The 106740-nt window shown below is 53.6% G+C and overlaps 1 protein-coding gene across 2 annotated transcripts; it reads left to right on the top strand.

The window, feature by feature from the left end:
* The first annotated feature begins 31445 nt into the window (after positions 1-31445).
* Positions 31446-100836, top strand: SRCIN1 (SRC kinase signaling inhibitor 1). Of its 2 annotated transcripts, none has more exons than XM_012660179.1 (19): positions 31446-31690; positions 56647-56948; positions 66911-66931; positions 70515-70710; positions 71317-71515; positions 71949-72042; positions 72251-73113; positions 74054-74146; positions 74402-74445; positions 74758-74942; positions 76087-76262; positions 80963-81093; positions 81225-81372; positions 81675-81921; positions 82410-82644; positions 84277-84431; positions 84752-84904; positions 89501-89647; positions 97482-100836. In XM_012660179.1, the coding sequence occupies exons 1-19, from the start codon at positions 31669-31671 to the stop codon at positions 97614-97616; spliced, it is 3546 nt and encodes a 1181-aa protein (XP_012515633.1). In that variant the 5' UTR covers positions 31446-31668; the 3' UTR covers positions 97617-100836. The 2 variants fall into 2 exon arrangements, with proteins under 2 accessions (XP_012515633.1, XP_012515625.1); XM_012660171.1 differs by lacking the exons at positions 31446-31690; positions 66911-66931 and adding exons at positions 32769-32896; positions 60202-60300 and having other exon boundaries at positions 97482-99275.
* Positions 100837-106740: the final 5904 nt, after the last annotated feature.

Genomic DNA, 106740 nt, shown 5'->3' on the forward strand with positions numbered 1-106740 from the left:
TGGCTAAATTTTGTATTTTTTTGTAGAGATGGGGTCTTGCTATGTTGCCCAGGCTGGTCTCAAACTTATGGCCTCAAGCGATCCTCTCACCTTGACCTCCCAAAGTACTGGAATTAGAGGCCCGAGCCACCACACCTGGCCTCTTTCTAATCTTGAAAGAGTTTGTTGTATAAGTTTGATACCTCTTCCTTAAATATTTGGAAGAATTTACAGGTGAAGCCATCTGGGCCTGGAGTTTTCTTTGTGACTAGGCTTTTACTTACTGATTTGATTTCTCTCCTTAATGGATATGGGTCTAGTCAGATTTTCTACAGTTATTCTTGTGTCGGTTTCAGTACGTTGTGCTTTTTAAAGAATCTGCCAACTTCATCTATATTTACAAATTTATTAGCATATAGTCATTCATAATATTCTCTTGCCTTTTAAAACTTTTTTATTGAGGTATAACATGCATACACTAAAGTGCACAAATCTTACATATACAGCTTGATGAATTTTTCCATAGGTATATGGTGTAAGCATTCCTAGATCATGATCTATAACTGCACTCCCCAACCCCTGGGCCACAGACCAGTACAGGCCCATGGCCTGTTAGGAACCAGGCTGCACAGCAGGAGGTAAGTGGTGGGCAAGCCAGTGAAGCTTCATCTGCCTTACAGCCACTCCCCATCACTCGCCTCACCGCATAAGCTCTGCCTCTTGTCAGATCAGCGATGGCATTAGATTCTCATGGGAGCACGAACCCTACTGTAAACTGTGCACTCAAGGGCTCTAGACTGTCTGCTTCTTATGAGACTCTAATGCCTGATGATCTGAGGCGGAGCTGAGGTGGTGATACTAGTGCTGGGGAGCGGCTGCAAATTCAGATTATCATTAGCAGAGAGGTCTGACTGCACTATATATGTAATGTGCTGGAATCATCCCGAAACCATCTCTCACCCCCAGTCCATGGAAAAATTGTCTTCCATGAAACCAGTCCCTGGTGCCAAAAAGGTTGGGGACCACTGATCTAGAACATTTCTGATCCCCGGAAGTCTCCCCACCAAGCCTGTCTCTCCAGTAACCATGTTTCTGACTTCTACCTCCACAGATTTGGTTTGCTTGTTTTTTTTTATGGTGGGGGCCCTATTATTGAGCTTCATAGAAATGGAGTTATATGGTCCATACTCTTTTTATTTTTTTTTTCTGAGACAGAGTTTCTCTCTGTTGCCCAGGCTAGAGTGCTGTGGCGTCAGCCCAGCTCACAGCAACCTCAAACTCCTGGGCTCAAGCGATCCTCCTGCCTCAGCCTCCCGAGTAGCTGGGATCACAGGCATGTGCCACCATGCCCGGCTAGTTTTTTCTATGTATTTTTAATTGTCCAGCTAGTTTCCTTCTATTTTTAGTAGAGACGGGGTCTTGCTCTTGCTCAGGCTGGTCTCGAACTCCTGAGCTCAAACGATCCACCCACCTCAGCCTCCCAGAGTGCTAGGATTACAGGCGTGAGCCACTGCGCCCAGCCTCATACTCTTTTATATTTGGTTTCTTTCACTCAACATTATGTCTGTGAGATTCAGCCATATTGTTGAATGTAGCAGTATTTCATTCATTTTCATTGCTGTATAGAATCACATTGTATGACTTGAACACAATTTATTTATCCATTGTTCTATTGATGGACATCAGGTTTGTTTCAGTTTTTGGCTATATTTTTTTGGCTGGAAACATACATTTATATTTCTTGTGTACTTACCTTGGTGTGGAGTTGCTAGATCATAGGATAGGCTTATGTTTATCTTTCATAGAAATTGTCAGTTTCCATAATAATTATACCATTTTACTCTCCCATCATAAATTTTCAGTAGTTTAGAATTTTAGCTGTACTTGTCGATATGCAACAATATCTCATTGTGGTTATAATTTGCATTTTTCTGATGCCTAGTGATCTGAACACTTTTCATATGTATTTACTGAGTATTTGGACATCCTCTTTTGTGAAGTGTGTTCAAATGTTTTGCCTATTTTTGAAAAATTAGATTGCTTGCCTTTTTAAAATTAATTAGTAGGAGTTGTTTATATATTCTGTGGTTTGCTTTTTCAACTTTCATTATGATGTCCTTTGATGAACAGAGGTTTTTAATTTTAATGAAGTCAAATACATGAATCTTTTACTTTATAGTTAATGTTTATTGTGTCCTGATTAAGAAATCTTTGCCTACCCCAAGACCATAAAAATAAACTTCTGTAATTTTTTTAGAGGCTTTATTGTTTTTACCTCTCATATTTAACTCTATCATCCATCTCAAATTAATTTGAAATAGGAGCCAATATTCAGTTTTTTCTATGTGGAGATCCAATTACTCTAGCACCATGTATTTAAAAGATCATCATTTCCTCGACTGAATTGCAGTTGAATCTTTGTTGTAAATTAGGTGATGATATACACTAAATCTTTCAACTTTGCTGTTTTTCAAGATTGTCTGGCTTATCTAGTTCCTTTGTATTTCTATATAAATTTAGAATCAGTTTGTCTATTTCTACAAAAAAGCCTTCTAGAATTTTGATTTGTATTGATTGAATTGATGAAAAATTAGAGGCAGAATTGACATTTTAACAGTCTCTTAATTCATGAATATGGCATTGCTTTTTTTTTTTGAGACAGGGTCTTTTTTTGTTGCCTAGGCTGGTCTCCAACTCCTGGCCTCAGGCGATCCTCCTGCCTAGGCCTCCCAAGGTGCTAGGATTACAGGCGTGAGTCACCCAGCCCAGGCCAGTGTTGCTCTTGATTTATTTAGGTTTTTTAAAATTTCTCTCATAAAGGTTTCTCATTTTTAGTGTAGAAGTTTTGCATATCTTTTGTTATATTTATTCCTGGGTGTTTTATTTTTTATGGTCTTGTAAATTGTGCCTTTTGTTAAAACTTATTTTCTAATTCTTCTTTGCCAGTGTATAGAAAAACAATTCATATTTGGATATTGATCTGGATATTGATTATACCCAGAGACCTTGCTAATTTCACTTATTATTTCTTTCTTTCTTTTTTGAGACAGTGTCACCCAGGCTGGAGTGCAGTGGCCCAGTCATAGCTCACAGCAGCCTCCAACTCCTGGGCTCAAGCCATCCTCCTGCCTTGGCCTCCCAAAGTGCTGGGATTATAGGCGTGGGCCACCTTGCTCAGCCTCACTTATTTCTAATAGTTTATCTGCAGATTCTATTGGCTTTTCTACATACAAAATCATGTCATCTTCAAATAATTATAGTTTTGCTTTTTTCTTTCCAGTTTTCATATCCTTTTCTCACCTAATTGCACTGGTTAAAACCAATGCAATGTTGAATAGAAGCAGTGAAAGTGGATTTTCTAGTTTTCCTAAACTCAGAGAAGAACATTCAGTATTTTATCATTAAGTATAAGGCTAACTATAATTTTCTTAAACAAACAATTGTTTTAAGTTCCTTGAAACATCCAGTTATATATAATTGATATGCTACTTACATACGATAAAATTTTTTATTGATGTCTAATTTCCATACAATAAAATGCAGATTTTCAAGTATACGGTTTTTATAAAACTATATACCTGTGTAACCACTAACTCAATTAAAATATAGAACATTTCCATCACCCCAGTAAGTTCCTTCTTGCCCCTTCCCAGTTAATCTCCAGAGGCAACCACTGTTCTTATTTCTATCCCGATAGATTACATTTTTCCTATTCTAGAACTTGATATAAATGGAATCCTTTTTTTTACTAATCATGTTTTTGAGGTTTGTCATGTGCTTTCATGCATTGGTAGCTAGTTCCTTTTTAATAGTGAGTGCTTTTCCATCATATGCATCTATCACAATCTATTCAATCACATGTTGATGGACATTTGGGCTGTCCCCAGTTTGTGTCTATTAAGAATGTAGCTGCTATGAATATTCTTGTACAAGCCTTTGTGTGGACATATGCTTTCATTTCTCTTGGGTAAAACCTAGGACTGGAATTGCTGGATCATATGGTAGGTGTGTGTTTAATTGCCAAACTGTTTTCCTAAGTGGTTGTACCATTTTACACATCAGAGAATTCTGTTTGTCCACATCTTCCCAACACATAGCATTTTCAGGCTTTAGTTTTAGCCATTCTGATGTGTATCCTGTTGTGGTATTAGTTCGAATTTGACTGGTGACTGATGATGTTGAGCATCTTTTCATTTGCTTATTAGCCAGCCATTCAAATATCTTCTTTTGTGAAATGTCTCTTCGAGTCTTTTGCCTATTTAAAAAATTGGATTGTCTTTCTATTATTTTGTGTGTGTATGGGTGTTTTTTTTTGGTTTTTTTTTTTTGCTGTTTTTGTTTGTTTGTATTTGGGGTTTTTTTGTTTTTTTAAATTTTTTAAATTTTTTTTTTTTTTTTTTTTTTGAGACAGAGTCTCACTCTACTTCTCTGAGTAGAGTGCCGTGGCATCAGCCTAGCTCACAGCAACCTCAAACTCCTGGGCTCAAGCAATCCTTCTGCCTCAGCCCCCCGAGTAGCTGGGACTACAGGCATGCGCCACCATGCCCAGCTAATTTTTTCTATATATTTTCAGTTGTCCAGCTAATTTTTTTCTATTTTTAGTAGAGATGGGGTCTCATTCTTGCTCAGGCTGGTCTCGAAGTCCTGAGCTCAAATGATCTGCCCCCCTCAGCCTCCCAGAGTGCTAGGATTACAGGCGTGAACCGCTGCGCCCGGCCCATATTTTGTTTTTGAGACAGGGTCTCACTCTGTAACCCAGACTAGAGTGCAGTGGTGTCATCATAGCTCACTGCGACCTCAAACTCCTGGGCTCAAGCGATCCTCCTGCCTCAGCCTCCTCTTGACGAGTAGCTGGGATTACAGGTGTGTGCCGTCGTGCCTGGCTATATTTTGTATTCTTTGTAGAAATGGGGTCTCTCTGTGTTGCTCAGACTTGTCTTTCTATTATTGAGTTGTGGAAGTTATTTATTCTGTGTATAAGTCCTATATCATATATATGCATATGATTATTTTCTCTTATTCAGTGGCTTACTTTTTCATTTTATAAAGATATTATATGATAACTAGAATTTTTAATTTTAATGAAGTCTAATTTATCAAATTGTTTTCTTTTTCTTTCTTGGTTAGTATTTTTTTGTCCTAAGAAAACTGTTCCTACTCCAGGGCTGCAAAAATATTCTATGTTTTCTTCTAGAAGATTTAATAGTTTTAGCTTTTACATTTAGGTCAATGATCTATCTTTAATTAATCTTTGTGTATAGTGGAAGGTGAGAGTCGATGTCTATCCAGTTGTTCCACCACAAAACTTTCATTTCCCCATTGGAGTACCAGACACCTCTGTCAGAAATTGATTATATATACATATATGTGGGTTTGTTTATGAACATGCTTTTCCACTGATCTATTTGTCCATCCTACACCAATGCTACGCTATCTTGATTACTATAGTTTTTGTAGTAAGCCTTAACATTCAATAGCGTAAGTTTTCCAAGTTTGTTCTTCTTTTTCAAGATTGTTTTGTCTATTCTAGGGCCTTTGTATTTCCATATAAATGATAGAATCAGCGTGTCAATTTCTATTAAAAAAACCTGCTGAGATTTTGATTGTGATGGCATTGAACCTATAAAATAGAGAGAGAGATTGAATCTTAGCAATACTGAGTCTTCCATTCTATGAACATGATGCATCTCTCTATTTAAGTTCTCTTTTATTTCTTCAAGCAATGCTTTGTATTTTTAGTGTAGAGGTCTTGCACAGCCTTTAGGATATTATTCATTAATGTTTCATGGCTTTTGATCTTGTCAATAATGTTTTTAAAATTTAATTTTCCAATTATTTGTTTCTGATATATACAAAGGCAATTGATTTTTTTGTATGTTGACGATATTGTTGCTAATTTCACTCATTGGCTCTAATAGTTTTTGTAGATTCTGCAGGATTTTAAATGTATAGAAACGTCGTACACATACAGACTTACTTCTTCCTTTTCAGTCTTTATGCCTTTAAGTTGTTTTGTGTCTTTCTTTAATTTTTTTTTTTTTTGAGACATAGTCTTGCTCTGTTACCTGGGCTAGACTGCTGTGGTGTCAGCCTAGCTCACAGCAACCTCAAACTCCTGGGCTCGAGCAATTTTCCTGCCTCAGCCTCCTGAGTAGCTGGAACTACAGGCGTGGCTAATTTTTTCTATTTTTAGTAGAGACGGGGTCTGGCTCTTTCTCAGGCTGGTCTCTCCTGAGCTCAAGCAATCTTCCTGCCTTGCCCTCCCAGAGTGCTAGGATTACAGGCGTGAGCCACCGTGCCTGCCCTTGTTTGTGTCTTTATTGAGCTAGCTAGGATAATGTTGAATAAAAGAAATCAGAATGGACATCCTTATATGTTCCCAGTATTAGCAGGAAAGCACTTAATATTGCATCATTAAATATGATATCAATTGTGGGTTTTTTGAGACACCCTTTATCAAATTGAGGAAAGTGCCTTTTATTCTAGTTTTCTGAAAGTTTTTAAAAAATCATGAATAGGTATTAAATTTTGCCAAATGCTTTTTCTGCATCTATTGAAGTGGTTGCATAGATTTTTCTACTTTATTTTGTTAATGTGATTAGTTACGTTGATTTTTTTTTTTTTTGTACATCAAACTAACTTTGCATTACTGGACAAAACTGCATTTGGTCATTAATATGAATTACCTTTTAAAAAATGTATTACTGAATTTGATGTGGTATTTCTTTGGGTAGGATTTTGTATATATATTCATGAGAGATTTTGGCCCGTAACTTTCCTTTCTTGTAATATCCTTGTCAGCTTTTGGTATCACAGTTATGCAAGTCTCATAAAATGAATTAGGAAATGTTCCTTTTTTCTCTATTCTTAGAGTTTGTGTAAGGTGGTGTTATTTCTTTCTTAAACATTTGGAAGAATTCCCTCAGTGAAGCCACCTGGGCCTGGAGTTTTCTCCGTGGGAAGACTTTAAATTAAAAATTCAACTTCTGGCTAGGTGTGGCAGCTCATGCCTGTAATCCCAGCACTTTGGGAGGCTTAGTTGGGAGGATTGCTTGAAGCCAGGAGTTCAATACCAGCCAGTTCAATACATAGCAAGACCTTGTCTCTACAAAAAATAAGAAAAATTAGTGGGGTGTAGTGGTGTCTGACTGTAGTCCTAGCTACTCAAGAGGCTGAGGAAGGAGGATTGCTTGAGCCCAGGAGTTTGAGGCTGCAATGCACTCTACCCTAGGTGACAAAGGGAGATCCTGTCTCAAAAAAAAAAAAAAAAAATCAACTTTAACAGGTATAGGCCTATTGTGACCTTAAAAATCAGAATATTTTTTGTGACCTTTTTGGATATTCTTATAACTTTTTTTGTAATTTGTGTTTTCTTTTAAGGAATTTAACCATGTTATCTAAATTTTCAAATGTTGACATAAAGTTGTTTGCAGTATCCTCTTATTGCCTTTTTTTGAAACAGAGTCTAGCTCTGTTGCCCAGGCTAGAGTGCAGTGGCATCATCATAGCTCACAGCAACCTCAAACTCCTGGGCTCAAGCCATCCTCCTGCCTAGTCCCAAGTAGCTGGAACTACAGATGTGTGCCACCATATCCAGCTAATTTTTACTTTTTTTTTTTTTTTTGTAGAGATGGGGTCTCACTGTTGCTCAGACTGGTCTCAAACTCTAGGTTCAAGGGATCCTCCTGCCTCGGCCTCCCAAAGTGCTGGGATTATAGGCGTGAGCCACCGTGCCCGGCCTGCTATTCTTTTTAATACTTCTTTAAATGGATGCTTAAATCATTGATTTTTAGCCTTTCTTCTTACATGAATTTAAGTCTACATATTTCTCTTTAAGCATGGTTTGGGCTGTATCCCATTATCATTCAGTTCAAAGTATTTTATAATTTCCATTGTGGTTTCTTCTTTGGCTCCCTGGCTTATTTAGAGGCTTATTACTTAATTTCTAAGCATTTTGGGTGGGGAATTTTCTATTTAACTTTTAGTTATTAATTTCAAGCTCAACTTCACGGAGTCCAGTTACTATGCATGATTTCAGTAACTGAAATGTGTTAACACTTGCTTTGTGGCCCAGCATATGGTCAATTTCGTTAAGTGTCAAAATTAGTACTTGAGAAGCTTGTGCCTTCTGTAGTTGTTGGTTTCCTCCTGTTTTTTTTTTTATATAGTATTCTATAAATGTCAGTTAGGGAAATTTGTTTAATTGTGTCGTTCAAATGCTCTCTACTTCTCTACTGATTTTTAAAATCTGCCCATTCTATCTGTTACTGAGAGAGGTGTGATAAAAATCTCCAACGATGAGGATTTGTCTATTTCTTCTTTAATTCCATCAGTTTTTGCTGTATATATTTTGAGGTTCCATTATCAAGTGTATATAAATTTAAAACTGTCATGTCCATCCAAAAGGGTTGGATGGACCCTTTTTTTTTTTGAGACAGAGTCTCACTCTGTTGCCTGGGCTAGAGTGAGTGCCATGGCGTCAGCCCAGCTCACAGCAACCTCAGACTCCTGGGCTCAAGCGATCCTTCTGTCTCAGCCTCCCAAGTAGCTGGGACTACAGGCGTGCGCCATCATGCCCGGCTAATTTTTTTCTATATATTTTTAGCTGTCCAATTAATTTCTTTCTATTTTTGGTAGAGACGGGGTCTCGCTCTTGCTCAGGCTGGTCTCGAACTCCTGAGCTCAAACAATCCGCCCACCTCGGCCTCCCAGAGTGCTAGGATTACAGGCGTGAGCCACCGCGCCCGGCCTTGGATGGACCCTTTTATTATCAGGAAATGTCCCTCTTTGTTTTTTGTCATACTTCTTGCCCTAAAGTTTACTTTGTCTGATATTAATACAGCTGCACCAACTTCATTTTGGTTAATGCTTGCATTATATCTTTTTTCATCCTTTAATTTTAACCTTTCTGTGTCCTTATATTTAAGATGTGTCTCTTGTAAACATTATATAATTAGATTATTTAATACACTCTGACATCTTTCTTTTTTAATTAGAGCATTTAGCCCCCTTACATTTCATGTAAATAATAATACAGTTGGGTTTAAATCTACTATATTCTATTTGTTTCCTATTTGTTCCTATATTTGCAAAGGTCTGTGGTTGCAGTGTGAAGATTTGACTGGAAGAACACATGCCCAGAAACAGGGAGGCCGTTAAGAGATTGTAGCAGTTGTCTAGATGAGTAAAAATGGCAGCTTGGATCAGCTTCATGGTGCTAAGGATAAAGTGATGTGGACTAATTAGATATTTGGGAGGTAGGAAAAGCAGAACTTAGCGATTGGCTTTAGAGTATAGAGTGGAGGAGAGTGAAGAATCAAGGAAGACTCTTCCATTTCTGGTTTAAGCAGTTTGACGGATGTTACTTCCATTTGTTTTTAAGATTCAGAGGAGAGCAGGGAGTGGTGGCATGCGCCTATAGTCCCAGCCACTCTGGAGGCTGAGGCAGGAGGATCCCTTGAGTTCAGGAGTTAGAGGCTACAGTGAAAACTATGATCATGCCACTGTACTCCAGCCTGGGGGACAGAGTCAGACCCCATCTCCTAAAAAAAAGAAAAAAATCCAAAGGAGAAACAGGATTAAGGGAAAAGATAACGAGATCAGTTTTGCACTAGCTGACAGCATACTGGAGAGAGGTCAGGTATGCAACTGAATACATAGACTGGAGTTTACATCTGAGCCTGCGGTATTAGTTTGGGAAGTGCTAGAATAGGGTGGCAATTGAGGCTGTGGGAATGTTAGGAAGTGAGGATAGACACAGGCCTAGGACAAAAAACTGAGGAACATTTAACAGTTGGGTGGAGCTACGGAGACTGAGAAAAAGTGATCAGAGAATTACTTCTCTGAGAGGAAAACCAAGAAGGTACAGTGTCCTAGAAGCGGAGAGGAGAGTGTTTTCAGAAAAGAAAAATGTGTAACTGCTGCATGCAGCTAAGAGGTCCCATTGCATAAGGACTAAAACAGGTGTGCCACAGCCTAAGGAAGAACAGTTTGAATGAAGTTGGAGAGGGTGGCACCGGGGTGGAGTGAGTTATAGAGAGGGAGATGAGGAAATGAAGAGAAATTTAGATAACTATACCAGTCGGGATAGGCTAGGTTTTCTATACCAATAAACACCCCCCAAGTCTCAGTGGGTTGAAGCACGAAATAGAAAACTTTGTCTGTAAAGGATCGGCCAGTGAATATTTTAAGCTTTGCAGGTCAAAACTATTGTCACAGGCTACAGAGATTGCAATCTTTGTCACAACTACTCAAGCCTGCCATCCTGTGCACAAGTAGCCACCGTGACAACATGTAAACAAAAGGGTGTGGCTATGTTTCCACAAATGTTTGTTTACAAAAACAGGCAGCAGGTTGGATTTGGGCTGTAGTTTGCTGACCCCTGGGTCAAAACAACTGTGGTGGTCTTGAAATGTGCTGCTTGAGTTTCTGTCAAGGGAAGCTGCCACGTGGGGCAGGCCCCATGCAGCCTTTGTCGTGTTTGTATCAAGGCCAGGTGTTCCCTGGGCTGCTCCTAGCTCACGGCTGAGCATGGCACAGCTACTGGTGCTGGCCCATTTCTGTGGGACTTTGGATTTCTCTAATAGGCAATTTTGGCTTCGAGACTGTTCCCATCAGCCTACCTGAAAGTTTCTTAGAACCATGGTGCAGTCTGAGACTCTTCCTGCCCAGTTTGCCTTCATTCCTCCTGTCCTCTCTTGGGCGCCGGGCTTCTGTGTGGTCTGAAAGCTCTCCAAGCCTACTCTGCCTTTCATCCTTCACGGGCATGTCCCTCAGTAGATCTCTTGCACCCCTAACCCTATTTAGAACCCTGCTTTTCAGAAGTCCCACAACACCACAGCATCGATGGCTTGTTTCTTGCTCAGTCTACATGGCCATCACGGGCTGACACAAGGCTCTGCTCCACGTCGTCCCCACTCAGGACCCAGGCTGGTTGGAGCCTCCACCAGCTACATTACCCACAGTTGCTGCCGCAGTGGGGAGACATAGCAAATTGTGCACCAGTTCTTAAGAGGATCCCCCTGGAAGCAACACACATCTCTTCTGTCCACCTTTCATTGGCCAAAGCAAGTCACATGGCCATGCCTGACTTCAAGGGGACAAGGAAGCAGCATCTTGCCCAGAAAAAAGAGACAGAGAATACTGATGAACTGTCCCTGCAGTCACTCTTTTAAACAGTTTAAGGAAGGAGAATGGGAAATGGTGGAAGTTGTCACTTTTGGAGAACAGAATTGTCAAGCCATGTTCAGGTTCCATGTAACCTAGAGGACAACCGTTTTCTTTGGTCCCAGTCTTCCCAGCTGTGTGTTTTTCTCTAGTGATACCTTCACTGGATGCAGCACAGTGAAAGCCAAGAGTTGGATTCATTAATTTTTTAGGTATTATTTAAAAAAAAAACCTGATGCTTCCTCCCATTATGAAAGCAGGGATTTTGTCTGTTTTGTTTTATGCTGTGGCCCCAGCCTAGAACAGTGATTGGTCAGGACAGGTGCTAAATATTTGTTGAATGAACAATTCAATGCTCTTTAGGAAAATTCAAATCATAGAGACGTGTATAGAGTTAAAAGTGAATTCCCTTGGCTCCCGCTGTCTCTCCTTTAGGGATAACTATTGCTCACAGGGTATGTGTGTCTTTGCAGACCTTTTTATATGCACAGACATACAGTAGTTCTCCTTTTGCAGTCTCAGTGTCTACGGTTTCAGTTACTCAAGGTCAACTGAGGTGCAAACTCACTGAGGTGAGTACAGTACAATAACATATTTTGAGAGAAAAGGAGACCACATTCACATAACATTTATGACAGTGTATTGTTATAATCGTCCTATTATATTAATTGTTATACATCTCTTACTGTGCTTAATATATAAACTAAACTTTGTTGTAGGCATGTATGCATAGGAATAAACATAGTACGTACAGGGCTTGCTACTACTGCAGTTTCAGGCATCCACCAGGGGTCTTGGACTGCAGCCCCCCACAGATAGGGTGGGACTACTATATATTTTAAAATTAAAAACACAATAATAGTTCTACATGGCTCGCTGAAACTTTTTCCTACCTCAAGTAAATTTTTTTTTTTTTTAGAGACCATGTCTTGCTCTGTTGCCCAGGCTAGAGTGCAATAAAATAGCTCACTGCAACCTCGAACTCCTGGGCTCAAGCACTCCTGCCTCAGCCTCCTGAGCAGCTGGGCGGCGCCACCATGCCTGGCTTCCAGTAAACATTTTAGGATCGATTCAATATTAGTTAGGATTCTTTTGGTTTGCAAGTGACAGAAATGCAATTCAAATGAGTTTCAGTGAAAAAAAGGGGCGTGCTTTATGGGCTCAAATAACTAAATTCCTAGGGACAGCTGACTTCAGGTATAGCTGGTCCAGGGGCCCAAACTTTGTCTTTACAATCTCTCACCCACACTTGGCTTTGATTTCCTTTGCTTTTGGCTTCGTTCTCAGATCGACTATTCCACTTGGTGTCAAGATGGTCACACTCCACCTACTCTCCTTTTCTAGGCGATTGGAAAAGTCGCAGAGCCTCTCTAACTTGGCCCTCATTGAGATCACATGTCCTGCACTGAGCCAATCAATTTGCCTGAGGGGGAGATGGACTACACTGATTGGACAAGCCTAAGTCACATGATTCACTCCTAGAACTGAGAGGCAGAACCAGCCCCAACCAAACCACTTGCCAGAAAGTAGGAGAGAAGTGGTTACACAGGCTGTGGAGTAAGGGGAGGGCAGTTGCTGGAAGAAGGGGTAAGGGATGCTAGGCGAGCCAAAACTACAGATTTTCACAAAAAGGGGTTTAACATTTTGGTGAGTGCTGAAAAATTGCCTCCAAAACCGTTGTACCGTTTAGTATGCTCGCCAACAATGTATATATAAGTTCCCTTTTATCCATACTCAAGTGAACATGGATCATTATCCATTGTATTAATTTTTTGCCAATTTAATGGACAAAATGTATGTCATTATTATTTTAATTGCATTTCCCTGACCCTACTGTGAGCAACTTTTCCTATGTTTATTAGCCTTTTATTAATACATTTATTTTATAAATTGTCTTCTTATTACCTTTGCCCTTTTGTCTTATTGGATTTTCTAACTTTTTCTTACCGATTTGTAGGAGCTCTTTGTATGTTAGAGATAGTAATTAACCCTATCTGTGCTTTAAATGCTACAACAATCCCAGTTTAGCACGCGTTTTTTAAGTTTGTGGTGCCTTTAATTGTAATCAACTCTTTTGATATTTTTCTTTATGGTTTATGAATTTCCTGTCTTATAAAAAGTCCTTTTCATCCCCAAATTATATATTAAAAAAAAAATCCTCCTTCTTCTGGCACTGACTCTGAGGGAAAAAAAATTCCTCCTATATTTCATCCTGGTGCTTTTGTAGTTTAGCTCTTTATACTTAGATAGTTAATCCATCTGGAATTCATTTTTATGTATGGATCTAACTTAAGTATTTATTTTTCATGGGTGGATAGCCTCTTGTTCCAGCACGGTTTCCTTTCCTTGATAGTTTGCGATGCTGTTTTTATCATGTGCTGAATTCCCATGTGGTGGGAGGTGGAGATTGAGAGATATCTTAAGAAGTGAAACTGAATGAGAGAGTGAGTGGGAGGCAGGGACCCAGGGTGACCACTTTTCCCGGTTGAATGATTTCACGAACTCATGAAGTAAGAAGAGGAGCATGAATAGGAAGGTGGTTAGGTCAGTTTGGGGCATGTTGACTTTCAGGTGCTTATGGACAATCAAGGACATATTTAATAGAAATACATGATCAACACTTATATTAAAATATTCACTATATGAAAAAGGGTTTTAGAGTGTTTCTGGGCTATTCTATTGTTGTTCTCTTTACCTATTCATTTCCTTGGTTATTTCATAAATGTTTATGAAATACCTACTATGCAAGAGGACAAATCCTACTGTTACTGTGATACCAACTGTTTTGTGGCACATTTGGATTAGTGGTAATGGCAGCAACCCCACTTGGCCCATTATCCTTAGTTTTTACTCTTTTTTTTTTGCTCTTGGTACCCATTTACTCTTCCAGATGAATTGTAGAATTATCTTTTCTAGTTTTCAGTTAAAGAATCCCATTGGAATTTTATTTGCAGTTGTATTGAATTTATAGAATAATTTGGAGAGAACTGACAACTTTTCCAGAGTATTCTTTCATTTTGAGAAAATGGCATACATCTCTCCATTTGTTCAGGTTGTCTTGTATGTCCTCAGTAAAGTTGATTCCTAGGTATTTCATAGCTTTAATTGCTATCATGAATTGGATCATTTTTTCCAACATTTTAAAATTGGTTTTTGTTGGTAAAAAGAAAGCTATTGATTTTTGTATATTTTTCTTTTAACTGGCCATTTTACTGAACTTGCCGATATGATCTAAAAGGCTTGTTGTATCTGTGACTTTTCTAACTAGATAATAATATAATCTTCATGTAGTGATGATTGTGCTCTTTTGTCCCAGTATTTATATCTCATTTCTTTCTTTTAACTCTTTTGTTTGATTCTTGCTTCTTTTTATTTACCTTTTTATAATTGACAATACAATAAACCGCACATATTTAAAATATACAAGTTGATAAATTTTCACATATGCATACACTTGTGAACCATCAAGTCAAGATAATGAACATATCCATCACCCTCCAAAATTTCCTCGTGCCACTTTGCAATTTCTTGCTCCCTCCCCTCTTCACCCCCCTCATCGCTAGGCAACCGCTGATTTGTTTTCTGTCACTATAGATTCGGTGTACTTTCTAGATTTTATGTATATATGGAATCATACAATAGATACTTTTTTATTTGTCTTCTTTCACTCAGCGTAATCATTTTGAGATCCATCTATGTTGTCACGTGTGCCAGTAGTTCATTGCTTTTTACTGCTGACTAGTATTCCATTTTATGGCTATATAACCATTTGTTTAAATACTCACCTGCTGGACATTTAAGTTGTTTTCATTTTTTTTTGAGACAGAGTCACGCTTTGTTGCCCGGGCTAGAGTGAGTGCCATAGTGTCAGTCTAGCTCACAGCAACCTCAAACTCCTGGGCTCAAGCAATCCTTCTGCCTCAGCCTCCCGAGTAGCTGGGACTACAGGCATGCGCCACCATGCCCGGCTAATTTTTTCTATATATTTTTAGTTGTCCGATTAATTTCTCTCTATTTTTAGGAGAGATGGGGTCTCGCCCTTGCTCAGGCTGGTCTCGAACTCCTGAGCTCAAACAATCCACCCGCCTCGGCCTCCCAGAGTGCTAGGATTACAGGCGTGAGCCACCGCGCCCAGCCTAAGTAGTTCCCATTTTTTTGCTCATTACAAATAAAGTTGCTATGACCATGTGTATACAAGCCTCTGTATGGTTTTACATTTTCATTTCTCTTGGGTAAATAACCTGCGAGTGGGTTTGCTGTTATGGGTGGGTGTCTGTTTGACATTTTAAGACTCTGCCAATCGGGAGGCTGAGGCAGTAGAATCACTTGAACCTGGGAATTTGAGGCTGCAGCGAGCTGTGATCTGTGATCACACCACTGGACTCCAGCTTGGGTTACAGAGTCAGATCCCGTCTCTAAAAAACGAAAAAAAGAGAAGGAAAAGAAAAAAAAACCCCACTGCCAAACTGATTTCCAAAGTGGTGGTACTATGTTACATTCCCACCAGCAGTGTATGAGAGTTTCACTTGCTCCACATTCTCACCAATATTGGGTATTGTCATTAAAAAAAAAAGCTATTCTAGTAGTGATATCTCATTGTGAAACCACAATTTGCATTTCCCTAATGGCATCTTTCCACGTGCTCATTCACCATCTGTGTATCTTCTTTGTTCAAATGTCCAAATCTTGTGCCCATTTTTAAAATCAGGTTGTCTGTTTTCTTATTATTGAGCTTTGAGGGTTCTTTATATATTCTGGATAAAAGTCCTTTATTACAAATAAAGTCCTTTGCAAATACTCTTTCCCAGTCCATGGCTTGTCTTTTTATTCTCTTAACAGTGTTTTTCACATGGCAGAAGTCCTTAAATTTGATGAAGTCTAATTTTTCAATGTTTTCCTTTATGGTATTGTATCTAAGGAATCTTTGCCTAACCCAGTGTCACAAAGATTTTCTCCTGTGTTTTCTTCTAGAATTTTTATACATATAGGTTTGTGTTTAGGCCTGTGATCCACTTTGAGTTAATTTTTGTATATGGAGTGAGGTATTTTATTTATTTTGTATATAGATGTTAATTTGTTCCGGGACCATTTGTTGAAAAGACTGTCTTCCAGTAGATTGTCTTTGCATCTTTGTTGAAAATCAATTGAATATATCTGTGTGGGTCTTGGCTGGGCGCGGTGGCTCACGCCTGTAATCCTAGCTCTCTGGGAGGCCGACGCGGGTGGATTGTTTGAGCTCAAGAGTTCGAGACCAGCCTGAGCAAGAGCGAGACCCCCACCTCTACTAAAATTAGAAAGAAATTAATCGGCCAACTAAAAATATATAGAAAAAATTAGCCGGGCATGGTGGTGCATGCCTGTAGTCCCAGCTACTCGGGAGGCTGAGGCAGAAGGATTGCTTGAGCCCAGGAGTTTGAGGTTGCTGTGAGCTAGGCTGATGCCACGGCACTCACTCTAGCCCGGGCAACACAGTGAGACTCTGTCTCAAAAAAAAAAAAAAAAAAATATATATATATATATATATGTGTGTGGGTCTATTTACGGACTTTCTATTCTGTCCCTTGTTCTGTTTGCCTATCTTGATGCCAATATGACACTGTCTTGATTGTGCTGTCGCTTTATCATAATCTTGAAGTTAGGTAGTGTAAGTCCTCCAATTTTTTTCCCCTTCTTTTCCAAAATTGTTTTGACTATTCTAAGTATGTTACATTTTCATAAGAATTTTATAATCAGCTTGTCAATTTCTACAAAACAAAGTCTGTAGGGAATTTGGGATTTTGTTGAATTTATGGATCCATTTGGGGAGAATTGACATCTTAACATTATTGAGTCTTCTGATCCATGAGCATGGTATATTTCCCTACTTATTCAAGTCTTTAATTCCTTTAAACAACGTTTTATAGTTTTTAGGATATAGGTCTTGTATATCCTTAGTCAGACATATTTTTTTTTTTTTTTTGAGACACGGTCTCACTCTGTTGCCGGGGTTAGAGTGCAGTGGTGTCATGATAGCTCACAGCAACCTCAAACTCCTGGGCTCAAGCAATCCTCTTGCCTTAGCCTCCAGAGTAGCTGGGACTAAAGGCATACACCACCACACACAGCTAATTTTTAAATTTTTTGTAGAGACAGGATCTTGCTATATTTCCCAGGCTGGTCTTGAACTCCTGGGCTCAAGCAATCCTCCCACCTTGGCCTACAGACGTGAGCCACTGTGCCCAGCCAGCCATCATTTTTTTTTTTTCAAACACCAAGTGACACCAGGACAGACATCACTTTTTGAAGCTACTGTACAGGATATTATTATTTTTTAAAATTTCAATTTCCAGTAGCTCATTTTCTGGTATATAGAAATATAATTGCCCTGCAGGCTTGTTTATATGTTCACAGTTACTTTTTTTTTTTTTTAATAAAAGTCATTTACCGTAGAATACTTTTAATTTCACTTTCTGTATTTTAATTTTGTTGAAGGGCTGATTGGGATTTCCCTGTTCTTATTAAAAATCCAACAAATCTGAAAAAAAAGAAATAATTGATTTTTGTATATTGATCTTTCATCCTACAATCTTGTTAAACTTACCCATTAATTCTAATAGCCATTAAAAAAACTCCATCAGGTTTTCTACATAGAAATCCATGTCTTTTGTGAATAAAGACCATTTTGCTTCTTCCTTTCAAATCTGGATGCCTTTTTTGCTCTTGCCTTATTACAATAGCTGGAACCTCCAGTACGATGTTGAAAATGGGCACCCCTCCCTTGTTCCTGTGCTTAGGAGGAAATCTAGGGTTCTTTTCGGAAAATTCATGCTTTTAGTGGGGCCCTCTGTGGGGTCATGGATTCCTTCTCTGGTAAGTTTTGCCATCATTATAATCTCACCTGCTTTAAAACTGCAGTATATTTTTCCTCTGTCATTTCAAAGGGACTGTCCGGGACGGAGTGGCAAACGGACGTGCTAAGGTAGCCATCTTGAATCAGAGGTGCAGTGTTGGGGTTTTGCCAGGCAAGTGTAACCGAAAAGACAGAGGTTAGGGAGTTAGGATGATCTGATGAATCAGGGACTCTGGGCTGACCAGGGAAGAGTGTGACGACAATGGGGAAAGCAACACACAGTCAGTTGATGGGAGATAGAAGAACAGTTGCAGGAGGGATAGTTGCATAAAAGGAGCAGAAGATACTCCAAAGAGGAAAACGTGAGCACTTACGGGGGTGACACTGTCCAGATGGGAACACAGTGTGGATAGAGGGGAAAGTGATTAGGCGTGGGGAGGCTGTAGAACGGAGAGGCTGGGACTTTGGAGTAACCCAGGGTGCACTAGGAATTGGGATGCCAAAAAGTTTCCACAAATGAGAGGCAGTGCTGGGAGGTCAGTGGACAAGGCCACTGTGGGTGGCACAGATAGATAGAACAGGGGCTTTTGCAAGAAACTGACAGGGTGATGTTGTGGAAGTAGCAATGGGGAGCTAGGGAGGGCCTGACCCACCTCCTGACTGTGGCCCCACTTCCTGACCCTGAGTTTGGGGGTGCAGTGAAAGGGATGACAGGGGCAGCAATGACCAAGGGGAGGTGCAAGACTCTTTATCCCCAGTGCTCGGGTCCCAGTTCCCCTACCTGTGGTCATACGTGGCCTGGAAAGTTGGGCACACGGCACAGGGACTGCAGGGCCAAGTGAGGCCAGCAGCCTAGAGGTGGAGAAGGGTAGAAGCTCTGGGTTCCTTGGGTGAGTCACTTCACTCTTCTGAGCCTGAGTTTTATCAGCTCTAAAATGGGATTTCATACACTCGGAGGATTCAATTAAATAAAATAATACGCTAAGTGCTTAAGAATGGCCCCAACTATGATGATTTTATAGGGTATTTTATCTTCCTCTATGAGAAGCTCCTTCATTCTGGCCAGAAGCCCAGCTCACCCCGACCCAGGCTGAGTCTGCCACATCCCTTGGAAGAGAAGGGCTGGAGCCTGCTGCTCAGGGCAGCGTCAGGGCCTGGAAGGCGCCTCCCAAACACCGGCTCTTACAGCCTCCAACAAGATGCTTGCATCAGATTCAGGGCTGGGTAGCTGTCAGTCTGCAGCAGAACAAGGCGCAGAGGCTGCAAGTTGCGGGGAGGAAGGTCACAGAAGGCAAAACGTGCACCCATCATCGGCCAGCTCCGCCCTGGTGCTGCCCGGCCTGGACATGGCTGAAAACCGGTCGAGGGAGGAGGGGGCTTTGCTGTCTCACCAGGTTGGAGCAGGGCTGCTCACCAGGGAGGCTGGCAGTGACAGTCATACACAGCGGCTACACTGTGCAAAGCTCCCTCTGCCTTCTTCCCATTTTCTAGATCCAGAAAGGAGAACACCAGACCAACAGAGTGACTTGCCCAGGCTCCCACAGCCAGTAGGTGGGACTTCGGGGGAGCATTTATGGAGCACTTCCTCTGTGCCTTGGCCCATTCTCCTCTCAGTCCTCATCTTATTGTCCACTTCAGAAGCCCAGGGGCTTGTTTTTGTTTCCAATTGCATCCCAACACCTGAAAGCTGGTCCTGTTCCCAGCAGGTGCTCAATAAATATTTGTCGACTGCTGAGCAAATGTCAGGCAGTGTGATAAATGGCTTGCATCTGTGCCCGCTCACTGATCCTCCGATTTTACAGATGAAGAAACTGGGGAACAGAGAGGCTAAGTGCTTGGGGGGTGAAGGCAGAGTGGTTAGGTGTGAGAAGGGATCTGGATCTGAATTCTGCTTCCTCCACTAATTAACTTAGTGTCGCAGGGCAAGTCACTTGACACCTCTGAGCCTCAGTTTCTTTATCTGAGTGGAGTTATCTCTCAGGGTTGCCGTGGGGCCTTGGAGGGCTGGGCCTGGGTGGGAACAGTGACAGAAGGGTGAAGGTTGGGGCCCTCATTTGGAGGGAGCTGTGGGTCTTATTTGGGAGGGGATGGGCTGGGTTCTGGGGACACACACAGCTAAACTCTTATTCCTCTTACAAGCTATGGAACCTTGGAGATGGGACTTGGACACCCAGAGCTTCTGTTTCAATAAAAAAGGGGAAAGCATATGAGCCTCTTGGACTTGTTGTAAGGATTTATTGGGCCATGTTGCAAAATGCCCATAGTACGTGCTCAGTAAACACAAGTATCCGGATGCCCCCTCTACCAACCTTTCCAGAAGAATCTCTTCAAATGCAGCCCCCACCTGACCTTGGCCCCTTTGAGCTAGTAAGTCTCCAATACCTTTCCAAGAAATTTATTTCTCACACTGGTCTCAATCAGGAGAGGTCCCCCTGCCAGCAAACTGGAGAAGGACAGGGTCCAGGTGTCCGGTGTCCAGAAGAGACACTCACTCACCCCCTGTATCCCTGCCTCTCCCGGTGACCCCTCCCTGCCCACAGCCACATGTTCTTTCTGAATCATGTCACTTAGAAGCCCCTGTGGGCACCTACGGGGCTCACCTGCAGCTCCTTAGCTGGGCGTTCACCATTCACAGCGCCTCCAGCGCTAGCCCCGCCAGCTTCTCTTGCTGCCACTCCCTAGCCAGCCCTCTACCCCCAACCATACCGGCTCCAGCACGCCCCAAGCTGGCCCTGGCTCCTCCAACACTCTCCCTAGGCCAGGAACACCCTCCTCTTCTCCACCCGGCAAAATCCTGCTCTGCTTTCAAGGCCCAATTCAAATATCAGTCACCTCTCCCAGAAAGCTTCCAGATCCCTCTCCCTGACAACTGATTGCTCCTTCCTCAGTGTCCCACCCCCAGGCGAGCTGGGCACACTGTCGCAGGGCAATGTCACAGGGGTGGTGTCTACAGGTGCCAGCTGTTCTGCTCCTGCTCTCCTGGGAAGAGCACAGTTGGTTTCCTGTCCCACCCTGTCCAGGTTGCTGGGTTCTCGGCCTTATGGGGTCCCCTGTGCACATCCCCAGCCCCCTCAGTGGGCGCTGAGCCCCAGAGGTAGCAGGTGTATCCATCATCCGGCAGGAAGCCTCTGGCTCCACCCCGCTAGGCTGTGCACGAAGCTATAGTACAGATGGGGTTGTCGAAAATATCCGTGACATATTCCAAACTGGCCTACATTCCTATCACGAGAGTCTGAGACGGAGACGGGTGAGGACAAGTGAGATGGGAGTTTGGGACCTGTTCCCACCTCCTTCCTCCCTCGGTTCAGTTGTTAGACAGGAGAGGGATTTGCAGCCTCTCCCAGCAATCTCCACCCTGTTCTGGGGCAGAGTGGTTGGGGTATTAGTGGGGAGGGGGCACCCTGGGAAGGAGGGGTGCAGCCAGGTAAGGAGGGTCCTATCTGGGAAGCTTCCGGCCCTGGGAGGCAGGGTGGTGGGGGTCCTCTCACTGGACTTGATGACTGAGGCCTGGACTCAAGTCCTAGCTCACCTGTGAAGCCTCAGGCAAGTTTCTTGACTTCTCTGGGCTTCAGTTTTCTCATCAGCAAAATGGGCTGCTCAGAGTCCCGGCTTACCCCCCTTAAGGCTTGGTGGGGTTGCTCGAAAACTGCAAAGCTCTGGACCCTGCCTTATTAATCTGGTTCTTGGCCTTTTGCCCTCGGCTAGGCTGCGCCCTCGCATGGCAGCTTAAGCGGTCACCTGCTCCAGCCCTCTGCCTCCCAGCAGGGCTGGCTGGGCCTCCATCCTTAATCCTGGTTTAATGATCTCTGAGTAGGGAGTCACCGAGGGTCCTTCCCCTGGTGCCAGGCCTTCATCATCCCTCCTGCACTGCCAGGAAGTTCACTCTCAGAGCTAATTTCAGTTTCTCTTGCAGACACAAAACCCTTGGGTGTTCCCTGGCTCATCCCCTCCCTCACATTCAAGGTGATCATTATTTCAGTTTCTCCCTTTTCCAGCTAAAAGTGCCTCCTTCCCTCTGTTTCTCAAGGTGGGCAGGATTCTTGAAGCATTTTTTTCTAACTCTGATGAAGCTGGGCTTCTTCCTGTCCTTTGCCCAACTTTGGATTCCACAGAGGCCCTTCTCTGCCTCAGTTTCCCCAGATGACACACAAATAGAAGAATCGGGAAAGATTGGTTGCTATGGATCCATTAATCAGGGCAAAAACAGAAATAATGATTCACATTTAAAACACAGATTATGCACATACCTTTATCCAGCTGTTCCATTTCCAGGAATTGATTCCACAGATCTGCTCACGTATGAAATACACTAACCACCAGGCCATCTCCTGCACGGGAAACAGCCTAAATATCTGTCAACAGGGCACCTTTATATTAGGTTATTAAGTATGGAATATCCAATTTCCTTTAGTACTAAGTTTGACAGTTGATATCTCTGACATTTCACTTTGACGCTGCTTCTTTTATTTTTATTGTGAAGGTACATCCTCAGTCTTGCAAAGGCACGTTTTGGCTTGTGATTATATTTCACGTTTTTTTTAGAGCAATTTTTGTGAAACTACGGATAAGTCAAAAATTCATGTTATTTTCGCATATGAGTTCCGTTGTGGAACCAACGCAGCACAGACAGCTCGAAATATCAACGAAGTGTTTGGAAGGATGTCACTAATGAACGCACAGTAAGTCGATGGTTTGAGAAGTTCCATTCTGGTGATTTTAATCTTGAAAATGAGCCACGTGGGCGACCTGAGACCAAGGTGGATAATGATGAACTGAAAGCTATAGTGGAAGTGAATCCATCTCAACCTAACGCATGAATTAGCAGCAAGGTTTGATGTTGCTATTCCAACGATATTGGACCATTTGAAACAAATGGGCAAGGTGAAGAAGCTGGATAGATGGGTACCGCATGAATTAAACGAGCATCAGAAGAGAAATCCTCTCGAAGCTTGCCTTTCTTTGCTGTCGCAACATAAAGGCCAACCATTTCTACACCATATTGTTATGTGTGATGAAAAATGGATTCTTTTTGACAATCACAAGCATTCGGCACAATGGTTGGATAAAGATGAAGTGCCGAAACACAGTTCAAAACAGAATATTCATCAAAAAAAGCTAATGACGTCTGTTTGGTGGGCCAGCGCTGGTGTTATCCACTATAGCTTCATGAAACCTGGTCAATTGATTACAGCGGATGTCCGCTGCAACCCATTGGATGAAATAACGAGGATGCTTGTGAGTAAGCAGCCAAAATGGGTCAATAGAGACAGCCCAATCCTCTTGCAAGACCACATGTCACAAAAAACAACGCTGCTCAAACTACAGAAGCTGTGCTTGGAAACTCTCTGTCATCCACTGTACTCACCAGACCTTCACCAACTGACTACCACTTCTTCCAGGCTTTGGACCACTTCTTGCAAGGAAAAATATTCCATCCTCAACAAGCTGTGGGAAACGCCTTTCGCAATTTCATCGCCACTTGCTCTCCAGGCTTCTTCGCTGCTGGCATAAGCAAGCTACTGTTGAGATGCAAAACTGTGTCGATAGTTTAGGCACATACTTAGATTAATTGCTTCTTGTTTAAGATATAATAAACTACACTTTTGATTCGAAATCAGACATTTCCTATTTAACGACCTAATATGTGCTGATGCAGAACAGGCTCCAGTTTATGTTGCTGAGTGTGTATCGCACGCTGCCGTTGGGTAAGAGAACGCAGAGGAAATGCTGGCAATCACACAGGCGTGCGCTGCAAGAGCCTCGGAACCTGGGAGCCGCGGTTTCTTCTGGGGCAGGACCTGGGTAGCTGGAGACGGGGCAGTGGTGTGGGAACCGACTTTCTTCTGTGTTCCCGTTCGTACCTTTTGAAGCTTGCACCACGCATCATGGGCGAATAGGATTTCCTATTCAAAAAATAAGTAAAATGTATTTTTTAACAGTCCTTAACACCACAAGATGTCAGTGATTTTTGGCCCTAGTCATACACCAGCAAGTATGGCTAAGAAGGAGAGGAGGGTGAAGTCAGGGCAGGGTGAAGTCAGGGGTGGGCAGGAAGTGGTAGGGAGGCCTCCCTCATATAGAGGGGCTGGAAGATGGGGAGACCCAGAGCAGGAGTCACAGGAGAGGCCCAGGAGGGGGCCAGTCAGGACGGCACCATGCCCAGAATCCACGCATCACGGTGCTGGACACCTCAGAGGGGCCACAGGGCAACAAGAAGACCAAAGCTGTGCCCCACGTAGGAGGAGACAGATGCCACAAATAATGCCACATGAGTGCCATGACAGCCCGGGGGAGAGGGAATTTCAGCTACAACGTGTTTGTGTGTGTCCCTGTGTGTGAGGAGGGGAGGCGTAGAGTTTGGGATGGTTTTATTGAGGAAATGGCATTTGAGCTGGGCTTTGAAGTGGGAGTCAGGTGTTAACAGGTGCAGAGGAAGGAAAGGACAGCCCCATGTTGGGGAACAGTACTGGCTCGTGAAGGGAAGGTACAGGCACGTTCGTGAGTGTGTGTGCGTGTGCGGTGTTGCAGGAGGCAGCCAGAGATGAGGCTGGAAAGATTAGAGGACAGGGTACTGCCAGGCTCAGTGTGCTGGGCAGGCAGGCATTCTGCCCTGAGCTGGCCGGATCTCTAGGGTAGTGCTTCTCAAACTCTGTAATGAGGACTTTTAAAAACATTTCCAATGGATTGTGCACCCATATTCTTGTAAAATACAGTAAAAACAATCATGTGCCTGGATATCGTGGCAATGTCAAATTGCTATAAAGGTCTCTCAATGATTACTCTCCGTTTCTGTGCTCTGATTGTGAACCAGTGGCCAGTGCCAATCTGTGGACCACACTTTGAGTAGCTCTGCTCTAAGGGTCCTTGGATGGGCTGAAGAGGTAGGGGAGGCCCACATATTTCTTGTAGATGGGTAACTCACGTTCATTTGTCTAGGGAGAGGGTGCAAAACTTTTGTGAGGGCCTCAAAGAGTTCAAAGTCCTATAATCCCCTGATGCGAGGAGTAGGGAGCCATTGAAGGTCTTTGAGTGGAAGCATCTATCAGAAGCTTTAGAGCAGGGAGGAGCAGTGAAGGACCTGATTCATCGTGGAACACCTCCCCACCGCCTGCTCCCTGAGCAGCCAGCCCAGGGCCCGGCACATGGGGAGGGGACTGGGTGGAATGTGAGATTCAGAGAGCAGGAGGTCCGCTTAGGGGGTGATTAACACAGTCTGTGGTAAAGAAAACCAGAAGGCTTTTAAAGCTATGTTTGGAGCAAAAGGATGGGGGATGGGGGGTGCTGCTGCCGCTGGGCAGATGGCAGGATGTTAGCTGAAATGGGAAGCGGAGCTCCTCCGTGCACATCGTGTCTGCCACCTGCTTGGGAACCTGAAAGGGAGGCTCCCGTGGAGAGGGAGCCAGGCAGAGGAGGCGGCTGTGGGGAGACAGCATCCTGGGGCCAGAAAACAGCGTCCTTGGGCGCTGCAAGCCTCTGAGAGTGTTCAGAGCAGGTGCCCCAGGGCATTGGGAAAAGCTGTGACTCATGTGGGCAAAAGCTCTTGTTTCCAAAGAAGGGAGACTGAGATTTTCCGGTGGGTCAACTCAGTGAACTCCCTGGCAAATTCCTACTTCCGTTACTACTTTTTTTTATTGAGGCGCAATTGACATAACATGAAACTGACCATTCTGAAGCGAATGGCTCAGTGGCATTTAGTGCCTTCGCGATGCTGTGCAACCACCACCTCTGTCTAGTTCCAAAGCATTTCCATACCTCAAATGGAAACTGCAAACCTATTAAGCACTTGTTCTCCATTCCCCCTCTACCTCTGCGCAAATCTCTATGGCTTTACCGATTCTGGATATTTCACATAAATGAAATCATATACCATGTGACTTTTTGTGACTGGCTTCTTTCACTTAGCATGATGTTTTTGACGTTCGGCTGTGTCGAAGCCTGTGTTAGCGCTTATTCCTTTTTATGGATGAATAGTGTTCCGTTGTATGGATATGCCACAATCTGTTCATCCATTCATCCATGGAAGAACAGCTGGGCTGTTGGATCGTAGGGTAATTCTGTGTTGAAGGGACTGCCAAACTGTTTGCACAGCTACTGAACCATTTTACATCCCAGCCATCAATGTATGAGGGTTCCCCCTACTTTCGTTATTAAACAGGGAAGTGCTGGGACCTTGGAAGGCAAGGAGATGGTTGCCAGGTTCTAGCAGGGGTAAAATAGATCAGGATGACACCTGCTCCACTCCCCGCCCACCCACCACAGGTTTATAAAGCTGTTTGTCAGGCCTAGGAGGGCAGCTGGCTGGAGGAGGAGGACAGGATCTTTTCCTTTTTCTCTGAGACATGTGGATCAGATGGTAAAATCTAGAGCTTCAAAGCCAGCCTTCGTGTGGTCCTGCAGGAGTTGGGCTTGTGGTCCACCTGGGCCGCAGCAGCTCATAATATGTACTCTTAATGATAGATACAGACTGCCTTCTGTCTCCTCCTCCCTGCTCTGGTCCCCTCACCTTTCTTTTCTCTTTCCTATCCCTCTCCTGGGCCTCTCCTCTCTCACTCCCTCCCTCCCTCTCTTCTATCCCTCCTGCTCTCTCTCCCTCCTGCTTCCTCTCTTCTTTCGTTTTTTCCTGCTTTTCTCTGCCTCTCACCTTCTCTTCATCCTGTCTCTTCACTCTGTCTGCCCTCCTCTCCCCTCCTCTCCTATCTCTGTATTTCTGTTCCAATCTTCTCTCTCCCTCTTCCCCCTACTCCTGCAGTAGAGCACTAAGGTTGCAGTTCGCTCTCCCACTGAGGCAATTCTTCCACCCAGGGGACCAAGAGGGAAGGGAGGAGGTGGTGAGCTGCACACATGCTTGCGCATGTTCCGCATGTTCAAGGACTATAACCAAAAGCCCCTCTCCCCACTTTGGCCCTGGGAGGTCACCCCGGAGTGAGGTCGGGGGCTGGGAAGCTTCTCCCTCATCATTATTCTCTCTTAGCAGCACCGAGCCTGGACGTGTCACACAGCAGGGGACCAGGGGATCCAGTCCCGGTCATCTCCATCCCTCAGTATCAGTGGGGAGGAGCGAGCCTGCCTTGGTGGTGACCTGAGGAAAGGAGAGGAGAGGTGCACACACTCATCCGTGCCAGTGCTCTCCGGGACACCCTCCGTGTGCAGGCCCTTGCCAGCAGAGCCACCTTCTGGGGCAAGGGCCTAATCTGGGAGAGCAAGGAGACAGCCCCTGCCCCACCGGCTCTCCAAGTGTGGTCCCAGACCAGTAAGTGGTGGCAGCAGCAGCATCGCTTGGGAACTTGTCAGAAATGCAGATTCTCAGGCCCCTCCTCAAACATGCTGAATGGGAAGCCGTGGGGGGCGGGCAGCGATCCCAGGAGTAACAAGCCCTCGGGGTGACTGGGCTTTCCCATTTGGTTAGGGAGCCACTGCCCGACCGTGAGGGGGCCGAGTTTAACGAGGGAGGCCCGGTGCCCGCCTCCAGCAGCTCCCAGTCTGATGGGAGCGATGGGACCCTCGCCACCTGACAGAAAATTCCCATCAGAGGGGAACACCTAGGCTTTTCACCACAAGTCCCTGCATGAGATCCCTCCCTGCGGGAAGCATCGGATCAGGTTCTTTGGAGGAGGCTGGCTGCAGTTCCGACCCCAGAGAACTCTCTCCTCCCTTCCCTCCCCATTCTTCGGAAAGCGGGTTTGATGTGCTAATGAGGGCATCAATTAGCATTCATTACAATGACAAGCGGGGGAGGAGGACCACAGGGAATGGGGGAGGGTCTTTAAAAATGTACTGCCACTTGCTCCTCTCCTACGGGGTGGGCAGGGGAACGGGGAGCTCTGAAGGCGAGAAAAGAGATTCAGGGGCTCTTGGAGCTCAGGCTGTGGCCAGAAAGCCCTGGATGCAGGCCTGGGGCAGAGGGAAGCACCTTTTTCCTCCTCGGCTCCCCCAGTGTCCCCTCTTCTGCCCCAGCTACCAGGTCACTGTCCCTGGTCACTCTCCCCAGAGCAGGACCAGACCCCAAGCCCTCACTGCCCTTAGGCTACCTTTGGTGGAGTGCGGATGGTTTCTTGGGGGCTCCCAAAGTGCCCTGGCCAGAAAACTGCCCCGCTGACAGGGGGCTCTCTCAAGGATATTGAGGGGGGAGGGCTTCAAGGCGGCAGAGTGAGCAGTTCAGGGTGTTCCATGTCATTTCCATATCACCCTCCCACCCTACCCTTTCCTATAGAGACCCACGTGCCCATCTCTGCCCACCCCAAGCCTCATTGCCCTCTTCCTGCCCAGGTGCAACCCCCATCTCTGCTGCATCTTGGGGAAGGAGAGGCAAGGCCGAGCCTTCTCCCCTCTAGGGTGCACCCCCATAACTTCCCTCTGGCAGGCTCCCAGGGACAGGTGAGGGCTGGGTGGAGTGTTAGGATTAGCGTTAGACAGGGGCAAGGTGAGTGGTTAAGATCTGTGATTCCCATCCCCTAACATGCCAGCTGTTCCCTCCTGACCAAGTGCACTGCCAGAGACACAGGGGAGGAGGCCAGAGGGAGGTTACCTGTTGAGGAATGAGAGTGGGGGCGGGGTGGCACCTGACACATCTCAGGTGGAGGCAGCTGGCACATTGGTTTTGCCTGGGCACCATGCCAGCTTACAGGAGCGATTCTCATCTCTCGGCTGGAGAAGTAAGACCTGTGTTGCTCTAGCCCTGATCGGTGGAGATGGCATCCCCAGCCTTCTCCCTACACCAGAAGCCCCTCCTTTTGAGGTCTGATGGGAGGCAGAGGAGGCACCCATCTTCCCTGAAGTGGGGGAGCAGAGCGAGGACCAGGTGGGGTCAAGAAGGGGTGATGTGACAGTGCCAGGCCATCTGCCTTCCAGCTCAGCTTGGAGCCTTGGGGTCTTTGCTCCTGTTCAGGGGCTGTGTCCCTTCTCAACCCTCCATGGGACCCATGGACTGCGTTGTCCTGGGCAGGATGGGTGTGGATGAAGCATCTTTGGGGAACTGAGGGGAGGAGGGGGTCCAATGAGCTCACGGCTATGAAGATGATCAGAAATGTTAAGGAGTCATCATTAAAAAGTGAGCTATGCAAATAAAAAATATTACCTAAATCTGATTTAAGCTCCTCCCCATAGAGAGGCCCTCACAATCCGGTAGCTCACCTTAGGGTGGGGGAAAAATGGATGCTTTGTTCTGCTGAAACTTTTGGAACTGTTCCCAATCCCTGAGCCTGGTTCACAGAACCCTTCCCACCCAGTCCCAAGCCAGTGACTTCTTGGCATCTCGTGTAAGGGCAGAAAGATCTCTATGTGAGGGGACAAGCATCCTTCCCATTGTCATCTAGGGGATAACACCCAGTGCCTTATTACTGACATAACTGTATATCTTAACTCTCAGCCACAATCCTGATCTCAGTTCTCTTCTATACGTAGAGTTATGAGACTTTGTGTGCCAGGGGGTGGTCTCTGCTTCTGGCAGGCCACAGGGCTAGGAAATGACAGAAAAGAGGTTGGCAGATCTGGGTTTGAGTTTCCCCTTTGCTACTCTTAGGTTGGGCAGTTGGCTATACTCCCTGAGCCCCAACTCTTTTATTTCTGATATAGGCTTGAAAGTGTCCACTTCTGTAGGGTTGTTGAAAGGGTTAAAGTAGAGATTATGGGTAAAGCACCTGCTGATTCCCTTCCCCTTAGGGGGAACAAAGTGGGGGAGACAAGAGATCTTGTCCCTTGGGGGGAATCTGAGTTGGGGGGAGGTAAAGGGCAGGAGTCCTGTGTAGTCGAGAGGGGAGCAGGATGGAGGAGCAGCGTGTGCCCAAGCACTGGACTCCCAGAGGCTTGGGAGGCGGTGTCCCTGTGGAGGGGAAGATACCCCTACCCACTCTGAGCCCTCCCCTACACAAGGCCTGCTGCCTCCCATGCCCATCCTGGGCAGGCAGCCAAGCAGGGAGCTGGATGTGTGCCCACTGCACGCTCAGAGGCCAAAAAATGGGCACCATCCAGTTGGCAGAGGGAGAGACAGCTGGCCCAGGAGGGGAGAAGTCAGGGTGCCGACTGCTGGGGTCGTGTGCCCAGACGGTGTGTCCAGAACACAGCTCTTGGCTGCCCTCCTGAACCCTCCAGCTGGAGCTAGGAAGGGCCCCTCCTCCTCTGGCCCTGGTCCTGGCCCTGCCACCTGAGTTGCTGCAACTGGAGACTGATCTCTGAGGGGCATCTGGGACTTGCCCCTAGCTGGGGGTGTGGCTGGCTCAGGGGCAGGCCTGGGGGAGGACAGGAAAGTGGGAGAGCCCAGATTAAGGGTGCAACTGCGTAGACCAGGAAGTAGGGAAACCGGTTTGTCATTTGGGCCACTTGGGGTGGGGTCTCCTCTCCTGGGCTCTCTGCCTGCCACTCTGCCTGGTGGCCCATGGCCGAAGAGATGTACTGTGCCCCTCTCTTGCTCATCTAAATTGGTTTTGGGAACGCCAGAAGTAAATAGAAGGGGCAGGGGACGCAGCCCACCTTCCTCTTCTCCAGAGAAGCTCGGGAGAGAAAGCACTGGCCGGAGAACCCTCTCCGGAGGGAGACAGGGAGGGACGGAGGAAAGCAGCAGCTGGAGGACCAGGAGGGGTCAGCGCGGGTCTTGGTCCAAGCTGGAGAAGTCTGCGGAGCCAACAGGCAAGCCAACCAAGGTGGGACTGGGAGGGCTGGGGTAAGGCGGGGGTGGAGCAGAAGCTGTTGCTCGGCGGGCTGCTGTGCAGGTGGCAATGGCGCCGCCAATTGAGGCGTGAGAAGGGACAGAAGCTGAACGTCCTATTTGGAATCTCACTTTGCAGATAAGCATCGACGCCCCTCACTCTCACCACGCGCCCGTGCAATTCCCGCACACGCCTGCAGGAGGGGCCGCAACCAGAAGTGGGGGGAGGAAGCCGTCCAGCAGGGGGCGCCGGGGAATCGGGTTTCCCTCCGCTGAGCAGTGTCTAAGGAGAGAGGGAGACGTGAGCGGGGTGAAGGGTCGCGCCGGCAGAAGCTGGGGAGGGTCCAGACACTCCCTGCTTAGGGCAGCTGTTGGTTTCCGAGGTCACCTTGGCTGAAGAGTGACCCCCCGGTCTCGCCTCCCCGCCCCGCCTCGAGTGCTTTTCCGCCTCAAGGCGCGCTCGGGCTTGGAGACCCAGGAGTCCCCCACCCTCGAGGTGTCCCTCCTCCCCCAGGTGCCTCCTCTGAGGCCGGTCCCCGGTCAATGTATTTGTCCCTATCGTGACGCGAACACTTCTTGGGGTGGGAGAAGCAGGTGGAATGGGGAGGGGCTCATGAGCGCGCCCCGCACCCCTGCCCGGGCCGCGCGCCGCGGGATCCCGCGTGCTGCTGGAGGGCGCCAGAAGGCGCAGTGCTCCCCCCCTCCCCTGCTCCCTGCCACACCGGGCGGCCCTTTGTACGTTCCGGCCGCACGCGCGTGCCCGCGCCGCGCGCGCTCCCGCCCGCAGTGACACACCCGCGCCAGCGCGCGCGCGCGCACACACACACATACACACTCGCTCTCGCACACTCGGTGACACGCCCGCGCGCGCGCGCACACACGCCCGGCCGCCGGCGCCCTCCCAGCTGGTCCACCCCGGCGGGGCCCGCGCCCCCGGCCCGCCCGCCTGGCACCGCGCCCCAGGGCTGGGGCCGAGCGAGGAGCCCGCGAGGCGGCGAGAGGGCGAGCGCCAGGCAGGCCGGCCCGGGGCCCCCGCCCCCCGCGCCCCCGCCCGATGGGGAACGCTCCGTCCCAAGGCATGTCCCTGTCTCTCTCCTCCCTAATGTGCCTCCATGCTTAAGTGGAAGGTATTTCTGTTTTCTTTGTGTGTTTTCCCCTCGGCCGGGGGCGGGGGCGGCGGCCGGGCCGGGGAGGCGGTGGCCGTTGGGACGAGGGATGCTCTGGGCGCAGGTGTGTGGGGGGCAGGGGATCGCTATGCTCCGGGCTTGGGAGAAGGACCCGGGCGAGAGGAGTGCTGGGACCAGAGAGAGGGTCTGGGGTGGCGAGGTTGGAGGCAGGTTGGGGAGGGCCTCACGGCGCCCGGGGCAGGGAGCCTGAGGGGCTAAACTGGAAAGGGGTTTGTGTGGAGGGGGGAGGGGTGGGGAGAAGAAGGGAGATGGATGGTGAGGAGAGTGGGGGAGGGGAGTGGTCCATCCGAGGTGAAGGAAGAGGAAGATGGAGGGGGAGGGAAAGGGGATGGTGAAGTGAGGGGCACATCAAAGGCCTCTCTCCCCCAGCTCCCAGAATGGGGTGCAGGCGCTGGGATGGTGGTGGTGGGCCCTTTGCGCCAGCCCAGGAAGGGAGAGATGAGTGCATTCTGGGGCTGGCTGTGTTGCCAGGATACGAGCCTGTATTCCACCCCCCACCCCCACCCGCACCTCGAGGCCCCAGCCCTGGAGACCTCTGAGCCTCAGCAGCAGTTGCAGAAACTGGGGACCCGCTCCCCGCTTGGCCGGCGGGTAGGGAAGGCCCACGAGAGGGAGGGGCTTAGGGAGGGGCTATTTGATCTTAAACCCTCCCCCTGCGGAGGCCAGAGGGCTGGGGAGGGCGCCCCCAACTGGGGAGGGCATCTAGGGGGCGTGAGGGGGTAGGGCCTGCAGGAAGCTGGGGGGCAGAGGGTGGGGCTGGGAAGGGGACGCACGGTGGCCCCCCCTCCCCTCCCACGCACCCCCCTGCTACGTCAGAAGCTCCCGGGCCAGCTCCCGAGTCCTGTCGGTGGGGGCAGCAGGATGCTGGTGGAAGCAGAGGGGACCGGCCGGGTGCCTCCGCAGCTCGGCTGGCAGGGCCCGGCGGGGCGTGTGCGGCTGCTAGTGCGCGCCCCCCAGCCCCACGCCTCCCCATGCAGCCCTGGCAGTGCCTCCGGCGCTTTGCCCTGGCCTGGTGGGAGAGGACAGCGGAGGGCAGAGCCCGCTCTCCCAGGGAGGAGGCTGGATCGAGGGACCCTGGGGGCCGAGGGGAGCCAGGTGAGCAGGCACTGGGATGTGTGCAAGGAGGGGATCCTCGACTGTCTTTCCCAGCCCCTCTCCTCAAATAGTATGGGACCAGGAGGTCCTGCAGCCCCCAACTTTGGGGGAAGTGGGTTTCCCGGAGTTGGGGGTTCTGGCTGAAGCCTTTCAAAAGGAGGTGTAGGAGCGACTGTCTGTTTTGGGGAAGGGGAAACAGATGAGGGTTGGGAGTGGGGAGAAGCTGGGCAGACTTCCAGGTTTGTGGGCCTGAATGTTCCTTTGGGTGGGGCTTGAGCACTTTTGGGGGGTGGTTAACATACCTGGTTAGCTAGTTCTTCCCGACTCTAGGTATCTCTGTCTGGGGTCTGGGTGACCTTGAACCAACTGCTTTGCTGTCTAACTCTGTGCCTCAGTTTCTCTCATTCCCTTCCCGATTCCTCTTGTTGGTCTTAAAAAATTGATGATGCATTTGATGGAGGCTGTCACTGTGAAAATGTGAGCTCTGTCATCACTGATGGCATCTGTGATGGTAACAATTTCTGGCGTGGATGTGCGTGTGTATGTATATGGGGAGCAGTTATGGTGTATGTCAGGGGTTTTGCTGATGCTGGTTGGTGTTGGGGCCACTCCAGGCAAGTGTCGGGGACTGGCATTCACACAGAAAGGAGTGTGCCAGGCAAGCTGAGAGTTGTTGGGGCAGAGACTTAGCTGGTGGCCTGGTGTAGAAGCAAGGGATGGGGGTGAGGGCTCTGGGCATAAGGGGAGGGGGTCCCAAGAATAAGATCCCCCTCCCCCAGCTCCCCACCCAGACTGCCTGGCACCCAGGCACCACTGGCAGCAAGTGCAAAGGCTTTGCCCTGGCTTCCTGCCATCCTGCCTTGGGGACAAGAGGGTCTTTGTCCAGTACCCCCCCCACAGTCCCTGCTCCTTCCGCCCTTTCCATGATGGCTGGTTCTCTGTGATGACCCTCAGGGCTGGGATGGAGGGGTGAGGGTCCCCTTTCTGGCTCCCACTGTCTATGCCCTGGAGATCTATCTGGAAGAAGCAACTGTGGTCTTCAGGCAGCGCTGAGTGGGGAGAGGGAGCTCCACCAGGGGAAGGGTCCCTGGAATTAGCTCTTTGGAGGGCGACCCCCACCCCAGGCTTTCACCCTGCCCCTCTACTTGCCTCCTTGCCTAATGCCGGGGTCTGGGGTCTTCATGGCCTGATTCCCGGGGGGCTCCAGGCTTCTTAAAGATGTGCCGGGTTGGACACTGGGATGTAGGGCCTCTCTGATGCTCTCTCTCTCTCTCTTCTTTTCTCTCTCTTCCTTTCTCTCTCTCTCTCTGTCTCTGTCTCTGTCTCTGTCTCTCTCTCTCTCTCTCTCTCTCTCTCTCTCTGTCTCTCCAGGGACCCACCCTGGAAAAAGAGTTTAATTAAAACCATTGATTCCTTCTTTGGCTGTGGGCATCGATCTCAACGGTGTGGTCAGAGCTGGGGGTGGGGGTGGGGGTGGCATGACTGCCATCTGCCCAGTGCCAACCTTGGCATTCTCTGCTGAGCGCCAGCCCTGGAGGTGTCCAGGATGGAGGGTCCTGGGCTCTTTGAAGTACCAGGTCTGTTTAGCCCCCCAGCCCCCACCCCCCCAGGTTAGGTTTTGGGGAAGACAGGGTTGAGGATTTGAAGGAGGGAGCTGTGTCTGGGGCTCGAGGAAGTGTTCGTGGTGTCTCTCATCCTGAGTGTGGGCCTGGGGCACAGGAAGAGGCAGCTGTGGTTGGGAGGCTCCTGCAAAAGGGGGGTCAGGAGGCAACCGAGGGGGCCTGTGGGTGCCAGGGCAGGTAGAGAGTTCAGAGGGAGGATCCAGGGCTTGCCATAAAAGCTTCTCTTTCGAGGAATCCTAAGCACTTATCTCCTCCAAGCCCTGGCAGGGAGATCTGTTTTCTTCCTTCATTTATGTCCTCGAGGCCCAGAGAGGGACAGAGACTGCCTTCTAGGCCCAGCAGGCCTAGGTCTGGCTTTAAGCCCGGCTTCCTGGCCTGGTGGCCCCTGCCTGGGCACGAGGTGCTGAGGGTGAGGCTCCTGGCAGCCTAGGCTCTGGTCTCTAGGGTTGCTGGGGGTTGGGGGGCAGGCTGTGCCCCCAAGCCCCGGCTGCCTGCTGTGGGTGGGCTGCTGCAGGTGCAGGCTTCAATGAGGCACTCAGACGCTCTTTGAAGAATCCCTCCTTGGCTTCCTAGGGCCCATTCGAGCAAAGATAATAAAAATCTGGCCGTCAGCGGGTTTGAGGGCTGCACTTGCTTCCCCTTCTTTCATTCCCAGCTCTGAAAAGCTGAGATGAAGGCTTTGGATTTGGCTGGGAAGCAGCGCCTGCCCGAGGGAGGGAAGAAGGGAGGGAGGCAGTGAAGGAGGAGGGAGGACTGATTTCCTGGCAGCTAGGGGAGTTGCTGGGGAGGTGGGCAGAGGGGCAGGGGCATGTCCCCAATTCCTGCCAGGCAGCCTAGATCCTCAGTGTCTGGACTCCTGCACTCGACACCTGGGCTCCGCTTTGTTCTCCGTTCCCTGGGGCTCCAGAGCGCTCCGCTCTCTGCCCCTCAGTTTTCTCCCCTCCCCCAGCCAGGCTCCCCCATTTCTTCCCCATCTCCCCTCCCCCTCCCTGCCCCTCAGCTCCTCCTGCTCTGCCCTGCTTGCTCTCCACACCCAACCCCTGCTTCTGTCCTCCTTGCCCCCTTTCTCTCTCTGACCACCCTCCTAGCTGTGTCTTCCCTTCTCCCCAGCACTGGCCCAGCTTTCTAGGACTGTCTGGAAGGTTGAGAAGCCAAGTTGGGGGTGGGGGAGGGAGGCAGCCAGGGCTGCAGCCTCAGAAGGGACGGGCCTGGGCTGACTATGATGGCCTGTCAGGTGCCATGGTTATCAGAGTCCAGGCAGCTGGGGGCTGCGGAGCACTTAGGGATGTGTGTGTGTGTGTGTGTGTGTGTGTGTGTGTGTGTGTGCGCGCGCGCGCGCTTGCCTGTGTGGCGAGGGCGCCGCCCCCTCCCCCGCACCACAGCGGGCACCTTGCCCTGACATTGGGCTCTTCCTCCCCTGCCTCAGACACTCTGGTGTCCCTGCTCCCTTCCACTGCGGAGCCAATTTCTTCTCCCCTCCAGCCTCTGCCCCTCCACCCTCCGCCCTGGCCTCCGGCTGCCCTTGCACACTGTCCCCCGACGGCCACCAGGCTGTCTCCAAGCTCAGAGGTGGGGAGGGAGGGATCTGAGACGAGCCTCTCAGCTCGGTCTCCCACCGCAGTCTCTGATAGGCCTGTCTGGAGCCCCATCCAGGCTCTGGGTGCCCTTTGCCGTGTTGTAACCCCCTAGACTGTGGTGGAAGGAGCACTGGCCTGAGGGAAGAGACCTCGTTCTCATCCTTTCTCAGTGCCAAATGTCTGCGTGACCTTGAGCAAGTCCCTTCCCAGCGCGGGCCTATTTCCTCACCTGTGAAATGAGGGGGCGTGGGCTGGATGATCTCCAAGGTCTCTTCTGACATTCCAGCGATGTTGTGTCTCTCTTCTGGGTGATTTGCATATGCTTTGCATATATTAATAGTGCCTGCTTAAAGGGGGAGGGTGCCGCCCACACCAGCCCCAGAGTCCCACCTCCCCTTGCCCATTGGCCCATGCTTCCACTGCTGGAATTTCCCAGAGGGGTGAGAGCTGAGGCCTGAGCAACTGGGGAAGTGAGTCTGGCCCTTATGTTCCAGCCACGCTGGGGGCCCAGGGAGTGTGGCTCTAGTGGAGGGGACCCCTGCCCTCACTACTCCTGCCAAGTGGTGTGTGGATTCACCAAAATTGCCCACTGCTAGGATGGCGTGATACTGCAGCCACCAGAGGGGCTTGCGGCCAGGCACCCTCGAGATGCCAGGAGCTTAGCAAGGTGTAGGAGTTCCTCCTCTGGCTTCAGGGCCCTCCCTCAGTCCATGGCAAGTCCCGCTGTCCTGTGCCCCTGTCCACTTCTGCCCAGGCCCCTGGGCTCTGGCATCTGTGGGCTGAAACTTGGGCCTCAGAAATGGTCACTGGGAGAGGACTAGGTCATTCATTTCCCTTCTGGGCCCTGCCTAGCCACCACACAGAAGGTGGGGCCCCGGGCCACCTGCAGGGGTCATGGACATTATCATATCAGGGAGGAGAACCTGCCGTCCCAGTTCTGCCCCCACCTCCATCAGCCCAGCCTGGTATCATGGGGACCTCCCCAGAGCCTCCTCCCCTGCCACCTGGCATGCGCTCCTGGGTGTCCCGCACAGGGCAGTGCCCTGGATCCCAGCCCTCAGTCCTGCCTTGGTTCCTGTTACCCACATTTCACCCATCACATGGCACAAAACTGGGGGAAAGGTTGTTAGCCTGGAGAAGATAATGTGGGCCACTGAGTAATGATGAGAGTCTCTGAAGACAGGAACAAAAATGACCTCCACCACCAAGGAGGAGGGCCAGAGGAAATGCAGCAAGAGAGATCAAGGTTAGACTTAGTCTTAGGGAAGGACTGTCCCAGGAGGCAGATTAGGTTCTGATCATGGAATTGTTGTAAAGATTAAATGAAACAACAGATGAAAACTTCCAGCACAGTGCCTGACACATAATAGCCAATAAATGGTATGGGGGAGGGAATAGATGTCTCTGAACCGAGAGAAGACCCACCCCCAAGCCTGAGACTTAGGATTTTGCAGAGGATGAGGAGTTGGAGGGACAATTCCTAGAAGAGCTGTTTCTCCCATCCCACCCTTCACACCCCACGCATGCACTGGGCTCAGGGCCCAGCCACCCTGGGACACCCTGCCCTCATCTTCTCTGCTGGGGGTGGACAAACAGAAGGGTGTGGAGGCTGGAAACCTGCTCTTCTCCCCCTGCCCCCATCTCTGCGCAGGACAGCTTGAGAGGAAACAGGCCCACGCTGCAGTAGGAGGAATTGAGGTTAGATAGGAAGAAAAACCTCCCAGTGTGTGGCCAGCCACTTCAAGACAGGGAGCTCTGGTGGCATTTTTGCCTCTTTCCCCTCCGTGGTGGGAATCTATGAGCACAAGCAGGTTAATGTACCTAGGGGCAGGGGACAGGTCAGCATGACCTTTCAGATGAGTTTTGCTGATATAATTGGCAGAGTGAAGGGGCCGTGCTGAGGAGGGGTCCAGTGCTGCTGGAGACGTGAGACAGGAAGCTACTCTCCCATTCCCCAGGGCAGGGTGGGACAGTTCAGTGTGAAGAGCAGGCCCTGGACAGGTGTCAGGTTGCCTGTCTCCCCAGTTGCTGTGTGACCTTGGCAATTTAGTTGCCCCCTCTGGTCTTCAGTGTCCTTGGTCTAAGAAGAGAGAGTGGAACTAGAGGATCTTCAAGCTCCCTTTCCAGATGTGGCGGGTTCTGTGCACCTCCTCTCCCCTGAGATAATATGTACTTCGCCCCATGGAGGGTGGGAAGAATATTCCCCAGCTTCAGCTAAACCAGGAAAAATGGAGATTTGGCTCAAGAGAATATTGTATGCTCGCGCATGTGTGTGCGCACATGCGCACACGCACACACACGCGCACACACACATCTTACAAACAGCACCTGCTGATCGGAAGGCATACCTTGCCTAAACCTGTCCTCCCAGCCCAGGGGATGGAGGAGGGAGTGGCTAGAGGATTCAGCTATCCTCTAGAGGATTCAGCTATCCTCTGAATCCCAAACTCACTGTTTTCCTCCCACCCCAGCAGAACTGGCTTTGCCACACTCCATTCCATCCAGGGACTGTAATCCAGTCCATGTTTTCAGCTACAAGGCACTTCCAGCTGGTGGCTCCGCTCCCCCGACGCCCTTATCCTGGCTCTCCGGAGCTCGAGCTCGGCCACCTGGCTCGGTTGCCTGCATGTCCTGGTGTGGAACAACCTAAGACTGGAAAGGAGTTGGGTTTTTCTCATGACTGCCTTCCCCACCTCTGCAAGCGTCCTGATCCCAGGGCACTGGCTTCTTTTCCATCCCAGCCACCAAGCATGCTGGAGACCCAGTCTAGAGGCCCACAGAGGGGTCCCCAGACTCAGAGAGTCTACAGAGGCCCCAGCCTAGAGACCCCACAGAAAGAGCCTGTCTATTGGGGTTGTGCAGAGCATGGGAGGTGGGGAGGTGTCCTTCAGTCTCTCTCCACCCCCAGGGTGCAGTGATAATTGCAGATGCAGCAGGTGTGCCCCCAGGCATCAGCCTCTGGCTCACTGGGGAAGAATTAAGCATCCCAGCTCCCTGGGAAGGCATTCCATGGCTCATCAACTCGTGGGGACACATCCTGGGCGGTCCCCTGCCCACTTCACCCACCCAGTGGTCAGGCTGGCCTGAGGGGACCCCCCTTCTTGTCCTAGCCCCCTTATAAGTTGAGGGTTAGGGCTCTGAGGAAAAGTAAGAACCATTAGGACTGCCACAGACTGTCACTTTGTCAACACCTGACCTCTAGGTGCTCCTCAGCCTGGGTGCCCTGGGGACTTCTGGTTGGTAAAATAAGAAGGGGCCTTTGTGGGCCTTCCCAGAGCCTCCTCTATGATGGGGGGTGTGAGAGGCAGGAGAGGGGCTTCTGGAGAGGCAGATGTCACCTAAAGATGAAGCTCAGGAAATCCTGGACCTGCCTCTCCCCACCTGACAGCTCATCCCCCTCTCCTGGCCCATCTGGCAGCTTGGGGTTGGGACAATCTGCCTCCCACCCTTAGGATGAGGCAGAAAGAGACTGAAGAGAAATCTTCTCTCCACCTTATTGCTCTTAGGAAATAGTTTATGCTGGAGCATGCAGTGGAAAGAAGTTAGACTTCAGGCAGAACTTCCCAGAGGGCACTGAATGGGCTATAGCCAAAGAACTGGGGAAGATGGACAGGAGACAGTTTGGCTTGTGAGTCAAGCGCTCAGGCACTAGAGTCAGGCAGATTTGGGCTTCAGTCCCAGCCCTGACACTCATTTGCTGTGTGGTTTTGGGCAAGTTGCTTCACCTCTCTGAAGCTCAGTTTCCTCATCTGTACATTGAGGGTGTTAACAGTGGCTTCCTCACAGAATGGGTACCAGGATTAAATGAGGTAATTCAGGCAGAGTTCCTGGCACATCGTAGACATTCAATAAATAGTAATTTCTTTGTCTCTCTCCTCTTCCTCTTTGATTGAATGATTGGATGGGCATCTACCCACCACTGAGGAAAGAGCATGCATGAGAAACCTCTTTAGATTTTTCTAAAACCCCGATCCTCACCTCAGCCTGTCTGGGGCTGGGCCCCTGGCTCTGCCACTCAGGGCAGGTGGTAAGAAAGTTAGTGCTCCTGAGCCTTCACCCCTCCCACCCTATGCCTGGAGTCCATCTGCCCCTCTCACCTCCCACCCCCAAGCCCCACCACCTCATCCAGGAAGGCGTCTGGGGCAGGACATGGTGCTGAGCATTCTTGATATCAGCCCCCCCCCCCCGCCCCGTCGATGTCCCAACAGCTGTTTCTCCCTGGGATGTCTGCGTTTTGGGTAATCAGTGGGAAAATTGGAACCATGAGATTGGCAGGGGGCTCTGAGAGCGCTTGCAGCCAGACGTGATGTGGGTGTGGATGGGGCTGAGCCAGCCAAGTGAGGGCTGTGCCCAAATGGGCCACAGTGTCTCCCAGCAGGAAGGGTCTCAATGCTGCATGCTCCAGGGTAAAAGGCAAGACAGGTATGGCAGCATGAAGGAGATAGAGTAGATTTAGGGAGGACTTCCCTGCACGATGAGAGAAGGGCATGGTGGACAACTGCAGGACACCCTTCCGTGGCAGTGTGAGGGTCACGGGTGTGGAGGCTGGAGCTAGGTGAAGGGCTTCAGGCAGGTCTGGGCAGGGTGTCATTTTCCCGCACAGCCCCTAGCACAGTGTGACTGCTGTCGGGTGGGAAACTGCCTGTTTCCTCTGTTGCTGGCAGGGGCGGGAGGCCTTCCTTAGCGCTAGGGGTGAGTGAGTGGAGTAGATGGCGGTCTCTTAGGCTGGGGAGAGGGTTATCACCTGAGCAATGATGGCAGGCCCCTCTGAGCCTGGACCCACCAACCTTCCAGAACGGCGTGACCTTCGATGGGGGAGGCAGATGGGCCCTCCATGGTGCTATCATTTGGGATCTTGTGTGGGCATCCCAGTAAAGAATTTACCCCTGTTTCTGGGAGGAGAACCAGGCCTGGCTTGTTGGCTGTCTGTCCTGGAAACCCAATTCTGGGGATCCCATGTTTTCCGTGTTGTCCTGCTGTCTGTCCTCCTGTCTGTCTCCCACTGATGTCTCTGTCTCCTCAGTCCCTGCTCTTCCTGCAACACCCAATCTCTCTCCTGTCTGCCTCCCAGACCCTGGTGACCCCTAAAGGGACAGCTCCTAAGGCTCTGCCTTGCTCTGTCCCTGTCCCCCCAACTCCCCACCCCCCCATGGCATCTGCTGTCCCTGCCCCGGCCCCCTCCTCTCTGCAGCTCTTCCCCTCCCTGTCTGGGCGGTTCATTCACGACTTTCCTCCTTTCCTGTCCCTCACCCAGGGCTCCAGCGTGCAGCGGGAGGGAAGCCTCCAGGACTCTGTTCCCTCTGTTTAAAGTCTCCAGGTTAGTAAGCCAGGAGGGAGGCCTCCCCGCCATCCTACCTCCCGCCCATGTCCTTAGTCAGATGCCCCTCCCCAGCCTGGAGGGCCAGAAACGGGAGGGGGCAATCTCCATGGGCCCCTGGCCTTTGCCAGGGGAGGGGCCAGCAGATAACCGACTCTGGGGAGGGCACCTTGCCTGACACAGAACATGTCTGTGTGTGCATGTGTGCATGTGAGTGAGTGTGCGCGTGCAAGCACGTGTGCATGTACATGTGTGTGCAGGCTGCAAGGCTTCCACGTAGTCTGGGGCTGGTGGGGGCGGAGGGAGCAGCAGGAGTCCTCTGCCGAGGGGCTGGCAGCCCGGGGAGAGGGGTCAGAAGCAAGGGGCCCCTCTTGTAGCGGGGGATGCCCATGTTCCAGCTATGATCAGAGGGTGGGAGAGGGGAGAAGACGGGACAGTTTTGTCTAGTTTATAGGCACTGGAAAACTTGTGATCTCATTTCATTTATTCAATCGTTTACTCTTTCATTCATCCATTTACTCAGTCAAGATGTATTGAACACCTTCTCTGTGCCAGGCACTGGGCTAGGCTCGGAGTCCAACAGTGACCAAGACAGATAAGGCTGCTGCACGCTTTGCTTAAGTGGTGAGCAAACAGAGGTTGAAGGGTTGGCTAAATTCCCCAGCCGTGGGGGTCTCGGGCTGTTGCCTGGCCAGCTGACTGCAGGGTACGTGCCCCCACCCCAGGGAAGTGATTTCATGTCCTCTGTTGCCCCATCTGTCCCTGCTTGCCCTGCCGGCAGCTCCTTTGTAACTTTATGTCCCTGTAGAACGTCTCGTGACCCAGTGGTGCCCTTTTCGTAGTGTAACCCCACCAAGCACGCAGTGACTCAGCTTCCAAGTCGCTGGTGACTGTGGGTGGCATTGCTGGACTACTACTCAGGCCACTTCAGAGGGCATCCAGGAGCCCAGGCTGGGGGAGGGGGTATGCGCAGGGGAGTCCACCCAGGACTCCTGGGCCCAGGATCGGCAGCCGGGAGCACTGGACTTGAGAGTCAGCATGATCTGGCTTCAAATCCTCACATTAGCCATTTCCTAGCTGTGTGACCTTGGGCAAACCACTTTCACTCTCTGAGCCTCAGTGTTCTTGCCTACAAAATGGTTCGAGAATACCTACCAGGTAGGGTTGTTGAGAAAAGAAAAGAGAAAGCAGTGGCAGGTCCAGCCCTGGCCCACACGCGGGCTGCTGGTTCCCTTTCTGTCCCCACCTTTGCCCAGGGCTGGGCAGGCTGAGCCCTGGGTGCTGTCTGGGTGCTGCCCCACTTCCTCCTCAGGAGAGGGGCTGCGGAATCCCTCCACATCCTGCAGCCCTTCTCCAGCCCTCTGAACTGATGTGCAGCCCCAATCTGGGTGGGCAGCTGGGGGAGGCAGCCTTCCTTGCCACTGTGGCTGTCGCCGCCTTGATGGCTTTTTAATAACTTTGCTCGGAGACAATCTGCAGAGTGCTCGTTTGTCTGCCTCTTAATTAAAATTACCGTTTTCCTAAAAGAGCAATGATGCTGCTCCCTGCTCCCCTCCCTCCCCTATCCCTGGCTGCTGCTAGGAGAAAGTGGGAGACTGCAGCCCTTTCCCTCTGGCCCCTCCTGGTCAAGAGAGGCCGAGGCTCAGCCTGAAGGATGGGCTTAGGGGAGGTGGAGGGGGCCTGGGCAAAGGCCTCTAGTAGAGGCCTGAATACTCTTCTCTTTTACCCACCCGTTCTGGAATGCCCCCAATGATGGGGAGCTCAGTACCTTATCAGACTGACTTTCTACATCTGTAAAAAGTGGAGCAACCCTGTCCTGCTTTATCAGCCCGAGCGGAATAAGGTGTGCATGGGTGCATGGGTTTGGCAGAATGCTGCGAAGGATTATTGGAACACCTAGTGTGAGTGTGCGGTGGGAGCGGGGGAGGCGGCGTCTGGGCAGTGGCTGCCGCAGTAGTGAATGCTGGGATCAGCCCCCACTGTTGACCCTGGTTTTGGTTAGAAGAGACCTGTGCTCCCTCTGTGGGCTATGAGACAGCAAGATGTGGAGGGCTGGCGTGGGGGGTGGTGCTCGTTTTGTCATTGCTGAGTTTTGAAAAAAAAATCATCACTGGTAATAATGAAAATGCTAATGACCAGTATTTATTGGGTACTTGCTAGGAGCCACTGGGTTAAACGCTAAACGTGCCTTAATTCGGTTCATCCTCACAACTGTCCTGCGAGCTCGATGCCGTTGTCTCTGTTTCCTAAGGGAAGAGACAGACCAAAGTGGTTAAACCCTATGCCCAGGGTCAGACAGACAATCCCAGTCTCCCGCAGGGCAGCCCCAGCCCCGCACCCTCTGCTGCCACTCTGCCTGCCGCCTGCGGCTTGCTTAGGCCCGTGCCAGTCCCTCGCGAGAGTGCACCTTCCCTCACTTTCTGCGCTCCTGCAAGTCGGGTTCCTCCGTCGTCGTTTGTGTCATTGAGACTTGACTCTGAGGGTCATCCCCACCTTCCTTCCCCAGCCCCATTCCTCCTGAGAAGTCTGGGGCAGCCCAGTGGGGGCTTCGCCAGCTCCCATAGGCCTGGCCTCCCCCTCCGTGAGCTTTTGCTTCTGCGGCCCCTCTTCCTAGAATGGCCTCCCTTTGTCACCTCCCGTCTCTGCCCATCCCCTGAAGTGCCCTTCCCTGACCCCCTCTGGGCTCAGCCCCCTGAACTCCCAGGGCTCTGTCAAATCTCCCCTGGCTCTCAATGTGATCTCTCTTGTACGTAACTGAGCCTACTAGTCTACTTTTGCTCTGGGGGGGCAGCAAACTCAGTGCCTTTGGGGACAGGAAATGAGTGAAGCAGTGGAAAAGGACGATAGGGAATGGTGGGGACCGTGGTGAGGACATTGGACCTGTGCTCCTTAGGGGCATTAAACTTCAGAGAAACAAACAAAACTTCTCCAGCCAAACAAAATGCTCACGCCCCAGTGTGGCTGCAGTGTGATCCTTGCTTAGCCATGTTTCATTTATCTTGGCATCCCCACGTTGCCTAGCACATGGGAGCCGGGCACTAATTGTGTGTTGAGTGAATACATGACCACACATGTGCCAGATACTTTATATAACTATTTCTTCCCATCTTCCCAATGTAGGCACTATTTCCCCCATTTTGCCATTGGGGAAACTAAGGTCTGAAGAAGTGAGATGACTTATTCAAGGTCATACATGTGGGAAGTGGAAAAGTGAAATTTGAGCCTCAGCTTGCTGTGTCCTTCCAGCTCTATTTGGTCACAGATGTGCATACATGTGACACACGATACCTGCATTCAGAACCTGCCCTGGCAACAGGGAGCACTTGTGTGCTGGTGGCCACCGAGTTGCATGCATTGCTCACCTTGTGGGATGGAGGGTTGGCAGGTGAGGGCTGCAGAGGTGGGAAGGGAGCAGACGCCCCTCGACCCAGTGCCCCTCCTCCATCAGCTTCCGGTCCCATCCCAGCAGCCTGGGGATGGCGGCGTGGTGACAGGTGCCGAGCTGCAGAGATGACAGCACTGCTGATTCCCCCATAATTGCTGTCTGATGAGACACCAGAATTAGCCACTGCGCAAGCATGGGATGCAGACATGGGGCACACGCAGGAAGCGGCTGGGGGTGGGGAGCCTCTCCTTCCCAGCCTGCGGCCCTCTGGCAGCAGGGCAGGGTCAGCACTGGGGAGGAGGAAGTAGGTTAGCAAGGAGGAAGCACCGAGTAGTTCATATACCTCGGATATTCTCATGTGGGCTTGTGGTTTTCCAGTCCTCAGAGTGACTTGCTGCGGGACAGGGCATCCAGGGCCTCAGGCCACTAGCCAGAGAATTCCAGGCAGAGCAGGCTGCCCACTCAGACTCCTGGGCACACCCTTTGGTGTCTGGAGCTGGGGCTGTGAGGGGCATAGTTGCTGGGAGGAGCCAAGACTCCGAGCAGACCCCTGAAGTCACGTTGGCCAGGCAGACACTAGAAGGCAGATGGAAGTGCCTGGGAGGAGCAGGCAGTGTCAGCGGACTGGACCAGGAGTGACGTCCACCCCAGGCAGGAGGAGTCACGTTGGCCCCTGAGGTCCAAGGTCAGGGGCAACCTGGAGTTAGGAGCAGGAGGCAAGAAAGGTATGTTCTGGCCCCGGAGCAGGGCTGCCTATGCCCTGGGCATTTGTTTTTCCTGGTACACTTGCTGGGGGCAGGAGGGGTGCTGGGGAAGGCATTTTAGTAAAAGAAGCAGGGAGGGGGTCATCTTGGCTGCTGAGACCATTGGAGCAGTTCTGAAGGCCACTAAGAGGAGTGGTGACAACATGGGCCTTACCCAATAAAGGGCAGTGTAGATGGCCAGGGGGCTGGAAGCCAGACCACTTAAGAAGGATCTGAGATGTTGGGCTCACCGGAGGTTGGGGTTAGGAACCTCCGTCCTGCCTCAAAGGGAGAAGTCATGACCTTCCCCTGGGCCCCTCTGAGGGCCATGGGCACAGGCTCTGGCTCATAGATGGTTGGTGCCTTGGATGTAATGAGTTCTCCATTCCTAGAAGTATCCAAGCCCTGGCTGGCTGGATCTCCTGAAACAGGGAGGAGCTGCCGCTCTCCTGTGTCGGCAGGGCCTGTGACAAGGGGTGGGAGGGCTTCGTACCCAGCTCAGATGTTAGGTAATACAAGGGGGCTGAGAAGAAGCTGTGGAAGGGGGGATCCCCTAGAAGTTCTTTCAGGACCTGGGGACCCCCCTTTCTAGCCTGGGCTGCTATGGTCTGGCTGCCCTTCCTCCCACCCTTTGATCTCCATACCCCTCCCCCAAGCCCTGGGGGACAGATCTGCCTAAGAGGACCAAGTCCCTCTGCCTGGCCAGGAAGGAGGGCTGTTTGTGTTCTCTTCCTAGGGAGCTGGACAGACAGAGAAGGCACGTGGGGCTCTGGCCCAATGGCTTGGATGAGACTCAGAGATGACTTGATGGCAGAAACTGTCACTCCTCAGGGGCAGTGGGGGGTAGCAGAACAAAGGGGGATCGGGGCTGAGAAGCCCCCAGTTGAGATCAGGCTTCTGAGCCTCAGTTTCCTCACCTGTAAAAGAGGGAGAGCAACCTCACAAGGTGACTGGGAGAATTAGGTGAATAGTGGCCGTAAGAGCCCTTTGTAGCCTGTCCCGAATGGGGTCGGGGTTATCGGGGTGGCCACCACTGCGTAGCTGGTCCATATCCCACAGCATCTGGCAAGCCCGGTGCTGAGTTTAAACCTCATCACGCAGGATGGATGCATGGACTTGAGAAGAGAAGGTCAGAGTCTTCCGCACATGGAAGGGGAGGCCGTTTATCTTTCCCCTGCCTTCCAGCCTGTGCTCCTGCTTCCCACAGTCTGCTCTGATGGGAGGGTTCAGGTCAGACAACAGAGAGAACTTCCTCGAGATGCCCCTGGTATCTGACCAGGCCGTGGCTTCCCAGGTCTGCCTGGAGGCAGCAGCCACGAGGGAGACTTGCTGAGTGTCCTCCTGCCTTCTCTGAACTCTGAACTCTGAACTCTGGGCTCCCCTCTCCTGACCCCCAAAGTCTCTCAGGATACCGACCTTGACGTCCCAGGGAAAGAGAATGATGGGACTCAGCTTGGGCTGTGTGCTGGCACTGGGTGAGGTGAGGGCTGAGACTGGAGCCCCATCCTTCCCCTTCGGCAGAGCTAAGCGGGGACACAGGCCCGCCAGCCCCCGGGCCCTGGAGGAGGGCGCTGAGCACCTGGAGAGGTGGCAAGAGGGCTGGAGGCGCTCGGATCTGAGAGGAGAGCTTCAGTAACCAGCATTGCCTCGTTGGTTAAGCCTTTGTCAGCGTGGGGCGGCCTTGACGTCTTGCGCCCATCCCTCTACTTCAAGACAGAACGTGAACCCTGAGCCTGGCACAGGAGGAGCCCGGGCAGTTGTCTCCACGGGGAGGTGCAGCTGGTCTCGGGGAGGCAATCGGGGGTCCCTGCTGGCTTTCACCCCGAGCTGGAGACGCGTCAACCTGACACTTTAGGGAGCCCCAGATGCATTGTGGTCTCTCTGGGGGATCTTAAATGTGCATGGTGTGTGTGCACGGGCACGGTGCACTGTCTGTCCATATGGCACCTAAAGTGGCAGAGTGGTGAGTCAGAGTGGTGTCTGTAAGGTGACCCCAGGCCTGGCTGGGCTCAGGTGTGCCCCCTACACGTAGATGCCTGAGGAGGGTGCAGGCGAGGCAGTCTGTGACGGGGCACAGGTGTGTGGGTAGAAGCGAGAGTGAGCACACGTGTGTGCCTGGGCACCTGAGTGTGGGCTGGGAACCTGGAGGAACCCCGACGGCGCTGGTGGCAGGCGGAGCTGGCTGGGTGCTGGGGTCATGGAGCCAGGACAAGGCCTCCCAGGGAGGGCCTGACCCCGCGAAGGGCAGTGTCTCCGGGGAGGACAGCAAGGAGTCGAGGCCAGGCTGGGTCTTCTGCCTGATGTTTATGAGGCCTTCAGTGAATGCTTGTCATTAACAACTCTTTCCTGCAGGGAGGTGGGGTGACACATGGGCTCCACCCCTCCCTTCCAACAGATTAGCGTCTCTGCCCCTGGAAACAGGATGCTTCCCTCTGGGCAGCCCTTCAGCCAGGGGCATCTTTAAGGGTGCGTTAAGGTCCCTTCACACACACAGAGGGGCACAGCACTCTGAGGCTGGCACGCCCCTTGGGGAGAGGGTGCTCCACCAGCCTCCTCAGGGTGGCTGCAGAGCTGGGAGGACAGGCGCTTACCTCCCTCCCTTCCACCCTGGAGTGTTCACTCCTTCCCTCCCTCCTGGCCTGTGTTCCTCTCGGCTGCCTCTCCAAGGAGATGCAGAGCTGACAGGACACCTTCCCCGGGCGCGTGAGCGGCAGAGACGCTCGTTAGCACGGCGCCGTGTGGGCACATGCCAGCGCTGTTTCCAGTTCTGCCGGCTCCGGCTTCAGACTGGGGGCGACACGGTCTCCTCCGCATCTCTGCCCCTTCCCTTCCCAGGGAAGCCAATTAGCCAGATCTTCATTAGAAGCTAAAAATCACAGTCCCACAGTCCTGGGTCTGACAAAACTCTGAGGTGGCGTGAGAGGCGATCAGGCTGTGGGGTAGATCAGGAGGGAACAGGCCTGTCTGATATTAGCTTTTTCTTTTTAAAGCAAATAAGAGGACCGAGGCTGAGAGCGGCCCCTGACCTGCTCAAGGTCACAACTAGTCAGTGGCAGAGCTGGGTTTGGACAGAGCTGTCTCACCCCCAGATGCAGAGATTTTTTGGTAATGTCACAGCTTTGCCTGCTGCGTGTGGGCGGGAGGGGCAGGGAGAAGAGGGGGTTGGAGATGGAAATTCTGGGCAAGAGGCGGGCTCCTTGGCCCTTCTGCAAGGAGGGGGAGTCTTGTCTGAGTGCGGGGTTGGGATGCCCTGGGGGACCCTGGTTTCTGTGTGGTGAGCGTCCCACCCGGCAAGGGTGGGCACCTGGGCGTGTCGCTGGGCCCAGACTGCTGCGCCGTGTTTCCTGACTCAGTGCTGATCCCTCCTAAGGAGGTTGTTAGTCTGTGTCCTCCTGGGGCCCGTGGCCTAGAGAGGAGCTCCCCTGGCAGCCGCTTTCTGGGAATTGGCCTCGCCGAATGGAAAAATCCTCGTCCCTGAGGAGTAGGATGCCTGGGTTCCGTTCCTGGCTCTGCCTCCAGCTCCTGCATGACCGGGTCGGGTTTGCTCTCTGGGCCTCAGTTTCCTTCCTACGAAAGGCATTTGGCTGAGAGAGCACCGTGGTTTTCCAGTCACAGGCAGGGGTAAGCAGGGCAACAGTCTGGTGACTCACTTCTCCCTGCCTAGTAGATGAGGGCTCAGGGGAGGTTTCCCCTGGCCAGGCCTGGAGAGCTGCTGTGCTTGCTGTGTGGCCCTGGGTCCTGGGATGGGAGAGCGGCTGGTAGAACGAGGCAAAGACCCTGCAGCCACCAGAGCCAGGGAAGCTAGTGGAGGTGGCATTGAGGCCAAGCCTGGCATCACTGACTGTCCCTAAGCCCTCACCCCACTCCCAAGGTGGTCTGTGGGTCTCCTCACCTCACCAGTTCTGCTCCTTGAGACCACCCAATCTGGGCAGAATGGCCCCTCTGCCCTCAGGGAGGCCCCGTCTGAGGGAGGAGATAAGGGCCTTGGCCCGAGGAAGCCCCCAATCTGATGAGGTGAACTGGGGCCCCAGCCCAGCCCGGGCGTGCCCGGCCTGAGGAGGGAGGCTGGGCTCTGTTAAGGTAAGGCCCGAGTCTGATGGGGGAGCTGTGGGCCACGCCCCGGGGGTGCTCCCAGTCAGAGCAAGTGGAGAGAGTCGGCCTAGGGGTGGGTGAGAAGGAGGCTGGCAGGGGAAGCATCTGGCCAGGGAAGCGCCCCCACCCAGGAAGCTGGCACCCTCAACTCCTCTCTGCCTGTGGAAAGCCCCAGAAGCTCTCCCGGGAGCAGCCAGGGCCCAGGCCCCCACCCTAAGAACTCCTCCTAGGCAGGTGAGCACTCCCTCCCCGAGCTGTGACGAGGTCCTTTAATTAGATTCCGACTCGTTTACCAACTAAGTGGCCTTCGGTGGGTTTTAAATCTGCACAAATTGGTTTGTGTTTTTCTGCCTGCGTGAAGCTCTGACTGGCAGTGCCGGGCACCTCCCCTGCCTCCCTCGGCACTGCCGCTGCTCTGGCTCCCTCCAGGGCGCTGTCGCTCCCCTGTCCCACATCCCACCCGAGTCTGGGCGCCCAGCTTCCCTGGGGCTAGAGGGCAGCAGGACTCCCTGGGCATGGGGATGGAAGGGACCATGGGGTCACAGGCCACAGGCCCCTTTCCCCTCATCCCCCTGCGCCTGGGGAAGGGAGTGAGTCCATGTGGTGACTCAGGTTAGCTCACTCGACCTCCCCGGCCCTCAGTGTCCCTTGCTGTGCCATGAGGAGAGTCAGCCTGCTCCAGACCCTTCAAGGCAGTGGCTCTGTAGATCGAGGGCGGGGGGGGGGGGCAACAAGTGTGTCATCAGCCCAAGAACCGCCTGACACCCTCTTGCCTTGCCCACTCTCTGTCACCACTGCAGTGCCCAGGGAGTGGCCAGGGGCCATGCTGGGGGGATGGGCTATGCTTGGCCTCTTCCCTCTTCTCTGTCCTCCCTCTCACACATGGCAGGGAGGGGAGCTGGCCTTCCCTGGAGACCCCATGATGACAGCTTGCCTGGCATCCTCTTTGTTGTCTAACCCTCTCCCCCATGCTTTCAAGTCAGCGCCTCTTCCAGGCCCTCCCTCCCATGGGTCGCCTCCCGCTTCCTCTCTGTCTTCCTTCCCAGCCCAGACAGGTCTCCTGAAGCGGCCTGACACGCAGGGGTGGAGCGGGGTTGGCGGGGAATGGGGAAGCAGGGCAGGTGTGGGGTTCCTGGCCCACCCTCTGTGCCAGGAGCTGGGTGCCAACCCCTCTCCAATCCACAGGCGGCTGCCTCCTCCGGCCAACTGCCCTTCCCCCACCACACGCCCCCACCTCTGAGGCTCTTGTTGGAGTGACAAGGACACTCAACAGGGCGCTGGGCATTAGCAATTTGGGGGGATATTACACAGGAATGTTTACAGAAAGGCAATTGCCCGGAAAATGACTTTGGTCGCTGTGGTATGGGGCGGAAAAGATGGTTTTAGAAAACAGACACAGATGGACTTCTGCTCCAAGGACCCACAGACAGCAGGGACTGAGGGGCCTGGGCACATGAGGAGAGCAGAGCCAGGGGCACCCAAGGACAGAGAGGCTGATTCCTTCACTGGGGCGGGGGGAGGAGGGAGGAGCAGAGATCCCCTCAGCTAGTCCAGGTTGCCAGAGCCTCTGCCAAGCTTGAGACATATCTGGTCCCGGTTGACCTTTGTCCTTTGACCTCCAACCTGTAAACACAGTGTGCTTCCTGATCACAGCAGGCACCCAGCAGGATGGAGTTGTCAGGCAAAATTGATGGTGGCAGTGCCTCGGGGCTCCTCCTGGGTGACTTGGGCTCCTCTTGATTTGGCTGCACAGGCAAGACTGGGGCAGCCTCATGCTGTGCGTGTTTGCACGTGTGGGCACGGGCAAGCACTTTGGGGTGTGAGGCAGGGCCTCTACCCTTCCAGCAATCTCCACGCACCCTTCCCCTTGCCCCGCCTAGCCCCGGGGCCCTGTGGGTTCCTGAGCTGGTGTGGTCACCCTGAGCACTTCCTGTCCTCCCATCTGGCCAGGGCTGCAGCCCAGTCCCTACCTCTGCTCAGGCAATGGGTCAGGGGCACACATGTGACAGCCTCTCGGGTCCCCAAGGGAGGGGCCTTGTCCAGCCTCCTGATCTCTGCAGAGAGGGAGACAGGGACCTGAACTCCAGGTCCTGAGCTTGGGGCTTCAAGGCCTCACAGCAGGGTCCCCAGAGAGTCCCTTTCTCTCTTTCCTGTAGCTTGTAGCTTTGCTCTTCCCTCTGCTTTCTCCCTTTGTCTCTCTTCTTCCTTCTCCGTCCTTCTCCTCTTCCCCCATTCTTTTCCTCTACAGATGATGTCATGTGTGACTGTTGCCCAGCGGGTCGGTCACCAGAGGACAGAGTAGATGGTGACATCTGGGGTAGAGACGTCAGGTGGGGATCAGCTTGATGGCGTATGAGATGGTGTCACTAAGATGCTGGGATCTTAATTCTCATAACGAGTTACAGTGAGTTTAGGGGAGAGAATGCAGTGCAGGATAAAAATAAATGCTGCTCATAAATAAACGTAGAATTTGGAATTGGTGGAACAAATAACAATGTCACTCTCTTCCCAAGCACCTGCACCGTTAGCCTCAGCCGGCCACTGGGGGGCGCCCACCGCATCCCCGTCACCCCAGCCTTAGGCCACTTTCACCTTCCGGTTTCCCAGGCTGAGCTGAGGGGAACGAGGCCCCCTTCGCCGCCGTTCCCGTCCCGTCATTCTGATTCTGGTTTCACCCGTCCCCAGCATCTTCCCTATAGCTTGAATCTCTGACGCTAAATTTATAGTCAGCTTTGCGCACTGAGAGTCCTTGGAGCGAGGGGAACCGGAGCCCCTCCCTTATATCTCTGGCTCCCCCAACCCCATCCCTGGGGGGCCTTTCAGCCCCAACGCCCCTCCCCCAGTGTGCCCCAGCTCTGCTTCCCCTTCCCCCAGAGTTCCCTGCCTACGACTCTCTACCTCAGGGTCCTCCGCCCCCTCGTCTGTCCCCCAGAGGACCATAGCCCAGGGCCCTGGCGGCCCTCCCTGCCCTGGAACAGGAAGCATCGATCTGCTCAGGGTCGCTGGTGCCTGAGAGATTGGAATCGATCTCCCTCCCCCGCCGCACTCCCCCCCCCCGCTTTTCCCTGGGCCGCTCAGTCCGGCGAGGGTCAGGGACGCCAGGAGGACTTGCTGGTGGCTGCAACAGGCTTAGGGGTAACAGGGAGGTCATGCTGCTAGGGCCCAGCAAGCCCACAGGTCAGCAATGTCTTTTTTTTTTTTTTTCGAGACAGAGTCTCACTTTGTCACCTTGGGCTAGAGTGCCATGGCGTCAGTCTAGCTCACAGCAACCTCAAACTCCTGGGCTCAAGGGATCCTCCTGCCTCAGCCTCCTGAGTAGCTGGGACTACAGGTGCACACCATGACGCCTGGCTAATTTATCTATTTTTAGTAGAGATGGGTCTCACTCTTGCTCAGGCTGCTCTCGAACTCCTGACCTCAAGGGATCCTCCCACCTCAGCCTCCCAGAGTGCTAGGATTACCAATGGCTAGCCTGGGGTCCCTCAGGGAAGGAGCTCACTAAACCTGGAGTGTCTCTGGCCGGGGTTTTCTTTCTCCCCACGCTTAGACTTCAAGTGCCTGGCAGGCTCAAGGAGATAAACTCATGCCTGAGTCCAGGCCGGTCACTGGCCTCCCTCTCCCAAGGGCAACAGGATGGCCCCCAAGCAGAAGCCCAGGCCAGTCCTGCCAGCTCGGCGGGGGCCCTGCAGAAAGAAGCTAAATAGCAGGAGCAGGAGCCAGGACACCTGGGTTACACAGGCTCCCCTCTCCGAGCCTCAGCTTCCTTCGTTGCTAAATAAAGCCAAGGATCGCAAAGGTTCTTAAACAGATTCTAAAGCTTTTCAAATCAAAGCTCCTCGCTTGCCACCCTGCCTCAGAGACAGGGGATTATTTCTCCTGCTCTCTCCCCTCTCCCTGCCACCCCCCAGTGTCTAGCTCCTGCCCCCTGTCCCAGTGCCTGGGCACCTGAGGGGTGAGTCCTGGCCTCAAGGAGGCAGTGGGGGTTAGTCCCTGCTCCCCTCTCTGTTCAGGCCTGCCCAGCAGCCCTCCCCACTGTCCCTGTGACATTTGTGAGACTGAAGTCCCACAGTGGGGCTGTGAGCCCCACGCCCTCCCCTCTGCCTGCTCCAGCAGCTGGGACCCCTCCCTGCCATCGTCTGCCTAGGAACACTGGGTGACCCAGGGACACCCTCACAGTCACTGCCCATCTCAGGGTGGTACATTGTTTGCTCTACCCCAGACACACTGAGATGCCCCTAGGAGGTCGGGAAGGAGGTGCTGGCATGGAGCAAGGTGGGGACGGGCAGTGAGGAGCTCTTTGGGGTCCAGGAGGACAAGGAGGGAAGCAGCTGGGAGGTGAAAAGGGAGATCTGTCCCAATGGCACCTGTGGGTGCCCAGAGCCCTAGGAGGGCAGACGAGCCTGGCCATCTGGCACAAGGGGCGGGGTCCTTCTGGCTCAGGCAGGGCTAGGGCTGGATTCTAGAGCTGGGTTCCAGCAGCAAGCCCATGGTCAGAAGCTGCAAGGCCTGAGCAGCGGGAGGGCTCGGGAGTGTCCTTGGACGTGGAGGGTCTCCTCCTGCTCACTTGTGCCGGATGGGCTACAACCCTCCCGCTGGTGGTCAGGGCGAGTGGAGGAGGAGGGAGGTCAAGGGTCACAGGCGGCAGCCTCTGACTTTGATCGGGGCTACTTCTCCAGTGCCCACAGACCCGCAGCCTTCTCCTGGATGTATTATTCAGGGCACTCCCTTTCAGCCACATTTCTGGCCACCCTGGGTTGCCACGAGCTCCTCAAGGGCAGGGACTGGACCCTCTGGAAGATGGCCCCAGGGTCGCAGCATCACTCAGTCTGGGCCTTTTCACAAATTTCCTCCATAGCGGGGAACTGTCTGCACTGTACTAACACAATGTTTTTTTGTTGTTAACTCAACTCACTTCGAACTTAAATAAATGTACTTAAAAGGAAACTTTATTTCACTATCGTACTAAGGAACAATGTCCATGAAATCAGTGCTTTGACCTTCTACTTGAGGGTTTTACTAATCCTTATGAAAATAAAGGTTTAACTATTAACATATAAAACGACGTTCCTCCCAAAGTCATCTCCTCCTGTGTAGTGTGTGTGGACCTCATTTTGGGGAGCACAGCGGAGGATGGTGACCGTGGTGAGAGGGACGACCCCAGAGGCCAGCAGGTAAACCAGGAAGTCCACACGGTGGGGTGAGGTGCTGTCAGTGTTTGCTTAATAACAAATGTCATCTGTCAAGGAAAGTGGCGGTGCAAACCTAATAGATATTGGGGTCAAATTGGGCCTCTGCCACTCACTGTGGCTTTGAGCTTGTCACCAGACTTCTCTGAGCGTTGGTAGTCACCCCTGAAATGCGGACTACAATAACACTCACCGGCAGGGTGTTGGGGGTGCACAGGCCAAGACGATGGCAGTCAGGCCCTTGTAAGCTGTGGGTCTCCGTGCCCGTGGGAGCCCTTCTTCCCTTGGTTTGGGTGGGAGGTGCTGGGTCCTCCTGGGTTCTGTGCCCCAGTGCACATGCCACAGCCATAGCCCAGGGAGGAGTATGTGTGTGTATGAGTGTGTGTGTGTGTGTGTGTGTGTGTGTGTGTGTGTGTGTGTTGGGGCAGGTGGCTTTTCCGGAAATGTGGCTGAATCTCCACTTCCCTCCTGTGGTTGGGCAGGGGTGGCCGAGGCCTGGCAGCGGGCCTCCTGAGTAGCGAATGTGTGGAGGGAGGAGGAGGGTGAGTGAGCCTGGCTGGGTCCCAGCATTCCTGGACCTGTCTCCTAGGATGCCCCAGTCCTAGCGACACCACCCTAGGGGGTGGTACCACTTTGGAGCTGGTGGATTATGGGCCTGGGGATGTGCAGGGGAGATGGTGCTTGTCTCCCAGTGGGGGTGATTCCTGGGGGAGGGGGAGGGCGAATCTATGTTTTATGCCCAGGAATATGGTTGCAATAGGCCCCCGGCAACTCCTCCCACCCCCATGGGGCATCAGTGACCTCTGGAACCCCTGGCCACTGGTCCTTGAGGCTGGAGGTGGGGGGCAGCAGGGCTGGGCCTGGGGAGGCTGGGAGCTCAGGGCTGGTGGACATTTGGGAAAGGGATTCAGAGTTCTGCATGGGACCTCAACCCCCGGCCTTCTCTATTTTTTTCCCGCTTCTGTACTGTCCTTTGTCCCCTGTGCATCTCTTATGGGGTTGTGTGTGTTTGGGGAAAAGAGAATGAGGAAGGGGAGGGGAGAGGTGAGGTAAGGTCCCAGGGCAAGGGGCTTGAGCTGTTCTGTCTGCTTTCTTTCTCCTTTAAGTTTGTCCCAAATCCATCTCTCGCTGTCCTCTCTGTGCCCAGCCTCTCCTGTCCATCCATCTGTCTGTCTCTGGGGAGGGAAGGGTAAGGGGGTCCCACTGCCCCAGACCCTGGGCCTCAGCTGGAAGCCCGCAGAGTGACCTTTGCCCTCATTACCCCATGTCTCCTAGCCCTAGCCCCTCTCCCAGCCAGCCCCAGCCTTGAGGATGAGTATGTCCTGGACAAGCTAGTCTGAGGGAGGAGGCAGCCCTCTCCCGACCCCTCCTTAGAGGATGCCCTTGGAAGCGAGCCAGTGCAAGGTCCTTTTTACATTTTTTAGGAGACATCTAAAAGGCAACCCCTTTCCCTCACCTGTTTGCACCAGCTGTAGGATGCAGAAGGGGTGTGTGGCTACAGAGGCGCCCATCGCACCTTCGTCTACCACTTTCTTCCATCCCCATCGCGGCCTCAAAACCTCCCGCAGTCATTACCGCCCCAAACCCACAGGGAGAAGCAAGAAGTGGAATCCTGCCCTTGTTCCCCGCCCGCCCTTGGGGCTGAAGGTGCACTCTGCACCCCATCCACCCTTCTGCTGCCGTCCCTAGTGGGGGCTGGACAGTTGCTTCTCAACACCCTTAGGCACGCCCCTCTCCCCCGCCCCGCAGGGACCCCAGGTAAGGGAGGGGCAGACCCAGCCCGGGCGCACCGTGACCCCGCCCGTGCCCCTCTTGCCTCTCGCAGCAGATCCGGAGCGGAGCAGCCCCCCCATGCTGTCTGCGGACGATGCCGAGTACCCGCGGGAGTACCGGACCCTGGGGGGCGGGGGCGGCGGGGGCAGCGGGGGCCGGCGCTTCTCCAACGTGGGGCTGGTGCACACGTCGGAGCGGAGGCACACGGTGATCGCTGCCCAGAGCCTGGAGGCGCTCAGCGGGCTCCAGAAGGCGGATGCCGACCGCAAGCGAGATGCCTTCATGGACCACCTGAAGAGCAAGTACCCCCAGCACGCCCTGGCCCTGCGAGGCCAGCAGGACAGGATGCGAGAGCAGGTGAGTGTGCCCGGCGGCTACCTGCGGGCTGGGGGCTGCCGGCGGGGGAGGGGACCTGATCCTCGATCGGTGGCCCCAGGCTCATTCCAACTCTGGGAGGCGTCTGGAGCAGAGAGGGCTGAAGGGGGAAGTTAGGGAGCTGTCCCTCCAGGGCAGTGGCCCTGGTTGGCCTTTTCTGGAGCCTGGGGAGGAAGGGACTGGAGGCTCAGCCTCCAGACCTCTGTGGGAGGTCCTGGAATTGGGAGCATGTGATTGAGCAGAGAGAGCTCAGCCTCTTTAACTCAGGCTATTTGGGCAGAAGGGCAGGAAGGACCTGTCCTGGAGGCCAAGGACATGGTAGGGAGGAAGGGAGGGGACAGCCCTGGGGACTGATGTTCTGCGCCTGAGGGTCCATCCAGGGGTGGAGCTGTGATGCTTGGCGTCTGTGATATGGGCCCTAAGGGAGGTTAGGCCGTGGGAGCCTCAGCAGGCTGGGTCTGGTATGTCCCCATTCCCTGCAAGAAGGGAGCCCAGGACTGGGGCCTTTTGCCTCCTTCCACCCCCGAAGACTCGCTGTGTGACTTTGAGCTGGAGGCTTCCTCTCTCTGTGCCTTGGTTTCTCTCCTGCCCTCAGTAAGGCTTAGAGAGGAGTCTCGGCCTCTGCTTCTGGACCCGGACCTGCCTCCTTCTGTATGGGCTGGGACGCTTCCCTTTTACACTTCCCCAGAGCAGAGCAGGGTGCAGTGGCACACACCTGTGATACTCGGGAGGATCGCTTGAGCCCAGGAGTTCAAGGCCACAGTGAGCTATGATCGCACCACTGTGCTCTGACCTAGGTGACAGAGTGAGACATCTTGTCTCAAAAAAACAAAAAAACAAACCTGTCCCCCAGATCCTTGGGCTCCTGAATGCGTCTCTCCGCCCAAGTATGAGCTTCTCGTCTGTAAGAAAGTCCTTTCTGGGACGAGTCTTCTGCTTACGGTCCTGGATAGGCGAGGTGCCCTGATGATTGCTGCATATTGGCTGCTGAGACCCAGGCATTGTCCCCTCTGGAAGGAGGGACGACGGGGAGGGAGGTACATCCCATCAGCATCCTTTCGGTCAAGCCTTGAGGTGTCAGTCCCTGCTCCCACACCTGCCTTGCTCTGTCTCCCTTTTCCAGGTACTACCGGGTGTGGCTGGGGATGGGGAGGAGTGTCCCCACCCCCATCCTCACTGCAGGGAACAAGGACACAGAGGCACATGTCTGGTACTTTATCTGTCCCCTGATGCCACCTCCAGTTCTGTCTGGCTTTTGCCTTTTTCCAGCTCCAGAGTCCTCCTGGGAGCAGGGTCCAGACAAGATAAGGGAGATTGCAGATGAGATGCGGGCGTCACCCTCCGGGCACCCTCTCAGTGCTTCCCCTTGTGTGGGGAGGGGTGGGTCAGAGGCATTTGTCATCTAGCTTGGGAGGGGGTTTAGAGAAGGGGAGATCAGGTGGGGAGGCCTGATCAGGGAAGGCTTCCTGGAGAAGGAGGTACCTAAACTAAGCTTAGAAGGATGGAAAGGGTTTGCACAGGCCTAGAGGAAGAGAATGTGGTTTTAGGAGGTGGGGGGAATGGTATGAGCTTAGGCCTGAGTCGGTTTGGGGAATAGCACAGTCCACCTGGCTGGCGCAGGAGGCTCAGGTGTGAGGCAGTGGGACACGTGGCGGCAGACTGAAATAGTGCGGCCAAGTGCTGGTGGCAAGGAAAGCTGTGGCTGCTTCCGGATGGCAAACAGGAGGGGACAAAAGGCAGACTGGAGGCAGGGGGAAGAGAAGAGAAAGAGTGTATCTGGGATGATGAGGAGGAAGGGAGGATGGATGGGGCTTGGAAGGAAGACTGAGCGAGAGTATTTACTGCCTGGGTCTATGAGGCAATGACAGAAAGACCTGGGGGACAGGGAGATGTTAGTGTCTTGGACAAAAACAAAGGGGTTGGGAGGGAAATGTTTGGGGGGTTGGGGAAGGGAATATAAGATGAGTTTGGGGTGTAGATCCGGCATTCCAGGGGTGCCAGTAAGGCACCATGTGTGTGGCTCAGGACTCCAAAGTGACCACAGCTTCAGGAGGAGAGTGGAGCATGGTGGGACCTGGGACATTAGGGTATGAGAGTGGCCATCAAGACAGAATAGAGTCCGAGAAGGGGGAGAGCCCATGATGGTTGGGGGCGGGGGGTGGAAAAAGGCCCCTGAAAGAGGGGCCAACAGGAGGGGGACCTGCACTTCAGAAGTCAGAAAGGACAAGGAGAGAGAAACAGCCATCGGGACTGGCCAGGATCTGTGGATCCAGAGGGTGCGAGTTCATGTCTCATGACGTGGTGAGGTAATGGCCAATTTCAGGGGTTCAGGAGATTGGGGGTGGTGAGGGGCCAGGAGCCTTGGCCATAGACCTGTGTGGGGAGGTTTGGCCAGAAAAAGATAAAAACAGCTGAGGTGGCAGCTTCAAGGGGCAGCAGGCCTGGGAGAGAAGCCGTGGATGTGTCTGAGGGCCTCTTCCGTCTCTGGCATGCTCAGGAGGCACCTAGTAAAGACTTAGGGAACGAACCAAAGCAGAGCCGCTCACTCACCCATTCCCTCGCTAGAGTGTGAGCAGGCAGGGCCCGTGGCCATTTCTCTTGCCATCGAATGCTGGTGCCTAAGCCTAGTGCCAGCTCAGGGCGTGCTTGTGGAATGAATGACTGAAGGAAGGAGGAACGAATGGAGGGTACTGAGGGGGAAGAGGGCCATGGAGGGACGGGCTTTGAGCCTTAGGTGTGGGGCAGCCTTGGGGTAGCAGAAGAAAGTCGCTTCCCCTGAGATGCAGGAAGCGAAGATTCGCTATCAGGACAGAGATGACTGGGGTGAGGCCACTCCTGCCAAGTCAGTGGTTCCCATGAGGTAGGCGGTGACGTCCTCAGGGAGGAGGGACTGACAGCTGGAGGAGGGGAAGGCTGGGAGCAGCCAGGTGCAGGGAGGCTGGAAACAGGAATTGGAGATAGCATTTCAGTAATACCTGATAGGGAATGCCCCGTCCTGGGCTCAGGGGACCCCTGGTCCAACAGGAAAGACAAACATCCCGAAACAGACCCAGGGCACTAGTTAGAGACCCAGCCTAGTAAGGGACTTGCCAGCGTCGCTAGGTCCCTCTGCAGTGGGAGCTCTGTGCCCCATTCCAAGGCTTGTCCCAGGAATGCCCCTCCCCGTCCTGTCACAGTCCCCCAGCGGCTTCTGCCCGCTCCCCCTAATGGGGTGTCCCCCGCTTCGCACACACAGGTTGGCGGCTGGACCGTGGACCCCGTGTGCCTCCTCAGCTCCCTCTGCTCCCACCTCCATGGCGACTCCGCCCCCTCCGGGGCTGGCCAGCCGGCCCAGGTGAGTCACCCTCCTCCACCCCAGCCCCCAAACCATGGCTGAGTCTGGCTTTGGGGAGGATTATTTTTGGAGGGGGGATATTCAAGATTTTTATTTTGCATCCCTTTCTCTTTTAGGTAGGAGCCCCCATTTTCAGGGAACTTCTATGCCCTATATCCACATCTCCCATGCTCGTCTAATTTCCTGCCACTACCTCCCCAAATCTGGTTGGCTTTGGGGAAGGAATTTTTTGAGGGAGGATATTCAGGATTTAAATTTTTTGTTTTAATCCCTTGCTCCTTTAAACAGGAGTAGCTCCACCTTGCCCCATGGGTTTCCGGAGTCTCTTAAGCCCTCCCTCCACTGAAGATATCTTACCCCCATCCACACCCTACCTTTCCATTTCCAAGCAGACCCAACCTTCGCCTGATGTCTTTCCATCAGGAAGTTCTGCATGATGTCTCTCTCCCACCCTTCTTGCTTTGTTCAAGGCTTAGTCTCAAATTTTTAAGAGGACTTGGGCATCTGGCCACTTGTTCTGAACTTGTTCCCCTCTTCCTCATCAAGCCTCAGTGGCCCTGATGGGAAGATGGCTCTTAGCTTAGACAGGGGCACACTTAGACAGGATACCAGGGGCCCTGGGGTCCCAGCTAGGCCTGGACATTGCCACGGGAGAAAAATAGGCACCTGAGGCCCAAACGGGGAGAGGGACCAGGGAGTCAGAATTGCAATGGAGAGGGGGCAGCCCGGGCTTGACTTGAGGACATGCAGCTGCAGGAGGTGGCGGAGGGCAGTGGCAGGGAATCCAGTGGGTGGCATGGGTACTCAGTGCCTTACGCACCTTGCTCCCCCTGGAGAAGGACAACAAGGCTTGACTTTTTCAAGAGGAATTAAGAGAAAAAAATTGTGACTGCCCAGGAAATAAGCCTTCAGAGCACGGATGTTTTAGCTAAGTGTAACTCAAGTCTAGCAACAGATTGGCATGGTTGGCATCACTCACAGGACGTTCAGCCGATTCCTTTCCCAGCTCTCAGCCCCATCTTGGCTGAACTTGCGGGGACAAGGATGTGTCTGCCCCCAAGGCTGTATGGCAAGTGGGACAGACTTGTCCTGAGTGACCAAGTACGTGGTGGAGGCCAAAGTGGGGCTGGGACAGGGATGGTGATGGGGCATCTCGGGGCTGTGATAGGGTGGGGGTGATAGAGCGGAGTGAGGCTGGACTTGAGCTCAGTTGTCCCTGGTCATGGGGTTCTAGGCCCATCCACATCTGGAATCTGCTCTGATGGTGGAAGGGGGAGCTTGAGCAGACCTTTGCCCCGGGGCTTTGTGATTACTGAGGAGAGTGGCTGTGCACAGGATCTTGTCATCACCACATACTTAGAGCTTATCACACTCCCTTGTCCCCAGGCCTGAGTCTGAGGTTCCTTTTTGTCAAGTGCAAGACCAGAGATGTTCTGCAAAGGCTGGAGTCACACAGCAGGGCCAGATAGGAGGCCATCAAGGAAACTTAGGCACCCTCGGCCTCCCAGACTTGGCCAGGGATTAAGTCCTGAGAGAGTTAAATAAGCAAAGGTGCACAGCGGAGACCCAGGTGGGGAGAGGCTGTGGGCTCTGACGGTGGCAGAGCAGGAGGCAGGACACTGTCCTCTCCCCTACTCTACACCAGGCCAGGCCTTTAGGAATGGAAGCAGGACAGAGGACCCTGGGTGGGAACCAGAGGTTGGACTCCCCGCCGCAGCCCCTCCCCCGCTTCCACCAGGCTGTCTAACCTCCCTCCCTCCTGCTGCAACCCGAGTCCCGGGCTGCGGGCCGGCGTATCGGGTGACCGCGAGACGCAGCCACCAGCCTCCGCCGCTCCTTGGCGGGGCTGCGCTGGCGGGGCCGCGCCGGGGAGGGGGCCGAGAGAGGGAATGTGCACGGCGGCGCGCCGCGCGGCGCCAGGTGGAGTCGCGGTTACCGGGGCGACCGGGGCCCGGGCCGGCTCGGCGGCGGCGGCGGCTCTCGCATTGCAGCAAAGGGCACCGGCGGCCGCGGCGGCTGCGGAGGCGGCCGGGGGAGGGGAGAGCCCGGGCGGGTGGAAGCTGGGGGCCGCCCTCCCTCCCCCGCCCGACACAGGACCTGGGGCTGGGGGCCCCGCGGGTACACCTGTGGCCGCAGGTAAGGGGGAGCGGCGTGGGGGCCGGGATCACCGCCTCGGGTCCGGCGGGGGGCGAGGACACGGAGATGGGGGGGCCCCGCTCCGCAGCACCTACAGCCATCCAGGGGTGGAGGACTCTCGGGCCATTGCGGGTTCCCGATCTCTAAGAAACGCCTCCTCCCCTCCCCCACCGTATTAGGTGCCTTCCGCGTGGGCCGGGCCCCCACTCCAAAATGCGGCTGGTGCCCCCTCCCCCAACCTCAGGAAGTCATGACCTTCCCGGGGTGCACCCTCGCCTCCAGCGCAGCTCAGGTCCCGCAGCAGCCCCCCCAGCACCCACACTCTGCATTTGGGAAGGGGTAGGAGGTGAGGTGTCAATCCACACACCTGAAGGGGAGGGGAGTGCCTGTGTGTCGCGGTGGGAGCCTGGCGCCCGCGGGGGTGCGTCGCTTAGTCCCAGCCTGGGGGGCGGCTGTTTACGTGGACTCCCGTTCACAGAGTTGAGAGGTGGGTGTGTGCGCCCGTGCGTGCTGAGCCGGGGGATTACAGAGCCAGGTGCGGACCGTTGGGTGTCCTCCCTCCCTGGAAGATGCGTTGTCAGGGCTCGGGGCTGGAGGTCAAGGAGGGGTCATGCACTCACCTAGCTTACAGGGACGTCTGCCCAGGGGAGGAGAGACCTCAGCTGGCTGGATGAAGGCTCCCAAGGGGCACAGCCCTGCCCCTTCCAGGGCACAGGGGTTGGGGGGAAGGACCAGCTGCAGGGGGAAGGAGGAACCCCACCACCAGGGCTAGGGTGGGGGAGGGAGAGAGGGAGTTAACTCCTCAGGCCCAGAGGGGAGGAGGTGAGAAGAGGTGTTTCCTCTTCTCACCAGGGAGTTTGAGGATTCCCTGGTCCTGCTTCCTGGGGTCTTGGGAGAAGCTCCCACTCCCCCATTTCTAAAAGCCTGGTCCCTAGACATGGCTGGCTTCCATCTTCCCCTGTGGGGAACACCTCTCATTTTGCGCCAACTCCTGTAAGATTCTTCCCCACAAGTGGTTGCCCCAAGCAAGGTCTCTCCTACTCACCCCTTTCTTTATTTCCTCTTAGTGTCTTCTGGGAGGTGAGACCCCTCCCTGAGTATGGGGAGGGAGACAGCTTTGCCTTGGTATTGGAGGATTTTGCTTGAAGTGGGGAGCCAGATCTCTCCTGGGCCCTTCCTGCCCTCTGCCCTGCTCCCAGGGCAGTTTCTGGTGCTGGGAAGTTCCCCGGGGAGAAGGCCCAGAAGGCTGAGCAGTACTGGGTCCCAAGAGATGGAGGGACAGATACCAGACAAGAGTATTCGGAGACAGCCCCCTCCTCCCATGAGCTGATCCTATTTTATTTGCATTTGTTCCTTGTCACATATTTGTTGAGGGCCTGCTTATACCCCAGGCACTGTGTTGGGTACAGCAGGAGGAACAGACAACCAGGAAAAGAGTGAGGAGGTAAAAGGTGCTGGAAGTTGGAAGGGGAGTGGCTGGGAGTGTCCTCCCTTAGAGAACAGGGGAGGAGCCCTTTTCTCTCAGTCACCCAAGGCCGTCCCTTGGGTTAAAACCCTGGAAAGAGACAGAGACAGAGGATGGAGGGTTTCCCCAGAGACCTCCTCCCACTATGATTTCCCCCTTCAAGGACAGGGTTGCCAGAGACTATGTGTGTCATTCCTGGTGGGGCCGACATGAAAGAGGATCATTCTTCCCACTTTCCGGAGGGAGGACAGAGGATGGAGGGGGAGGACTCACTGACGTGCTCTAGAGATCAGAGCCCAAAGTCCCAGAATTTTGATCTCAGCGTCATTCATACATCCAAGTGACCTAAGCACAAACATAGCTCCTCTGCTATCTTTACCCTTTATTGGGGCTCAGCTGGCCTCTCCTATGGCACTGATGCCACCCAGTCCTCTCCATTGGCCACTGCTAGTGACCTGCCCCTTCCAGGTGACTGCCCCATGGATGCACACAACCTTAGGACTCTGGAGCAGGCCCATGTTGAGGCCACAGGCAGTGTGGCTGTGGCCAGGCCCTGTCCCTGTCTCCCTCCCAGGGGCACGAGATGGATCTCGGTCATCTGTACAAGGTACCCTGAGTGCAGCGTGTTGACATTGGTGACAGGGTAGGGAACAGGACATCTTCTGACTCTTTTGAATCAAGAGATCACCTCGCTGACACATGATGTCTAGGACATCATAGGCATGGGACAGTGGCAAGGAGGCCAGAGGCACCCTGACCTGACTAGCAGGGGGAAGAAGGGATGGACTTTCTCTTTGTATGTGGGTGGCTCTGAGGCCACCTGTGTGTATTGTGTGTGTTTCTGTAGCTGGCGTGTGTGTGTCTCGGTGTGAGTGGGGTGCGTATCCATGTCTCTGTGTTTCTGCGGCTCTGCGGGGTGATTGTGAGAGATTGTGAACAGTCAGAGCCGGGGGGGCGGGGTACACCTTCATGAACGACTGGGGATGGTCTACCTGTGGGTATCTCTGTCGCCCAATCGCTGTTTGTTTCTGGGACTGTTTCTGGCCGAGGTGGGCTTCTGTCTCAGCGCTTGGACCCTCGGTAGGAGTGTTTTTGTTGTGCTGGGTGTTTGTGGAGATGTCCTTATCTAAGGATGTGTCTGACAGTCTGAGGAGGCTCTGTGTGTGAGCCCGAGTGTGGTGGGGAGCTGGGGGTGTCCCATGGGGTGCCGCCTGTGCCTGGTGTAAGAATGGTGGCAGGAGAGGGACTCGAAGCCTCCTCTGCAGAGCCGTCCATCACTGCTGGGTCCGCAGACATGACTCTCATCATAAACCTCCGGTACCCTCTGCCTGGCTCTGCCTGCCACCCACGTGTCCATTCCCTCTGCCACACCCCGCCTTCCCAAGCCGCAGGCAGCTGTGGCTATGGCCTGTTACTTTAGTCCCTTACCTACCCTCCCCTCAGCACCTGTGGGCGCCCTGGCACCCATGGGGGTGGCTTCTGTCCATAGATTATTCCATTGGCTGGGGCACAGACTTTGCTATCCCTTTCTCCTGCCTGGCATGTGACTATTTTTTGTATTTTGGAGCCAATGCTGGGGGGATTGTGGCTCAGGTGGGGGTGGTCCTGGCAAATGGACCTCTTCTTCCCAGCTCTAGCCCTGCATCACCCCACCCCAGAGGTCTGCCTCGGGTACAGCCTCCATCCGGCAGCGCCCCTCAACTCCTCCCTGCCAGGAAAGCATTCAGGTGGCCCAGGACACACCCTGGCATGGTGTCCTTCCCCCATCAGGGACCCTCAAAATCCCTGTCCTCTGCCTGTGGCTCTGAGGCCAAGGGAATCTTGTCTGCTCGTGCCAGGCACCCCAGGGCCAGGCCATCTGCTGCCTCTGTCTTCCTGCTGAGGCTGGCACCGGTCAGCAGGGTGCCCTCGGCTTTGCCAAGAACCAACCCGGCCTCGGGGCTGCTCCTTCCTTGTCCTAAGCCATCTGGAATTGCCTTCTGGTCTCGAGGGAGGGTGGGGTGACCCTGGGTCGCTGTGAGAAGGAATCTCAGGCTCCACATTCTGGGGAGGTTAGAAGGGATGTGGGGACCCTCCTCTATCATCCAGCCAGCCACAGGGCATTGCCAGGTCCACTGTCCCCCCCCCAGCTGCCTGTACATCGCCCAGCGCATGAGGATACCTGCATCTGTAATCCAGGTCCGTCATGGACATGGCTCCCTGCCCTGGCCTTGGCCCAGCCGCCCTCCTGCACTCCCTGTGCCACCAGCCCTGCTGGGGTCTAGTTCTGATCCCGTTCTGCCCCACTCAGCTCTTCCTGCTTGTCCACCCAGTTAAGTCTAAGTACTTTCTCTCAGCATCTAAGGCCACCTATCATCTGGCCTCAGCCCCCTGCCCCCCCACCCCTTGTAGCCCAACCTGCCACCTTCCCAGGCTGCCCCCCAGCCTAAGCGGCCTGCGGAGTATTCCGTCAACCCACTTTCCATTCGCCCGCGCCTGGGCACTTGCCACACGGTGCCCTCTGCTCAGCGCAGCTTTCAGCTCAGTCTCCAGCTGCTCATTTTGCAAGACCCAGCTCAAATGCCACCTCTTCCGGGAAATTTCTCCTGGCCTGCCACAACCAGATGCCACTTCTCTGACCCCACAGCTCAGCTTTATCTCTGCCCCTCTTTTGACTGTGTCTCATGGGTTCCCTGTGTCATGGTCACAGTCCACTGTGCCTTTTCCTACCTGTTGCTCTCTAAGGGCCCTTACTATAGCTAGGAGGCGTGGCTTGTGAATATCTAGAGTGGCCTCCCCTTCCCCCACCAGCAAGCCTCGAGCCTGCTCAGGGCCATCCTGGCTACACCATGGTGTTCCAGGTCTTAGCAGAGAACAGGATATACGAGGCATGACTTCCTTCCTGCTCCTGGGAGGGTAGAGGGCACATGTCCCAGGGCTCAGTGCTGGGCTCCAGGGGTCTCTAACCACCCCCCTCCTCTACCCTCTCAGCCCCTTCATAACCATCTCTTCTCTTATTTCCATCAGCAGCCAAACTACTGGAGTTTCAAGGTCAGTGTGTGATGCTTCTGCTTCCATGACAACTGCATGTGCTCTCCCTCCCCTGCGCCCGCCCCTCCCTTGCTCATGCTTTGCACCGGGGTGCGCGTCGGCACGGGCACCTCCTGGTGTGGGCGGTGGGCCTTGGGGCTGCAGGCTGTGACTGCTGCTTTGGGAGAGTCTGGGTTTGCCTGCCAGGCATGTGGATCCAGAGTGGGAATGTGGGCTGGAAATGCTCAGTCCCCAGGCTTCCGCAGCCCACAAGGGGTGTGTTGGAATGAGAAGGGCTGCCTGGCATTTCCCCAGCCTGGGGAGATTGCTGGCTCTGAGTTAGGGGCCTGGACCCCAAGATCTTGTTGAGGGCCCTGTTCTCTGAACACAGATTTCACCTCCCAGGCAGGCCCTAGGACTACGATGAGTCCCTCATCCCTTTCTTCTCCCCATGATGGGGGAGCCTATTAGTGCCGGGCAAGAGATTCTCAGCCCCGCACCCCCAAACCTGTTGTCTAAGTGCAGGTCTAAGCTCAGGGATGGGTGCCTGCTGCCTCCTCTGGCAAATCTGGACTCTCCTGAGCTGGAGAGCTGTCTGCCCCCTCCAAGGGCATCCTGTGGATCCCTGGGGAGCACCCTCAGGCCCCTCTTCCACCTTCCCTGGCACCCAGGGCAGAGCCGAGTGAACTGACTGCTGCCTTCTTACTAGAGTCTCTGGCCGCTCGAGTCCTAGGCATCATGGCAAGGGCTGGGAGGCATCCATCCCAGACTCCGCACGTGTCTTACTTGCACGTGTTCTCCCCAGCACTGCCAGAATCCTGGAACCAGAGGACCCTGGAATCAGAATGGCAGTGTCAAGCACAGCCGCTTTGGAGGAGGCGGGAGAGGGCAGTGGTTAATGCATGGGTCTGAAAGCCAGGCTGTCTGGTAATGAATTCCATCTGCTGCTCACTAGCTTGGTGACCTGGGGCAAGTTACATAACCTCAGCCTCAGTTTCTCCTCTGCAAAGTGGAACGACAATGCCTGTATCACAGAGTTGTTGTAAAGATAGAAAAACTACAGTAAATGCACGTGTCTGGCTCCTGTCAAGCCTTACACGGTAGCCAACCTCCTTGGCTACCAGAATCATGGCTGCTGACTTGACTCTCATACCTGGAAATCAGAATCTCCATGGGAACTTGTCAAAAATCTTGACCCCACGGCCCCAACCCCGGAGATTCTGATTCAGTGGATGTGGGGTCCTGGAAAGAGTGTTTTTAAAAGCTTCCAAGGGATTCTTCCGCAAGTCTATGGACAGCCTCTGGGACCCTCAGATCCTAGTCTGACCACCCTACTCAAGGTTCCCTCTGTCTGACCTCTGACCAGGAGTTATCAGCTGCTCCCTGGAACACCTCCAGGGACAGGTGCTTACTGCCTCCCACGGCAGCCCCTTTCCTGTCTTTGCTTCAATCACTGTTCTGTTCTCTTGCCATCTCCCCCCTGGTCAGGAAGTCCTTCTGGATGTCTCGCTTTCCTCTGCCCTGTTGTCTCAGCCCAGGGATGGAGGGAAGTGCTGACAGGTTTTCCCTCTTCTCAAGAGGGTTTTCTACAAAGGCTGTGACAATGGGAGGTGTGCTCCACTAGACAGGAACTGGTGGAGCAGGGAATGTGAGCATCTCTTCTCCCAGGGCTCCTGCCTTCTTGGCAGTCAGCACCCCCCAGGATCCCTGCCCCACCCCCTTCATTCTGGCTCCTGTTCCATCTTCTTACTGGCACCTCATTGGCACCCCCGTGGCACTGCGGCCACCCCCTGTTTCTCATCCTTGCTAGCTGCCTCATTCTGCCTGAATTCTGTAGCCCCTCGTCCACACCAGCCTGGCAACCACTGACCTTTCAGTTGCCAGGCAACCCAGTGACCACCAGATCAGACCTGGTTCCCCACACTGCTGCAGAGTTCCCCGCCCTTCATCTGGGGCTGGAGAGGAGAGCAAGGGACACAGGCCGGCACTGGTGGTCAGCCTAGAGCTGAGCCACAGCATCTAAAGTCTGGGCACAAGCATCCCCTCCAAGCGGGCCCAGTTCCCATGCTGCCCTCCTCCTCCCAAGACCCACACCCACCCGCTGCTCAAGGCATGGTGCTGGATGCTGGAAGCCCTGTGATGTCCCCACATCTGACCTTCCATGTCCCCAAGCCCTCAAGGCCACCTTGGGGACAGCAGGGCACACTGCCCATCAGAGGAAGATGCTCTCTCTTTTCGAGAGTGCTGATCCAATTGGACGTTTAATTGAGTTAATACGAAGATGGAGATTAATTATGGGTTGATCAGGATTTGGGGAAAGAGGGAGCCGAAGAGGAAAATAAATCATTCCTTTTTAGAGATATTTTATTGTCTTTTTTTAAATTATAAAAGAAATATATTCTGATTGTGCAAAATTCACACAATTTTGTAGAGAAGTCTATAGAGGAAAAAAGAAAGCTGTCTCTCAACTCTGAGATAACCAATGTTAATGGTTTTAAGTAATTTGTTGTTAAAATAGACCATTTATTTTACAGAAAAATACAATTGGGCAGCATAATTTTTTCTTGATAATACATGTATATATATGATATATAATATATATATTCATACACGGAATGATGTAGGTCCGATCCACTATCTTACTCCCTTAAATAAATGAGTTTCAGTATAGCAACCAGGTTTGAGGGGAGGGACTAGGGTAGAATGGGAGGGGCTGTGGCCCTGAGTGACAACCCAGTCTGCAGCCAAAAGTGGGCACTTAAAGTGCAATTGAAATCATCTTGTGACTCCTCTCCCCCAAAGGAGAGAGCGCTCAGGCTGTCCTGTGACATCCTTCCTTCCCTCCCCGCAACCAGATATCAGCCTCAGCTCTAGCTTCGTGGGAGAGGCGGTGGCTGGGGCTCCTGGGGAGGCTGGCCAGGCTGGCTGGCTGTGGCAGCATGTGCCTTACAGGGAGGGGCTGAGGCCTGGCCCATGCGTCATGTGCACATGTGTGTCACACCAGGCTTAGCGTGTACATTGTGTGCACTGGGCGGGGAGTCTGTTTGAAACTGGGGTCCAGCTAGCTTTGAGGGGTTACCTTAAACCAAAGACATTGATTTCGGTGAGGAGCCCCACCTCCCAAAGCTGGGGTCCTAGGGTCCTAGCTCACTTTGCTTTCTCCACCCACCCTGCTTCCCGCCCCCACCCCCACCCTCTGAACTCCATGAAGAATAAATTTGCCGCTCACAAACCCGCCACTTAATTAATGTCTGGAACTAATGCCCCAATTTGTTCAACGATTCTGCTGCTCACCTCGGTGACAAATTTGTGTTGTTGTTCTTTGGAAGCTTAAAATAGCAGGTGCGCCCATGGCTTCTGCTAAAATGGTTTCTTGTCTGCTTTTCTGGCGTGCCTGAGTCCTTTGCCCACTCCTTACCTGCTGGGTGTCCCAGGGAGGCCAAGGCCCCAGAGAGGCTGGGGAACTCTCTTGTAGCCACACAGCGAGTCTGGAATGTGTGTGAGTGTCTCTGGCTGGTGGAGCCTCCCCAGGGCCTGGATGGGGGCAGTGGCAGGCAAAGAGGGGCTCATGCTTGGTTCCTCTCGCCCTCCCCTGCCCCTGCAGACCCGCAGCTCGCGCCACACTCAGGGAGCCCAGCCGGGGCTGGCAGACCAGGCGGCCAAGCTGTCGTACGCCTCAGCTGAGTCACTGGAGACCATGTCGGAGGCCGAGCTGCCCCTGGGCTTCAGCAGGATGAACCGCTTCCGACAGAGCCTGCCTCTCTCCCGCTCTGCCAGCCAGACCAAGCTGCGCTCGCCAGGTAGTGCTCACCCTGTCCACCCACCCTCCCTCCCAGCCGCAGGCTCCTCCCTCCGCTCTTCTCCCCTCCACATTCATCCCCTACACCACTCGGTCTCTTCTCAGGCTCTGCCGCCCTTTCCAGCCCCATCTGCCCCCAGCAGCGCCCCCACCCCTTATCTCTCTCCCCCCACCCCTCTCCCTCAGCATCCCCTGCCTAGCCTTTCTCTGCAAGGCACCTCTCTCCCTCAGCTTCCTTTTGTCTCCCTGGGCAGTCCCTCCCCCCCTCATCCCTTCCTTCTCCCCTCTCTTCCATCTCGAACTCTCTCCAATCTCTCTCTCAGCAGCCTCTAACCTTCCCCGACTCCCTCAGTTTCTACCCCACCTGCTCCTGCCCCAATTCCATTTCCTTGTCTGGGCTGCAACTGCCTGGGGTCCAGTGGGTGCCTGCCCCCCCGCCCCGCCTGCAGCATGAGGGGTGCCTGGGTGCACCTGCACTCGGGGGCGGCGTCGGGCCTCAGACCCTGCCTCTGCGGGGCCAGCGCAGCTCCCGAAGGCTCCCCTCGCTCTCCTGGCGGGCGGCGTGGTGGCGACGGCGGTGATAGCGAGCGCGGCATCTCCTTCGCAGGGGTGCTGTTCCTGCAGTTCGGGGAGGAGACTCGGCGCGTGCACATCACGCACGAGGTCAGCAGCCTGGACACGCTGCACGCACTCATCGCGCACATGTTCCCGCAGAAGCTCACCATGGGCATGCTTAAGTCGCCCAACACCGCCATCCTCATCAAAGACGAGGCTCGCAACGTCTTCTACGAGCTGGAGGACGTCCGGTGGGTGCGGCCTCAGGGGCTGGGTGGACTTCCCCACACCCCTCCTCTGAGGGATGCTCGACCCCGCTGGCCCTTCCCCAGTCCCCTCCTGACCCAACTTAAGTCTCCCCGTCCTCCCAGAGCCCTACCGTCCCGCCCCCTTCCTCGGTCCTCCCAGCCCCCTCCTTTCTAACTCATCCACCCCTGCGGGTTCCCTTTGGCTTGCGCTAACCTGAAAATGCCCTGAGGCCGAGGAAGCGGACCGGGTGGAGGCTGCTGGGTGTGTGCGTTGGTGGCGGGCAGCCTGAGGCACCAGATCCATTGAGAGAAGGACTTAGGAAGGGGCTGGGGTCCTGGTGCCTCTTGCCGCCCCTCTTCTCTCTGCCTGGAGTAGCCTCGTCATTGTGCACTGCTGAGGGATGGATGGTGACCCTCTCTTCCCCCCTCCCCCCAGGGATATCCAGGACCGCAGTATTATCAAGATCTATCGGAAGGAGCCACTCTACGCTGCTTTCCCTGGCTCACACCTCACCAACGGGGACCTCCGGGTATGGCGGGGGATGCCCAGGGCATTGGGGAGGCTGGGCGGATGGGGCCCAGGCGAGCAAAGTCTGGGCAGTTGTCACCGGGGACCAGGGCCAACTGTGGAGGAGGGATTTTCTAAGTGTCAGGGAGAAGATGCTGGCTCCTCAAGCAAGGGGCAGTGGTCCCCTTTGTGACCAGCCCTCTGGGGTTCCGGGGCTGTTTTCTGCGCAGAGAGAGATGGTGTACGCGTCGCGGGAGTCGTCGCCCACGCGGCGCCTCAACAACCTGTCGCCAGCGCCGCACCTGGCTTCCAGCTCGCCGCCGCCCGGGCTACCGTCGGGGCTGCCGTCAGGGCTGCCGTCTGGCTCGCCGTCGCGCTCGCGCCTCTCGTACGCCGGCGGGCGCCCACCCTCGTACGCCGGCAGCCCGGTGCACCACGCGGCCGAGCGGCTGGGGGGCGCCCCGGCCGCCCAGGGCGTCAGTCCCAGCCCCAGCGCCATCCTGGAGCGGCGCGACGTGAAGCCGGACGAGGACCTGGCGAGCAAGGCGGGCGGCATGGTGCTGGTGAAGGGCGAGGGCCTGTACGCCGACCCCTACGGGCTGCTGCACGAGGGCCGTCTGAGCCTGGCGGCGGCCGCGGGCGACCCGTTCGCCTACCCCGGGGCCGGCGGCCTCTACAAGCGCGGCTCGGTGCGCTCGCTCAGCACCTACTCGGCCGCCGCGCTGCAGTCCGACCTGGAGGACTCGCTGTACAAGGCGGCGGGCGGCGGCGGCCCGCTCTATGGCGACGGCTACGGCTTCCGCCTGCCGCCCTCGTCGCCGCAGAAGCTGGCCGACGTGGCGGCGCCCCCCGGAGGCCCCCCGCCGCCGCACAGCCCCTACTCGGGGCCACCCAGCCGCGGCTCGCCGGTGCGCCAGTCATTCCGCAAAGACTCGTCCTCTTCTGTCTTCGCCGAGAGTCCCGGAGGCAAGACCCGCAGCGCGAGCAGCGCCTCCACGGCCGGAGCACCCCCTCCGGAGCTCTTCCCCGGGCCTGGGGAGCGCTCGCTCGTTGGGTTCGGGCCGCCAGTGCCAGCCAAGGACACGGAGACCAGGTGAGGGACACTCGCCAGGCCTCAGGGCTGTGGGAGTGGGGAGAGGGGACACCGCAGAGTCCTTGGCAGGTGTGTGTCTTGGACTCAGAGTAGTATTGGATGTGGCCTGGAGGGCACTGGAAAGACCCACCTGCCATTTTCTTGCTTTCTGGGCCACCCGAAGGGGTGGGCGAGAGGTCCCAAGATGAGGACCCTGGATACTGGGGTTTGCATCCATTTTCTGAGCCTGTTTCTCCAACTGTGAAATTGAGGGGCTGAACCACTCCTTTTAGTGCCTTTCTAGTGGGGACACAGAATTTGCAGCCATGAGAGCTGTCCAGCACAGGGCCAGCTGAAGTCCATTAGGGAGGAGGGTGCTGGTAAGAAATAGGGATGGCAAGAGCAGCACGTCTGGTTATCTATCCTCCAGAATAGGGAGCCCTTGTCAGCACGCAGTCCCCTCCTAAGGGCGCAGGGCTGGAAGAGGTAACCTCTGCCCTTGGGCAGCACTGCTGAGAGGTGAGGAGCACCCATTCGCCTTTGCATAGCAGGCACTGCCAAGGGTACTGTTGATACCAGGTTGGGCAAACCTAGTTTCTACCCTGGTCTATTGGGGAGACACAATAAAAATGCTGCACTTCCCTTGGGTGGTGTAGGGTTCCTTAGGGCTACTGGAACTTTCAAGCCAGAAGAAAGGCACAGCAGGCAGGGGAAGCATGTGCCAGGGCGTGGAGAGGTCAGGGTGGGCCTTAGGGAGACAGTGGTGAGAGATGGGGGGCAGTGCTGTGGGCTTGATCCTTAGACTTTGGAGCCTTTTGAATTGTCCTGTGTTCTGGTCACCCGGCAGGGAATGGTGCTTGTTCTGGTTATCAATCTTAGCAATAGGGGGCTGGGCAGGGGACTGGGCAGGAGGGATCCTATGCTCAAAGGAGAGGTTGCTCAGAGCTCCCTTCCTCCCCAGGGAGCGCATGGAGGCCATGGAGAAGCAGATTGCCAGCCTCACAGGCCTGGTACAGAGTGCTCTACTGCGAGGCTCAGAGCCTGAGACCCCCAGGTGAGGCCCCTCTCCCAACACCACTGGCAGGGCCTGGGGTTGGGGCAGGAGAAAGCGGGGATGGGCATCAGGAGCACTGGGCTGAGCTCTGCCAATGTCTCACTGGGTGACCCTGGATGAGTCCCTTCCCTGCTCAGGGACTCCATCCTGAGATCAGAGAGCTGGAGAAGATTACAGCTAAGGTCCTACCCAGCTCTGACAGTCTGGGGCTGGCCTGGCCCCCCTGATGGCTGTCTTTTCCCCCCTGTGCCACAGTGAGAAGATTGAAGGCTCCAATGGAGCAGCCACCCCCTCAGCGCGTGAGTGACCCTCCCCCCCCCCACAGGTCCTTGTCCTCTCAGAGCCTCAGTTTCCTAATCTGTAAGTGGGGTTTAAACAATAACTACATTGGGCTTTCAATGGATAAATAAGTAGTCACCTTAGCCGGAGATGTATTTTCCCTGGCACTTTGCTCCCCACAGTTAGGACTGACCAGCACTTGGGACAGGGAGTCAGAGCCATGTGCCTCTCAGGCAGCCGTGTGGGGTCAGGGAGTGAGTGAGATCTTGCCCAGCCCCTCCCAGGCTCATGATTTGTTCCCTTTCTCCCATCCTCGTGGTCCTTCTCTGCAGCCGGCGGCTCAGGCAGCCGGAGCAGCGGGGCCACCCCCGTGTCCGGCCCTCCCCCGCCCTCGGCCAGCACTCCTGCAGGGCAGCCCACTGCTGTCAGCCGTCTGCAGATGCAGCTGCACCTGCGCGGCCTGCAGAACAGCGCCAGTGACCTGCGCGGCCAGCTGCAGCAGTTGCGCAAGCTCCAGGTACAGCCCCTCCCCTCGCCCCACCCCCACCCCGCCCCACGTACTTGCCGAAACTCCTTCCCACAAGTCGCGCCCCATCCCCTCCTCCTTCGTCCCTCCCCCACAGAGCCGTCCATCCTCCACAGAGCTGTCCCTCGCTGTTTACTGGCCCCTCTCCGAACCCTTTCTCCTCCTCCCCTTCCTCGAGCCTCCCCTACCCTCTGTCGCTGAACCTCACTCCCTCACCAAGCCCCGGCTCCTCGCCCATATGCCCCTTACTGAGTCCTCCTTCCCCAGTCTCCACTGCCCTCCTGGAGCCCCAGTCCACCCACAGAGCCCCCTCCCCCTGTCAGTATCCCCCAGGGCAGTTCCAGTACCTTTCTGCCAAGCATCCCTTTTCCCCATTTGGGCGGGCGGGAGCCCTTCCCCCGAGTCCCCTCAGCTCCCCCTTCCTGAGCCCGGACAGCCTCCCCCGTCCCGCCCGACAGATGGTCCCACCTGTCAGGAGACTGGCATCAATGTGCCCGCTCCTCGAGCGGGCCCAGGGCCCGTCAGGTGAGGATAATGAACAGAGACAGGCTGGGGATGGGGCAGAGAATTGCCATCTGGGCAACGGGTAAGATCTCGCCCATCCCCGCCATTCGGGTTTGGAACTGCGTTAGATCCATCATTAACCTAGTCTTCCTGTCCCATCCACAGAAACCCTATCAAACCCCACCGCTTGAGTCCTTCATTCCAGTCCCGTCCCCACTCAGGGCTGCTCAAGCCACAGCCATGCAGCCATTCTGTAATCAGGGCCCTACCTGGCCCCACCCGTCCCTCAAATATTCCCATCCCCTTCTCCTCCTGCCTCTGTATTTCCCTAGAACTTAACTTTGTCTTCCGCCCCCGACAATCCCACCCCTTCGCTGCTGCTCTTGGCCACAGCTATGCAGCCGCACCTTCTGCGCCGCCGTCCTGCCTCAGTTCCCCCTCGGTCCCTGCCCCCCCCACCATCGCCATCCCACCCCGTCGCTGAGGCTTGAGGCCAAGCCTAGAAGCCGCATCTTCTGCGGAGCCCCGCCCTGCATTGGGCTGCGCTCTACCCGCCTTCTCCCGGGCCTTGCCCTGCTGCGCGCTCCACTCCCTCCCACCCGGGTCCATCCGTCCCTCGCGCGTCCCGCAGCTGCAGAACCAGGAGTCGGTGCGCGCGCTGCTGAAGCGCACGGAGGCGGAGCTGAGCATGCGCGTGTCGGAGGCGGCGCGGCGGCAGGAGGACCCGCTGCAGCGACAGCGTACCCTGGTGGAGGAGGAGCGGCTGCGCTACCTCAACGACGAGGAGCTCATCACCCAGCAGCTCAAGTGAGGCGGGGCCCGCTGCGGAGGGAGGGCGCAGGTTGCGGCCGGCCGCGGTGACCTCCAACCTGGTTTCACTGGGAGGCGCGCCTCCCTTCCTTCTGAGTCATAGGCCACGCTGGTCTGTTCTGAAGCCTGACTTCATTCTCCTTTGGCCTGATTTCTCTGTGACCCACAGACCTTTGACCGGCTGGCATAAGTCCTGATTTCTGTTTTTCTGGCTTGACGCCTGCTTTTGCTATGGTCTTGCTTCGTAATCATCCACAATCTGCCTTTCTGTGGCTGCAGCTTCACTCTCATGTGGCCACCTGCGCCATTTCCTTCCGCCCTCTGCCTGCTTTTATGCTGGCCTGTGACCTGTGCAACCCGACCCTCAGGTAGAGCATTCGGGTGGAGCCAGGCGTTGCCAACCATGCAGCTTGGTCATTACCAGCCACCATTGGGAATCTAATTCCCTGATCTCTGAGACCCGGTATCACCAAGGAAACCCCTCTTTCTCTTAGTGCGGCTGAAACGGGGCTCTAGTGTAACAGAGAACACCCGGCTTCCAAATGCTTAGACATGGAGGGGTTAACAGAAGACAGTCTTCTGATCCAAATTTAGCAAATGAATGTCTGGCCATGATTCCATTGTCTGGCACCTTTGAAGGGAGAAGCTGCCTTTCACCGTCCATTCAGGGACTGAGCACCCCCACCTCACTGCTTTCCCTTGTCAGTTACTGCTCCTTCCTGTGCCCCCCTCATGGTGGGACAGGATGCTGGGGGACCCGGGGTCCAGCTCCAGCACTGAGGGGCTGCGTGATCAGGGCAGTTCCTGCCCCCTCTCTGTGCCCCAGTATCCTCATTTGTGCCCAATATTAAGATTTTTGTGGTTCTTTTCAGAGAGGGGTTGGGTTGTACTGGCCAGCAGCTCAGGGAGCCTGGAGAGGCTGCCCAGCTTCCTCACGGAGTCATAAATGAACCTCTTGCCAGAGGCTCCTTGAGAAGGGTCACTGCCCCTTAGCCTGGGGCCCACACAGTCTGATGGCGCATGTGCATTTCAGCAAGGCACAAGGCAAAGATTCCCATGACACCATGCGGCTGAAATGAAGTAAAGGGCCACACTATGTGGAAATAAGCAGCAGCAGCCACCCTGTCACTCTAGGTATGATAGCTTAGTGACAACTCCAGCCAGATCTCCAAGCACACTGGCAGCTGCCATCCCTCTCACCCAGGGCATTCCATTTACCCAACTTTCCTGTCCTGTCCTTGTTCTTTTCCATTCAGCATAGAGGAGCTGGGTTGGAATTTTCAAAAGGAACTTTACTAAGACATTAAAGGAAAATTAAAGGAAATATAAAAGCACAAAGGCAGACGAGATGAAAGAACGAATTGATGCTACCATCATTATAAGTGTCTGATCCTTGGCTCCTGGGGGCCTCGGTTCACCAGGAACACCCAGAAGCCCCCCCATCCTGTTATAAAACCCATTATTCAGACTGCTCACTTGAGAGAGCTTGAGACCTGCACTACTGCTTCTGGAATGTGGCTCCTGCCTCTTTGGGGTGGGGCAGGGGCTGGGTTGCCTACTGGCCCTGGTGTGGGTCTGGCCTGGCCATGAAGCCCCCCCTGCTCCAGCTCCCATAGGCTCCCCAAATATTAACCCTGCAGGCCCTGCCGAGCTCTGCTCTGGCTGCGGCGCCCACGTGCTTACTCTTTTCCCGCTTTGCTGTGCCCCTTCCTCTTTTCTGGCATCCTGCTAGAGATTAAGGCTGGTTCTGTGTTTCACTCTGCTCAGCTCACTCGCCTGCTCATCCAGCTCAGCACCTGAGCTCTAACTGGACATTGCCCGAAAGGGCAGCCTCTGCTGACTGAGACCTTTTGGGTCCTTGAATCAACCTTTGCCAAACCCAGGGCCAGCTTTATAGGCACGACACCTGTGTGGTCACACAGGGCCCATGCTCAAAAGGGCCCCATGCTTGGTTTAATGTTCTGCTATCACTGTCTTGAAATTCTTATTAATTTTTGAACTAGGGGCACCATTTCCATTTTTCATGGGGCCTCGCAAATTATTTAGCTGCTTCTGTCCTGATCCTCCCCCTCTTGACCCCTCCAGGACTAAACTGGGTCTGGAAAGCGCAGCCACTCTCTGATCCAGTGTCTAGGCCAGCTGGTCTGGGACTCATTTGCAGAGCCTGCTCAAATTAGGGGCTCCTAAACTTTAACAGATTGGATGGTTAAAAAATCAAGGCACCGATTGAGCCTATGGGTGGTCTGGTTCCTTCTGCCTGAAGGTTGCAATGCTGCCTCCTCCTGAAGGCTTCTCTGAGTCCTTTAAATGAGGGCTTCTTCCCCTGCATAATGATGTTGGGGAGTGACAGTTTTATAAAACCAGCACAGCCTGGGCCAGTCTGGTGTCACACATACAAGCAGGGGAGAGTTGGTCTTTCCTATGTGGTGGAGCAAGGGCTGGAATAGGACAGTGGGGGAGTGCGTGTGAGTGATGTGAGTCCAGTGTGGAAGTGAGGTGCAGCAGAACCGATGGCAGAAGTCAGATGTGAGTAGGTCCTGCTTTGCCACAAAATAGTTGTGTGACCTTGGACTAGTTAATCTCTCTGCCTCTTTTATTCCTTTTTATTATGCCAAAGCCTTAGTTAGGGTAGCTAATTAATTAGTTAAGCTTAAATGCTGTAATAAATAAGCTTCCAAATTGTATAATGGTTCAAAAGTAATAGACATATCTTTCTTCTTTCACATCAAACAGTATTGGATAGATTAACAGGTTGGCTCTCCTCCATGCAGTCATTCAGGGATCTAGGCTGGTGGGGGTCTGCCATCTTTAACATGTGCTTTCCAAGATCACCCAGAGAGTTTCCAACCCACCAGAAGGAGAAAGGAGCATGGAGGAGCTTACATGGGAGGCTTTTATGGGCCAGGTCTGGAAGTGGCATGTACCCGTTCCACTCATATTCCATTGGGTAGACGTTAGTTGAATGGCTATTTATGCAAAGGAGGCTGAGAAATGCAGTCTCCTCTCTGAGCCAGTGTTTGTCCTTGTGTAAATGGGAGTTAATGTCTGTTCCCACCTCCAGGATTTATTTTGAGGATTAATTAAAGTAATGAAACTGAAGGGCTGTGTGTAGCACCTGGCATGCAGTAAGTGCTTAATACAAGGTAGCTCTTTAACTGGTAGTGCTGAGTCACAGGGATTTTGCCCTTGACTCCAACCTCATCTGTCTTTTCCCCTGCTAGTTGGATGAAGATGTACAAGGCATGCTGATAAGATTTACTGATGACACAGAGCTTTAAGGGGGAGCAAATCTGTTGGATGGTAGAACTGAGATTCAGAAGTTGTTCACACCTGGACTGAGCTGAAATCCAACAGATGGGATTTGACAGGAATGTATGTAACATCCTGCATGTGGGTCAGGGATGTCAGTGACTTAGGCCCAGAACTGAGATGGCCTACCCGGGCAGCAGCTCCTTCTTTCACTTGTTCATTCACTGCACAATTACTTACCAGACATCTACTCTGCGCCAGGCATCGTGCCAGGTGCTGGGAATCGGAGATGCATCTGGAAGACATGGTCCTTGCCTGCCTGGCGCTAATGGTCCAGAAGGCTGCAGAGCCCAGCAAATGGGAGCTTCAGGGATTTGGGGGGCAGGAAGCAGACCCCCAACTCCAAGTGAAGGGACGAGGCAGAGCTTCCTGAGAACAAGTGGAAATTAGCCCGTGGTGTATGTGTGTGTGTGTGTGTGTGTGTGTGTGTAAAGATGGATGGAATATTCTAGGCAGACAGAATAGCATTATAAAGGGTGAGAGAGGGCGGCACATGTAAGGACCTCAGGGAAGTTCTAAAGGGCTCTAAATGGTAGCAAGCCAGGTGGCGGCAGGGTGTGCAGCTCCATGGAGAGCAACCTCCAGGGACGAGCCTTAGCCGCCTGCTTTCCCATCTGCATTAGCTTATTTCATCCTCCTAATGAGGAACTCTTGTCATCCCCAGTTTTTGGATGAGGAAGTTGGGGCCCAGAGATATTAGGTAACTTGCCTGGGATCTCTCACTGGGAAGGGCTGAACTGGGATTGGAGCTTGGATCTATCTGACTCTAGAGCCAAGTTTTCAACTACAACCCTTGTGCCCTTCTTGGGGGCACCGAAGACTTGGGATTTTAGCCTCAGACTGATGGGATCCACTTAGGGTTCAATGGAAGGGATGGTGACCTGGTCTGATTTACATTTTAGAAAGTTGTGGGGTCTTAAATGACACAAGGTCCACAGAGATCAATGAAACTCGAAAGCAGCTTTGGCCTCAAGGAAAGAGGCTGAGTGGCTGGGTCATTTGAGAAAAGACAGGTGGACATGATAGTGTCCCCTCAGACAGGAGACCCCTCGGGGGCAGGTGTCACTGCCTCCAGTTCTCTGAAAGGCTGCCACATTCTTTGCTGCTTCCTTGGCAGAATGAGAAGGGGCTGCAAGTCACAGGAAGGATGTTTGGGCTAATGTTGCAGAAGAGCAGAGTTTCCTGGGGCGCTCAGGGTACCTCTCAGGGAGCTCTTCTGAGGTCTCCTCCCCTCTGAGACTCGGCATTGCTGATTTCACCTGGGCACGTGGCCTGTAGCTGGCTTTTAATTTTTGATCTAACCAGTGGCCTGATTTCTTTCCAGCTGCCCAATTTCAGGGGGCTGGGCTGGGGCCAGAGGGGCTGAGAGGGTCTCTCTGTGGCTGCAGTGACTTGGAGAAATCGGTGGAGAAGATCCAGAGGGACATGTCCCACAACCACCGGCTGGTGCCTGGCCCCGAGCTGGAGGAGAAGGCGCTGGTGCTGAAGCAGCTTGGGGAGACACTGACGGAGCTCAAGGGTGGGTCTGGGGCCAGCGAGCATGGCACACGGTCCAGGGTGGGAATGCCTGCTGCATTCCTGCCATCACCCCTGTCCTCCCCGTCCTCAGTGCTCCCTCTGGCTCCAGCTCACTCCTTCCTGTGCCCCCAGCTCACTTCCCAGGCCTGCAGAGCAAGATGCGGGTAGTGCTGCGTGTGGAGGTGGAGGCAGTGAAGTTCCTGAAGGAGGAGCCCCAGCGCCTGGATGGACTCCTCAAGCGCTGCCGTGGGGTCACAGACACGCTGGCCCAGATCCGAAGGTCATTCTGTCCCTGACCTCTGATTTCCCATGGGGTCACACACTGGGCCCAGATCCATAGGTCAGCCTGACCCCTTATCCCGACTCCCCCAGACGTTGGTCAACTCTGGCCTTTGACCCCTTGCATGCCGTAGGCTCTGCTTTGCCTCATACTGGGGGCAGTCGCCCCTCCCCAGGCCCTCCCATCTCTCCTGCAAGATCCCAGAGGCCTTATCACACCCCACCTCCCTCAGGCCAGCCTCCCCTCAGAAGGGGCCGCCACCCTGCTGGCCTCACAGCTGCTCCTAACTCTTTCAACCCCAGGCAAGTGGACGAGGGCGTGTGGCCACCCCCCAATAACCTTCTGAATCAGTCCCCCAAGAAGGTGACGGCCGAGACTGACTTCAGCAAGAGCTTGGACTTTGAAATGCCACCCCCCAGCCCCCCGCTGAACCTCCATGAGCTGAGTGGGCCGACTGAGGGAGCCTCTCTTATCCCCAAGGGGGGCAACCCCACCAAAGGCCCGGACACTCCTGGCAAGAGAAGCGTGGACAAAGCTGTGTCCGTTGAGGTGCTGGGGCCTGGGATTGGGGGTGGGGGCCGGGTTCGCATGTTCTCATCACCACCCTAGGGTGGGAAGTGCCAAACGTGTAGGTCCTTTCTCTAGGAGGAGGAGGGTCAGTTCCCTAATGGAAGTCTAAGAAGCATAATGAGGGTGATATTAGTCCTGCTAGACAGCAAGCATATTCTAAAGCTATAATAATCAAAGCAGTGTGGTGTTAGCTTAAGAACGGACTGTGATCAGTGAAACAAAACAGGATGTCCAGAAACGGTCTCAGTGTGACAAGAATGTAGTGCATAATGAAGAGGCATTGGTGACCGGCGGAGATAATGTGTAACATTCACGGAGAAGGCGGAGGGGGTGGGGGGCGGGGGGCAGGATCAAATGTGAGGCTTCCTTTTCTATTCCTTGCATGCCACTGGGGGGAAGAAGTGAGGCCCCAGAGGTCCCTGAGCAAGGCAACCGCCTCCATCCTGACTCCCGGCCCCCCTCTCAAGGCTGCGGAGCGGGACTGGGAGGAGAAGAGGGCAGCCCTGACCCAGTACAGCGCCAAGGACATCAACCGGCTGCTGGAGGAGACGCAGGCAGAGCTGCTCAAGGCCATCCCTGACCTGGACTGTGCGAGCAAAGCCCACCCAGGCCCAGCCCCCACCCCAGACCACAAGCCCCCCAAGGTCCCCCACGGCCAGAAGGCAGCTCCCCGAACGGAGCCCAGTGGGAGGAGGGGCTCAGGTATGGGGGTGGTAGGGGTTGGTGAAGAGCCCAGAATGGGGAGCCCCATCCCCAAGCACTGTCAGGATGATGGGGTGGGGGAGGGGGGCACTGGGGAGTCAGAATCATTGTGGTTGAGCTGCCAGAGAGGGTGGCTCTGGGACATCAGCCACCTGCTGAGGGGAGACCCAGAAGGACAGGGTGAGCTGGACTCCACCCAGGGCTTTTCCCACTACCCTGAGAGCTGCTGAGAGGACCACACAGGGGAACGAGCAGGTCCAGGCAGAGCCATCCGCCTGAAAGTCTTGACTGAGCATGTGCCACCAACCAGGCTGTGCTGGGGACGTGCCGCAGCACTGATATTGACACTCACACAGCCTGTGAGCTCATGGGGAGGCAGAAATCCAGACCAGAAGTAGCAGTCATCATTCATTCATTAATTCATTGCTGCAACACCTATTTGTTAAGTACCTACTGTGTGCTAGGTGCTGGGGATAGAGAGATAAGACATGCTTTTAAGGAGCTCCAAATTTAGTGAGGGATGGTTCCACAGGGTAGTTCACGCCTGTAATCCTAGCACTTTGGGGGGCTGAGACAGATGGATCACTTGAATCCAGAAATGTGAGGTTGCAGTGAGCTATGGTGACGTCACTGCACTTTAACGTGGGAGACAGAGCAAGATCTGTCTCAAAAACAAAAAGATTTAGTGGGGAAATAATACTAACGTGTGTTTATCATGCACTTACTATGCAATAAGAACTGTTCCAAATGCCTTTTATGTATTAATCCTTATAATTTCACAACAACCCCAGGAGGCAGATATGGTAATTATTCCCATTTTACAGATGAGGATACTAAGGCTCAGAATGGTTAAGTGATCTGTCCCAAGCCATACCTAGCCTGTAAACCAGGAGTGGAATGCAGGTGCTAAATGCAACGGCAAAGGCGAGTGCTGCGCTGTGCCATCCTACAGGAGGCCCTGCAAGGGCAGGAGGGCTTCCCGGAGGGGGAGACTTTCCACTGGAGCCTTGGAAATGAGTAGGCACTTCCTGGCCAGTAAGAGGGCATTCCAGGGAGAGGGACCTGGCAGGTGCAGAGGGTGCTGGACTAAGGAGCTTCGACAGGGTTTGGGGTGTTAGGGAGCTGCTGCAGGATCAAAGGCAGGGAGTGTCACAGTTAGAGTGACCGCTCAGCTGGTTGCCCTGGAAACAGGGCTGGAGGAGGAACTGGAGTTAAGGGAGAGCCAGGTGGGTGGGGCAGGGTTCAATGTGGAAAAGCCACAGAGCTGGGTCCAGGGCTGAGGGGCAAAGGAAGAAGCGGGGTTAGAGCAGGGTCTCCAGCTCAGCCTGTGCAGGAGTCACCAGGGTCTCCTAAACTGCGGATTCTGGTTTAGCAGCTGGGGGTGGGGCCTGAGCTGCATTTGGGACAAGCTCCTCTGGCCCAGGGGCCACCCTTAGTAGTGAGCCATTGGAGGGCTCTAAGGGGAGGCGGGACAGAGCCAATTGCAGGGGAGATGAGAGAAGTAGGGGGGCCCCTGTGTTCTCACCCCTGAGCCTTCCTCTCTCCTCCTCCTGGTCCTCCCGGGAGTCAAATGTAGTGTGTTGGTTCCAGGGTTGCGGGTCCCCTGACCCCCAGCCCCTTGGCTGTCTGCAGATGAGCTGACAGTGCCCCGATACCGCACGGAGAAGCCCTCCAAGTCGCCCCCGCCGCCCCCTCCCCGCCGAAGCTTCCCCTCCTCCCACGGCCTGACCACCACGCGCACCGGAGAGGTGGTGGTCACCAGCAAGAAAGACTCGGCCTTCATCAAGGTACCACTCCCACCTTGGGCAGGGGACCCGGAGGTTGAGTTAGGGTGAAGCCTGAAGTGACCTCTGGAGGCCCTCTGGGCTGGAAGAGGGACCCCTTTCTCAGAGGAAGTGGAAGGAAAGAGGGCTTGGACGGTGGTGACTCTGTCCTTCTAGCGTGGGATCCTGAATATGTGTATTTGCCCTAAGTCCACTCCGGGCCCCTGCAGGGGACAGCAGACGTGACAGATGAGAAGCTGGGGCAGGGGAGAGATGGGACCTAGGGGGTGAGCTGGGGCTGGGGGCGCAGAGCCCGGTCTTGACAGGGGTCCCGGGCCTTGCAGAAGGCCGAGTCCGAGGAGCTGGAGGTGCAGAAGCCCCAGGTGAAGCTGCGCCGGGCTGTGTCCGAGGTGGCCCGCCCGGCCTCCACCCCGCCCATCATGGCCTCTGCCATCAAGGATGAGGACGATGAGGATCGCATCATCGCAGAACTGGAGGTGGGTCAGGGCGCACCTGGCCCCCCAGGCCTCAGCCGGGCCCCCTTCCCTGCCAGGCTGCCCCCAGGCGAGGTGGCCGGACTGGGCAGCTGGATGGACGCAGGGTCCCCACGCTGAGTGCTGGCTGTGCAGGACCCCCACCTTCCTGCCTCCGTTTCTTCTCCACTGTAAAATGGGGGGGGGGTCTAAAGTCTCTCCTTGAAGGTTTGAGCTTTTTTACTGTAGTCTCTGAGACCCCCCCCAAGTGCCCCAAGACCCCCTATACTCTGAAAGCCCCGTACCTGAATATTCTGAGATTGCTGAGTGCTGAGAGCCCCATCGTGAGTGTGCTGAGACCCTCAGGCCCAAGCGCCTTGACTCCCCCAGTGCTGGAAGTCACCATGCTCAGTGTCCGCGCACCCACCCCAGCCCTGGTGCCTGGAGCCCCTGGACTGCCGGGGTCTCTGTGGGAGGAGACCAACTGGGGCAGGCTGGGCCAGTGGCCGTGGTGAAGGGCCAAGGGGTGAGGCAGGGGGCCCAACGCCATCCAGGCCACCCTCCCCTTGGGTGCCTGCACCCCCATCCTCCCTGGTGCCCCTCCTCCAAACCTGCCCCCACCTTCTGCTCCTCAGGTGTTTGAGAGAAGCTCAGTGTCTTCCCTCCCCCCCACGCCCCGCTGCCAGCCGATCCCCACCTTGCTGTCCCCCCAGGACCTGGGGCCCCCCAGGGGCTCAGCCCCGGGCCCCACACGGAAGGTAACGGGGCTGCCCACTTCTCACGGCTCTCTCTCTGCCTGTGCCTCCACCCTCCACCGCTTCCTCGCCTCACCTCTCACGCTGACCCGCTAAAACGCCAGCCACGGTCCCAGTCCTGCCACTGCCATGGCATCACACACGCGCGACTCACCACCCCCTGGATAGGCGCATAACCCCTCCTCCCGCCGCCTCCCAGGTGGGATTTCCCCGGGACTCCAGCAGCCTGGGTGTCTGTGACCCTTGAGTCTGCGTCCCCGCAGGCTTGATTCCAAGTCTGGCGCACGTGGCCTCCTGTTCTGGTCCAGTTTGTGGCCTGAGTCTAGGTCTGGCCCGAAGCCTGGGTGCTGTCTTGAGCCAAGATTGGAGGTTGGATCTTGCTCGCAAGACGACTTTGGGTCCAACTCAAAATCTGACCTTGTCTTGAGCCCTTGCCTGGTCCCCACCTCCGTCCCTGCTGCTCTGCTGCCTGTGCCGGGTAACAGGCTCTGCTTTTCCCTCTGGAATCTGTGCCTTGCACTGGGGGCCTGGACACCCAGGGAAGGCTCATCTGCAGCCTTCACCCTGCCATGGCCCATCTCGGCCCCCTGATCAGGGGACTCGGAGTGGAAGAAACCCATGCCCTTCCTTGGCTGCTGGTTCTGTCTTTCAGCATTGGGAAGTTCTTCCTTCTTTCTAACTTCAGTCCTTGCTGCTGTCCTGCTGCACTTATTTCCTCTTTATTCTTTCTTGGGAATTTGGGGGACCTGTTTTCTGCACCCCCTCCCCTCTTGTAGGACTGTGCTGTGCTTGGGGAGGAGGGTGGGGGGAGGCGCTGGGTGGGAGTCTCTGCCGGGTCAGGCTGGGCCAGGAGGGCCCTCTGCTCTGTGGGGGAACAGCCCCCGGTGCACACACACTCTCACCTTCCTTGTTTGGCTCTCCCTGGCCCACAGTGGGCTCCACGCTGGCCACCACCCGATTTCTGGCCTGGCTGGAGGCCTGCTGGTGCTTTGGTTTCCTGGCAGTGGGGAGCAGACAGGCATCAGATGGGGGCACAGTGCTGTCTGCTGGGCAGGGGACAGGCACAGAGCAGCCCACGGAGCTGTCTGGGATGAGCAGTGTGGGTGGGGTGCCTCCTGGCTGGCTGTGCCCTTGGCACCGTGGTCCTCCAACCCCACACCTGCCCCTCACTGGCTCTGGGAGCCAATCCTGAGAGGGCCCAGTGGGCCAGGCCCCTCCCCTCCCCTTGTGGGCCTGCCTGACCCTCTGCATCCTACGGCACCAGCAGGCCGTGGAGCCGGGCGAGCTTCAGGTCACCCTCTCTGCCTTCCCAGTCTACACCCCCCGCTCCCAGGTAAGCAGGTGGCAAGGCCGGGTGGCTCACCATGGGAGGGGGTGATTGTAGTCCCTGCTGCCCCCCACGCATCTCCCCATGGCTCCTTTTAGTGGAAAGAGTACTGGACTTGGAGTCAGACCATCTGGGTTCAAATCCTGGCTCTGCCACTAACTGTGGGTGAGCGACCTTGGGTGAATCATGAAACCTCCCTCACCCTCGGCTTCCTCCTCTGTGGAGTGGGGCGATGACAGCAGTAGCCATTGCACGGGTCACAGTAGACATTAAAGGTGAGGACAGATGTGACAGTACCTGACACATGACTGGTGCTCAGAATTAGACCAGGATTCCCTCAATTCGGGCACGGTCCTTGGGGCGTCTCTGTGCCCCCACTGAGGCCAGGTCCAGGGTCGTTCGCACAGTAGCAGGTGCCCACGGGAGCTTTGCCCGGGTGTGTGTGCAGCAGAGGACCCTGGCAAAGGCCGAGCCCTGCCCCTTCTGTGGCGAAGCCCCTGGGGAGAGCTCACACAGTGGCAGGGGGTCCGGGAGTCTCTGGCTTGAGATGAGGCCGATGGCCCCCTCCTCCGAGGACAGAGGCTGGCAGGTGGTCCCTGCCCACACAGGGCCGGAGGCCTGGGTCATTCGTTTCAGCACAACAGAAAGCTGCTACTTACGGAGCATTGACAATGTGCCCGTGCGAGCTTACGTCATTCCCCACCGACCCCACGTTAGCGTCGTCCCCTTGCACCAGTGGGCAAACTCATGGGAGCAACCGCGAGACCTGCTCCCAGAGTTTGACACGGGCGACGCAGAGTAAACATGTATCTGTGCTTCTGCTAAACTGGCATCTTCACTAGAACGTAGGAAGCCGTGGGGGATGGTGGAAGTGACCCGAGTTCTAGTCCCAGTTCTGCCTCTAACTTACTGGGTAACCTCAGTCAGAACCCTCCCTGCCTCAATTGCCCCATCTGTGAAAGGAAGGGATGGGCTCACCTAACTCTAACCCCCCGTCCCAGCTCAGTGTGGTTTGCAGGGATCACACTCTTCCTCATCTTGCTTCTCCCCCCAGGCCGCCCCAGGTGCCGGGGCCTTCTGCGTCCCGCGGATCATCCTGACAGAGTGTGCCCCCAACCCTCCCTCCCTGCCAGAGGCCCAGCTTGAGGAGCCGGGTCCCAGGACAGCTCCCACCCCGAGACCCCGGACCCTGGCTGGCAGCAGGGGGGGCTGGGATGGCCCACAGACCCTGCTGGGGGGAGCAGCTGAGCCTCCCTGGCCGCGGAGCAGCTTGACGCCTGAGAAGGAAGGGGCAGCTCTCAAGAAACTGGGTGTAGAAGGCTACGGCCCAGAGCATGGAGGAGTCACGGTCCCCTGTTCTTGGGGAGCAGCCCCAGATGGGACCCAGAAGCCATCTCCTGCTCCTGCTGAGACCCACCCAGAGGAGACCCCCAAGGACTCTGAATGTGATGCCCAGACCTGCAGCTGGGAGCACCCGGGCCAGCCTGCCACCAGTGCAGGCCACACAGTGCAGGGCATCACCACCCAGCGGATGGACAGCCTGGAGGAGACGCTCCAGGAGCTGGAAGCCACCCTCAGCGAGATGGGCACAGCCACCACTGCAGGGTCCCCAGGCAGCCCCCCATCCCTGCCCCCCAGCCCCCAGGTGGCTGCCTCCTCCCCCTCTTCACACTCCTGTTTCTGCATCTTCAGGGCTGGAGGGAGTGGGGGGCTGCAGGAGCGCCACACCAGCCCTCTCCTCCCACCGGCCTTCTCTCAGCTCCTGCCACCCTCCTGGGAGCCTGGTGCCAGGCAGGGGTTTGCAGGCCGAGCCGCAGGGAGGCTGGGAAGCTGGCCTACCCAGGGGTCGGCCCCCCAACCTTGGCAAGAACCGGGTCCTCTCCCCTTCTCTGTATCTGTAAACCAGCAAATAAAGTTCTGTCCCCTCCCTCCCCCACTCCCCTTCCCCCTCCTGTCTCTGACTCTCTCTGTCTCTGTCATTCCTCTGCTCGCGCCTCTGGATGCCCAGCGCCCCTCTGTGCAGGTCTGACACCTGAGGTGGTTCAAGGGGGCCAGGCTTGCCCATTTCTAGGGAGACCCCACCCCAGCCTCCCATTAGGAGGCAGATGCGGCCTGGGGCTGCCAATCTGCAGTGTCTGCCATTGCAGAGAAAGCCCTCCGCCCCAAACCTAGGCATGTGCTTCCAGGTCCACGGTGGTGCCCCTTGCTGGAGCGGGGTGGTGCTGGGGACCCTCACTTTGGAAGCGGCTCCCCCAGGAGGGCACCAGCTGCCCCTGAGCTGCTCAAGGAGGCCACCAAAGAGTTCTCACTCGGGAGCTGTTGGGAACCTGGCTGGCGGCCCTGCTCCTCTCCTTCGGGAAGGCCTTAAACCTGGCTCAGAGAGGGGCCTGGGATGTGGAGCCAGGGAGGGTCTCCAGGTCTCAAAGGGCCCCACAGAGGAGGTCCCAGCCCCAGAGACCCCCCCAGCACCTAGGGTTTCTGTGTGACTCCACCCCCACACAGGACCCTCCAACACCAACCCTGTTCCTCTTCCTGCAGAGTGGCAGTGGCAGCGTGCCACCCATGAAGGTGGTGACTCCAGGGGCCTCTCGGCTGAAGGCGGCCCAGGGCCAGGCAGGCAGCCCTGACAAAAGCAAGCACGGCAAGCAGAGGGCCGAGTACATGAGGATCCAGGCCCAGCAGCAGGTGAGGGCGGGGGTGGGGGTGGCCCCGCTGGGTCCCTTGGTGCCGTGCGCTGAGCTCCTGCTGTGTGCTGGGCATCTCCTGCCGCTACTCCCAGGACCACCCTCCCCGCCAGCTGCCCTGAGAGACCCTGCCAGGACTACCCCCCAATCCTTGAACCTTCACCCCCTCCTCCCCCCAATCCCAGCGCTTTGCATGTGGTTTAGAGCATGCGTGCTCAGCCAGGCCCCTTCCCTCTCAGGAGCCCCTTGCTCAGGGCCAGGGAAGACCCTGTCCCCAGCTGCACATCACTGGCTCCTGTGGGAAGAGGGGAGCGAGCAGATTCCTGACTCCACCAGCCCCCTGGCTGGGTCTCTTCTAAGGCCCAGCCTGCTCTGGGGCGTAGAAGGGGGAATTTTGTGTCCTTCCTCTTCCTGCCATTCCGTTCCTCTCTTCTGTTTCCTTCTCCCTTTTCTCAGGGACCCCCCACTCTTCGGGGCCCCCACTCTCGTCTCGGCCTCCATCTTAGCTCTTGGGCCAGCCCCTGGCTGAGGGAGAAATGAGTTTTGCATCTGCTTTTCAGCCTTGCATTGGGGTTTCAGTGGGCTCACCTCTGATCTTTGTAAGGCGTGTGGGGTGAGGACAGGGAGAGGTACCAAAGCCCCCAGGGGGGCAGGGGTGTGGTAGGAGTTGCAGGGGCACTGCAACCTCTTTCACATTTATTAGTGGGCTTGGGGCCGGCGTATAGAGTAGACAGACTTCACCCGTGGGTGATGCTGCCCGGTCTGTGGCCTGCCCACGTGGCCTGGTCTGCGGGTGTGGGGTGGTCTCCGGGCCTAGCTGTGAGAGAGACCTGTAGCCTGCTCATTCGGTTCAGTAAACATCTCTGAGCAGCTCCTGTACGCTAGGCCCAGTCTGGGTGTGAGGGTGGTGGCTCCCACTTAAGAAGGTTCTAGGCTCAGAGGCAAGAGGCTAAAGATGGGTGGGTCCAGTCACCTCCTGGACAAACAAGGGGACCGCTCAGAGAAGGAAAGGGGCTTCCCAAAGGTGCATAGCAAGGTAGCCTCACCAGCTCCCCACCTCCCTCCTCGTGGTCCCCAGATGACACTCTGCAAGTGCCACCCCCAGCCTTCTTCCTGCCGCCCCCATGGCTGAGTTCCCTCATCCTGTCCAGGCTGGTGCCTCCTTGGTGCCCAGAAGAGCAGCTGACATTTGAAGGGTGTTGGCTTGTGCCAGGCACGTGCATGATCTCATCTCACATTCACCTCTCTAGTCAGAAGGAGGTAGGTCCTTATTGTCCCCGTGCGATAGGTGGGGAGACTGAGGCTTTACCCAAGGTCACACAGCTGACAAATGGGGGAGTGGGCTTCGGTCCACACCGCCTCCCCTCCCCCACCCACAGGTGCTGCAGCCTCCCAAGCAGGCCCCTCCTGCGGCTGTAGTTATGTTCCTCATCTCCCCGCAACCCCTGGCTCCCCAGCCGTCCGCCTCACGCCTCCATGCTTGTTCCTTAGTCTGCCCTGGCCCTCCCTCCACCCCCAACAGGGCTCGTGAGGTCTCTAGTGGCCTCCAGGCGGGCTCTTCCCCTCCATCCCCACCTCTCTGCAACATGTGCGGTGCAGACCCCCTATGCCCGTGGGGCTGTGCAGAACCCCCAGCCCTGCATCCTCTCCTCAGCCCTGCCCGGCCCTCCTGGCTCCTCTGCCCACCTCTTCCCTTCTCCGCGCCTGGCTCCTCACACATCCCCCTCCCCTCCTTGGGCATCACCCAGTCTCTGTCCCCACCCAGGTCTGTTCTGAGCTCTAGTCGCCCACGCATGCCTCCCCCAGCTGTCCCCAGGCGCCTTGCACACGTGCGTCCAGACACAATGCTCCCTCACCATGCCACCCGTGGCCGCCCCAACGGCTGTCCCCTGGGGAAGGGTCACCACCCCCCCCAAGTAGCTCCTCCCCACCCCTCGCCTCCTGGGCAGACAGGGCTGTGCTTTCTCCCCGACATGCGACCACTGGCCTAGCTACACCTCTCACTCCCACTGCTCCAGTAGCCTTTCTTAAAAATATTCCTTCTTCCTGGTAAAGTAATGTATGCTCCTTGTGGAAATTTTTAAAAGTAAACTATAAAGAAGCAGGGGGGACCGTCTATGTCTCACTACATACATGCATGGTTTTCTGCGGTCTCCCTGGACTTCTGTCACCTCTAACCTGTTTCCCAAGACCTACAGTGTGAGGAGGGAACTTCGTAAAATGCAGATTAGATTATATCTCACTCTCTCTCTCTCTCTCTCTCTCTCTCTCTCTCTCTCTCTCTCAAACACACACACACACACACACACACACACACACACACACACACCAGCTTAAACCCCATCACTGGCTGATAAGCCTGAATCCCTTCTGGTGCTGCCTGGGGCCCTTCAGCTCAGCACCCCCCTCCCCTCTAGCCCCACTTCCCCTCCAGCCCTCCCCACCCCAGCCTTCCTCCCTCTCCAGCTCCACACCCCCCCAGCCCATGCCCACCCTGTGCTCCAGCTGCCTGGGTCACCTGGGCGGACACGCTCCATCAGCTTAGCCTGTGGCCTTGGTCAAAGTCCTCTGTCTTCTCAGGCTCTCTCCTCACCTGTATAACAGGGACAAGGACAAAAATACTCAGCAGGGTTCTGAGATCACATAATGCCAGATGTAGGATCTTTGGAAACCATACACTGCTCTGCAAAGGGAAGGAGTCTCGAGATGGCTTCGGTGGGACTGTACATTGTCCAGGACAAGGCCAATGCCTGAGGCCTCTCCCTCATCGAGTGATTCCAACACCTGGAGCTCAGAGCCGTCTCTGACAATGAGGAGATGGAGGGTGTCTTAGTCCGTTTACATAGCTGTGTAAGGAATACCCGAGGCTGGGTAATTTATAAAGAAAAGAGGTTTATGTGGCTCACGGTTCTGCAAGCTGCACAAGAAGCATGGTGCCAGCATCTGCCTCTGGTGAGGGCTTCAGGGAGCTTCCAGTTATGGCAGAAGACGAAGGGGAGCAGGCATGTCGCTTGGCCAGAGAGGGAGCAAGAGAGAGAGGAGACACAGCAAGGCTTTTTCCAACAGAACTGCGCTCAGGCTCAGCCATGGGTGAGGGAGCCATCTTCCCACCCAAACGCCTCCCGCCAGGCCCCGCCTCCAACACTGTGGATCAAATCTCAACATGAGATTTGGGGGGACAAATATCCAAACTACAGCAGAGGGGAATAGAAGTGCCAGGATCAGACACAGAAATTGGGGGAAGATGGCTGGGCGCGGTGGCTCACGCCTGTAATCCTAGCACTCTGGGAGGCCGAGGCGGGCGGATTGTTTGAGCTCAGGAGTTCGAGACCAGCCTGAGCAAGAGCAAGACCCCGTCTCTACTAAAAAAAAATAGAAAGAAATTATCTGAACAACTAAAAATATATAGAAAAAATTAGCCGGGCATAGTGGCGCATGCCTGTAGTCCCAGCTACTCGGGAGGCTGAGGCAGTAGGATCTCTTGAGCCCAGGAGTTTGAGGTTGCTGTGAGCTAGGCTAACGCCACGGCACTCACTCTAGCCAGGGCAACAGAGAGAGACTGTGTCTCAAAAAAAAAAAAAAAGAAATTGGGGGAAGAAAGTTCCAAGATTGGAGTGTTTTGTGACAGAGCCCAATGCTACAGAGAAGTCAGAGGAAATGATGGAGAAAAAGCCTTGAGTGTTGCTCTCTGACAGCCAACGGTGGGGTGGGAGCCAGACTCCAGGGGTTCAAGGATGTCGGGTTGGTGTAGACATGGACACCCCCTCTCTGTGGCCTCACTAGGGGAAGGGCAAAGACACAGTGTCTAGTGTGCCCCAGAAAGCTGGAGCAGCAGGAGCTTTAGCTGTGGAGGGCACAGCTCCTGCTTGCAACAGCTCCCAGAGGGAGGGAGTAGGAAAGGAACTTTACCCCACCTTTCTCTCTTTCCACCCTGCCATGAGACCCCCATTGGCCAAACTCAGCCAGAGGCCAGTCAGCAAAGGGATGGCAGGGCCCGCTCCCAGGGCACGGAACAGGGCAGAAATTGATTCTAGGGAACAGGGCGGCAGATGCAAAACAGCCAGCACTCCTGTTAGGTACCAAGTTGACGTGTCTTGTTTAATCCTAACAACTTTATACCTTAAAACTAATCTGTGTTGTCACGGCTGCATCCCCACAGCACCTAAAACAGTGCTTGGCATATACAGGCGCTCAGTAAATATTTGTCAGGTGGGTGAATGATCGAATGAGTTTGCTGCCAATCAGGCCCAATCCAGATGGAAATAGACAAAGCAAACCTGAGAGGTTAAAACAATAGTCACAGGCCGGGCGCGGTGGCTCACGCCTGTAATCCTAGCACTCTGGGAGGCCGAGGCGGGCGGATTGTTTGAGCTCAGGAGTTCGAAACCAGCCTGAGCAAGAGCGAGACCCCGTCTCTACTAAAATTAGAAAGAAATTAATCGGCCAACTAAAAATATATAGAAAAAATTAGCCAGGCATGGTGGCGCATGCCTGTAGTCCCAGCTACTCGGGAGGCTGAGGCAGTAGGATCGCTTGAGCCCAGGAGTTTGAGGTTGCTGTGAGCTAGGCTAACGCCACAGCACTCACTCTAGCCAGGGCAACAGAGTGAGACTCTGTCTCAAAAAAAAAAAAAAAAAAGATAGTCACAGTAACAGCCGCCACTCCGTACATGTGCTGTGTCAGCCACTGGGCCTGGTGCCCTGTTTGTGTCATCTCTCGTGCACCTGACGCTGTCAGGGCGGGTGTCCCTGCAGATGGGACGTGAAGGCCCAGAGAGATGTCTGCTTAGGGTCACATGGTTAAAAAGCAGCAGGACTGGGACTTAAACCCAGATCCGCCCGATGCAAATTCTCCTGTGTTCATGCTGGATTCTGTTGCTTTGCCGGGAGCACAGCCTTGTGGGTGTCACCCAGGCTTGGTGAGATCACACTCAGAACGGGAACACTAGAAGGCAATAACTTAACAACAACAAAAAAAAGATTGAATAGAGTGATAGAGGAGTGATGCTGGGCCTCACGGTTGTCACTTAGAATGCAAGGAACAGGAACCCCAATTGAAAATGGCTTAAACAATAAGGTATCATCTAACCAAGCAAGAAGACTGGAAGCAGGGAGGTTCCAGAGTTGGGGAATTCAGCAGCTCAAGGACATTAGGACCCAGGCTCCTTGTGCATTTAGGTGCTGTTGTCATCCTACCACCCTCCCCCATGTGGCTGACTTCACGCCAGGGGCCCTGGGCACACAACTCTTTTAGAAGCAGGAGAATCTTTCCAGAAGCCCCCAACAGGCCCCCCATCTCTCCACATTGCCTATTCCTGGATCAGTTGCTGGCGAGGAGAAAGGAATTGCCCTCATCGCTGTGGATTTATCATGGTCCCCACCACCGCCCCCCACCCTGGGCTGGGGGAAAAGCCCAGCTTCTCCTGACAGTCCAGTTCCTGATCCAGGCAGGATTTATTCAGCAAAAGCAGGGCCCGGGGAGGGCGTGGCACTGGGAAAGGCCCTGGAGGAGACAGGCGACAGGAGGACCCGCACCTGTGTGGCAATGTATGTGTCAGAGTGGAGCGTGGGAGAGGGGGCAGCATGCTCGGCACAGAGAGCAGGTGGCAGACTCTGATCCCCAGACAGGAGGGAGGTGTGCAGGGTTCAGGGCCTGGGTGAGGGTCCTGCGTCTCCCCGCTGAAAGCTGAACATATGTGAGGTTTCCCCTTTGCCACAAAGGTGACTAAGTTCTGCTTCTCTGGACATAATTGGGACCAACATGGGAGGACCGGTAGGGGAAATGGAAGTGACAGGAACCTTGAGAGACAGCAGCTGTGTCACACGAGAGCCTTGCAGGAGGGGGTCGCTGGGCACAGCTGGCCGTGCCTCAGCTTAGGGAGAGTGGGTTTTGAGTGGTGCAGTGGTCAGCGTCTCCTGGGAGGGAAGATTGCCCGAGAGGACTTTACAACACAAGTGCTTGCAGAGAGACCATGAATGGTCCCCACGACGAAGCAGGGGCAGAGGTCAGGCATTCCCATAAACTGGTAAAGCTGGATGGCAGAAGCCTGGCACTGACTGTGGGAGGGAGAAGGGGTACCTTGCCTGAGTGAGGACATGTTACCACGTGAATACAGCATCACGTGGAGGCACCAGCCCGAAGGTAGGTGTTCCAAAGACCAAGGCTTGGAATAGACCAAGGCTCCTTCAGAACAAAGGACAGCCAGGAGGGAGTGGACACCTTGCCTGGGGACGTGATGAGATGTTAAGAGACACCAGCAAGAATTCACTGTGCTCCCCTCCCACCTGGCTTTGGGGGAAAGAATTTAAATGAGAAAGACTAGTGTGGGGGAAGAGTGGGACTGAGCCCAACATAAGTGACAAGTGGTAAGAGAGCCCATGGTTGCCTTTAAATGAGTTTGCCTCTGGGCCCAGGTCCTGGGAGCCCCCAAGGGCAGGGCCCACGCCTGACACATGCACAGGACTTCAGACCCCGGTGATCCCATGGCTGCAGCCCTAGAGCCCCTTTGAGTAACAGACGTGCAGCCTCGGGCAGAGGAGAGGGATTAGAGAACCCAAATGGGGACCGCTTGCCTTGCTTTCCATAAAGGGGAGACACAAACCGCAGTGTGGCGCGCAAAACCCGGGTGAATCACTGAGCGAACCACTTGCGCCTTGGAGGAAGAAATGATGATCACCAAGGCGGTGGGTTCGTGAGCAGGCCGGGCTTGCTGTAGACGCTAGCTGTCCCCTGCAAGGCATCGCCCACAGCCTCCCTAGGGCGGATGATAAGGTAGGACTGTGGAAAATGAGCGACCCTGTGCAGACCTGGTGATGTGCCACTTTAGCCTTCGGGTCTTTTTTAGCAAGGCCGTTCAGTTCTCACACTGGTAGCTAAGCAAGGCCAGAGGGGACAGTGACTACAATTGTGTCCCACTAGCCCAGTGGATTTCAAAGGTAAGTGTGCAGCACAACCACCTGGGACGCCTGCTTAAAATGCACACTCTTGGGCCCAATTGTGGAGGGGCCCAGGAATCTGCATTTTCAATGCATGCCACATGCTGTCTCCCCACCCCCCAGGTGATGCAGATAGCTCCCCACTTTGAAGACAGCTCTAGAGAACAAGCCTCCAGGACCAATAGAGACACAGGGAGTCTGCTGGAGCTGGGGAGGAGGGTGAGGGGCTGGTTCTGACTGTCAGAGCTGACCAGTGAGTACAGGATGCGTCATGAGGGAGTGACCTCCCCATTCCCTACTCAGAGCTGGAGGAAGACTTGCAGGGGTGCTGTGGGGCTTGCTGTGCAAGGGGGTGGATGCGAGGCTGGGTGCAGTGAGCGCCTTCTTCCCACAGTCCCAGACTGGGGTTCCTTGAAGTGCTACCCAGAGAGGACCAGCTCCTCCCTCTGTTGTCACTGCACTGAGGCCAGAAAGGACTTTGCTGTTGACCAGTTGGGACTAAGACCCCCCCCTCATGCACCCCTGCCTCAGCTAACCTTTCACTTCTTCTTCCTCCCTCCCCACCCTCCCCCTGCCTGCCTCCCCGCCTGCCTGTCCTGGGCATGGTCTCTCCTGTGCTGCTCTGGTTTCTCTTCCACCTTCTCTCTCTCCCATCAGTGACCGTGGGCCTGCCCCCCACTCCGGTTCCCAGGCCCTCCCCTCACCCCCTTTCTGCCCCCGCTGCGCCCCCCACCCCATTCAGAGGACTGCTCTCTCCAGATGCCCCTCTGGTTTCTTCCTTTTGCAATTAATTTTCTCTTGGATTTGTAGAGGTTTTCCATTTTTTAAAACGTCAACTGGGGGCCAGCACGAAGGCGCTCCCTTCCTCTCTCTGACCCCTGACCCCTGTTTTTGTTCCAGGCCACTAAACCATCTAAAGAGATGAGCGGGTCAAATGAGACCTCGAGCCCTGTCTCAGAAAAGCCCTCGGCTTCCAGAACCTCTATCCCTGTATTGACTTCCTTTGGGGCAAGGAATTCTTCCATCTCCTTCTAGAAGGCCCCTCACATCTCCACCCCTGCCTGTCCGCCATCCCTGCCATTTCTCTCTCTTCCTTCATCTCCACCCACCCCCACCCTGCTCGCCAGACCCCTGCGGGGTTTGCCCTTCAGAGGAGGGGGTGGCCCTCAGCTCCCCACACCCATCCTCTGTTGGTGTTTTTGGTTTTTTAAATGATTCACTTTTAATTATCTTTTTTTAAACAGTAAAACTAAAAACCAAACACACCACCTCCCCCTGGTTTCCTGTTCCCAGAGGGCCTCTCGGGCCCATTTCCTGTCACTCTGTCCCTTTTCTCTTTCACCGTTCTTCCTCCCAAGTCCATCCTGAAGTCCCTGCACCTCCTCCCCTCCCCCCCACTTCCCAAGAATACTCCAAACAAACTCTGAGCCACGGAGACTTGGAGCAGCGAGAAACCCTCTCCCCTCCCTCGGTACCTCCTGGAGGAACGCCTGGACATTGGACCAACCCCAGCATCAGGCCTGGGGACGCGACCCTGGGAGACGGGGCCCTGGAGACACCGCACTCCCTGTCCAACCTCGCACAAGACTGACCTCTGCTGCTGCTCTGCTCCTTCCACTCACCCCAGTGGGCCTGGAGTCCAGATGGATGGGCTGGACACGGAGGCGGGGGCTGGGAGGCCTCAGGGTGGGGTAAGGCCGGGAGTCTGTGTCCCTGGGGAGCAGCTGGCCTCTGTCCTGTGGGGAGCGGGAGGAGGCCCTTTGGACCGTTGGCTGAGGGGGTGGGTTGTGCAGATGGCCTGACACCTGGGCCTGACACTGGGGACACTGCCTGGGGAGAGGGCAGCCCTGGGAGGGGCATTTGGTACTTTTAGTTTCCTAATTTAGCACTTTAAATGACATTAACTTATTTAATGGGGGTGGGGTGGGCAAGACTGAAGGGCCCAGAAATTAGGTTTTGAGGCCTGGAGGCAGTGGGGAAGGGTCCTGGTTGTGAGGGAAGGGGAGAGGGGGGAGAGCAGGGAGGGCAGGGTAGGGCGGGGCAGACAGCTCCAGCCCCGCAGGTGGGGTGACTTGACCTTCAACCATCTTCTTTGTGACTTGAGGGTTTTCAGGGAGGGGGCAAGATGTAGTTTTTAAATGGGGATCTGGTGACCCTGGTGAGATGTCTGAAGGTCCCGAGGCCTGGCCAGCCAGTCCATGGCCCATGGATGCCCTGCTTTGCCCGCAGAGGCTGTTGGAAGTCGTGGTCCTGGGGATGGGGAGAGGGAGACCAATTTTGGTTGTCACTCCTGGCCCCCCAGAGGGCACAGGGAGGGGTCAGAGGGAGATTGTGAAAGAGGAGGAGGAGGAGGAGGAGGATGGAGTGGGGGTCCCCAGGCAGAGGATCCCCATTTGGAGCACAAAGTGGTGTAAGCACAGCTGGGGGGGGAATTGGAATCAGTCCCCCCAGTAAGCACAGAAAGGAGCCATTGTAGGAGGGCAGCGCCCCCACGACGTGGAGCCGAGGAGGGACAGCAGGGGGAGCTGCGGAAGGCTTGGGGAGGGAGGGAAACTGGGCTGTGTTTCTTCATTTCTTTTGTTTTTGCTTCTGTTGGTTCATCCTTGTTTTCTAGCTTTGGATCATTTTTGTACCAAGGCAAGCAAGCCTTTTTGAAAAATAACAAAAGAAGAGGAAAAAAAAAAAAATCCCTCCAGAAAAAAAAAAAACCCCTGGAAAATAGGAAACAACAAAAAAAGGACCTCATAAATGATGCAATTACTTTTAATTGCAGGCAACTCTTTACATTTAAGTGAAGTGTCTTAACATTTTATATTGTTTTAAAAATATATTTACATATTATATATATATAATATACGTAATATAAATATATATAAATATTTAAAAAAGAAAAAAAAAAGAAAACCACAGCACTCTCTCCCTTGCCGCTGTCTGGCGGGGGAGGGGGCTGGGGTGGGCGCATCGGCCTGGCTCATGTGGTCCAGTGAAGGTTCGGTTGATCTGGCTGTACAGAGACCCCTGACTTGGGAGGGGAGGGGGGAGTGGTGCCCCCTCCTCCCTCCACTCCATTCCTCTTCGCTTGCTACCCTTCACTCGCCCCCACCTCCACCCTCTGCCCTGTGACCAGAACGTGTGCCCCACGTCATTGTCCTGAGTTGAATGTCCCTTTGTGGGCGGAGGAGGTGGGGGCAGTGTTCACCCAGGAAGGGGCAGATGGAGGGAGCCGTGTGCCCCGCCCCCCGCTCAAGTAGAGCCCAGTGGGATTTGCATCTTTCTTTCACTTTGGTTCCTGCACATTCGTGGGCTGGGAGGCATCTGCGTGGAACTGTGTGCAGCCTGCGTGCGTGCGTGTGTGTGTGTGTGTGTGTGTGCAGGCACAAGCCCACCCAGCCGTGTGTGCAGATGCATGGGACACAGGTCCACAGGCACGGCCCGTCACGTGTGGGGAGGCGTGTGCACGTAGGCGTATGTCACCTGTCTGGGCATCGGCAGGTGCCTACCTGCGTGTTAGTGTGAGAACGCGGGTGGGGTGTGTGCAGACAGGCCCAGCAGCGAGAGACTTGTTCGCGTGGGGGCCATGTATTTGTGGACAGAGGTGTGAACATGGAAGTGCGTGCGACCTGTGTCTGTGGTGGGTGTGTGCTGGTGCAGACCCAGGGGTGTGGGCGTGTCTGTGTGTGTGTGCGCACGCGCATGTGTGTGTCCCATCATCCCTGCACCACTCGCTCCGGCTCCCTTCCCGAGCTCCGTCCCCACTGGCCGTCTCACAGCCGCCGCACGCCGGTGCCCCCAGCTGCATGCGCCTCGCTGCTCTGTCCATCAGTGTGTGCTTGACCAAGAGCAAACTAAGACGTCTGGGGGGACCCCTGTACCCGGTCCCTCTGGCCCCTGCCCACTGTGCTGTGTTACTCGCATGGGGGGGTTCTCTCCCGCCCCTTCCACAATATGCTGTTTCCCCAGGAGCCTCAGGGCCGAGGCTCTGCGTGGGGTCCCAGGTGGGCCCCCCCGGGTGAGCCCCAGCTCCACACCCTCCCCGTCCACCCCGTAGGGCCCGTGTTGGTGTAGCAGTGACGGCTTCTGTGGATATTCTGTGACCTTTGTCGGTGTAACTTGACAATTTCTAAATGGAAAAGGGTTGCTGTGTTTTCTCTGTCTCTTTTTTAATGTCCTTTTTTTCCTCCCACCTCCCTGCTCTCTCCTTTCGGTTTTTCTAGCCAAGTGTTTGGGGCTTTAATAAAACTTGTTTCTTTTTCCTGGATCGCCTTCCCACAGGCTGCTGTCTCCTTATTTCTCTGCTTCGCCCTCGAGGGCCTGAAAGGCACTGGGATGGCTGGGACCGAGAGTGGGGAACCCCTGACAGCCCATGGCCCTGACCCTTCAGCAGGCAGGGCACAAAGATGGGGGTAGAACAGGACCGCCGGGGCTGGCGCTGTCCCTGAGCACCCATGGGAACCTACACCACTGAAGAGGAGCACCACGGACTCTTAAGGGGCCGGCTCTCAGCGTGGCACTCCGAGACATGTCCCATCTAACCCTCGCAACCATCCGTGAGGTAGCCACGGGCACTACCTACACCTGCAAGTGACAAAGAGGCTCAGAGACATTGGGTGTCTTGCCCAGAGTCATACCACTAGTAAGGTGCAGACAAACTAGTAAGTTTGGATCCAGCTCTGCCTAACCCCAAAGTCAATGCTTCCCCCGCAAAACCAGGTGGAGGCCGATTACCTCCAGCAGTCCCCTGTGATGGGTCTCAGCCTCCTGCCCTTTGGGTGGGGTAACCCTCCGTGGTGTCCACCCATCCCTTCTAGAGCAGCAGCTTGCAAACTTGAGTAACTGTTACAATGTGAAATACACTTCACATCTCAAAGCTTTGAGTACTTACACACACACCCGTAATGAAATGGCACTTACTACATACAATGCACCATTGAGTACCACACGTCCTGAGTGGGTTTTTCAGGTTTTCCTGGAATTCTGAAGGCTGTGCTGCTGTTCCAGAATGTTCTAAGGGTCCTCGAGGCTGCCCTTCCAGCTGCTCTTCTGCTTGGCTGAGACCTGGGGTGTTATTGAATCGCTTCTATCTCCTACAACACCATCACTTCTATCCCATAAGGTAATGACAGTGTCCTGGAGCACCGGTTGCACTTTCTTCTGGGCCCCCCTTCCTGTTGGATCTCTGAGTGGCTTCAGCAGTCCCTGAGCTGGCAGGATGATTGAGCTATCCACAGGGTGGGGGCCTCAACCGGTGTCCTCATGCCCCTTATCTGATAACAGGCTCCCTGGAAGCTCACCGATGCTGACTGATTGGTGTCACTCAGAATGACACCTGGTAGGAGGCCCCAAGCCCTACCCATGGTCATCATCCCAGAAATCTTCACTCTAGAACCAAGACTCTCGGCTCTAGTTTGGTGCCACAATCATGGTTCCCCTACATGCCCTCACCAGAATGGCGGGGAAAATCCTATTTCTTTTACGCTGACCCTAATAAATTCGGAGGTCCCCCAACGAAATGTTTCCTATGAAACATATCAAACCCCACCTGACAGAGTGAGTTTTACAGTACAGAGTTGGCTGTTTGTTTTCATAGCTTTATTGAGATATATTTCACATGCCATAAAATCCACCCATTTAAAGTCTACAGATGTGTATTCGCATAGTCACAGATATGTGTAACCATCACCACAATCTAATTTGAGAATATTTTCAACACTCTGAAAAGAAATTCTGATCCCGGCACTATCATCCCGCATTCCTGCACCCTTTTCTCTGCCACCTTTCTCCTCGCCCCCTGCCCGAGTCCCAGGTAATTACTAATCTACTTTCTGTCTGTATGGACATTTCACACAAATGGAATCACACAGCATGTAGTTTTTTGTGACTGGTTTCTTTCTAGCATAATGTTTTCAAAGTTCATCTATGTTATAGCATATATCAGTACTTCATTCTTTTTGTTTGGTTTTTGGTTTCATGTTTTTCTTTCAGAGACAGAGTCTTGCTCTGTCACCCAGACTGGAACGCAGTGGCCGGTCCTAACTCACTGTAACCTTGAATTCCTGAGCTCAAGTGATTCTCCTGCCTCAGCTTCCCAAGTAGATGAGGCTATAGGCATGTACCACCATGCCCAGCTAATTTTTAATTTTTTTTTTGACACATGAGGGTCTTACTATGTTGCCCAGGCTAGTCTTGAACTCCTGGCCTCAATCGATCCTACTGCCTCGGGCTCCCAAAATGCTGAGATTACAGGCGTGAGCCACCACGCCTGGGCTTCATTCCGTTTTAGTGCTGAGTAATTTTTCACTGTATGGCTCTACTACATTTTACTTATCCATCCATCAGTTGATGGACATTTAGATAATTAGCACATGAACATTCATGTACAAGATTTTTGTGGGGACATATGTTTCAATGCTCTTGGCTACATACCAACGAGTAGAATTGCTGGGTTTATGGTAGCCCTAGGTTTAACGTTTTGAGGAACTGCCAAACTTTTCCAAAGTGGCTGTCCCGTTTTACATTCCCACCAGCCATGTTCAAGGGTTCTAATGTCTCCACGTGCTTGTTATTGACTGTCCTTTTTTACTTCCACCATCCTAATTTGTGTGAAGAGGGAGTTCATTGTGGTTTTGATTTGCATTCCCCTGTTGGCTAATGATGCTGAACATCTTTTTATGTGTTTATTGGCCATTTGCATATCTTCTTTGGAGAGAAATGTCTATTCAAATCCTTTGTCCATTTTTAAATCGGTTTGTTTATCTTTTTATTGTTGAGATTTAAGAGTTCTTTATATATTCTAGATATATGAGTCTCTTGTCAGATATAGGATTTGCAAATATTTTTTCCCATTCTTTTTTTTTTTCTTGAGACAGTCTCTCTCTGTCGCCCAACCTAGAGTGCATTGGTGTCATCATAGCTCACTGCAAACTCAAACTCCTGGCCTCAAACGATCCTCTCACCTTGGCCTCCCAAAGTGCTAGGATTACAGGCATGAGCCACCACACAGGGCCAGTCTTTTCACTTTTTCGACGGTGTCCTTTGACATATGCAGTTTTTAATTTTGATGAAACCCAGTTTCCAATTTTTTTCTTTCATTGCTTGTGCTTTTGGTGTCATAACCAAGAAACCATTATCTAACCTAAGGTCACCAAGATTTATTCCTATGTTTTCTTCTAGAAGTTGTTTGGGTTTTTTCACACCTGTTAGCAAGGAGGGAGTTTTTTTCTAGAATTTTTATAATTTAGTTCTTACATTTAGATTTTGGATCCATTTTGATTTAATTTTTGTGTACAGCTTGAGAGAGCTGTCCAAATTTATTCCTTTTGCAGATGGCCTCCCAATTGTCCCAGGACCATTTGTTGATAAGACTATTCTTTGCCCATTGAATCATCTTAGTACCCTTTTCGAAAATCAGTTTATAGTAATGTGAGGATTTATTTCAGGACTCTTAATTTGATTCCACTGATCTACATATCTTGATTACTCTAGCTTTGTAGTAAGTTTTGAAATTGGGAAGTCTAAGTCCTCCAACTTTTTTTTCCCCAAGATGTTTTGGCTATTCTCGGTCCCTTGCATTTCCATAGGAATTTGAGGATCAGCTTGTCAATTTCTGCAAAAAAAAAAAAAAAAAAATTTTAATTGGGATTGATTTGAATCTGTAGATCAATTTAAGGGATATTGCCATCTTAACAATGTTGAGTCTTTTGAAACGTACAATATCCTTTCATTTATTTAGATCCTTTTAAATTTCTCTCAACAATGTTTTGTCATTATCCATATACCAGTTTTGCATTTATTTTGTTAAATTTATTTCTAGGTATTTTATTCTTTTTGATGCTATTATAAATAGAATTGTCTTCTTAATTTTATTTTTGGATTATTCACTGCTTATAGAAATCAAATTAATTGTGTGTGGAGGGAGGGGCAGTTAAGGATTTTCTTTTTTAAAAAAGATCTTCCAAAATTATTCTGATTTATTTTTGCCACTGTGCCTGGCATATTCTGAATTTATTATTCACCTCAGTTTCTCTCCCAATCTATACTTATGAATATTCTTAATTTTATTTTATTTTATTTTTATTATTTTTTTTTTTATTTTTTCTCGACCGAGTCTCACTCTGTTGCTCCTGGGCTCAAGCGATCCTCCTGCCTCAGCCACCTGAGTAGCTGGGACTACAGGCATGTGCCACCAAGCCTGGCTAAGTTTTCCTATATATATTTTTAGTTGTTCAGCTAATTTCTTTCTATTTTTAGTAGAGACAGGGTCTCGCTCTTGCTTAGGCTGGTCTCAGACTCTTGAGCTCAAACGATCCGCCCGCCTCGGCCTCCCAGAGAGCTAGAATTACAGGCGTGAGCCACCGCGCCCGGCCGAGTATCCTTAATTTTAAATAAGTTTCTAAATTTTTTTTATTGAGGTGAAATTCAGACAACATACAATTAACCATTTTAAAGTGCACAATTCAATGGTATTTGTATCCACGATCTTGTGCAGCCGCCAGCTCTCTCTAGTTTCAAAGCTTTTTCATTACACCTTTAAAAAAAATCTCCATTAAGCAATTACTCCTCATTACCCACCCCGCTTCATCCCTTGGTAACCTCTGTTCTGTCTTTACGGTTTTGCCCACTCTGGATATATTTATTATACAAAAGGAATCATACGATGTGTGACGTTTTGCATCGGGCTTCTTTCACTTAGCATGATATTTCCAGGTTCATCCAAGTGGTACAAATATCAGTACGTTGTTCTTTTTTGTGGCTGAATAATATTCTGTTGCATGTAAATTACAGTGATTTGTTTATCCATTCATCCATTTATGGACATTTCGGCTGTCTCCACCTGTTAGCTATTATAAACAGTGCGGCTATAAACATTCGTGTACAAGTTTCTGTGTGAACATATGTTTTCATTTCTCTTGGGTGTCTACTTAGGAGTAGAATTTGTGGATCATATGGTAATTCTGCTTAGCTTTTTGAGGAGACACCAAACTGTTTTCCACAGTGGCTGTGCCATTTTTCACCCCCGCCAGCAATGTGTGAGAGTTCCTATTTCTCCACATCCTCATCAACACTTGTTGTTTTCCGTTTTCTTGATTTAAGCCATCTAGTGGGTGTGAAGTGGCATCTCAGTGTGGTTTTGGTTTGCCTTTGCTTAATGACCAGTGATGCTGAACATCATTTTCATGTGCTTGTTAGTCATTTGTATATCTTCTTTGGAGAAATATCTATTCAAATCTTTGGTCTATTTAAAGAGGTTTTTTTTTTTTTTTCTTTTTAGAGACAGAGTCTCGCTATGTTGCCCAGGCCTGGGCTTTTCTTTGTTGAAAGTTTTAACATTACTAATTACATCTTTTTCTGGCCGGGTGTGGTGGCTCACACCTGTAATCCTAGCATTTTGGGAGGCCAAAGCGGGAGGATTGCTTGAGGTCAGAAGTTCAAGAGATCCCATCTCTACAAAAAACAGAAAAATTGGCTGGACATGGTGGTGTGTGCCTGTAGTCCCAGCTACTTGGGAGGCTGAGACAGGAGGATCGCTTGAGTCCAGGAATTTGAGGTCACTGTGAGCTATGAAGACACCATTGCGACTCTAGCCAGGGTGACAAAGCTACACCCTGTCTCAAAAAACAAACAAAAAACCTTTTTCCTTGTTCAGATTATCTACGAGTTTTCTTCCTTGAGTCAGTTTTGGTAATTTGTGTCTTTCTAGGAATTTGTCTATTTCATCTAATTATCTACATGCTGGCATGTAGTTGTTCATGGCATTCCTTTATTATCCCTTTTATTTTTATAAGATCAGTAATGATGTCCCCCTTTCATACTTGATTTAGTAATTTGAGTCTTCTCTCATTTTTTCTTGCTCAATCTAGGTTAATACTTGCCAATTTGTTGATCTTTTCCAAGAACCAACTTTTGGTTTTACTGATTTTTCTCTATTTTCTATTTCATTTATTTTTCTTATTTCCTTCCTTTCACTTGCTTTTGGTTTAGTTTGCTCTTTTGTTTTCCAGTTTCTTAGGTGGTTATTGATTGGAAATCTTTCTTCTTTTTCAATGCAGACATTCGTAGCTGTAAATTTCCTTCTACGTACTGCTTTTCCTCTATCCCATAAGTTTGGCATGTCGTATTTTAGTTTTCATTTATCCCAAGGTAGTTTCTAATTTTCGTGTGA

Source organism: Propithecus coquereli, unplaced genomic scaffold, assembly GCF_000956105.1.
Source record: "Propithecus coquereli isolate 6110/MARCELLA unplaced genomic scaffold, Pcoq_1.0 Scaffold119, whole genome shotgun sequence".
NCBI lineage: Eukaryota > Metazoa > Chordata > Mammalia > Primates > Indriidae > Propithecus > Propithecus coquereli.

Bases quoted from the DNA above. Each gene is read 5' to 3' on its own strand.
- SRCIN1 (XM_012660171.1), top strand. From the start codon at position 32,773: ATGCAGCCCTGGCAGTGCCTCCGGCGCTTTGCCCTGGCCTGGTGGGAG. The intron at 82,645-84,276 runs GTATGGGGGTGG...GGCTGTCTGCAG, and splicing joins CAGTGGGAGGAGGGGCTCAG to ATGAGCTGACAGTGCCCCGA. The intron at 89,648-97,481 runs GTGAGGGCGGGG...TTTTTGTTCCAG, and splicing joins GGATCCAGGCCCAGCAGCAG to GCCACTAAACCATCTAAAGA.